Raw genomic sequence first — 132,166 nt, 5'->3', positions numbered from 1 at the left:
GCTCTTTTTCATAAAAATTTATTTATTTTTGGAAAAGTTCTAAGCTAGGGAACTTATTGATATATTTTTTCGTTAAAAAACTAACGAAATTTAAATAATTTTTTCTATTTTAACTACCTTATGCTTCAAAAAATTCTATATTATTTTTCCCGTAATCCTAAGCAAAAATGATGACTAGCTGCCGTTTAAAATTTCCTAAATATTTACTGCACAATTTAACCCTTTTCTCCCCACTCCACCGCGAGCAAGGCCTGACAATCCGAAATTGTGTGGCACTTGTATTTATTTTCATAGTCCTTCACTAACCGAATTCTGGAAAATGGTTAGCTGTGGAATTTTATCGCATGCAGATTACACGTAAACAAGCTTTGATGGTATTTGGTGTTTTGTAGTTTGAGACTGTCAAAACTTTTACCTCTTTATTTATTTGTTTTTATCTGTACTTAATACGAGGTTATTTGGGAATGGCTCCATAAAAAGCAGCTTTATCATAATTCATAAGCCAATCAAATGATTTCCTTTCTATTTTGTTTTATTTGCCGCATAATAGTCTGCACGCGCACGTATCCAATTGGTCTCGCTCTTCGTCACAGCGCTAAAATAGGAATATGCAATAGGTGATACAAGCCTTGTAGGGAAAATGTGAAAAAAAACTACAAAAAAAAACATTTCTTAATATAAAATAAATAAGTTTCATAAGTATAGTATTTTTGTTATTTTGATAACTTAATAACCGCTGAAGTTGAAAGGGTTGCCACATGTCTAAAAAATGTATTTCAATTAAGTTAATAGATTATACTTTGGCATAGAACGAAAGCTATTCAACATCATTTTAGCATTTTAGGAAATTTTTTCTGAAATATAGAAAATATTTTTGGAACAGGCGTACCACCTGTTTAATGTTTCTACTCAATTAAATCCTTAAAATAAATTAAATATTTCATTATAGATAATAAGCTAAAAAGTATGGCAAACATTTCTGTCGTAAATATTTTTGCATAGGTTTGCTACCGGTTAGAAAATTACAATGGCAATAACTTGAGCAACTAATATATTTAGACAAAAACGGACGCCAAAACAAAATAAAATCGACGATAAATAGCCAAAATCAACCAGACAGCGAAATTCGTAACTAATTGCCTGAATGTTCGAGTGGCGAAGTTTTGTTAGCGATATACTATATTAGGGCTGCCAGATTGCGCAGCAGGTACAGTTAGGGTGCTCTCGTGTAAAGAGTAAATGAGATCCAAGAAAGAAGTTGTAAACTCTGATAATGAGTAAATAAGTGTTAAGTTGTTGGAATTAGAAATAAAGATAAGGGTATAGCTATTATATTGGGTCTTTTATTTAACAATTCAGTCATGAAACTCAAGATTGAGTTTCAGGGTTAAGAACAATATTAAGAACTTTTTGACTGGCATGCAAATATAGCACCGAACAAAACCAAACACATCGTGCCCAGAATATAATTAGAAATATTGAATAAGACATATTTTAAAACATATATTTTGAAATATTCCTTATACTTATAGGTCTCATTATTCAATTTAATTTTCGCGATGCTCTGAGGAATGTTTTGCTACAACTCTTTTATAACATTCCATTTTAGTAATTTTACGAAATACTTTTTTTTACCTCTTAGATATCGAAGCTTTGAAACTGATATGAGCATGATTTACTTACAAGCATTTTTTATACTCTGAACAGCTCTTTCACGCAGTTTATAACATGCTGAAGGAAAGGTCGGAAACCCTATAAGGAGCAGCATAGCATATAGCTGTGTAAATATTCCTACAGGGTACTTTAATATAAAGTCATATTGTGTGTGTAATTTATAAGTATGTAAACGTGAACTTTAAGGGCTTGGCAGGTTATTGTTGTAATGATGCATGTAAGTGCTTCTGCTGCTTATAGCTCCCAAACGATTTTCTCTTCCGCTTTCTTCTAGCAAAAGCTCAATTTTCAATGGCACCCATTGTAGCAGCGGCATGTGACAACACTGAGGTCAATTATATGCATATATATGGAAATCCTCTACTGCTTACACAACAAGTATATAGAGGCATGTGTCGTCTGTACAGCTATATATAACGGCTTATAAATATAATAGTAAGCATCTACTTAAGCTACTCACAATGGTCGCTAGGTATGATTATCGCACTTTAAGCGTTGTCGCTTAAGATGAAATATGATCCGGATCGACAATGACTGCAGGTGTTTAAAAAAAATAGAGAAAAAAAGTTTAATTTTGTTAACAGCTTGAGTTAAAAATGCTCTGGTTAATGAAGAAAAGGCACTGCAAAGGGATTTCCGGTTAGTGACGGGTATCTCAATCACTTTCCAAGTATTCGTGAGAGTTAATGTGTATTTAAACGTATTTATACGAATATATGTATATATTTGTAGGATATTTAATTTTAACTTTCAACAACAATAATAATATTCCTTAATACGGTAATAAAAGTTTCAAAAGCTGTTACTTAACAACGAATGTGGCACCAAAAGCAACGACTAGGTGACTTATGTTGAGCAAACGCTTTATTCTGCTTTCACTTCACCCACGGCCGCACTTGATCTATAGCACATGCTCTAACTTAAATACCACACTCTACAAATGTACGAGATATTTGTATTTATATATATATGTGTGTGTAGCACATTTGAAGAGTGGAAATGCATAAGTTGTGTGAAGAATTAAGGATTTCCGTATTTACTTTGCTTCCTTTCAGCTTTGCTTTGCTGGGGCGAGACAACAAAAGTTCCGTTGAGCGGCACAATAAACAATAAACAACTTGGTCCCAGTTGATGTCTTTGTTGACACATATTTGTTTAAGCCGGTATAATCTGCCATAATGCCTTTGCCAAGTGTTCCTTCCTTTCACTCATTTTGAGAAGTTTACTTTGTCAACAAATCGTATTTGATTACGATTAAAATAAAGTTGTTATTTGACAGTTAAGATAGGCGCAAACAAAAAACATATAAACTAGAACTTTGGTTATTATGCAGACTTGTAGGACATTTGAGTATAACTGCAGAATAAATAGGAAACTTGAGATATGTGGGTTGCACACTAATATATAAATATGAATTGTTTTATAAATTTTATTATATCCCTTGGACACAAGGTCAAAACTTCGGTTTCAACAACCGGATTCGCATTCGGACAAATCGTAAACAATTCTACAATTCTAACTAACATTTTTTGTAATGCCTTCAGCTCAAAAAGTTCGGCGAAATCGCAACAGCTAACGAATTGATATCATATGATCCTATATGGTTAAAACTTTAAACTCTGGGTGTAATGTATTGATTGACTTAAATGAAACGACAGTTAAGTATTTTAGACATTAAAAAAAGATTACTTAAACCTGGCATGATATGCTTGATTTTAAGGTCACATAAGTGTGTGTGTATTCGTAAACTGATAATGCTAATTTTCAGTGTACATACGCAAACCATTCTGAAAATATCATCTGATAAAATTTGACCCGTACTGAACCACTTGCAACTAAGCTCCTGAGCAAATAAAAGGATACCAACAAATAATTTTATATAATACACTTGCTTCGGGTCGGATGACCTTCAATGCCTTCAGCGAATTTTAGTTTTTTCGGTTTCGTCACAGTTTCGACGTCATATTCATAAACCACGTCACCAGTAATGATACGTTTAATGGATATTGGGCCCTCAACTACATTGTCAACCGTCTCCTTTGCGACCTCTACTCGACGTCGTTTTTGCAAAAGATTTAGTTATTTCGGCACGAATCTAGCACGATTCATATCCAAAATATTAACCAAAAAGATAGAGTCAATCTATAAGAGATGATGAGATCATCTGTTATCTCTCTGATGCCAATTTGATTATTTTCTTTAACTGTTTCAATGTTATCTTCATAAACAGAGGTGGATGAATGACTCGTATACGGCAAGTTTCCGGAGGCTTCGCGACCTTCAATGAATGCTTTGTGCTTGTGATAAAACAGACTCCATTAAAACCTTTTACAAAATTTTTAACGACTCTTTAGGCGGGATTCCATTGGACACACAAAACAAATTTTCAAGCAAACTATTTGTTAAACTTTTTATCCATGGTAAATAACCCCAGAGAAAATATACGCGTCGTAAACAAACAACTGCCAAACACACACTAATTGACATCAAAATTCACACGAATATAAAAAAAAACAAGTTTTGTTATTATTGGAGAAAAAATTGTATCGATACGGCTTAAGCGCGCAGTTTAAATGGACCAGTCCGGCCAAATTTGATGAGATGATACTTTGTTTTTAATAGCAATATTGTAATATTCATTTATTTGCTTGAATTCAACTTTTCAATCCGATATCAAATATTCTTTGAAATATCTCTAAAAAAAATGTTATTTAGCATTTTCATTTTGCTGCCCGTAATATTTAATTTGTTTCATACATTTGATTAAATTAAGTATCTGTATAAATGGCAACCCTTCTCCAAAATATTATCAACCGTGAGTATTTTGAATATCTTTAATTTGCCTATATATGTTTCTATTACCAATTATAATATATTAAATCTTTAAACAAGGGATATATTAAATCTTTAAACAGGTGGCAACCCTCATTAAAAATATTTTTGTAATGTAAATTTTTAATAACCACTTGATCTTATGGTCTTTTCTTGTACAAGCATGTTTTTACATTAAAATTTCAAATATATGGCAACCACATATCTCGGTATTTAATTTGAGTCAGCCATATAATACACCGATCAATGAAAAAAAATATATTGAAATGTTTCCTAGAAATTTAGTTGATGAAATTAAATTCTTCATGAGCTTCTTTACAACGAGTCCTGTCAGATTTCATTTAGATTGGCTAAATCGCGTAGCGTTATATTTTATAATCCAGTGAGGCAGGACAATATTTCTTATACATGAACTTAACCCTACATCAGTGCCTTTCAAACTTCTCATGTAACTTATGGTGCACAAGTTTTCGATTTCTTCAACCCCATACTACCTCTGATCGCCATTGAACTTTTATTTCAAAGTTTAATCTGACAACAGTTATTATACATGACAATAAATTCAACCATACATATTGGTGTGGCATACCTGTCATAACTTTGCAAATATTTGATAAGAGAGCGAAAGCTTACTCAGCGAAAATTAGTTGAGAGAAGCATGTACAATGGACAGCAAAAATATAAAACACATATTTTTTTATTGCATTAAACTATAAATAGCGATTTGTAAACATTAGGGTAGTTGTTACTTACAAGGAGTGAATTTGACATCGTACATTTTTTTATACTTTATGAGAATTAAACTTTTTTTTAAACAATTTTTTCATTTAATAACCAAAACCAATACTATGGCATATGTAGACCCCGTAGTTAATACAAACTGTGTCACCTGAGTGACTACCTGAACCCATTTTTAATTGCGCATACTTACATATGTATATACATAGGTATGTATGTACCATATTCTATATAGTGTGCCACTTTGTAACGATATTTACACAACAAGTTTCAACTTTTGCTATGTATGAGGCAGCTTTCGTAAAAGTTTCATCTAAACCAAACTTCATTCGTTGTGTTATTGACAGGCAAGTACTGTAAGTAAGCATACACGCACGCTAACATAACACAACAAACCATACACATGTTTGCATCGCTGCTTTGTAGTGGCTGCTATAGAATTGGTGCATATTCGATCCTTACAGCATTCGTATAGCTGATTTTTTTAGCTTGTTGTTATTGTATTGGCATTCGCTTTCCTCACGCCTGCTGTAAAAATTTCCAATTTCACTTAGAAAACTTACAAATGTAAATGCTAAGTCTATTTTTATTGATGGCGGAAGTTAGCCATAAAATAGTGTTTTCATATATAGGCACAACTAGACACAAACAAACACATATTTACACAAGTCAATTTTAGACGTCTGCCAAATGCGTGTGTTTAATAAAAAGCAAATCAGACACTTAGACTGCCTCAAATAGGCAGTGAACTTTCGACAGGCAGACAGAAATTTCGACTTTGACATAGATTGCCATTGGGATTGGAAGTGAATGGGTTGTAAATTCTTGTTGCTTACTAATAATTCCTTATTGAAATGTATATGTATTTAGAAAATTTGTTTTCGCTTTCTACTTTACACTCAGCTTTCTATATTACTTTTAGGTTACCCACGCACAGCTGGTAACTGAAGGTATATTCTTATATATGTATGTATGTGTGTTCAGCTTGCCAGGCAAATGTTCAAACGCATTTTTATATATATTTTATTCTTCATTAAGCAGCAACTAACAAAATCAAATTTAACTACCATATAACTGTTTCTTTGTGAGCAAATTGAGCATTTCCCTGCAGGCAAGCTGCCGGGGCGTATACGCAATGCGCTATATTGACATTGAAAATAATATATATTTATGTACGTAGATGTATGTTTGTCTGTATTAATAAAAAACTAACAAAGAAAAACGAAAATAAATTCAGTTTGACGATCGGAAATCTCTATATTATGTATATTGGAACTAAGGGAAGATCTGGATCGCTTTCATTTACTTTGACTTTAGACTAAAGTAGATAAGATAAATACTTCATTAAGAAACTCACAAATTAACCGCTATTTATGATATAAAGTCAATATCAAAATCAATATATCTGGTATATGTGGGCTCAGTAATTCATAGCCTCACTTCTCTAATTTTTAAGATTTTAAAATGCTGTTATATGGGTTGTAGGCATGGTTGTATTTCAAACAGTAAAATTAAAATTTATATATTATGTTTGAACTTGAACCACTAGTTATTGAGATATGTGGTTTCGAATAAATAAGGGCAGGCAACGCCTATTATCCAATATGTCGTACAAAAGTTACTGTAAAATTAAATGCTTAAGACAACTACCACAGTTTTTACTATGTACTTGTAGATAGAGGTTGTCTGGCGATAGCTGGAGGTTAAAAAAATATTATTTGCATTTAAATTAATAGCAGCCTTTATATTAAAGTTTTATATTTTATATTTTATAAGCTGATTTCTTTTTATAATCTCGTCTTTAAAGTTCCCTTTTAATCCATAATCTTATACAACTACATTTTAAGCAACAAAGTTGTTGATTGACAGACATGCAAAGTTGTCAGCTGACGCAGTAAATAACTTTACATCGGAATTTTGATATACACGGTCCAATTTTAAATCATTACTTATTTATTTACACATGTGTATAATATTTTATTACTTGAGTTAAAGTATACTGCCGCAACTCATGGCTCTTCATTTAATCACGACACGTGTTTGTTTTTTGGGAAAAGAAAAATCATTCTGCACATGCATGTTAATAATATATGCCGTTATATATTTACTTAATATGCGTATTTCATATTCTTTACCAAAAATACAAAAATCATTTATATTAAACGCATGTGAGGTCTAACTTCGTCTCAAACTTCACGCTGTCCCCAACCTTTTGTTTAACTGTATGAAAATTGGAAACCGCAACCATCATATCCCCGAATTTATGTTACCAAGTTGAAGATAATTTAACTTTCACTGCTTGTTGCTTGTTATGTAACAAATTTTCCATTCGCAGATTTTCGCCTTCAGCATTTGCTGCCCTAATACTTCTTGTGAAATGGCCAACAAATTTCAATGTCAAATGAAAAAAGTTTCGAATATTAAAGACGAAAACAAAATTATGCAGAAGTCTATAAATAAGAAACCAAAATTCATTTGGACACCGTAGTGAGTTCACCTAACAATTGGCAACCCTGTTCTGCAATCTTAACAAACGATTTGCATTTAGGCATTATTTGGAAATATTTTGCAAATATCGCAATTTGATTGAAAATAGCAGTGTTTATTTTTGATATACAAGTAAAATTTGAAATTCTAATAAATTGTAATACTGCTCGCGGGCAGTTTGTGAATTTTTGGAAGTTCAACAAAGGCAAAACAAATTGCCGAAATATTGTTTTATTGAACGTCGACAAACGGTAGCGTTATGCAAATCACTAGACAACAAGATTGACAGATCATTTGTTAGCATTCAGATCATTGACACCATTTTATCGGGCAGATTGCAAGTGTGTAATGAATAGCAGATATTTTGCAAGTTAAGAACTTGAAGAGGTGTATTAGGCTATACAATATTATTTTTATTGAATATGTAGATAGCAACAACAATAAACTTTCAATGAAAATTTTGCTTGCAAATTTTTTTAAGCCAAACACAATTGCTGAACATTTATTACAGAGAAGCAAATCAAGTTTTCTGGATACCTACTGCTAAGTGTTGAATTTGTATACCCGCTATAAAATCCCACCCGCTTTCGACAGTACTCATTTCATCTTATTCTCAAATTAAGTTAACATATAATTTTTCTAATAAGGCTAAGCAAAGCTATTAATAAAATGTTGCCTACATTTAGCAGAACTATGAGTTACTAAAATTTATATATTAGCCAAGACTCAAACCAAACTAACTCATCTACTAAAAAATTCTTCCAACAGCAACTAATTTCAACGGGATTCCTCTTTAGGGTTCCAAACGCTGAAGTACTATAAAACGGTACGTTCCAAAGTATTGTAAATATATCAATATAACTACAAAAAAGCATTAAGTAATTTCGTTATTTGTATATGTATTAAGCTCCGGAGTAAAGGTGAGTTTTTCTCAGTCCAGCACTTTAAGTCTATCCAAAAACTAAAACAGTCTGCTTTGAAAAGAATCGTACCTTGAAGCGTTTACACAACTTCAGAACTTTCAAACTCTCACATTTTTTGCTTGGAATCTATTTAAATTTCAGAATCTAATTATATATATGTTTTATTATACACATAATTTTCATTTTCTTCGTTGTTTTCCTGAAAACAAAATTCAAATTAGAACACTTTGCGACCCTCTGGATTATGTTAAACACTTTCAACATTTAATAGTTTTTTTTATATGTAATCCTTATACATATTGTATATGTATGTATGCAAATTATGGCAACTGTATTATTGAAGATATCCGGCATTACTTACGGCAAAAAGAGCTGAACTCTTAAAAACTAACCATACGGTTTTCTGTGAAGGAAAAAATTTCAACTACAAAAAAACTTCCAACAATAACACTATTGATGCTCTCGAACCCAAAACTTACCATATTTATCAGGAGTAAGTGTCTGAAGCGTACCAATCAAATATTTATATGTAATATCTATATATATAAGTGTCTTTTAAGATAACTGCTTACATATACGTAAGTATGTGTATTAAGGTGAGTCAAAAACTGACTTATCGAATTTAAAGCATACAATTAAACAATTAAAAAATTAGTTTATTTAAAAGCTTCTAAAAATAAAAAAAAATTAACCAACAAACAAAAAGACAACAAAGTTGAAGAAAACACAACGTGACACAATTTGTTCAAAAAATATCAGATATTGAATAAAGGTTATTTTTGTTAAAAAAAACACTAAAATGTAATATTTGAATTACTTCACTCTTCAAAGCTTTTAAATATACGAATTAAAAAAATATCCCTGAAGTTTTTTTTGGAAATTTTAGTCTACAGGAGTCTGCGATGTAAAAAAAAGGTTTTATAAGCCGTTAAAAACTGACGATATTTTTAATAGAGAAAAATATTTTTTACATGTTATTTAAATACGAAGCTCTGAATGCTCACCGACACCTTCTAAATTTAAGCTAAAATTCCTGTTTAGCAATGATATTTTTGCACAGAAATGGGTTCATAAATTCGATAGTTTATTTTTATTGTCTCACCCTAATGTCTTTGTATGGAAATTCCATTTGCATGTCAAAAGTTTGCTACCAATTCAATATATATACAAGCACACAATGTATTGTATTGTCATCAATCATATTTGAATTGTTACGAAGTCCCTGCACCCAGAGGATGTACTTGGTGACGTGTGAAATATTAATATTAATAATAATATACTGAACCCATGTGGGGTGTATATGTATGTATGTAAAAGACATTTCCATCCTCAGAGATGCTACAACTTCTTTGTGCTCAAAATGTGTATGTATGTATCGTTCTTTATATTGCACTCCAAGTAAAGATACAATATATTTTACATATGTATATATAGATATTTATTTACAGATACTTGAGTTGAGAAATAATGTTGGGTGCAGACGAATTCGAAAGTCAAGACGCCATATCAAGCTGCGGCGTTGACACTGTAATTTGCAAAACATTACCAAAATTGGTGCGCACAACAGTCAACGGTTGGTTGTTTGAAACTATGTCTGTGCTGGTATGTAATATATATAATATATATAGGGGAAGAAATAAATTAACTACATCGTTGATTTGAAGTGTCTGTTGCAAGAAATGTCTATTATCTCCCTGCACTTGGTGTCGAGCTGTCATAAATATTAAAGCGTAGTAGAAATATTATATTTTACTAGCAGAGTTGGACGTTTGCTTAAATATCTTAACACTACCAGCACTTGAGAGAGAGAGGCTATGGAAATCATTACAAATTAGTGTTTATTTTTTACATATAGCAGAGTTATTTGACCACAGAAGAAACATGACCGATATTTCCTGTGGATATGCATATGAAATTAATTTCTTTCTACTTATCGATCTCCCTTACTTTAAGATTTTACCTTCTTTCTACTCATATAAGATTTTACCTGCAAAAAGTCTCCTAAAAGATAAATGCTTCAGGAATCCAGCATCTGTTATATAATATTAACTAATCAATCAGACGTTGCTTCAGTTCTCTTTCTCGCTGTTTTTTTATTTTTAATCTCAATTTTACAACCGCCGGTATAATCTTTTTAGTCAGTTTTTTAGTCAATACTTACTGTTCTCTAACCTAAATTATTAAATAATTCCAAATTTTAATTACGTTTAAAGCTTTTAGAAAAAGACCACAAACTTGCGAATTAAGGACTGTAAACACGAAAATAGAGAAATAGGTACTACAAGAATAACAAAGAACAATGGACTGTAATTACCCAAAGCTCTATTTTTCGTTTTTGATCTCTTTGGATCAATGCGACCCTTCCTCATTAAACAATTTAGAATACCCCCAAATAATGTTGTACTGTGACCTCTTTTCTCATGAGTCAAGTGCTGACAATCTTCAGAGCAGGTCAAGTTGAAAACCGAGATAGAACTAAACTATAATATTTTCTAATTGAAATCATAACGGAGAGCCAAGAGCTATTTATAAATTCAGCTTAGTTTAAGGTAAACGCGACATCAAATCTAACGAGAGGCGCAAAAACATCAGAGAAACTCAAAAATAAAACAAGCGATAATGTACATCAAATGCTCACTATGAAGTCGAGTCTAGATGGCATATATTCTACTAAAGTCTCCAGAACGTCATTTCATAGTTTCTCGAGGTAAACAAACTCTTTGTCTTCAAAATTTTATACTTATGGTTGATTGCAACACTGGCCTTAAAATCACAGAACCCAATCGGTTTATATTAATGCATTAATTCTCATGAGAACTATTAGAACTTTTGGTCCAACTTATCTACTAAGAACATACTGGTATATTCAATTTTTAAGCTCTTTATCTTATAACAGTGCCCTGTCTTGTAATGTCTGTGTCCTGTAATAAACACCTAGCCTACATCGAGTACATAAATTACTTGGAAATGTCACACAAAATATTTAGATACTGATGAGAGCTCTTAGTATTCACTGTTGCCTGATACTAAAAAAAAAAACACATCACAGATTGGTTGGGAGGCTCGATCAAACAACTGCCGAAACATATGCGTCACATTTGCGGCTGACTTCAACTCCACCCTTGGGGAAATCAAAAGCGTAATCACACTCTTAACTCAATCTCAAACCCTCCGCTTATTTTCATCTCATATTTGCCGTTAATTTTTAAATCGTGATCACTCATATCCCCAACACCGAAGTTTCGCTCAAATACCCGCACACATTCACTGCGAAGTTTTCATTACAAATTGGCTACAAATTAATTCCAAATATTTTTTTATTCAATATTCATTTATTCGTGGAAAACCAGCAAATCCTTGTGGTATTGACAGCCCAATGGACCTTTGTGGCATCATTTTCAACCGCTGCCTTGAGTTTTATGCGAGCTCAATTGACGTTACTACAAGTATAGTGTATGTGACTGTGTTTCTATAAGCAAAGTCAACGAGCGATGACACTAAACATGAACTGAATTAGTTATCACGACCACATTGATACAGTCACCCATACCATTCAAATGGCAAATGTTAATTTCGCTCTTTCAGTTATTTTGTTTGTTATTTTACGAAAGTTTTCCTAATTAAAATTCGTATAAAAATACTATTTAAACATAAAGTAGCCAATAAAGTCTGAAAAGGTATGCGCTCTCAACAATATTATATGGAAAAAGTTGCCGGTGTCCTTTGGCTATACGCTTAACGAGAGTGAAAGTGCAAATGAAAGTGAAAGGCAACGGAATCACGGACACCAGCGAGCGTGAACTTTCTGAACTCGCCCGGCGTCTTGCCACACCGCAGACTGCAACAAGCGTCCAAGGGTTGGCGACTGAAAGCGCACAATTCTCATGTCACTCCCTTCTCTCAAACTTTCCTTTCTGTGGTTGTTCGTTAAATTACTTTGGGAATTTTCATCTACTTTTGTGTGCACATTTGGCTGCGGATGTCGCGAAATTGCAGAAGAAGTTCAAAGTGCGTTCGGTTAACTAGTGCAAATTAATGGCTTTTTGCGGCATTGAATTCGCCAGCCGAGACTGAGTAGCAGATTGCCAATAAGTTAATATATATTGGTAAATATAGTTATGCACATAAGTATGCTACAAATTATATATCTGTCAAACTTTTATTTTTATACCCTGAACAAGATATATTAAGTTTGCCTCGAAGTTTGTAACACCAAGAAAAAACGTCGGAAACCATATAAAATATACATACATGTAACTGATCAGCGTGACGCGTTCAGTCATTTTAGCCATGCCCGGCGGTCGGTCCGTCTGTATATATGCAGCTAGTCCGTCAGTTTTTGAGATATCGATCTGAACTTTTGTACACGCCCAATCAGCCGCTCATTTGTCGGAGCTTTGTCCCCATTATCGGACCACTATAACAAATAGCTGCCATTTAAACAGACCGATCAACAACAAAATAATGATAAAGGGTACACAAACTTTTATGCTTATAGCTTCGGTGCAGCCAAAGTTAACGTTTTTTCTTGTTTAGCTATCAGATTCGCTAAAGCAAAACCCCATAAGGTTGACATCATGTTTTGAGGTATCACGTAGTCGCCTAAATATATTTTTGGTATTTATGGTACAGGATTCTACTAGTTCAAAAGTTCTTCAAGTGGCTTATGTGTTTAATATGATACTTTTTTCATTTTAATAATACGGTTCTAGGTTTGAAATCTCTCCCAATTATTGACAGCACATCTCATAGCAAATGATTCCCTGCCTTCGAGCCTCTTTTTATATCAAGCCTTATTTAAATGGTTCCAAACGATTTTATGTGACATGTGTAGCTTCTGGATAACCGATACATCTGGTACATCTTTGGCATCAAAATTACCGGAACAAGATCGACGAAACCAAAATTGCGCTTAATTGATTGGCTGTTACAATAACAGGACAACAAACACTATTCAATTTTTCAGCCGCCTGGCATTCGTTTTCGCTTTGTCGTTGAAAAACTGTAAAACATACCGCATTTTCTCTTTATTGTTATACATCTATCAAATATTGAGTCAAGCAATCATAAAACTCTCTAAAAAATTGTTTTAGTACAAAATCTTATTTTTCTAACGCCATTTACTTAACCTGATCGCACTTATACAACGCGAGATACAGATAACTAAAGCCACCTATTCGAAAACTAATTGGTTTATTTTTACTAGCCCTTCCGCTCGGCTTTGCCAATGTAACAACGAGTAGCACAAGAATATATTAATAGTTTTGAGTAAATAACCATATCATGCTCATAATTACCATATATACATATATAAGAGTATTTATCGAAACAACCTCGAGTGTACTATCTTGATATTAGAAGGGGTCTCAGTAGATGTAATAATTAAAAATAGTGCAAAGAGCGACGCGACAAACCACAACGTATCAGCGACTGTTAGTATACATCGTATAGTCTTAATAATAAAAAACAATTTGACAGCTGTCAGTTTAGGCTTACCAAACATGGAGCGTTACACGATAGAACAACGTCTCTTTATTATTAAACAATATTTCAAAAATAATGAAAGCTTGGTATCACATGTCATACAGCCAGTGAAACACTTCAATTACGGCATAAGACATTTCCAGGCCGTGTACTATCTCGTTTTGGTGATCAGAATTGGCCCCCTAGATCATGTGATTTAATTACTTTTTATGGTGTTATTTAAAATCACAGGTATATCGCAAAAAGTCCACAACCACGCGTGCTATAAAGGAGGAGATTCAACGTTGCATCAATGAAATTCAGCCACCCTTATGCAGAATAGTCATGGAAAATTTCTACAAACGAGTGCGTATGTGTATGGAAAGCGGTGAAAGCCATTTGCCCGATGTGTTATTCCATAAATAACCCTATTTATATCATGTACTTTATAATTCAATAAAAAAGTTACAATCGAAAGACTAAAAACTGTGTGAATTTAATTTAATTTAATTTAGTTTAATTCCAACATTAGGTTAATTTTGGTTCACTCTTTATTTAAATGTGTAATGATGGAAAACCCTTCAGAAGGCAAGAGGAAACACTAAATTATACCTCCAAGCTTATCTTATAACATTGAATTACACCAATATTTGAATAAGATTGAAAAAGGCAGAAGAATTCATAAAAAAAAAAAAATGTGACTCGCTTAAGAATAACACCAGAAGTGGAAGATTAGGTAGTGAAGATGCTATATTAGTCTTAGCTGTGTATTTGATCAAAAATTTGATTTGAAGTGTGTCAGCACCCACTTTAGCATAAAAATTATAGTTATCACAAGCTATATGTTCGATTTGGTCTAAAAGTCGGATAGAAGCCGCACCAACTTTCATATAACGTAATTCCAACTTTTTTAACTTTAGTATACTTAGCTCACTCAACAGTAGCGAAATCGGTAAAATGTTTATATTATCCCTAACATGTGATACTTTTCCTCCATAAATAGATGGAATGGAGTATAAGCTTGTATGTATATTTTCAGCTCCCACAAGTCGGACAAATTTTTTTTCCAAATAGATTTGCCATTTAAAAGTCATTATTTATTTTAGCAGTAGTGTAAAATGTTGTCAACTTCACGTAGTAAGAGCCAAGGTTAGTAGCACACTTTAAATTTATTCTTTTACATAATTTTGTATTTGCCTCATTTTTAGTCTGTCATAGTTATAATTGCTTAAGAATTCCATAACATATTTCGTCTTAACTCTGTTCTTTCATAAGCGCATTCGTCTTTTTCAGACTCTAAATCTTTAATTCAAACCGACCTTACTACTAACATGACGCTGAGCGAAGAGACTTCAAAGATTTTCCACTTGACGAATCATACGAATGCTTTGAAATACTTTATCCGTTGGCATCACACACATTCCATGAGACGATTAAAGGTTAATTTCACGCAAATTATTTATTTTATTTGACTGCATGACAGACATGTTTGCAAATGCATAAACGAAGGAAAAAATAATGTTAAATGTTCAACCGGTGCGCTTTGTGATCAGATGTTTACGAAGCCATTCGCAGCCAAGCGGAATTTACGCCTTTCTTCGAATTTTATAACTTATATACAGTTATTCAACGTCAAGATTTTTAAATTCCCTCAAATAATCTCTCAGCTTCACTCAAGAGTAAAATGTAAACACACACACAAATAGAGATCGACGGCTGTTTAGCGCACAATTTAACCGCACGCCGGCGTAGCGCGAAGAAAATAAAAATTATAAACCGACACTTTATTGTTGTGGTAATATTTATCGGCCGCAATTTCTTCACCTGTTGGCCTTTAACCTCACACACATTGGCGTGACACAAAATGGGAGCAGCACAAGGACTTCAAATATTTATGGAAATGAATGCTTAAATTCTCGCATACATATGTATAGACTTATATATTTTATATATATTTCAATATAAATATTTTGTGTGTATTTGTTTACTTGCAGCACTGTACGTGGTCTTTTAGGTTTCGCATTTCAATTCTCCTTTAACTGCAAGTTCAACTTCGTGACCGTGCAAATTGCCGGCACGAGTCTAAATTACTCAATGAAGAAATGCATATGTACCTTAAATATGTATGTATGTATGGTAGACACACGGTTCGTTGAATTGAGAAGGTGAATGCATGAAGTAAAATATGGCATTGCCCCACAGGTTTGATAAATAGCAGCAGAATAAGAGTATATGTATAATAAAATAACATTTCTTTAGAAACTTGCAATCTAATACACAAAAAGTAAAAAAATATTTTTTTCTGAATAAAATTGTGTTTCATTTTTGAATTCAATACCTTTTCTCCATTATCTATACCTTTATGTATGTATGGTAATTGATTCGAGCCGAATTCACCGACTTTGAAAACCCTAGAGGGTCCTATTCACGAAAACTATTTTCTTGCGGTTGTGCACGCAAAGGTTACCGCTACATGGGTTTCCTCGAGCAAAAAACGGCGGACGTTTTTACAAGAAAATGCAACTTTTGGTGAAAATAAATAGTTCAAGACCTTGTAAATTATATATCGAATGAGAATTTTGGACAATATTCCACAGATGTTATAGAATTAAACAAGAATAAAAAAATCAAAATTTTTGAGGGGTGAAACACATGTAACCCCTTAACGGATAAATTTTTATAAGGTGGCATCAAAACCAACCGATCTGTGAATGGAAAAATGCATTGTCGTAAAAAATAATCACTGAATAGTTTACGAGGGCGTTCCGATAAGTATAAAAATTTACCTTTCGATGGCGCCGCTATCGCAAACGAAATTTAGTATCGCTGAGTATATTCTCGTAGACGAAACTGTCAAAATTCAATTGAATCGAACTTGTAGTTTTTTTTTTACCCATGTGAGAAACCAGGCGTGTACAAGAATTTAATAAAAATGGGGGCAATACCAATCGATAATTCGATTATTCTTTATAGAACGGGACAATCGACAAGAACAAGGGAAAATCGAAACAGAAGACTTCACCCGTCTAACCTGCTCCGAAGATGGCGAAGACTATCATATCGGCCGCAAAGCTGATAACGACAGTTTTCTGGGATTAAAAACATATGATCTACAACGAATAAAATGCAAAATGGGAACAAAGCACATGCATGTTGAATTTTCATGCGATTTCACGTCGAATTGCAGATTTACTGATAAAAAGAAAAATAAATAATTTTAACATGACAATACTAGCCGTTGGCGGTACCCCTTTAAACAGCCAGTCACTGCAGAAATTTACGCATTTTTACCGCACGGAAACCTACTCAGACGTGTTAAAAAAAAAAAGTGAACCTTGCAATTTTTTTAATTTTTCCAAAATTTTCCTTTATCGTTTGTAAGCTAAGAACTTGTTTCACCGATTCCACAAATCTACCGCTACGCATAAGAAGCATATCAGAAACAATCATTCTTAACAAATATCAATTTTTATACGCTTATTAAATTACCAAACTCTCTCGAGTTGAATCTTACTAGACTTATGTTTTACCGCAGGGTACTTGAACTCACCTATACGTGCAACGGATTATGCTTATTTTGCAAGTCATTGATTTCTTGCATGTCAACGACTTGTTGCATACTCCGACTAACCACCATTGAGCTTTTTATGCTTTTCACGTTTTAGCAGTAAAGATTTTTCGTGAGTGGCAACAAATATTTCATTTTCTTTTTGTTTCACCGACTTTGACGTGTCACGTGACTGAAAAGATCTGACATTTCAATTATTTTTTGGTGCAACTTATTTTTCATTTTTTTCACGCTATGAATACGCAGCATCAATAAATTTCTTTTATTTCACTACTCGACTTTAGTTTACGAGCTTTCAACTTAAGTACTTGCTTCGTTATAGCGGAAGTCATGTGTAAGTGTATACATATGTATGAGTGCAAAAGGTTGTACACCTCAAATTGAACTGAAATCAGGATTACATTTGGAAATTCTGACCAAGCCGTGTAAACCTACCACAACGAAAGTACCAGAAAGTGCAACAAAAAGTTTATAATCACTCTGAGTTCACCTGCCTATGTATTGAACCAATTAGCATTCGACTGAGTAACGACCTTAATATGCAGTTAGTCAACGGCAATGCCGAACACATGCATAGTGTGTAGCATATCTCAAGGGGTTTTCGCCGGCTTGCTACATTATGGCCCAAGTGTCAATGCTTGTTAGCATATTATGCGCAAGCCCACACACAAACAAACGAAGACATACACATGTAGTTCATGCTTTCAATTAAATTTGCGACTATTGACACCTCAGGCTGCCCGACTTCATTTAGTCCGCCCATTAGCAGCGAGTTGTAAGCAATGTTGTTTGATGTTCACCCACTCTTATACACACATCTGTGCTTGAATGTTTGTGCATATATGTATTTCTCTGTTCTGATTCGCATGTTGATTTACTTTATGCTCAAGGGCAGCAACTCTCTGCTGTTTAATGCTAGTCCTCGGAGACTTCGCATCGGACCCATATGTGTAGCTTTGTGTATAACTGACTTTCGCGTTAATGAAAGACATAACAGCAAATTAATCACATCAAATTGATTGTTAATTACATGTCAATGAGTTAGTGTAGGTATTCATGTATGAAAGCGCCAAACGCGAAAATTAACTACGCATCCTGTCCAACGGTATTAATTCAATTCATTAGGGTATCGAACACTTGTTGCTTGAAGCTCTCAATATGGTTAGATATTCAAAATTAATGATATGTTGATGTAGTGGAAGTTATGCTTGTGCATGAAATTTAAATCTAATTTTATGGAGGTCCTAGTTTTAATTATATATATATAATAATTTATAAACACAGATTCTTTTGTAGAAATAAAGAATCCTTATTTAAATGTGTTTGAAAATTCCTAAATTTTTCTCAAATTTTATTCTATATCTGGAGCATAAGAAGCATCGTATGTTGTTGGTCCAACTTTGTTCAATTTTTACCCAACGTACCCTGCCTTATCTCGTCCATCTTATCCAAATGATCTATGTATGTATATATATAGTCCTATTTTTATATGCTGAACAGGATGTATTACGTTTGCCACGAATTTTGTAACTCCAAGAAGAAATCGCGGGAGACCCTATAACGTACATATACCTATATATAAATTATCAGCGTGGTAAGCTGAGTGGAATTGCAATGTCCATCTGTCTCTCTGTTCATCTATATACACACGTACCAGTCCACAGATTTTAAGATATCGATCTGAAATTTTGTCAAGAACCAGCTAATCTGTCGTAACTGCCGATAACAGACTACTATATCAGATAACTGCCATACAAACTGAACGATCGAAATCAAGTGCTTGTATTGAAAACTTTTTTATTTTACAGATATCTTCACGGAATTTGTCATAGGTTATTGTCCAAGGCACCGTTGCCTATGTATTTATATATACATATATTATATAAATAATCTGGATGGCGAGACGAGTAAAATCCGGGGGACTATCTGTCTATCCGTCCGTCCATCCGTGCAAGCTGTGACTTCAGTAAAAATTAAGATATCTTGATGAAACTTGGTACACTTACTCCTTGGCACCATAAGAAGTTTGGTATTGCAGATGTTCGTAATCGGACTACTGCCACGTTCACAAAATGTCATTAATCGAACACATTTAAAATGGCATAACTAAGCACTAAACTATAAACCTGTAATTTGACACAGTTTATTGCAACTAAGTAAGATCGGGTATAATCTTGCTCTTGCTTCCATGTAACTAATCACAGAACTTTCAAACTTCCGGTTGATTTTACTACATACTTGTATATGTTGGTAATGGTGTATGAGATACCTTAATGAAACTCAGGGAGCATTTTCTTCTGTTCATAGTATGTTGTATTGCCAAAAATAAATAAAATCGGATCTATACTACCCCTATCTCTCATATATCTAATATACGATTTTCAAACTTCCGGTTGGCCTTATGTCATATATATCAGTCAATATACCAAAACAATGGCAAAATTAACTCAATCGCCCATCTTTTTCTCGATCCCCCAATATAGCCTGTATAATAATTTCCGAATTTCCACCTGACAAAATGTGTGATACTTTAATAAAATTAAATGAACAAATTTTCTTAAAAATTGTGTGAGAATATGAATGAAATTGATCTAGACTTTGGCAAAAACCTTATATCCCTAAAATAATTAATTGCGATTTTCAGGTTGACGTTTCCACATCAAGTGATTATTTTTAATTGAGATTCCTCAGTTGAGTTTATATCCCGTATATCTCTTTTGAGAATGACTTTAATACAACTTTGGCTGAAGCGAAGTAAATGATAGTAATAAGTGAGCCTATGACCTATAATACCTATAACTTAATAAAATACCAAATTTGATTGTAATCCCTTTACAATTTCTTCGAATAATGAATGTTGAAATGTTTCGCAACATTTTATTAATATAAAGTTTTCTTAACACCTGAAGGTATTTGGTTCCTTCCTTACATTTACTATGAATCCATAGAATTCATAAGCTCAAACCACCAAATAGCAGTTTTCAAAACTCGTCTTTCGTATGACTTAAAAATGTAACATATAATGCAAATATATAACTAAAAGCGCTGCAGTGAGCAACATTTCGTTAAATTCACACTATCTTAGAATACATATGTATGAATGTCTTCCAAATGTCAAGTGCTAATTAATATGACAGCGTTGTATGAAACCTCAGCTATGCTTCAGATAGCACTTTAATTATAATACAAGTACATAATTTCGTGAGAGGATAACAGACACATATTTGCATAGATTTTAATTATAATGCTTAAGAAAATATGAAGAGAGATGAAAAAATGAAAGAAAACTGTGTCAACACGTCTAGTGCAGACAATCGGTTGCTTAATTAAGAATTTGCGCTGTGGCATTCGTGCGAGGTTGCATTTGAATGGCTAAAATTCCGGTAAAGTGTTAAATGTGAAATATAGTTAGCAGCAAAATACATGTATACGGATATAAAGGGCGTTTTTTTTTGCTGGGAGTGAGTGCGGCTGGAAAGGTAGCTGTCGGACCAGTTGTCAAAAGAAACAGCTCTTTATGACATTTATGTGCAATATATTTTGACAAATTATCGTGGCTATTGAAAGGAACAAAATTAAAAAAAAAAAGTTAAGGAAGGGATAAGTTCGGGTGTAACCGAACATTTTAAACTCCTGCAATTTGCAAAGCAGGGAAAATACCTTTAGGTGTTAGGAAAACTTTATATTACAAAATGTTGCGAAACATTTCAAGATTAATTTTTCGATGAAATTGTAAATGGATTACAATCAAATTTGGTATTTTATTAAGTTATATTTTAAGTCATAGGCTCACTTATATATTATATTTTACTTTCCGTCAGCAAAATCCTATAAATATATTGCTATTGTCACTTTGCAGGTTACGCCCTATCTCCTTCACTTCAAATGATAAAATTTTATTAAGAGCCGTCAAGCGACTTTGATACTCTTTTCAACTTAATTATTTAAGATACTAACTTGTAATTTTATAATATAATGTCACTAACAAATCAAAACTTATTCACATTCAACTTCGTCTACGCTCATTTATAAGCTTTAATCACACTGAGCCTACATAGTACCTCCGAGCAACCTTATGCGACACATTCATTTTGTCTCCACCTACCTTTGTTTTTATTATTCACAATTTTATATTTAATCATTTACTTCAAAGTGTTAAACCAATTGTTACACCATCATGTCTAAAACTTTGTTTTGAGCCAGCAATATCCAAATAAAACAAACAGAAGACGTGGCATGCAACGCAATTTTCCTAATTTAATGCCGTGAAAATCAAGTGTCACTTTAAGGAACAATACTCTACACTTTCAGCTTGGTTCATCCGCCTAAACTTGCATGACTGCCTTGCCGATGTTTATCTAAGTACACGTTCGTATACATCCTCGTCTCGTCTTGCGTCGCCTCGCATCGCACGCTTCTCGCTTATTTCCGTTAGCCTTATTCGGTTGTTTGTGACAATAAGTCACGTCGCCTACACTAAAGACAAACGCTGTTGACTGCGGAAGGAGCGCGTATCATTTCGTGGATGTGCCCCATGGCGTGAGCTAAGCAAATAAATCATTTGGTGGCGTACAGGTAGCTGGGCATCTGTAGCAGCCATCAGCTGTTGTTGAGCACGTAACTGGTCCACGCAATTGCACACTTCCGTTGTGGTGCTTCCTTATTTGAGTAGTTTGGCATATAGCGACAGTAGTATCACCGCCGTTGGGGAAATAGGTGTTGTGAACGATAAACAAACGGCTGTAATTGCTTTGTTCGGTGTCGCGATGACAAAGGGTGTTTCATTGAGAGAAAAAACAACCATAAATTAAAAAAGAAATCTTGATATTTACACAAGCAACTAGAACGTTAGTGATGGATGATAGTAATATTTGGGTGAATAAGTTCAGATAGTGAGAATATATTGATCTAAGATACATTTTGAAAGTAGTTTTTTTGCTTATTTCATGAAGTCTTCAGTTCTCAGCTTTAATATTTGCTGTTTTAAGTCTACATATGTAGTCGCAAATTGACCAGAGCGATTTTGTTTCAACAAATTTAGATAGTTGGCATTCCTTTCAAATTTTCTGTTAAATTTTTTTTAACCAAATTGTTTATATCAAACACCCTGTATGTCTATTTACATTCCTAAGCACGCTTAAAGCCCTTTAAATTATTGCTACTGAGATTGCCCTTAGTGTATGTCCATATCTAGGGCAATAATGTAATTACGCAATTAAGTTTATTCATTATGGATAATTAAAATTACATATGTGATTATATTTAGTATTTGTAACATCATAACATATTATTAAAGCCACGCATTAAGAAACTATTATGTCTGTAATTGGTCCATATTACTTAAGTTTACAATTTTGCGACTATGAAGACAATAAATATCAAAATATAGATGTATCACAATTTGTGGAATAAAAATAAAAGTGTATCATTATTGAAAAATATATACAAATAAGCAGCTTTATGATATGAAAGCACATTCATATTATTCAGTTGGCTTTTCTGCACTGTTTGCATTGAAAATTTGTTACATTTTAATTTTTGGAAAATATTTTTGGAAACTATTAAACTGGCAAATATGTAGTTGTTGAAAGCAGTGCTTATGAAAAGTTACTCATACGCTCTGTAGCACTAAAAAGTTTACATGCAAGTTCAGAAAAAATTAAGTTTTTTTAGAAAATGTAATCAAATAACTTTGTAAGGTAAAACTATTTGCTCGCATACGAGTATAATATTGCATGTATATATGTTTGTATACCACATATTTTAAACATGAAACTATGCTTGTAAAAATATATAGGTGATTTGTTCGCATTAACGTTATAAGAATGCTATATATTAAAATTCCAAATTGAGCTATTTTAAACAAAGGCATAAAACACAACTATCTTCATTAGATATAATCAAAGATTAAACTACATTTACTTCATTGTAGATTAGTGCACTTTGAGGTTATGTGTACAAAAGTTATGATCTTTACATTACCTAAAACATTGCCATATAACTTTTTTCTATAGGACTTATAGTTTAGTTGGAAATCGAGATAAACCATTCTTAACATTTAAAAATTCTCTTCCCTTTATTTTTCCGAACTCGGATCGCCCTTAAATTATAGGGTACATAGGATGACCTTCAATGGCTTCAAGAAATGACTCTTAATGGCTTCAATAGACTGAGCGTTTTCCCCGAAGCGGATTTTAAAAATCAGAAAAAAAGCCACAAATAGTCAAATCTGGTAAATACGGTGGCTGTCGTTGTTGGCCGTCGTTTACAACGAATTACTTTACATAGACAGCTCAAGATGGAAGAATGAATTCCTTATGACCGTTTGATTCTATGCAACGAATGGTGAAAAACACCATAGTAACCGAAAAAACCGATGTGCACTTGATTTTTGACCGACTTTAACGTAGCTTTATGGTTTCGGCTCATTTTTGATGTGCCATTCGCTAGATTGTTGGACAGTTTCGACGTCATATTTATAAACCCACGTTTCGTCAGTAATAATGATGCGTTTGATGCATGTATGAGCCTCAACTACGTTGTCTGTCATGACTTGACGTCGTTTTAACAGAGGATTTAGGTTTTTTAGTAAATGTCCAGCAGGACACATGACTCAAAATTTCAAGCAAACTCGTTGTTCAATTTCATAAAATTTCATAAAATTAAAAACAAAAATTAACTACGTTTATCTGAAATGAAGAGAGAAAATTCATTATTCATTTTCATGAAAATTGCATGCACATATCTATTTACATTAGATAAATTATATAATATATACTTTTTGCACTAATGAAGCATATTCTGATCATGTAGTGCTCATATCATCAACCAAGCAGTATCTTTCATCGCCATTTAGCTTTATTGCATTTGCCTTGAATATATTTTGCGTATACTTAGCAAATTTGTTGTCAGCAATGATGCACAGATAACGAAATATATATGTGCATGTTATTTAGCATTTTTCTGGCAAACTAGACAATGCGGCATCATTTCATTTTGCATGTGTTTATATATTATATAAATTTTACGTCAAAAATAAAACAACAAGTTCGGCCAACCGAAATTTATTTTTACGAGTTTGCTGCGTACATAAAGTAATAATCATAATGTGACGTAAGTGGGCTTAATAGATTTATAGGTCAATGTTTTACTTAATTGTACTGTTTTTGTTTTTGTGCCGGAATTAAATTTATATATACTTGTATGTAACGTATTTAGTACAGTCTGGCATAAAAGGAAAATCATCAAATGTAGTGTGTATATTTTTCTGCATTTTATAACAAAATTCAGAGGCAATAATTAAGGTTATGAGTGAACAATAAAGCTTTAGATGTTCCGGGAAAATATTCCTCAACAATTTTCAGAATGAGTCCCTGAAAATAAGAAATGGAAGCCAAAACGAAAAAAAAATACCGAATTCACAGCGTTCCCGAGAGCCAAACAAAGAAGTAGATTTTTCAGACTTTACTAACTAACTTTATGTTTACTCCAAAACGTCTAAGGCATCAATGGAAATAGATGGCAATTTTTACAACCTTTAATCGAGACAATTAGCAAATTGTCTGCATTCAAAAAAATTGCGAAAATTGCTAATGGACTAAAAAAAAAGCGATAGCCTTATACTAAGTTCAAACTGATCAATTAATTTACTCAATTAAGATGTTAGTCGACTCAATTCAGCTCAGCTAATTATTGTTTAAATGCTAATGCTTAGAATTGTAGATCAATATTTTGTCAATTAAATGCTATTATATATATATTTATTATAAATTAAATTTTAATTGGGCAATTAGATATTTCATTAACGTTTTTTATTTTTACATGGTATGCCATTTTCTTTCCTCTTTAAACCGGCTTTTCTGCTGATATGAACACATTTAAAAGATTTACATGGAGAATTTAATTAAATTTATTTGCAATTAATTAGTAATTTGCTCAATTAATGAAAACGAAGATATGTAGGTATTAAAATGCTAAAACTCTCCTTATTGAGATTTAATTAAGATCATTTAACGATAAAACTGTTTTCTTCTTTTAATTATTCATTTATGGCGCTTATGGAAATAAACATCTCTTAATTTAATATTAGTTAATATAACATTGGCAAGACGGTTATTGACATTGACATCAAAGCTGATTCGAATCTTACAATTTAAGTAAATGTACAATACCAATATATTCCATGTAAACGGCCTGTCATTATTTATTTGTCTGAGACAGTTGCTATTTTTTGGGAATTATTTTCAGTTTAAAAAACGCAACTCAGGAAAAAATATGTCAACGGATTGCGTATTAAATTCGGCTTCAGCTTTATTTATATCATTTGTCATGCAAGCAATTTAATTACGAAAGTAACAATATATAACAGGATAGCAAGAATTACGTCAATGATTCAACGAATTACACCACTAACGCATGGACTGTCTTTTTGAATTTAATTAATTAATGTATGCAAATTTGCACATGCACATTACGTAGAATTATGGTTATGACTGCAACATCTGCACAACAAAATGTCATACAAATTAAAAATAAGAAGAATATAAATAAAATACCTACACATGTATAATTATATTAAAATATGCTAAAATTGGCAAAGCCAAATTAACTGAGCAAGATTTTAATCAATTATGGAAAATATATAATAAAATTTTATTTCAAAACTAGTGACGTAGAAAATTCTTTTATTCTGCTGTTTTTTTTTTTTTTGTTGACAAATTTCGTGCAACCGACGCATCTAAAATGAAGCAAACAACTTCACTCCACAATTATATGTTGAAAATATCTAGAAAATCAAGCCAAAAGTGGCGTCATTTGCGCAAAAAAATTGTGCAAACTTTTCCCACTCGTATTCATTTCGGTAAAAAAAATCGCTTAGCAAAGTAAAATTTCCAATAAAAAGAGTATTTTGCAGACGCTGCCACGAAGGTCAGGCAAAAGCAAATGAAAAGTTTTTTGCGAAAAAAGCAACACGAAGAAATTCGCTTTTTTTCAGGACCAATTACGAATCCTTAGCCACTAAACACTGCGCTATACACTTTTATAAGCAGAATTGCTTTTGTTTCCAATGCGATTGCATCTTTGATGTTTAAATAGTTCTTGTTATTCTAATTTTATGTAAATAATTCGGTTGATTGTGCTCATTTGGTTTACTTAAATCCTTGCTCTAATTTACTTAGGATTATCACTAGCTTTAATTTTATTGAGTTATAAGGAAGTTAAATGACTGTAGATTGTATACTATAATATCCGTTAAAACAAGTTCATTAAAGTCAACGCGAATAACGACAGGCGTATGCAAAAAATGCATAGTTATTAAAAAGATTTCGGAAAAGTAAAAATTTTAAGGTCGGTATAATAACAAAACAAAACAAGTAAGAAAGAGCTAAGTTCGGGTGTAACCGAACATTTTAAACTCTTGCAACTTGCAAAGATCAAAGGAAAATACATTCAGATATAGCAGAATTTTATATTAAACTAGAAAAATGTTAATTTCAGCTGCACCGAAGCTCTAATACCCTTCACGGGGTATCCTTTTCTTTACATTTAACCAATTCTCTAATATTTGTTTACATTTGGGATTCTTTTGTTTACATTTTATGGGATCGATTCCCCTTTGTTTACATTTTATGAAGTCAATGACCTTATTGTTTACGTTTTCCAAGGTCAATGACCTCTTTGTTTACATTTTATGCGGTCAATGAACCTTTTGTTTACATTTAGCCAAGTACACAACCTATTTTCGATTTAGCGAAGTCAACAACCTTTGTTAACAATTGGGGCCAATTACCCTTTTGTTTACATTTTATGAAGTCAATGACACCTTTGTAAATTGGTCAAATCGGACTCTGTAGCATATAGTTGTTAGTTTGTATGGCAGCTATATGCTATAGTGGTCCGATCTGAATAATTTCTTCAGATATTGCAGCAAAATCAAAATCGAGAATGGATTGCAGCTGTGACGATTATTGGCGTTGTGCGGGCATGGCAGTGGTGGGGTTACGCCCTTTTACAAAAATGAATTTGGTTTGCCAAAAAACAATCGGATTTCAACACGTCTCATCATCCTGATCCTTTATATACCTATATATATAACTCTACATCTAACTCGATTAGTATTAGCTGATAAAAACAACCGCTAGATAAACAGAAATGTTGCAAGAGTATAAAAAGACGTTATATTAGGCTACATTAAAGTTCTAATACTCTTCATAAAGACATTTCATAAAAGGGTATAAAAAAATCTAATCTTGATTTTGACCTTTCATTTTGTATGGCAGCTATATACTATTGTAGTTCGATACCGGCGGTTACGACGAATAAACAGCTTCTTGGGGAGAAAAGCACGTATGCAAAATTTCAGAAGGATATCTAAAAAACTGAGTGACTATTACACGTATATACAGACAGCCATGGCTTCGTCATGCAGCTCATTTATATATTATATATACTTTGTTGGGTCTTCGACATTTACTTCCGTCTGTTAAAAAATTCGTGGCAAGCTTAAGCGATTATAAACAGTTGCAAATTAGAAAAAACAAGCTTTTTGTGGTTTTTTTTCAGAGACATTTTATTTTATATATAAATAAAAATATTATACACAATTGTACTTTAGTTTATTTTATTATACAGAATTTTACTTTAGTATCGGCGATTCATTTTACGAAATTTTGGAATCTTTGAAAAATATGTCTGACGGTAAAGACGCTTTTTTTACTTAAAATTATCTCAAATTTAAAACCCAAAAAAAAATTATTATTAACTTAGATGAACACAGGTAATAATCGAAGATAGTTAAAATTTTCATTTTTGACAAAATGGCGATTTTCCCAAAAAAATATCTCTATTTTAATGGATTTTTATATACACTAAATATCAGACTCATTTAATACTGCCATCTACTCAGCTGCCATAGTTTTCACGCTTAATAAAAATTTTATGAAAATGCAAGCTTCGATCCTAAATAACTTAATATACGCAGACTATGCATCCGAGTTTAATATCCCTCATAGAATGGCATTGCTGGAGTAGTGAGCGTAAACTTTCACCTTCCACTTAACTTGTTCCGTTATCGTTTTGCTATATTTCTTTGCTTTTGACGACTTTCCCAAAGTAGTGACAGGCTAGACTCTCAGTCTATTTGATGTCTGTGCCGTCATAAAATGAAATGCATACACTTCCGTTTTGCATTCAAAGTCTGTTGCCGAGTTAAGTTGTGTAGAAATTTTGCACACTTTACTATACATCCGCCTCTACCAACTGGTTACCCAATTGAAAATATGTGCGAACAATGCAGAAAACAAGCTGCGAACAATGTATTGCAATTGTATAAATTCTGATTACAAATACAAAATTCGAGCATAGCAGAAGCATATTGCTATAGCTGAGGCAATGGCCGCGCTTACAAAACTGTTAAAGAAGTTTTGATTTAACCTTCAGCGTTATTAAAAACTTCCTTTTTGCAGGAAGTCGAGAAAGCTTGAAATTTCGAAACCACTACACCCATATACACCCTCAAAAACTTAGTTTGAAAGTATGACCATGAAAATATTACCCAAACCGATACATGCATTTAGGTTATAATCTCTAGGTCTAAACATATGTGACACAGAATGGTATTGCGCTCTTAGCTGTGTCAAATATTTGCCAATGTGTATATATTTACACTCAATCCAAGACATTTTCTCTTTGTTGCTTGTTAAAAGCAAATATCGAATATTAGATGCACTCTATTGGTTACCATATTAGATGCCGAATTTTAAATAAAGCTCAAAATACAAACTAAATATTAAGAGAAAACTTAATTTCTATCATTAGACAAGAATAGAGCTTTGATGAGATAACTAAACTATTTAATTCCGAAAGTTTTTAAGATCAAGTGAAAGCTGCAAAGTTTTTGCAAATAGCTGAAGAAATGAGATGAAAGCTACAAAGCAACCTCAAGTCACGCAAAAGTTCGAACCGACAATTTCCTAACATATTGTAGGCAAACACTCCAGCCAGTCGATTTGATTCTTCTAGCATTACTATTATCTACACTTCGATTTTGGAAACTTAATCCTTAAGTCCTTTAAAGTTTTGAAACTTTAAAGTTCTGAAGCGTGATGCCATCAATACATACAACTTTAATTGATTTAAATTAAAACAAATGAAATTAAACTCGAAATGAATTGCAGAGAATAATCGCAATAAATCAATCAATGCTTCAGTGGTTTGGCTTCTCACAAAATTAACGCATGTGGCCATGACAGTGTATGTTCTCTCATGCAACGCTGACCTTTTTAATAAACTTAACCAGACGTAAATATTCTGAAAACCTCATGTAAGCCATATTATACTTTTATTCGGTGAGAGATATGAACCCAGCAATAAAAATACGCGCGACGCTCAATAAATGACGCTTGTACTATGTGAAATCATTGAACGAGCTTATCTAATAGCACTAATAGGCACTTGCAACTACAGCGATCACTATTAACCACTACGGAGTTGACTATTCTTGACCGGATAAAAATCTCCATCCGCTCTGGTTCAGTAACCCCGCCTTTTGGGAGGCAGAAATGTCATAAGGATTGCTTTATAGTGACCCACCACTGTTGCTACAAACTCGAAACACAGTAAGTTCTATACAGTGAAGAAATTAAATTTGGTTTTCATTCTTTTTTCTTTCGAGAGAGTAGCGAACTTTAAACGTACTTAGTTACTAACTAAGCAATCTGTATTGGATATCCAGTCTCGACCCATAGCTAAGAGAGTCATGTAGAGCAAAGTTATATCCGTTTCGCTCAAGTTTTAGCTGCAGTCCCATGAAATATAGACTATTCGGGGTCGAAATTTTTGTTAGAAACTTTGTCGCAATCATATCAAAATTTTCCGATGCTTTTTTAAATGCAAATTATTAGCGCGGTTACTTATTTAATAAAATAGCTTTTATAAAAATCTTATTCTTGAAGTATGCTACAAAAATTCTGTTCCTGATGTTATTCCTGAAACTTTCTTAAGCTCATAGGGGACTCTACATGGGTGGATCAGATCTGTTTTTTCTTTTTTTAGGAAACCTTAGAGGTTTTAGTTGTCTATATCTCTTCCTTGCGCTTTAAATTATAAAAAATATTTTATGACTTTCTTGTGAAGCGTGGCGAATAGTTATTAAGGACCATTCTTAATTCGCTCGACCAATGTTTTTATGAGAAGTTTTCTGCTGGGCAAGTCCATACATACTAAGTGCTCAGAAATGAGATGCATGGTATGAGTTGTGTAAATATTTAATTACATGAAGCAGTACAAAAACTGCCGCTGTATTAATGAGTGTTAAGAGAGGAGAATGCAAGGAATATGTCGATAGGAGTTAAGAGGCAGAGTAAGTAAGAAGGAGAATAATTTAATTACTTGTTTGTTCACTTTTATAATCCATTTATTTTTGGCAAGCTTTGTTTATTTTGCGTTAAGTGAACGGCAATTAGCAAGTCGCAAAAACAGTTCTCGAATGCGGGCAAACCAAAGTGTGTAATTGTAATAATATAATATATAAACAATTTTTATCTTAATAGTGGTAAGGGCACGTCACTGGCATAAGATAACTACACAGAAGTTTGCCGGAATAAAAAAATTATGCTTGCAACGGTCCGAAAAATGTAAAGGCATCATAAACCATATCATAATAACAAGATTTTTAAATATACCTGTGAAGTGGACAACATATAAGAATTTATCTGCGAACTTAGACTCTTTTAAATTAAAAGAAGAAGCTTTAACATTATATGTAAGTGTAAAGTAAGGTGCTAAAGAGTTCTTTGTTATAGATACTCGTCTGTTCAATTCCGATGGTTCACTCTGAGTCAGCTGTTTATCACGAGTTATAGGCGCGAAGTATTAAGCCTACAAAAGAAAAACGAAAACCTTGGAAAAACTACAATGTACTCTACATAGTCTCCTTTTAATTAGAAAGCTGTGGACGCGATGGATACCGCTCACTACGCACAACAAGCGTAACCGTAAGAGTTCACAGTTGTGTTTGACACTACTCAAACCGGAGGAGATTCTGAGTCATTCTGTGACCGTCGATGAAAGTTATGCACAGCAGAGACCATGTCTTCATTGACTACTTGCAGAAAGGGCTGTACTATGCAATCGCCGTCGAATTGTAGAATAAATGGCTCAATTTGTCGAAAAAAATTCTATTCAAAAACTACAACACACCGATTTACACCACCGGCGTCGCCACGGTCGAATTGGTCAAAATAGGTAATGAACTGCGCTGTCTACTTTCTTAATTGGCTCTTTTTGTTTCTAAACTTGAATAATTCAAACAGAAATTCGAAAAAACGTGTAGGATCAGTGTTTGGTAACCGTTCCCAAACAACATAAAAATAATCTAATAACGATCAATTTAATAAATAATTAATAACCAACTATATTATGATACTAAAAATCAGACAAACATCCAGCTAAATATGAATATCGAAAAGTTTAGATAAAGTCTATAAAAATTATAATTTAATTTTTTTTAAAAGGCAATATATAGTTGCGATCAATGGATTTGAATAGTAATTTGAAAATTATTAAGTCTGCCCGAAACGTCAAATCAAATGACTGATCCATTTTCATCTAGTACAAATCTATTTTGAATTCTTTTCTTCACTTTAACTCTGCCAACTTAGAAAAAGCAATATTAATTTATTTAGTTTGGCAACACAACCCAAGTTCTCATGAATTTAGTGCAAGTATGCATTCATAAACAAAACGAACTGTCAAACTTTCATAGTAACTGCAAAAAGATCCTCCATCCCCTTTCGTTCATGACGTCGTGAACTAACGTATTTTCCTGTCAAACGCACTAAAAAACAGTAATGAGTTGGAATGGTTTTACTTTCTATTCCACCCATTCTAGTGATACCAAAATCTTTTTTTCAATCAAAAATAGATCTGTCGGAGAGAATCATCTAGTGATAAATAGTGAGTTTCTCAACAGTATCGGCACAAGACTTTTTTAAAGACATTTACTTGAGCTCTCGACGACAATGCTGATCATCACTTTAACTGAGTTCAGTTTGTAAAGCTTAAATACTCTTAAACTACATTTTTTTTTTAATTCTCACTTTAATTGTTCTAATTCATTTCAAATTATGTACTTACAAACATAAATAAAGGGTCTACCACAAGAACGCCGTGATGTTAAAACACTCAAATTTGCTCAAAATGGATTATGTTTTTTTTTGTGTTATGCAGATAATTTTATGCCTTTTATGATTTTAAAAAAATCTCGGCCAAATGGCCACCACGGCTTTTTTTTGCATAGCTCCACCCGTTTACGGCCATTTTCGATGACCCAGCGTTTCGGCTGAAATTTCGACTATAGTGCGCTGAATGTTGTCTTCGAGCTCCTCGAACGTTTCTGGTTGATTGGCGTAAGCCCTTGATTTAATATACCCCCAGATACTGGGTCATTTGACCAGGCCATTTTTCGAATTAATTGAGTCGCCAAACTTTGTACGCAATTTGTCCATGTTTAGCAGTGAAACATGAGGCGGCGCATCGTCTTGTTGGTAATAGAGATCGTCTGCGTAGATTTCATCAACTTCCGGGAAATATTATGACGGCCGTGTTGTACGCGAAGAACTCTTACAGTAGCCACCGGAGAACGTGAATTTGCGTAATACCCACTCTTGGACAATTTTCAAGCGCTGTACGAAAGTGTAACGTGGCATAATGAAATGGCCAACCTTAATGAATACACTGACAAATTTTGACACAAATCCGTAAATAAATATGGCCGCCACGAGCTGCCGAAATTAGGTCATCCCTACTGGTAGGCGCTGTAGGTTTGGGTACTATATGAACTTATATATTGGTATCTACATCATCACTTCCGCACCAGCTTCAAATTATTGTGGTTAACGTTAGGAATTTTTATGACAGTAATTAAGTTTACAATACATATTTCCTACCAACGCGCAGATGGGTATCCTATTATAGAAGCAAAAATAAATGTCCGACGCCTGGAAGCACATTATGTACGGAGTTCGTAATCATTTTATGACGAAGTAAATGCCATTGGAAGTTATGCGCTTATAAATGATTATAAACTTTTCTAACGGCAACTCAAAGCCTGTACTAATTTCGCGCACAAATTATCAAATGATATTTTAAATGCGCTTTTTATACTCGTGCAACATGTTGATGCAGAGTATAATACTTTTCTTCACCTAACGGTTGTTTGTATCACCTAAAACTAGTCGAGATATATATATAAATGATCAAAAAGCACGAAATTAAGATATAAAAATGTTATTTGAAATAGGGGATCGCAATAGCAAGGCGCATCTTTGGGCTAAAACTTTTGAAAAAATGGGCCGCCCTCAAAATGGTTAATGTACATATTTCCCAACCCATTCAAGATAAAATAGACAGATTCGCTATATAATATATATATAGATGAAATAGCCAAATCCCTTAAGCACCCCTACCGACACTGTAAAAGTGAATAAAATCTGATGGGGCTATCATCCCGCTCCCCATATAACGGTACGGTCAAAACCTACTGAAAGCGTGATAAATCAATGATTAATACGCCCGAGACATTAGATTTTACCAGGTGAAATCACATATCTCAGGACCTGCTTGACCGATTTAAACCTATAACATTCTTCTGATATTCCTATCTTACAGTGTGGAAATGGCCTACTTCCCTTATAAGACAATTTTAAATTCCATCTGATTCTTTCACTTTCCAATATGCAAATCAAGCAGTAATCAATATATCCAGATAAAAGTTTGCACGAATAATGCCTTTAAAATATGCCACCTTGTAACCAAAAATTATCCAAATCGAACCGAAACTGTTCCAGCCCTTAGGTGCCGAATAATAGTTTACTTTTTACGAAAATATCGGTCAATGATCACACACATGTAATCGAAATTCAGACCGGATCATGTCAAAATAGGTTGAATTGGGTCAATACTTCCTTTAGTCCCCATATACCTAATATAAAAAATTTTAAACTTCCGGGTGACTTTACACCGCATATATCGGCCAATATGTGAGTTATCTCAATGAAAATATGGGAGCGTGTGATATTTTAATGAAATTAATTCTTTACTTGTTTAATATAAAGTTTTCCTAACACATGAAGGTATTTTCCCTGCTTTGTCCCTTGCAAGCTGCAAGAGTATAAAATGTTCGGTTACACCCGAACTTAGCCTTTCCCTACTTGTTATAAATAATTTAGTTGTATTTGCTCATATTTGGTCTCTGTATTTATCGCCGCTTTCTTTGCTTGTTTTTAAATCTTTTACAACTAATTTAAACTTGAGACAAAGTCAATGACCGCACATTTTAATTGGATTAGTGCAGAAACTTTCAGACAAAAACTCTCAACCAAACTTCCGCTCAGAACTTCAGGAGCCCACTAAATTCATATCAAGGACTTCTTTATATTATCTAAGAAATAGATGAGCCTAAAAACATGGGCATTCTTGTTGCTAATAATTTCCGTAAATCCAAATTTGGATTTGGTCGGGATAGCATTCCAAACTTAATCTCCTCAGCTTGTCGGTTATCTACACTACAGCTTCGGCTACAGTTATACCATATTCAACAAAAAATCCGCTCTCCATCACTCCCACCAGGAAGGCAGGAAGGGAAGAACCCAACTTAAGGTACCACTTATTTGTTGAAGATAAATTCAAAATTAGTTAGTCTACGAGCTCGTGGACTTTTGTGACCTTTTCCTCAATGGTAACTATTTTTGAGAGTACCTCATCGAAGACTGACGTTAATAATGATTTCCATTCCAACACTAATAATCGAATCACCGACCAGTATTGCTCTTGTCCATTTTTCTAAAATCTGCCTACCCGTCCGTTTCTACAAGTAGTCAAAATAAAACTACGAGTCTGATTCGGCTGAAATTGCTGCAGGCGTCTACGAGAGTGTACGACGCGATGGTAACATGGGCCCACTCTCACTAATAAAGCAGCCCAACGGTAAAAATAATATCTAAACTTGATAAATCAAAGCACTTAAACTAATTATATTGAAATGCCATTTCGGAACTCATCTCCTCATGAAATAAGTTGCATTCGCAAAAACAAGGAAATAAGAAAACCAATTGCATCTTCATTAGGAATTTTCCACATGTTAACTCTTGTTAGTGCCAGGAAATGAGAAATACTTACTCTTCGTTGGCTAAACTTGACCCCACCGTGTGCGTCGCATCGACTATGAGACGATTGGCAAGCCAATAGAACTCGGTCAAGAACGCGTTTCAAGTGCCAATCGAAGAAAAAGAGCAAAAACTAGCATCTATTTATAGATTCGTATGCCACTTTAAGGAAATTGCGTGCTAATTTAATATTTGGAAATTTTGAACCATCATAAAAGCAATATTGGGTTAACCGAAAATGGTCGACAGTTGATTGGTGCTGCAATTGCAAAAGCTGGCAACAAACTGTTAATCAAAATCATTGGCATTCTTTATAACTGGAAATGTCCTTTCTAATGGCATTTTTATTTTTTGCAGTTGGTTTCTCTATACGTTTCTTCTTCCTTTACTTTTACGAAATGACTTCGTCAATGGCTTAAAAGTTTTTCTTCTATTACCTAACTTCTGGTATGTATTTCGCTACCGTTTTATTTTTGTATTTTTGTTGTTATGTTTACACATGCATACTTTGGTGATACACACTTAGACATATAATTTCTGAAATACTTGAAATACTTGCTTTTGATCAAAAAAATAGGCGAAAGTTTATGCACGTGCCTTGAAAATGTAAAAAAAAAACAAAAAAAAACAAAAAAAAATTACAACACTCTATCTATTTGACCTTTCACCGAATTCCACGAAAATGTTATTCTTCTAACTCAAATGTAAATTAGCCTTAATAAAAGCAGAAAAGGAAATACAAAACCAATACGGAAGATATATAATTATCATTAATGAAATAATGAGGAATTTTTAAAATAAAATATTTTTATAAGCTCTTTAAATCTTTAAACAGCTCAAGAAACTTAATATGTCATTTCTTAATTACACCACTTTATACAACTATAATATTCTTATATAGAATGTGTTTAGAAAAAAAAAACCGTCATATTTAAGTTCAGTTCTCTGGAACCAGAAAACGTTCCTGTCTGGTGTGATCTGTTTGACATGCCATTATTGCTCCATACTTTAATCATCATTATTTGTCATCATCATCCTCTTAGAAGACGAGCTGTAAAATGATTCGAGAAATGTCAATTGGTCATTTGAATTGACTTCGTAAGATCATTTTCTATAGACGCAAATTGAGTAAAACCTTACCAACAGTAAAAACCTATGATTGAATCTTTATCCCTCACTTATACGATTTGAAAAAGAGCTTACTAGATATATCTTTGATATTCAGATTTACAAATTACAGAATTCCGATTTAATCACGATGAGTCCCGCAGACGTTCAATATTCCGAAACTACTGTAAACAAATCCCGAAACGACAAATCAATAAAAAATGTCCGGCATTTAATTTATAATCAAAAATCAATTCTTTTGACTATGTATTTCCGTGTAGTTATATAAAAATGGCGCCAAAGTTAAAATCGGGTTAAAATTATTATTTTGTTCTCTGGTTTCCAGTGATTTGTCATGACTGTGTCAATTGGTGTAAGTAATTTTTCTTCGCCAAGTCTGCCATATGGTATTTACTAGCTAATACATACGAATCGGTGCTTCAGTCTCATTCGTCAAGAAATTAGCCGCTGCTCTATGAACCGTTATCGTATTCAACAAAACCTGATGAAAGCGTTTTCATCTAACCGAGTATTATACTAAAATTGGAAAAAATTGTACACTTAAATATAGATCGATAAAAAAACAAGGGTGGCTTACTCTTTAAATTTTTTTTAGCCCACAAACTACTTGACTAGTTTGCAACAAATTTGGTCAAAAAGCACTATTTTGACATAGTTTAAAATTCAGAACACAACCAAATCGAATTTTCCTGGAACTTCTGCATAAACTCTACAGATACTTTTATCTCACAATACTCGTACAGAATACTACAAGGTTATATCATAGTAACGCCCGAACTTTGGCCTCCTATTTTAAATAGTTAACGGTTAGGTGGAGTACCTGCCCACTCGCAAATGGCTTAATACATAATCTGCGTATCAGGTATGTAGTAGATAAGGCAAAACTGTGCAATACTAATAAAACAAGCAACCTATTTGTCAAGGTGTTTATTCGTCCGTTTTTGCTCTCTTCTACAATCGTTTTTAAAGATAAAACCATGAGATTGTGGCTTATGTCAACTTCATACTTTATTCTCAACGGTACGGTGGGCAGACACCAGATGGTGTTGCCACGGCAGCACAAAAGGCAGCAATTAAGCGTTCACTATGGTGGAACCACACCTACATTTATCAGAGTGTGTGTGTAGCACATATGTATGCAAATTGCAGTGCATTTCTTAGCCCCTACACAAACCACACTTTACATGCGGCGGTCAAATCATTTCTCAGAAAGCGAAATATGAAAATGAAATAAAATTTTCATTGTTTTTTTTTTATTTTGCTTGTTACATCTATCGTAAATAACTACGATTTTATTGAAGAACATGTCGCTTACTAACGTAGTTAGCGTCACACTAGTTTCGTATGCGCCTATGAGGTCAATTTTAATTCATCCACTTCCGTTTGTTAATTAAATAAATCATTCGGTTTAGCATTCCATTTCGTTTTATTCAGTTTATTATTTGATTTTTATTCAGAACGTACGCATGCGTTTAAAGTTAGGAAAGCAAAAGATTGCTGACGTTTATTTAACTACATTTGTAATACATATAGAGCTTAGTATTTGAGGCTGTCTTTCATTTATTTCAATAAATATATATTTACTTCTTTTTTTATTATTATTAAGACTTAACATTGAATAAATAAATAAATACATACACATATATATTTTCAATAAATAAATAACATACATTTGTGTAAGTTGAATATTAAATAAAAAAATATAAGTCCAAATTGAATCTATTGTAATAATTGTATCCATGACCACATACAAAGTTTCACACATACATAATTACAAATAGATTTACAAGCAATAGATAAAATTTCTAGTAAAATTATTAATAAGGGTCGCACAAATGCGAACGCCTCATTACTTAACTATGTATAGTTCGAAAATAACAATGAAATGTTTAAAAAAAAGTAATATGTAACAAAATGATAAAAAATAAAAATAATAATTAGAAAGTAAAAAAAAAATTTTTAATGAATTTAAAGAATATTAAAAAAAATCAAATATAAAATAATAATGATAAAAAAAATAACAAATATTATATAAAAGTATTGAAATAAAAAATTAATTAAAAAATAACAGCATTAAAATGCTGACAATAAATAAAACAAGTTAGGAAGAGCTAAGTTCGGGTGTAAACGAAACAAACAATCGTTAGGTGAACAAAATTATTATAGTCTGTAGCAACATGTTGCAAGAGTATAATTATAAAAACAAATATTTAAACACAAATTACTGTTATATTTTCAATCAAAAAATAATAATTGTAATAATACATTCGACAAATAATAAAAGAAAACAATAATTATTAAAATTTATAAATAACAAGAAATGTTAGAAGTCGGTCAGTTTGAACAACGGTTATACTACAGTGGTCCTATCTGAACAATTTGTTCGAAGATTGTAGCGTTGCCTCGATACCCTTGGCACATGTCAAATTGTGCGAAGATACCTTGTGAAATAAAGAAGAATAAAAATAGGGCCTTGTTTTTAATCGGTCAGTTTGTATGACAACTATATGCCTTGACCCTATAAAATGTAAACAAAGGGGTTATTGACTCATAAAATAAATTTAAAAAAGTTATTGACACCAAATGTAAACAATGGTTGTGGACTTGGCTATGTGTGAACAATGGTTGTGGACTAGACTAAATGTTGACCTCATAAAATGTAAACAAAGGGGTCACTGATCTCGGCAAAACGTAAACAAAAATGTCATTGACAACAAAAAAATTAAAACAAAAGGGTCATTGCTTATTTATAGGTTTTCGAATATTGGCGTTTTGTGGGTGTGGCAGTGGTCCGATTACGCCAATCTACGAACTTCGCCTTTCGATTTGACCAAGGAACACATGCACAAACTCTCATGACGATATTTCAAATTACAGCTTGCACGAACAGACGGACAGGCAGACATCCGGATTTTAACTCGGCTACCCTGATCATTTATATGTATATAAACCTATATCCATCTCAATTCGTTTTAAGTGATACAAACAACCATTAGGTGAACAAAACTATAATACTCTGTAGCAAAATGTTACAAGAGTATAAAAATAAAAACAAAAGCATTAAAAAAAAATTAAAATCAAAAAATAATAGAAATACAAAATATTAAATTTTACAGAAATAGTCGAATAATTAGAATAAAAAAAATTAATTTAAATGATATATATTTTTTTTTTTTGCTCTAGTATGCTATGTAGTATGGATCTAGTATGCTATAATAACTGAAACATATTTTAAACTATTGGAAACCATATTTTGAATTTTAGAATATGTTCTTTAATGCCATTCCAAATGGCAATTCACTACCCGAAATTGAAAATAAACTCTTTTTTTTTTATCTAAATGACATTTTGGCCGCCAAAGAGTTGGAAAATAATTTTTTTTTTTTTGTTAATTATGTATCGTGTAGCATGGATACAATTGTACTTAACGGTTTTAAAATAATAAATAATTTTTTTAACATTAAAGATATCTAAGTACTACAACATTTTAAGTTACACATATAAGTATGTATATAAATATTCTGGAATAGTCTTCGTATGGTGTTCTTTTGCGCCGCCGATCGGCTGCCATTTAGCTACATACATTCAAACAAAGGGCAGTGCATGTATATTTTGTGATGTGCCATAGAATTTTTGATTTCGGAATCGAGCTATATTATTGTATTCGGAAATATTTTTAGAAAATATGTTTGCAGCGTGCAATTCCACTCAAGCTTTGCTGATTTTTCTCTGCTTTGTATAAAGGAATCTTCATTATCAGGTAACATGGAATTGTTAAGTGCATATTTTTCTGCTTGCTTTGTAGTCATAAAGACTTTTATTTCGCATAAGTTTTATACTTTTGTTTATTTGATTTATAAACCAGCGAAAATTCCCAAAAAACTATGTGCTTTAAATTAAATTTAAAATTTTGATTTTTTCAAATTTAAAATTTTGTTTTGTTCAAAATTTTATAATAAATACAAATACAAGTACGCAATAAACTTTAAGCACACTTAACTCGCATAAAATAAATTTTTTTACCCGTTATAAACATTTATGCTTTATGCATACTATTGACTTCGCATATAACGGTTTTTTACAATAAATTTAAATGTTAAATACATTTTTGTCATTATTTATCAAAATTTTCATAGCGTTTACTATTTCAAATAACTACAGCTACGATATTTAATTAAACATATTTAAAACGCAATTCTACGTTTGTCAAAAACATGCGCATTTTCGGCATTTATGTTTTCGAACATTCGAATAGCTATATATTTATACTCGTCATGTCTGTGGTGCATAATTTCAGTCAAATTATTCCATTGTAGTTATTTGCACGATTTGTAATCGTTATATTTCTTTTAATATCACTTCAAAATAAACACAGTGTCTCTTAATTATTTTCGCCACATGAATTTGAAAGCAATCTATAATGCCTTTTTCTTTTTGCCACTATTTTACGTATTGCGCTACTATAAACGTAGCTATTGAACATTTTATTAATAATTTAGTATTTATTAATCAATTTATTATTATTATATTGATTATATTGGTTTTGGTTGCATTTCCAATAAAGTCATAACTCGACTTTGCATCGACTAAAGCTTTATATAGAAATGGACGGGTTAACATATGTTACATACATATAATATTAGAATAGCTACATTAACGGTTTATTAATAATTTCATATAATTAATAATAATCTATATTCTACGTTAGGCTTAAAACTAATGTCACACAGTGAGAGAGCAAATGTTGTTTTTAATAGTTAAAAGAGGTAGAGTTTTCAAATTAAATAGTTATATATATCTAAGTGTTAAAATTATATGAAGTACAGAATATTTTGTTGTAATAATACAAACATAACAATAAATTAGTATTTTTCACATATTCGTTGATCTTTCTAAGGCCCTGAAAAATAAACCAACGCATTTTCTAATTTTCATTTCATGAACAGAAAATTGCTATCTTTAATTATTTATATATTGTATTTGGAATGAGGAATGCAACCTACAATCCATCAATTGTAGCAAATTTAAGTATAACTGTTAAAATTAGTTTGTATATTTTTCTCATTTAAGCAGATCAAGCACGCATTTTGGCAATCATTTCAAACAAGTCAATTAAATTTCGCTGTAACGTAAGAAATAAATTAAGTAACTTTGTTAGTTTCTAATATTCAACGGCGTTTCGATTATATAGAGGAAATTCTATAAATATTGAATCTGATCTTTAACCTCACCATTATATCAATGCGCTAAAATGCAGGCTATTTTTTCTTATTTAGTACTCATTTATGTAAAACGAGTGATCTAAATCATAAGAAAGGCCTGCGAGTGAAAATACTTAAAATCCTCCCATGGCAACCGGTTCTACCACCCAATATGTCTATTCTCCAATTCTCCAAACTCTACATAGAAAGAAGCTAATTTCTAGTGTTTACCGCCAAATGGTATGCTTATAAAATATTTTTCTACAATTTTTGTAACGAAATTCGATCAAATATAAGTATCCAGGCATAGTCATCACTTTGGAGTACTAAAGAAATATCAACTTCTGCAAAAATTACACTCCTTCCTTATATTATATACGTTACCGTCGTTGTAACGTTTCAAAAGTGAATTTTTGGGAAATGGACTGCTTTATATAACTCCTAACCTAATGAAATATTTTCCTTTAAAAAACGGCTGTACTTTCCAAAATATTACGTCTGTATTTAAAGATATATGTCCTCAAAAGAGTTTGCACCTACCAAAACATATTTAATATTCCACAATTTAGTTACGTTTCTGAATAGCCTATGCCATAATTAATCACATAATTCATTAACTTGTATTTATTATTTCACGTGATTTGTTAATATCGCCGGGTAATTAAAAAGTTTTATTAGGCGCACCACTTCGACGATAAAAAAATTGTTCACACAATAATTGAAATGAGATATTAAAATGATTGCCATTTAAACACTTGATTGCACAATAAAATATATACCGTAAATACACACTGACAATAAAAATAAGCGATTTGTATGCGGTTGTTCATATAGAAAAAGAAAACCTATTCACGATAAATATTACAAATATATCTTGTGTAAATATGTAAATGCGAAAATACGGAAATAAATAAATAATCCTAATAAAATATCACTTTTCTTTCGTTTATACTAACGATTTTAATAAATTAACTTAATTCATTAAGTTGAACTTGCGACTGACTCTAAACTACTAATCGCTGAGCTAGGCAATCAACAACGCATGCGCAAACGCCTTGCATACCTATTCTATGCCGAATGTGTTCGTTTCTTCTACGGCTAACAGTAGTTTCTCATATAGCAACTCGGGCGTCGGATAAGGCGGTAAATCTAAGCGATTGAAGCAGGTGTGCGCACGTGGTAAGGCATTCGGCTTGCCCCACTTCTCGATGCAAAATCGTCGTGGACCAGTTGAGCCGCGCAGGGCTGAGAAGCCTTCGTATGGTATGCTAGAGGTGCCGGTCACGAATTGTAGCAGTCGTAAACGTTGTTCATTTGTAAATTTCTCGATAACTTGCCAAAACCAAATGATCACCTGATGGTTGTCATGATAACCCGAACGGTATTCGGTGTTTAAACGCCAATCATTAATATCAATCTCGGCCGTACCCGCAATAACCAATTCCAATTCACGTGCATCGAATACGGAAACCAGACGCGCATCGACTACCTCGTAAAAGCCACGCACCAACGATTCCGTCTGCTCTTGTACGCCACGCTCCAAACGCCACTTAATCATGCGTTCCAAATATTCTTTCTTGTTTTTCTCATTTACAATTATATTCTTACCACCCGGCTTCAATTCACGCTCGACCACATGTCCCAATAGCTCTTCGGTAACGCAAAATGTTAGACCAAGATCAATGCCGGTGCCGATGTCATTGTCGCGTATCCATTGTAGCGATTGATGAAACTCATTATCCAGCGATTCCAGATCACTCAGCGCGACGGGCAAACGCAACAACGCCTTGTAAAATGGGCGTGTAAAGAAGGCATCCAATAGGTATTGATGTACGAGCGCCAAGCCCAGCACACGACCGCCGAACCGGAACCAATCGTGGCAATTGTCCACAAATGCTGACAGTGGTGAGACTTGCACAGTGTATGTGTCGTTGGCTGAGTACTCAAACAGTCCATAGTAGGGGTTGAAGAGCTCGCGTGAAAGCAGAAAGAAGAATTCTCTGTAAAAACAAAAAAAAAAAAAATTGAAGTTGAAATTTAAATCAGACCACATTTTTTTAATTATGAGGTGTGTCAATTACCTTGATGGACCGCCATAGTCCAAGCCTTCTTCAGTATCCCAGAGCACAGCGAGACGACCACGCTGCAGATCTTTCTTGTTGGCCGACATTATGCGCCGGAAGGCATCTTCTAGCAGATGTGTGCGTCGAATGTGTAATCTGCGGAAAATTATCGAAATATATTAAAATAAAATAATAATGTTTTTCAAGTTGGGGCTCGTACTTTAGTTTGTGCGGACCCTGTCCGTAGCCTTTCGACTCCAATTTGCGGTAGAAGCCACGCAATTTTGCTTCGAAATCCCGTCGGAATGGTGGCGGTGCGCGCTGTGGCATGCGAGAGTTGAGCACTGGCGAACCCTGTGGACTGCGTTCTTCAATAGGAACATAGCTCATAATCTCCTGTTCGAACAGGCTGCAAAGAAAGCAAATGAAAGATTGTGAGAGACTGGAATTTTTTCTAAATCAGGGTTTATTACAATTTTCTTACGAATAAGTGTACATTTTAGATTTTAAAGAACTCTGGTTACACGCTCGATGAGCCGATTTATACAAAAAAGAATTGAAAACGTTGCCAATTGTTTGGAAACTTTGAATTGTGAAAATATATCATTTTAAAAAACACTGTTGCCACTTCCCTGGGAGAATTACAGTTAGTTAATGCCACATTATTTTGCGCTGATGAACTGCTGCGTATACACAAGCAACACGTTAATGAAGCAATATTCAATGCGCAATCACATATGTCATTATTAAAGCGCCGTTCTTCAATTATTCAAAACTACAAATTATGCTGCATTGTAAATGTTCATAGTTCATAAGTCTCCAGTGGGTAGTCGGTCATTTGTTTATATCATTGCCTCGTGCATTATTTAATAAGATTAAATTTTAAGTCGGCAGCATATCAATTATTCACAAGTTTCATACCGAAATTAATGGGGAATCAGTGCTTGATGCTATCATACGCAGCCACTTAAAAACAAAAGCTATTTTTAATAACCTCAATTACATAGACTAATAATGCACATAACAAGGAGAAACGTTAACTTCGGCTGCACCGAAGCTACAATACTCTTCACATTTGCATTTTTTTATAGCATTAAAGAGTATAAACGATCTTTATCTTGAGTTTGATCTGAACAATTTGTCCGGAGATTGTAGCGCTGCCTCTGGCAGTAATCTGTGAATAATGTCGTGAAGATACCCTATTAAATAAAAAAGTTGTCCATTTAAGGACCTGAGTTTGATCGATCAGTTTGTATGACAACTATATCCTATAGTGGTCCGATAGCGGCGGATCCGACAAATGAGTAACTTCCAGAGAAGAAAATTACGTGTACCAAATTTCAGTTTGATATCTCAAAAACAGGGCGACTAGTTCGCGTATATGGTATACAGACAGACGAACATTAATCGACTTAGTTCGTCAGGCAGATCATTTAATGATTTGACGCACCCACACAAAAAGTAGATTAACGAAGGAAATTACATCAACTTTTCTGAAAATCATGCAATCACGAATAGGTCATCGTAATAAAGATATGCTTGTTAAGGATATATGTTTGGCTTTTTGTACGATCCGACTTGAACCATTTAACACTTTGATATAAGCGTTTGATGAGAGCATGGATCTTCAATGCATTCGAGAACCTACAAACTACACCAGACAGTAACCTTTTTGAATACAATTCTGGAATCTGAGAACAACCAGAAAAGTTGAACCTTACGAAAAAACTTCTGTAGACGGATTGAATTGAAGCGTATCGATCTTAATAGGTTTTTTGTAGCACCAAGTTTCAAATAAGTACATCAAGTAAAGTGACCTTAACCCGATCGGAGACTAAAGATCAAATCGATCACGTCGTGATGAAGATTTCAATTTTTTAGGCGTCGCGAAATATAACGTTACCTTTCGTACAAACCAGGTTCCGATTATGCCGACAGTCGATATTATGTATTAGTCGAACGAGAAAGATTAAGATATTACCTGCTATGCAAAATAGTATCTAGTTATTTATAGGCACGACGACTGATCAAGGAGAAGTATTTGCAGGCTACTATTTGATAAAAATTTACCCGAATTAGTCCATAATAACCCGTTTTTATGTTTGTGTAAAATTGGGTCTCACCGTCCGAGTCAAATTTGATTAGATGGTGTAGAAGTCGTCATTTAACGGGATTTCGTAGTATTTAAGCCGATTTCGGAAATAATGAAATCCATAGTCGGAATTCCAGAAATGGATTTTGTTAGACTAAAATAGTTTCTGATGGATCGATTAGTATAAACTTCCAAGTTCACCGCATAGTTCGTATAAAAAATAAATCCCACAATAATTCTGTTACGATGTTTTGGTACTATTTCTCCTACCATTTTTGGCAGCTAGTGGCGACATATGCATGTAATTCACATCCCTGCTAAACACCGCACTTGTTTGTCCAAGTTAACCAAATTAAATTGTATAGATGTATGTATGTACATGTGTATGTATAATATAATAATTAAATTGCCGCACCAACAATATTTTCATTTAGCGCAGCTATAATGGCAGGTGAACGAAAAAATTAATTTGCATTAATTGCCCTTGAACTACAGTAATTGCAACAAATGGATAGGCAAAATTCGACAGTCTACCAAATTAGCAACAACAAACCCAAAAACAAAACAGAGTAAATAAAAAGCTATATTAATTTACGCGAGCTTCAAATTTACACGAAATTATTTAGATTACACACACATGTCTACACACGTACAAACATGTGCGGGTGAAAAAGGTAAACAAATGAGACATTGAAATTTCTAACTCGAGCACAAATATACCGTTCGAATTACACCATCGCATGTAAGGCTGGAAAAAAAGCACACCATCTGCCGGCAGTCCGTCACTCAGCGGTCACGACAAATGCTCAGCCATCAGACACAACTGTGCATGAGCCATCGGTGCGCACACATATCAAATGGCAAGCATACATACAAACATGAATATTCACAAACCATTCGAGTTAGGAGTGGTGCAAATGTCATCATCGCCAGCCCCAAGAGCTGGTGGCACACTCATCCACGCACGCAGCGCACTACTGAAATAACTTCTATTAAACTATTCAACCATACCATACATATCTTTGTCATATTTACAAAAACAAAAATTTCGGAAAAGTTTCATATTGAAAATGTCATGCACATGACTCTTCACCAACGAGTTAATTGCGATCGAAATAAGTCTTAATGAAATAATTGCATTTTAAACTCCGCTCACCGCCACCGCGTCGCTAGCGTCTGAAGAGCGCGAGTATGTGTGTTTTTGGAGAAGTCAATTTTCGTGGTTTTTTTCACTTTCATTTATTTATGTTTTCGTTTTGTTTTCGATTTGCGGTTTTGTTTTGCTATGCTACGAGTCATTTTCGCGTTTGTTTTGAGTCAGTTAATTGAACGCATCAATTATTCTTTCTTAATAAATTGCCGGCGATAAGTGGCGATCAAATGGTCTAGTGATCCAATAGGTTTCAAAATACAAGCGAATTCTTGTTTTAGAAAATTGGTGTTGTAAAAAAATAATAAATATACATATTAACAAGAAAGGAAGGCGTTAGTTCCAATACTAGGCATGATTCATTATAAAAACAAACAAGTAAGGAAGGGCTAAGTTCGGATGTAACCGAACATTTTATACTCTCGCAAAGTCAAATGGTATACTCGTTTGAGATTTCTTTGTGGATTGACTGATATTTTCGGTAGAAGGTCAACTATAGGCACTGGGGTCCACATATTTAGTACTTAGGGGCTTGAACAGTTTTGGTTCGATTTAGAAAATTTTTGGTCACAAGGTGGCATACTTTAAACGTATTATTCACGCAAAGTTTTACGCCGATATAATCATTGTTGCTTGATTTGCATAGTGGAAAGTGAAAGAATCAAGTGGTATTTAAAATGGTGTCATATGGAAAATAGGCGTGGTTGTAATCCGATTTCGCCCATTTTCGCACTATGACATAGAAACATGAAAAGAACGTTATGCACCGAATTTGGTTGAAATCGGTTAAGCAGATCTCAAGATATGGGTTTTCACCTAAAAGTGGGCTGTGCCACGCCCACTGTCTAATTTTGAACGCGGTTCCTATAAAGTCATCTTATACCATCTCAGAGATAAAATTTAATGTCTCTGGCGTGTTTAGTGCTTGATTTATCGCGCTTTTAGTAGTTTTTAACAGTACCGTTATATGGGGAGTGGGCGGAGTTGCCACCCGATTTCAACTATTTTCACACCGTCAATAGAAGTGCTAAAAACATTTGCTTCCAGTGAATTTTGTTATTATAGCATTAGCGGTTTAGGAGATATGCACATTAAACCTATTAGAGGCGGGACCACGCCCACTTTTAAAAAAAAAAATTTTAACTGCAGATGCCCCTCCCTAATGTGATCCTGTGTACCAAATAACAGTCTTGTATCTTATTGCGGAGCTTAGTTATGGCAAGTTATTTGTTTTTGATTAATGGCGTTTTGTGGGCGTGGCAGTGGTCCGATTACGCCCATCTGCAATACCAACCGTCTCACGGTACCATGAAACATGTCTACCAAGTTTCATAAAGATATCTCAATTTTTACTCAAGTTAGAGCTTGCACGGACGGACGGACAGACGGACAGACGGACGGACAGACGGACAGACGGACGGACAGACGGACGGACGGACAGACAGTCACCCGGATTTCAACTCGTCTCTTCATCCTGATCATTTATATATATATAACCCTATATCTAACTCGATTAATTTTAGGTGATACAAACAACCGTTAGGTGAACAAAACTATTATACTCTGTAGCAACAGGTTGCGAGAGTATAAAAATGCATATTGGTAATGAGCCAAATCTGCGCTGATTTTGATTCCAAAAAAAGTAATTAATAAAAGTAATATGTGTGATTAGTTTTATTCAAATTATTATATTCTTCATATCCAAAATATTTACATTACAGTCAAGCACGCTAACCCATATGAGGGATATGGGGCATAAGAAAAAATACTGACCATATTATTATCACCTAATATTATTGTGATATATCAAATACCGGCACATAAATATATACGATACAATGTCCGTTCCCCCTAACAATCGAAGCTTAGCAACCGTAATGGACCCGAACTTTCTCATTAATCTGGTTAAGAATATCAACTCAGCAAAATTCCCCAAAATTATTAAAGAATACAAGAAGCTACAACAATGACAATAAAATCATATAAAGACGGCAATATGTTAGTTCTATGGAGCCTGGGGAAATATATGGAAAGATTTTCCATTTTTGGTTCAAAATCATACTGTACTAAAAGACAAATTCTCATCTACATTTAATTGGAAAAGCTCACAATTGCTCAAATATACCTTTAAAAATTAACCAAATGAGGGTAGAATCTCCCACTTTTAGAAAAAATAGCTCAACATATCAGTGGTACTGCAAGTGATAAGTTTTGACGCAATATGTGGTTCTCTTCAAAAAAAAAAAAAACAACAACGCTCACGACATCCAAATGAAGTTGTACGAATATTATATATAAAGTAGGTATAGCCTCCCATAATTTCTAAATGATTTAGTAAATAGGCTTGGTTTGAGAGATTAACTTATTGTAAAAGTGAGCGTGGCTAGCACATGATATAATGTTTGAGAAAATACGAGTTTATGTAATATTATTTTCCTTGCTCCTAAAAGGTGGCTTTTTAAACATATTTTAGATATTTACCGCTATTCAGTGATGCTGAAATATGCCATTAAGTAGGCGTGTGCCGTTAAGTGGACCTGTTAAATTTGTACTTTTCTTATGATAACATAGATAGGGTATACTAAGTTTGCCACAAAGTTTGTAAAACCCAGAAGGAAATGTCGGAGACCCTATAAAATATATGTATATATAAATGATCAGTGTGGCGAGCTGAGTCGACTTAGCCATATCTATTTGTAAGACCTGCTGATCATTTTTTGGAACCGGGATTATCGGACTAGTACAGCATATAGCTGCCATATAAGATGAGCGATCAAAATAAAATCCCTGTATGGAAAATGTTTTTATTTAACAGGATATTTTCACAAAATTTGGTATAGAATAACCTCAAGGCAACGCTACAATCTTCGCATAAAGCTGCCATACAAATTGAACGATCAAAATTAAGTTGTTGTATAGAAACTTTTTTATTTATTTTTATTAATTTTAAGATGTTTTGTATGATACTGAACCTTAAGCGTACTAAAAATCGAGTATATTTTAAATTTTGTGATTTATAACGGCAAACGCCAAATTCGGGATCGTACTGACATCATCCTTTGTTTGAATACTAAAGAAGGTTTTGACAAATTAACGCTAACAAAAATACAAAATATACTGAATCGTTATTGTTTTCAAAGGAAAAGTTTTACGGAAAAGTTACAATAATCAACACGAATTCAAATAAATAAATTACAATTAAATTTTTCAAATTATTTTTAGTTCTAAATTAGTATTGTCACAGTTATAGTTAATATTTAAACACCTGCACAAGATCATGTAGAGATATAAACCATACCGAAGTACTCATACATACAAACAAACATACAAACCGCAACGGTAGCGGAATTTCAGTGAGCACGAGCCTCACGAGCGTTTGTATGTCTGTTTGTATGCGGGTAACTGATGCCGCTGCTGACTAAGTGACCAGTTATAGTTATAGCTCACTTAATTGGTTTATGAAAATTTTTTGGCCAGCACAAAAACAATAACAAATTAGCGCGCTTTAAGTTTTTCGCCCCTTTGGTGTCTAATTTGATTTGAATTGAAAGTATTTATTATAATTATTTCCGTTTTTTAACTACAAATCTATAATATTGATATTTTTGTTTGTACGTTTGTATATTTCTTTGCCAGGTAGTTTTTATGGCAGTGCTAAACGCAAAAGGCGCAAATTGCATCACATCAAACATAATTTAGAATACTACCTACCAGAATGTTCTGAAGCTGAAGGTCAAGTAAAAGTGTGATCGTTTATAATTTCATATAATTTACTTTATTTTCGATTTTTTTTTTTTTTTGAACGCAGGTGATTTAAGAATTTGCAAACATAGCATATGCATACATACGTACTTGTGTATACATATAAGTCATTTATTACATTTATTTTAATCAAATGCAATTAATTTTAATTTGGGGCTATTCGCAGTTGCTGAAAATTCTATTTAAATTTTTATATTAATAAAAACGTAGGCAATTCTTTAACATTTCTTAAAAATTGTTTAGTTTCTGTAAATGGTAGTAATGTTATAAAATCAATGGAAACGTATTTCGAATTTTTTGAAGATCATCGGATAGAAAAATCGAAGCTCTGTCAACATTAAAAGATATTTGCTCAATGGAAAATAGGCACACAGAGATTAACTAATGACTGATGAATTATTTGAAAAATTAACCATATTATTTCATCAATATAATAAATCATCAAAATAATAAATTTCAAATATAATATTATAATTCAATAAATATTGTAATAGTACTTTAAATAGTACTAACTTGTGCTATTATGTGCCCCTTAATCTAGTGTAATAGCTTAAATAAGGGGATTTTTGAGTATTAACAAAAATCTGTAGCAAATGTTTTAAAGTTTTAAAAATATATTAATACATTTTATATTTTATATTTTTAATATATTTTTCGAGTTGCCGATGCTTTGATTTTTTTCAAAACCACCTATTAGAGTGAAATAAACCAGAACTATTTAATAGGATAAGACAAATAAAGCCAAGAATCGACCAGGCAAAACAGTGGAAATTTAAAAATGTTATTTAAGGCAGTCACATAATTTCAGTTACTAATAAATTGTGCTCCTAAAGAAAATTTCGTGACCATGACGTTTTATAAAATGACCATGACGTTTTATAAAGCTTTAAGAAATCTGGTCAAAGAACGCTGTACGATAATTTAAGACAGCTTAGTATACCCTCCACCAGATCTTAAACATTTGATAAATACGAAAACAGCCGTGATCGTTTCGAATTGGATAATCCTGCAGAACTTATTGTCTCGAAAAATCTGGCACTAGCTGGCATTACTCATATAGCAAAAAAACTGATGTGGAAAGTCTCGGAAGGTCTTAAATTTAAACATATTTTGTATTCGAGCTGCCAACTATAGAAAAGAGATAATTCAAATTTAACATTAAAATTGAAATAATTCGAAGATAAAAATATTATACGAATAACTATATTATATTTATTTAAGCATCAGGTTTTGGATCTGCTACTTTTATAAAAAAGCTTTTAAAATAAATATATACATACATATTTGGTAAGTCAATCTGTCTGTATATATTATATAATAAATACATTAATTATTTTTTTTAATAACACTTACACAGCCCACACAATGTACGCCGCCTTCGAAAGGAATCCCATTTTCAATGTTTTATGCGATGTGAGGAGGGAAAGTACTAAAAAAGTTGATACAGCAGAAATTCCCGGTTCTATTCATATACCGTAGAATATATAGCAGACGGCAACGCACAGCTTCAGCGTTCCAACGAATCCGAGGCAAAAGCAGCAGCAATGCACTTCTTGAACCAGCTTAAGCTTTGATGGACGCTATAGCGACAGGCAGCAATTTACGCGCGATATCACAGTACAACAACAAACAACGAAATAAAAGCGCTTATCGGCGGACAGCCTTCGCTGTTGTTATCACAATGCGCGGTGCTTTTTGGCAGATATTATTAACTTTATGTAAGCAATATTCTTTGCTATTTTTATTAAAGTTATTATTGTTGTTTTTTGTGGTATGAGGCAACTTGCACTTGTACCCTTTTTTTCCACTCTACTAGTTTTTATCACTTTACCACCACTTACAAAACATGTATGTATGTAAATAAATTGTTCGATTTACACTCGTTTCCTAGCGTTAATAAATAAATGGTGCGTAACTATAATTGTTATTAATACTAGGAAAAAATATATGTTTATGCATAAGTAAAACGGGCGACGATAATACATATTCATAACACTATTTCCATATTTATTTTAGATTACGAGGCGAGTAATTACACAGGGTGTTTTTACATCTAAATAGTTTTAATTAGCAGTGTTTTTTTGACTACACACTAAGATAGGGAAGTACATGTGAGTTAAATAAGTTGGTAGGTGCGTTTTGAAAAGCCCGGATAATTTTTATAAATATTTGTTTTTATGCCAAAAAATACGTATTCATACCAAGTTATGAAATAGGAAATATTTTTTTTTGTTTGGGAATGACTACACAATTTTCTAATAATTATATTTCTATGTATATACGTGTATGTATATAATTAATTTCTTAATTTTAAATTTTCGTTTCATTTAATGGTATTAATTACAATAATATTATATTTTAATTTATTTGTTTTTGTTTTTTATTACATTTCATTCGATTTTTTTTAAATTTTATTGAAAAATATGTATTTTTTTTGTAAATGTCAACACAATTTTTTGAGTACTTTTATATATTTATAAAATAATTTTATCAATTATAAATGTTTGTTTTATTTAAAAAGTTTTATATTTTAATTTATTTAGATTTTATTTGATTTAATTGTAGTTTACTTTTCTTTATATATTTTTTTATTTTATTTTATTTTCTTTATATTTAATTTCATTTTGTTTATTTTATTTTTACTGTGTTTTATTATTATATATTTTTTTTATTTTATCTTAGTTTATAATTTTTTTTTTAATTATATTATTTTCTAATTTAATTATTTAGTTGTTTCTTTGTAAATGATAACACAATTTTTTTAAAAGCTTTATAAATTAAAAAAATATATATTTTTTAGTCATAATTGTTTGTTTCATTTAAGAATGTTTTATACTTTAATTAACAATTTTTTTTTTCATTTCACTGTAATTTATTTTATTTTTATTTTTATTTATTAACATTTTATTTTATATTGCACATAACATCACATTTTTAGTAGCTTATATTATATATAAAATTAATTTTATTAAATATAAAATTTTTCATATTTAATTTTTTTTTTTCTTAATATTTTATTTTATTATTTATTATTATTTTATTTCTTTTGCATAATTTTGCTAAAATCCCTCAAAGCGTATTACTGAACTTGTTAAGTCGCACGTCACTTCGCCACTGGCGTTTTACATATCAATAAGAGTCTAAACAAATGTCAACTATGGTCACAAAAACATATGTACTCGTACACATACTTAGTTACAGCTACATTGTAGCTTACTGGCTTATTACACGCTTTGGTCGGCTCTTATCAGAAGTTCAATTAACTTTTCAGCCTTCAGCTTTACAAAACACTCATATAGCCAATCAGAAAATGTAAAAAAATTAAGAAATATCAAATGAAAATAAATACATATGTGTATGTACATACGTTATATGTATATCTCACAATAGCTGATAAGATTTCCATAAAACAAAAAACTCCTTCCTGTGGATATCGCATTTTGCTGTTTTAAAACCAACAATCAATAATAATATTTATTCAAACAATTCAATTATCGGCGAACTTGATATGCGTTTGCACGCACTTTTGTACATATATAAATATATATGGACTTATTTATTGATTTTATATCTATAAAGGTAACTAGTGGTAGAGTTTTTCACTTTTTTTTTTCTTCCTCTTCCATAAAAAAACATTTGTTTATGGAAAACTAAGACCACTTCCTCTGTGACCAGTTTGTTTAACACCTTTCAATAATAATATTAAATATAGAAATAACTATAATACACTCCTGAACATAAAATTAGCATTAGGGAGGGTATGCGTTCCACCTTTGGGTATTAATTGACTTCTACTCCCTGCCTTTTTTTTACGATTTACGTACGCTTGGAACCCTTTGCCAAATTTTTGACACTGGAGGGAAAGTAATCTAACGCTGACAGACTCAACTTGGAATTGAACGAAAACGAAAAACTATTGAGTACACACGACACTCGAGTCCACGTAATCAGAAGGAAATACGGACTTATATTCAGAAGACCTAGCACCAAAAGGTGACAAGGTTATTAATTGTTGGAAATGTAACAATTAAATTAATTCATGAAGATCACTAGGCAACTATACCCTAATTAACTGATTTTTCGTTTGGATTTTAAATAAATTAGATAAACGAATGTATTATAGAAGCATCTTTTTTATCAATAATTTTAAGATCAAATACATACATATTATACAATATATGACACATCAATTTTGGAGCTCATTAAGGCAATTTTCACATAAACAATTAGAGTTGTGTAATTTGTTTTTCAAAACTAATATAATTACAAATTTTAAATTTATACTCGTATAATGGTCCATGGTCAAGTGTTTTCTATTTAAGTGAGGTTAATGTTGATATGCTATTTTTTTTTTTTCAAATGTACTATGATTGAGTTCAAATTTCATCACTTCAAAAAATGTTTTAAAAAATTATTAATTACTATATTTGAATACAAACATCACAATTTAGAAACTCAGATTACATCAGTTTTATTATCGTAATTTGACACACATAGACTCCACAGACTCTACGCTTGTTTGTCACACATAAAACGGAGCACTTGAGGCACTCAATTAAAAGCGAAATATGCGTGATCACTACATTGAAACACTTAAACATTGTATAAAGTAAATATTTATAAATTTACACTTTTTATTTAGTAATGCTTTGATATTTTGAGACATTTGTTTATAATGAAATGGAGTTGCCAAAGGGTGAAAATTTATTTGTAAGTTTTGAAAAATATTGACAAACACTTCTATTTATGTACCTATTTAGAAATATTTTAAATATATTTTTCGAAACTTTTGGAGTTGATTTTGAATTCACTATGATTTCCTCAGTGCGAATAATGCACATATATATGATTTTATATATAGACAGAAATAAAGAATTCGGAAAATTTCGTTGTACCGAGTTTTAAGAATCTTCAAGGTAAAGAAAAAAACGTTTCTAAGCGGTTCACGCGGACTTGCTCTGTTGACATTAAAAAAAGACAATAGGTATCTCAAAATATGAGAATACATACATATTTGGATAACGAATTTAGGCTAAAAATATGCAAAACTATATTTATTAAATTTAAATATTATATACCTAAATATTCGTTCATAAAAATGTCATTTTACAAAAATAAAATTAAATTAAATTTGTATATATTTTATCGTAAAACAGTCTTTTAACATCAAAAAAATAAAAAAGGGTGAAATCTAAATTTTCATTTTCATTTCTAAGAATTTTGTAATTATCTATTTTTTATATTTTTAGCCTTGAACTGGACCAGAAAAAGCGGCCTGAACTTAGCGCAAGTGAACAAACGCACTTCGCAAGCAATCGAATGTCCTTAAATTCGAACTGTTGGCTAACGTTTGATGCCCGAGGCCCTTTCATCCCGACACAAAACAAGTATAAGAAAGGATATTATAACTACGATTGCTAGTTTCTTTTAGTATTACTGTCTATTTATATTAAGGAGTTTCCAATAAACATATGTACATTTATCGAATGTACATTGTACATACATACAAGTATATTATGTATATATGAGAATATTCTCCGAAAATATAAAGTTGATTCTGAATTTTTTTTCGATAAAATTAATTATTAATTATTATAGTATAATCGGCTCACAAAATTTCAAACTCGTTTTTCTCGAAACATTGTTTTCGAAATTGGTAAGAAAAGTTCCACGAAACAGCTGAACCGATTGACTTGAAATTTTCACACCAACTACTTAGATTTGCCATGGTAATAATCGAAAGAATAACATTTTTGGTAATAATTTGATTTTTTAAGCTTTTGGAATGTAAATTTTTTCACAAAAAATTACTTTTTTTAAGAAGCCACCATTTTGACAAAAATCAAAATTTCGATTAATTCCTCGATCATTACCTGAATGCATTTATGAAATACTTCTTTTATTTGGTTTTTGGATTTGCAATAATTTTAGGCAGAAAAAAATCTACCTCACGGCGACATTTCAACACAACAAATATATAATAAAAAAAATATTTACTCGCCACATATTCTTTCAAAAATATTTGCCAATTTATTTTAGTTCTTATTGACAAAAATTTACACTTGTACACACAACGAAACAAACGTTAAACAGTTTTTTTAATTGTAATCAAAAAAAATTATTAATTATTTGTTTTCAACATTGCTGTTTGGAGTATCCATATGATTTTCACTTTTTTCACAATGCGACGCAACAGTAACAAAACAATACCGCCGTCGAGGTCTCAAGAATTCTAAACGTACTAGAACAGTGCGCAGCGAACGTTATCTGGCGAACTGTTAGTTGGGAGTGTGCGCGCGCGAATCCAATTCAAATTTAAAATCAGCAGGCGGTAGAACTCAGCCGGCGATCGATATATAAGCCAAGCGTGTGCTTGTAAATACATATGTGTATATATATGTGCGCTTGCACTCTGCTATAGCGTGTGGCATTTGCTGCTGCACACTCGCCCATGCCCATGCCCATGCCCATACCCATGCCCATGCACAAGCCACTATGAAATGCCGCTTGTCGGCAAGCGTGGTGGAGCATATGCGCCTCCCAAACTCAAGCACCCATACAAGCACGACTATTTTACGAATGCCAAACTATACAAATAACGCTCGTAAATAAGCAAATAAATAAATGTGAAAAATAAAAGTGGTGAATGAGTGCTACTGTACGCGCGTCGTTGGTGATAATCGCCAGTTAGAAAGGCTTATTATTTAATTGCTTTAGTGCGGCAAGTAGCCACAGCTATTTTCATAGCCGAAATGAGCTAATAAGCCAAACAAAATCAAGCGAAAACATACGCTTGACATCTTGGCATAGTCATATTGAGCACACACACACACACACATAAACATGTATATATTGTGTCAAAGTGTTCCTCAGCCCATCTGCAAATTAATAACAATACACGGCTTGTGTTCAGGCTCAAGGCACAAGTGCATGCATACTCACGGATATACATATGTACATACACACATACAAACAAAAACACTTACATATACATACATACATATGTATAGACAGTATGAGCAATTCTAAAAACGCTCGATACACCAAAAATTCTGAGTCATTTCTTCAACACTTAGTTTCCATATGGAAGTATTATATGTGCACACCAAAAGTGTGTACATATGTATGTACGTGTGTTCGTAAATTATAAGTATTGTAGCAATAATGGTATAGCAATAATGGTACATGCATCAATTGTGATTAGAGTTTTTTGCAGCAGTCATTGATGCAGCAAACAGTCATACAAGTATAATATTATAATTATTCAGCAATTAATTTTATTAAAAACATAAGTAAACAAATAAAAAACATAAATCTATATGTAATTACAGAAGAATATACTGACATATGATTACAGCGATTTGCAAATACTTTTTTGGTAGCATCAATATGCTACGCAAGCCAAAATGAAATTACAGTTAGTATATAGATTCTAAAAAAAACGTAAACATCGCCTGCATCGAAGCTGTAATACGCTTAATCGGTATATTTCTTGTAGAAACTATAACTAGTCAACGGTTTGCGTCCAACGGAAGACAATTTGTTAGTTCAAGAAAGCCAAGTTGTTTGATATAAACAACCTTTAAGTCGAATTAAGGGCTCTCGAACAAAAAACGGTCTATTTTCAATATTTTTTTTTAATATAAAAAATGAAATATTTTATTTAAGCTTTTTATTATTCCAAAGATACAAACATACATATGTTATTTAAAAAAAAATTTTGTGAAATTTTCAAAAGAAAATATTGAAAAGTCAGCCATTATCATAAATGACCTTATTTCCAGCAGGTCCTCAGAAAAAAGGTGCCTCCGCGTTGACAGCAGAACTTCTTACAAGATCATTTGAAGTAAAAAGAAGTATATGTTTTAATTAAGACCAAAAACTAGGTATTGGACGAAGGAAAAAAACAAAAATTGAAAATTGTATTTTTGCCAGAGGTTATTACAAAAAAATTTAAACTTTGGTGAACATTTTTAGATGTTTATTTTTTTAATAGTTGCAATGTAAAAAATCCTTCGACCTTTAGATTATAGCTTGAAGACCTGTATTAAATTTCACTATGATCGGTTGAATAGTTCGCGAGAAATCTTGACAAGCGACTTTGAAAACACCGTTTTGAGAAAAATGCGTTTAAAGTTTTAAACTACTACATATATAGCTGATCTCAAGCGCGCAACTTTTTAAGGCTGTATCTCCAAAACTATTACTCAGATCAACTTCAGCATTTAGGACAATATTCGAGAGATGTTATAAAATTTAATAAAACAATAAAAGGCGATTTTTTGAAGCCGAGAAGCCAAGTAACTCCTTAGAATTACCTAAGGAGAAAAAAAGATATTTTAAACAGATCTTTATCTTGATTTTGATCAACTTGCATATGAAGATATCTTGTCAAGTAAAAAAGTTTTCCATTTAAGGACTTGATTGTGATCGTTTAGATTATATGGCAGCTATATCCTATAGTGGTCCGATATAGGCGGTGCCGAAAAATGCATATCTATCTTGTAGATAGAAAGATGTGTGCAAAATTGATCAGCGATATTTCAAAAAGACGGACGTAGAGATCGACTGGCTGACAGACAGACGAACATGGCTACATCGACTCCGCTTGGCACGCTCATCACTTATATATTATATTATACAAGTATATAAGTACTTTATTGGGCCTGCGATGTTTCCGTATGTACATCTATATTTCGGTTCCTTACCTTGAAATGATAATTTGAGTAAAAATTTAGTTACGTACTTATATCTTTATGATACGGGATACACGTATTTTTGACATTTCGAGAAGTTCACCCAACCCTCGACTTTATTTGGAATACTCACGGCATATGTGTGGCATTATCTAATGAACGAGCTCTGAAGTAATGTAATATCTATATATGTACATATATCTATTCTAAAAACATTTCCTTTAATTTAAAGTATTTCTAGAAGTATATATTTGTTTTTGCTTTAAAATTTATGTATGAATATCAATATATTTTATGAACAAAGCTTAACATAGCCACAGTGACCTACTACAAATACATGTGTACCTAAATATTTACTTATATCCAACTGTACATTTGTTAGCGGATATACAGTGACGGTCATGAAAATATGAATGGAAAAGAACGGGCAAAGAAAAGTTTAAAATCTAGCAAAAATTTTAACAGTATTTTTTTAAACGGAAAAAATCTTCAAAACTTTTTTGTTAACAAAAGAAATTTGTGCATCATCGGCAATCCGTAACTACTGTCTTGATTACTTTTTGACAGTAAAACAAATAACTACGAAATTTAATCTTAGACTAAATGTTTCAAGTTATACGTTCATATACAGGTTTAAAAGGAGTCACTAACAGTAATAATGAAATATGTACCTTTAAACTTAATACAAAAACTATGCGAACCATCTTCAGTTTTATGCCCAACACTGTACTTCTCTTAAGCACATACCTACACACAATGTATAATCTGTATCAAATTTTTACGACGAATATTTGACACAACAGTTATTTACATAAGCCGCATCTCATATCACACACACACCCTTTAAAAGTTGGCAAATAAAAAACAATTAACTATTCATAACAGTAGATCCACCTATAATTTGCAGTGAACAATATGAATGTATTTACTTACTGTATATACGAGGTTTGTTCAAAAAGTCTCGCAAATTTTTTATTTCTCAAGAAAGTGTTTATTTATTCATGAATATTTTTTTTTTGTTCCCAAAACTTAAGAAGCCCATGAAAGGACGACGCTACGCTACGATTGAGAAGATAAAAACTGCATCGATGGAGGAACTGAACAAGATCACAAAAAATTACGTTTTTAAGTGCTTTAAGGATTGGAAAAAACGCTATATTACAAGTAAGTGCAGCGTACATATTTTGATTAGTGACATATTTCTTAGAGAGACACGCGCAAGTGAACATAAATAGGTGCTTAGGATGGAGGTATATTCATTAACTTTGGGTATACTTATATTTAAATAAAAAACTGCATAAGTTTCTAGTGTCGAGTTGATGTATTAGAAAATGCTTGTAGTGAGTCATACTTTCCTTTCCTAGCAGACAGAGTATATGTTAGGTCTGTCTTATGCCGAGCATAATAATTGTTGAATATGAATAATAATAATTAAATTGGTTTTAAGTGATATGCGCATCACTTTTATTTTTCATGCTAGATGATAGTATATATTATATATACATAAATACATACAAACGATTATATAATCCGTAAAAAATAAAAACGTTAACGCAGTTGCATTTGCTTCACACCTGTTGACAGACAATTAATTTCGTATTCAAAACACTTCCTACCTCTTTTATATTTATATTGCGAATTTCATTTATCCGTTAAATATGGCGAAAAGTCAAGTGTTTTTTATAGATATATTATATTTAGATAAAGCTTCGATTTTTATGAATTACTTAGCAGGTGCCCACTGAGATAGTCGTAGCAGGCATCCCCCTACCACATCGCCTGCGAGAGCCATTATAACTATCTTGCAACTTTCATTTTTTCATATCATTTTTGAAGTTTTTCCATTTGACTTTTGCTGGAAAATAGACCTCAATCTCCTCGGCGTTTACCTCTTTAAGGCCCTGGGTTCAGATCGATAGAAATCGGTGGATATAAAAGCAATCCGAAGTTAAATTTTCTCTAACACATGTGTTCTTCAACTCAAGAACCTGCTCATTTGTTGAAACCGCCAACATCGGACCACTATGGCATAAACTTGTCATACAAAGCAAACGTTTAAAATCATGTTCTTGTATGGAAAAGTTCTTTATTTGACAAGTTATCTTTCCGAATTTCATCATAGATTATTGTACAAAGCAAGGCTATAAACTCCGAACAAATTGTTCGAACGGACCACTATGCCATACAAACTGAACGATCAAGCTGAGGTCCTTGTATCGCAACCTTTTTATTTGTGTATGATATTATAGCTTCGGTCCAAGCGAAGTTAATGTTTTTTCTTGTTTTTTAAATATGTATTATTGCCGAACAGCTGTGAATATTTTTCAAGGTTAAGTCATACTACAAAACATATCGTTTCAATTCTAGTGGCACACTCTCTTTTGCACCAGCTTATTATATGTTATATCGACTTCTAACCCTAAACCACAATTTACACTCCAATATATGTATGTACATAAGTACACGGCTATAGATAAAATAAAAAATATATTGACGGCATGACAATTTCTTTTAAACTCATTTTTGATTACGCCAACTTCATCGATCAATTTAGATGCTTACAGGCTGCAGCTAGATGCGCCAGTACACAGGTAGTAGATGTGTAATCAAATTAGTAGTTATCATTTGAGAGATGAATAATCGCAAATATGCATTCATTATTTCATAATTTTAAGCAACAATATTATATCGAACGAGCAAAGGACTGATAATTGACGGTTGTTGTGTTTATTAGCTCACCGAGGATGGCGAGAATTAAAGCGAAATTAAGCATGTACATATTTACATATTTATACCTACATGTAAATAAGTACGTGTATTTCAAACAAAATGCTGTTTTGCATATGTACATAGTTGTTTTGATAACGGCATTCATGAATGATAATTATCCAGTAACCGCTAACACGCCCCCATACGCTTGTACAGGTATGTTGGTAAGGAACATACAAGTATATGTATATATGTTTATAACTGCAAGTCAAGAAATTAAATCAAATTATATTTTATACATGCGCACACACGTACATGAATATTTGTATTGGTATGTTCACATGTACGTTTTGTAGTTGCAGTTCAATAACCGACAGCAATTACAACAATTAAGAACGAATTAGTGAAATTGCAAAAACACCATAAAATAACCTAAAAAATTAAGCTGCAGCACTACAAGTAGTAGACATGTGATACATAGACGTCACTTTATATCTTCGCAATATAAAATACCTTTTCAATATATATCTTCACAATATATTTCTATTTTTAATGTCGATATGCTAATTGTTTTATAACGGCTAAGAGCGTGTATTAAGAAATCAATCAGTTAATGCGACGTTGTCAACCTATAACACAATCACAAATTTCTTCAAACTGATATTATTACAAATATATATTGCCGTTGACTGACAGCATCTGAATACTGGCTGTAACTGTAGGTAAAATGATGCAGAGCTTCTTAATTGGTATCAAGCAATCAGCTCATAGGTGCCACCCAGAACCACCGCCCCTGAAATATTCATTTTGAAATTATTGTTTAAACAAGCGATTTGTGACTTAATTATAACGACAGCCCTTTTACAACTATTTACGAAGGTGAATCAGGGTCCAGGTAAATTTCATGCAAATTTATTCACTGATTCACTTTTTTCTAAACTCAATCGCAATTTACATAGCAAATTCAAATGAAACTGCGCTTGAAGAGGAGGTAGGTAGGTAGGTAGAGTGGCTTTCTAACGACGCACCTAGGCCTATAGGTGGCCCATTGTGATACCACCGGGACTAATGTTCCCTCACTCTATCGTCTCCTCTCTGAACCAACCTGTGCTCCTGATGAAGTTCATCAGTACAAGTAATTTTATATTAGCAACTTCTGATACGTCGTCAAGGAATCCACGACCGATAGTTGCGATTCTTTTCCTGTATAGAGCTTTACATTCGCATAGAAGATGCTTTACAGTCAGCTCTTCTTCTACTTCTTGACAGCTTCTACAATCGTTGTATGGTACACCTAGCCTACTGGCATGTCTACCAATTAGACAGTGACCCATTAGTACTCCTATCAGAGTTCTTATATCATTCCTTTTAAATTTTAATAGTCGGTTTGTGCGACTCACGCTCCATTCTTGCCACGTTAGACTGCTGGTTAAGCAGGTTATTGATTGTATGCACCGAGACTCTGCTATATTTATAGCATCTTCGCTGATTAAGTGTTTGCAAGTTGCCAGAGTTATAAAAATACCCTCTTTTTCAGGGGTTAGTTGAAGAGGATAGATCAGATAAACTTACTTACTTAACTTACATACAATATACTAATTCAAACTGAGTCAGAGTCATCCAGCGCATTCTCTATATTCCCAAAATTACACATTGGTTGAAAAGTTTCGGCGCTTGAAAGGAAAAAGTACAGTTTTTGGTACGAAATATATTTTTTTATTCAAGAGAATCTCCCTTAACTTCAATACACTCATTCCAATGATCGTCCAATAATTTTATGCCACCCCTATAATGACATTCCGGCACCGCTGCAAAATATCCGCCTACAGCTTTAATAGCTCATTCATTCGACGAAAAACGCTTTCCACAAACGGAATTTTTTCAGGTTTCTGAAGAGGTCGTAGTCGTTGGGAGCCAAATCTGGTGAACACGATGCATGTTCAAGTAGTTCTTACTTTAATTCCTTGAATTTTGTTAGTTTTAAAACACCTTTGTGAGCAGGTGCATTGTTTTGATGAAAAATAATTTTTTTGTGCTGCAAACCAGGTCTTTTCTCACGAATTTTTTCATCCAACTGATTTAAAAGGCTGCAATAATATTCAGTGCTGATTTCAGAGTCTTTCTGCAGATAATCAATGAACAAAATTCCTTTTGTATCCCAAAAAACTGATGCCACAACCTTCTTTGCTGATCGTTGTGACTTCACCTGCTTTGGAGCTGAGCAACCAGCTTCAGTCCACTGTAAACATTCTTTTTTCAATTTTGGATCGTGTTGGTAGAGCCATAGTTAAAAAACGACGCAAGAAATCGGTTTTATTCTACTTAAAACGCTCAAAATTATGCTGAGAAATTTGTTTTCGATCCAGTTTTTGTTGAATTGTTAACGTGTGCGGTACTAACTTTCCAAACAGCTTTTTTCATATGTAATTCTCCATGTAAAATATGAGGTACTCGTTCGTCTGAGATGCCTATAACATTAGCAATTTCACGCTTAGTCAAACTTGGATCTTCACTAACAAGATTATGAACTTGCTCAATGATTTCTGGTGTGGTGTGAAGAAAGATTCTTATAAAATTCATTAGCCAATCGGTGGTAGCTTAAAACTTGTAAGACCATCCATTTGCAGATCAAATCTAGGCACATAGCATAAATAGACGGGGGCAACTTAATAATTAAGATATAAGACACTTTTCACGACCGAAATCTCAGATATCCTTCGCTCGCATCGCAACGTTATTGCTTCTTGGTTTGGTTTCCAGAGAAGTTATATTTAATAATTAAATATTAATAATTTAACGGCTCTGTTAATAAACAAATTGTCCTCAAATCTGAGGATTGAAAATCCATACGTAATCATCATCAGGGAAATAAAGAACCCACAAAGAATAAATAAAAAAAATTTGAAAATCTGCATAGATTTTTCTTTGAAATTGCTGCTTAAAACGCGCACAATGTCACGTGCTACGGAGACTCGGTGGAAATATGATATGGATTTGGACGATCTTTATTATAAGCATATGGTTTGTCATATCGTAATTTATATTTTATATAACAAACTCTAGGCGCTATTTGACACCGTCATTGTTTTGATGGTAAATAGAGAAAACAATATATTTAAAGTAAATATCCAGATCGGTAAGTTCTTCAAAAATTACTGAATCGGACTAGGAAGCCAGCAGGGACGGATTGATAAACCGATAATATACCAAATATTGATTTTATATTAAAATTTGTTTATTAAAATACCACACTGTATCAGTAATACTCTACACATTTCCAAATCTTATGTGGTAAATAGTCTGAGTACAAGACCGTTAACAAACTGACAATTAGTAAAGAGTGCTTTTGAGTGCAATAGTCGTACTCGTTAAGTACTTTTAGGGTTTTGAATAGAACATTAGCTCTACTATTTATCATATATTGGCTTGACTTATATAGACGACCGAGTACTTTTTAAATCAACAGCGTTTATTAACAATTTAAAACCGAATAATTTCAGTTTAGGATTTTATTTGATAAGACTTTATTGGTCTCAACAAGGAATCAGCCAAATTGTTGTGCTTTAACGGTAGAATCGACGGGCCCCTGACAGTGAGGTTTCCTCAAACGGAAAACACCCGGATCCAGTGAAACAATAACAACAACGAAACGCTTATGATATTTGCAAAATTTTCCCATCACCGTAGTAACTAAATCTCGCCGCTGTTGCATTCATTACCGCTGTTGCATGCCTAATTGATCAATAAAATGCGTTATAAAAATGTAATACAGAGTTACATACTTTTTGCGCCTTAAAATAAAGCTATTATTGAAAGTGCATTGACCTAGCTGAGAACAATTTATATTGCAGCTCCTATAAACACAAGTACATATACAAATGTATATGTGTAATTGGCTAATGAGTGCAATAATAATCGAAAGTATTGCAATTGCAAATATTAGTTGCAATAACTAACAATATTTGGCATTTAGTGGAAATTTTTACTCAACCTTGTTAGGCGAAGAGACAACCTTGCCACTTAAGTTTAGCCATAACACACTTAAAGCGAAATCATTCATGCAGGAACAATACTTAATTAATGGCGGCTCTTTGTGTTGCACTCACGTCCACGTCACGCCAAAGCTGCGCTGCAGAGTAGTACGCACGGCATGAGTACAAGCGCGCTTTGATCTTGAACGTTTGCAAAAATCGGAAAGCTATGTTAATTATGACGAACAGGAAGTTCAAGCAGTTAAAGCTTGTAGCCCTGTTTTGTGGTAAGAATTTGTTGTTCTATTAAAGCAGTTAAACAAATTAATTGAGCGCGAAAAATGAAATGCTTGTACTTGGAGGCATTCGAGTAAAAAGCTGACAGCATCTTGTAATTGATTTAGATAAAAACTATTGCGGTGACATTTCAAATACAAAGCATGGGAAACAATAAATTTAGATTGGTTATTAAGTGAGTCCCATAAAATATGCAAATGGGAAGTAGCATCAGACGACCTTCTTATAGAGTAATAGGGGTGGAAGTCACGGATTTCGAAGTTATAAAATTAAATTCAACTTCATATGTATTAAAATATTTATAGGGTAACATTTTAGAGTTATAGAATTCCCTAGAGAGATAGCTGTCAAACTTAACACATGTGTTTGACGTTTATGACCAGTAGACTTTGATAAATTACTACGTCAAGTCTTACAACGTTTATAAAACATGGATTTTATTTAAAGTAAAAAAACTCGTGTTCCGTGCGGCAAATTTGCGATGAGGTACATATTTACTTAAGTGAGACGTAGAATAACAATACTGTAATATTTGAAGAAGCAATGAACAGTTTTCAGGCGCCCTTAGGTTAGGTTACGTTAGGTTGTCGATGCTAAGAAGATTCTCACTTGGACAGCTTAGAACGCCGGTCCGTTGCGGTACCTAAAAACTTCTAAAAAGCTGGATAAAAATACCCTAACATAACGACAAAGCACTTTGAGCCTATAACAAATTTGTTGTGACGGCTAATATCTGTTTCGGCTAAGTCTTCTGGTCCGCCGAATATATGATTACCGAGATGTTTCAGTCTCAGCCTTGCAAAAGACGGAAAGTGGTGGAGAAAGTGCCTAGATGTTTCCTCCTCACCCTCCTGACAACTAGCATCCGGTAGGATTTTAAGCCGTACCGCTTGAGTACCAATTGGACAGTGTGCAGTGAGAACTCATACAATAGCGGCGAGATGAACTTTGTTCAAGGCGAAAAGTTCCCCAGACCTCCTGCGCTCCACTCTTGGCCATAAGGATATCGCAGTCGCACAAGCGTTGGTCGTCGACCAGCGTCTGCTGAGTGCACGCGAGGTCCATGGGTCCAGAGCTAGAACGCCAGACGTCAATGGAGATCCAACTCGATCATATTCCGTTGTGAGCAGGACAAGGGTGCCCCCTGGCTATCTCATTGAGTATTAGCATCAAGGGGTCACTCAGATCTTGGCACCATTTTTCCCAACTCATCGTCTGTTAGAGAGAGTTTTTTATAGCTATGTTATGAATTATCTACAAATATTTGTATTTTCGTTTACGAGTGGAGACTTAAATTGGGATATTGCGAGTAAAATTTATATGTATATATATATACTACACAGTTTATTTTTTTTTTTTTTTTTGTTTTTTGCTGGAAATTATTAAAATGGTGTGGAATAGCTTGAATAAACCTCAAAAATGTTGACGTTGCTTTACGCATAAAAGAGATAAATAGTCCTTTATAATATAACCTGCAATCTCTTCTTTGGTAGTTTTGTATGTTTTTATCTAAAGATAGTGGCATCAAGTCGTATTCAAGATTTCATATTAGTTCCCCTTAGTATGCGCTATTTTACAAAGGACATTTCTTTTGTTATGTTTTACAACAATTTAATAAAAAAAAATTTTAAAGCTAAGCAAAAAAAATTCACTTTAGCTTAAAATACAAAAAGTTTACAATTAACTCACCTTAATAAAATAGTCAGCTGCAAGTCATGAGCTAACCTCCCCAAAGCCGGTACACCTTCTACACGTAAAATATTAATTTTCTCACGCAAGGAACGTGAAACTGTATTCTGACCATGTCGTTCACGTAAGATTTCCAAAATATTCGGTTGGCGCAAAAACGCGATCACCTAAAAAACATTAAACACATCAAATGAAATGTCAAAAATTTCGAAACTCTTTTCCGCTATTTTCTAGAAATCTACCTTTTCATTGTAAGCTACAGGCACCTCGTTGTATTGCTCATAATTGCTAGCGCCACCAGTGGCGCCACGCAAAGCGCCATTCGGGCCGGTGCGTACAGTGCTTGGCGGCCTAGGTGGTGGCAGTGGCGGTACTCCCGACACAGAAATACAATTTCCGTCGAGCGCATCGTATTGGAAATTGTGGTGATGCTGTGGCTGCTGGTGTGGATGATGTGCGTGTGGAAAATGTGCGGAGAGTTGTGGCGATTGATGCGAAAGCAACTGATGCCTTTGACGTACGACACGTGCGCTTTCAACGGGCAAGCGTGGATCCATGAACGAGGTTTTACGATTATTGTGATCGATGAAAAATTGTTTACCCGATTGATCGAGTTTGGTCTCCCAGCAGGAGGGTAAGTCTCGATTAAGCTGTGCAAATGTATTTACCAGCGCCACCAAATCCTTATTATATTGATAACGTTGAAAGCATTGCGGATCGCGACGTATACGTATAATCATGTGTTTTAGTGCAGGATTGCGATTATATATCGATAATGCATCCTCATTTGTGTGCAACATGGAATAAAAATCGGGACGACAAAGCATCACAACAGCTGGATGCACAGAAAGACTGAGATTTTGTAGATTACCTAAGTTATTGCTATTTCCGGCGTTTGGACTACTGTGCATGAAATTTGGAAATTGATTGGCAGTGTTATTACATGCAGAATTTTCGTTCACACTGTAAGCGGAGGCATTCGAGAGATGATTATCGCTAGTAATTGTGCGTCGTATGGACTGATAGCGTCTGTCCAATTGTTGTCGATGATGGTGCTCACGTCCTGTAAATCGAATATGCAAGTGTAATTGAATAATAAAAACCAAATTAACTGTCTACAAATTAGTCTTACCGGCACCATTTAGAGTTGCGCCTCCATTCGTACCAGGCCGCTGCCACGAGGTTGTACGCGTCGTATGATCAATGTAGAAAATACGTCCATGGCTATCCATACGCGCTTCCCAAGCGGGTGGTAATGGTTCGGTGGCAGACTCACCTTCACCGAAAACCGCAGTACCTCGAAGAAAACCAGCAGCAGTTCCACGCTCCGGAATCGATGGTAGACGTGTGCTGCATGCTTCATTTGCGGCACCATTTGTATCGACATCTTCTGCTATGCTACCGTCAATGGCATGGTGTTCTGTGATACCACCAACTCCAGCACCAATTGCAATCGGTGGAGACTTTGGCATTGCCAAGTTGTAATCCATTTGATTTCCTATTGTACCGTTTAGCGAATTGTCCACTGATGCCGCCAATGCGGATGTGTTGGATTGTAGACGTTGATGGCGACGAGCATGATGTGTGGGAGTCGGCGGACACACGAGGTTTGCGCCTATTATGTTAAAAATTAAACCCACCACACAGTAATTTAATTAAAAGTCAAAGAAACTTACCGACACCACCGCCAACTCGTTTTAATAACCTTTGTTGTGGGCGTATATGAATAGCAGGCGATGATGGTCCACTTCCCAAACTGGAACTGAATTTAAATTGAGTTTGAGGAGTTGGTGGAGAACTGGTTTCAGGACTTAAATTCAAGTCTAATGGCGAGGCACTCCTTGAGGAACAACCCGAAGGTGGACTACGTTGACGTTTTGGGGAGAGCAATAGGCGTGGCGAATGTGTGCCACCAACTGCCAAATCATCGTAATTAAGTGCATTACAAGGTACAGGACCCTTCCCATTCGACAAGACGCGAGTTAGTGGCCTATGCTGACGTATATGTGGAAATTGGTTGGCAGTCGTTGCGTTAGTTACGTTCGCGTTTGAGTTATCTTTTACAGGAAATGTTGGAAATTCATAAGTTTCCGAAGCAGGCACCTTTTTTGTTGTAATTGTATTTATATAACTATCTGGACCAATCTTTTTCTTAATTAATGGCTTGAATTTCACGGGAGTTTGATTGATTGTGCCTGAGGGCAAATCATATTGCGGGCTGGTGGATGTAGGCGGGCCATTGTTAAGGAGTAATAAAGGTGAATTATTTGTACTACTTGTAGCGCTACTATAGCCTTCAGCCGAGCTACACCCAATAGCACCTAAGCTATCCATCTTCTCATCGATATCGAGAATGTCAAATTTGAAAACATCGCATTGCATATTTAAATCTTTGCCCACAGCTCTCGGTGGCCACGAACGCTCCAATGGTCTATGTTGTGGCTGACGTAGATGTTTTTGTCTGCGTTGCACTGTTTTATTAATGGAGTTCGGCTGAAAAGCAGCGGCAGCACCAAGCAAACTTTCGACGGCTGCCTCTTCATCATCCACAACAAGGATGTCATCTTCTACTTCATAAACCGTCTCGGCCGGTACCGTTTCGTAACATTCACGGGCAACCCATAAATTGAGATTTTCTGTACCAACTACTCCTGCTGACAACGGTGCCGTTGGTGATTTTTGGCATGTGGATTTTATTTTCTTCTTGGCTCCACTTTGTGGTGTAGAATCATTACTTTGTGGTGAAAGAGTCCATGACTTACGCCTAGCACCACCACCAACACTACCACTATCGCTGTGTGAGTTTGTTGGCGAAAGCGTAGCAGTCGCCGGAGTTTCACACGATTTGGTTGTGAGCAAAGTCTGCTGACGTTGTTTCTGCTGTTGATCATCAGGCATAATTGTATGATTTATTTTGTTGAAGTCTTTGAGATCTGAAATCGTATACAAAATATATATTTAACTTTAATTTGATATTTTTATTATATAATGAAACCTACTTTTAGTCCGTGGCGGACGTAATGCTGTATTTTCATCAATAAAAGTGTGATCTTTGTCTTTCATGTTTTGCCTCTGCTGATCTCCGCGCAAACTGCACTTGGTGTCAACCAGAACATCATCGTGAATCACATTCGTTGCATGAGCTCCCGACAGCGCAGCGGAATCAATGTCAATAACATCTGTCGCCTGCGGTAAACAATGTGCACCCTCGATCTCTTCGGCATCTTCCTCAATATCGCAGACACTTTGCATTGTTTTGTTTACAGATGTGACGTCATTCGTTATTTTAAGAGTGTCTAAGCAAAGATCCGGTTCACTGACTGCCTCATAAAACGTGTTACTCTCTTCTTCATCGCCCCCATCGTCGTCATCTCCCATCCCACGAGCGTTAGTACGACCTTTACCGCTATTACCACCCTCCCCGTTCGCTTTGTAACCCATATCTACAGCTAACATGCACAATTCTTCAATAGTTGCTATTTTATTATTTGCCTATGACGCCGGTATTGCATTCAACTACAAGTATGTAGCTCGTGAATATCGGCTCTGCACGCTCTAAAGGCACGTTTTTTAGCCATTTGTTTTGCTCGCGTTATTCTTCTCACAATTCTCACACATGTTTATTTGTTCTCTTAAAACTCGTTCTGTTCCGCACATATTCACCCGCTATCCTCTTCACTTCTTTGTATCCATCGATCACAGGCCAGAATGTAAATTTATAGATTTTTCTAGTTGGACTAATTTAATTAAACTTCCATGTCTAATTATAAAAGTCATATTTATTTTCTACCAATATGTTATTTATTATATAGGTAGTCCTAATCATATGTTTCTTTAGTGAGTGCAGCAGTTTTCACTTTTTATGTCAAACTTTCTACAACTACTTCCGCATAAAAATTTTCTCAACCATTTGCAATGGATTTTCTTCATTTCCTTATTTATACGGCATTATTTTACAAATAATAACGCCTCAGCACTTGCATGGAATGTTTATTAACAGTTATATAATAAATTTTTGAAAAAATCACACTTTTTCACGTAATATTTTTGATTTTTCACTGAAGCGTTGCCGAAACTTTCTTTAATAACATAAAAATAGTAAGGTTGTTGCCCAACATCATTTAAGCATAAACTAAAACACAGCATGAACCATATTATTGGCTTTTGAAAAGTATATTAGTAACTTCAAAACTATCATTGAAAATCCTCATAAGTTTTAGATATTTTATGCTGTATTAAATTTTTAAAAAGCAACGATTCTTCATGAAACTTTTTAGCTAATCAAATTACAAACATAATTGAAAAAAAAGGATTTTTGTACAAAAATTAACAAACTCATACAGAAATACGGCCGCTTTTTCCCATTGCTGAGTATCAGTAAAGAAACAACATTGTTTCGCCACGATTATTGACATTTGTTGGCTCACGCCGATTTGTATATTTCCAATAAAGGTTTTCTTTTTTTTGTACGGGTTTTACTAACGAAGTTATCCTAATCTTTAGGTAAAATGTCTGAGGCAACTGGTGAGCTATCAAAAAAGTAAGTGAATCTGGATATAATTGCTAAAAGGATTAATGCAATCGCTGAATCGATGTCATCAAATTTGATCACCGAATGTGTGGTTATGTTGAAACACATGCAGAATTCCAGCAATTTCATGTGTGAATGCTAAAAAATCTTACCAAGTGTATATTTTCAAATAATTATCAGTGTTGAACTAGATTAATGTGTTTCGGAAAATAAAGTGATAACAGAGGAAAGAATATGTATAAATTTCTAAGGCCGTATGCGACACCAAATAGTTTTCTAAAATTGCGTCAGTTTCATGCTGTATTTCGACAGGTTGAGGTGAAGTGCCATCAGAAACATGTAAAGATTTGGTGCCAGAATGCAACAACGCGACATCTTCATTCCACAATATGCCTAGAAATACCAAGCAAGCGTACAAAACTGTAAGGGAATAGTCCTTACTTATTATTAATACATATTTATAAGCATTTGATTATACGTATGTATATCTTTTATTTAACTACTCAATTTTATATCAACGTGAAACATATATAGTGAGGTACACATTTTTCGAGATAAAATATTATTTTTCTTAAACATTTTCTTGCAGCTGGCATTACATTTTAATCGATTCAATGAAATTATTTTTTTTAGTGAGCTAAAAAGGCGTCTAAAAGCTGAACAAAAAGCCAAGGAAAAGGCAGAGAAGGAGGCGCAAAAAGCTGCAGCAGCAAGTGCTAATGCTGACAGCAATGCTACAAAAAAGAAGTCGGCGGCGGCGTCAGAAGAGGAAATTTCACCAAATGAATATTTTAAACTGCGTTCAGCTGCTATTGTTGATTTAAAAAAATCATCAGATACACATCCTTATCCTCACAAATTCAACGTTAGTATTTCTTTGGAAAATTTCATTAAAAAATATGAGAATCTTAAAGAGGGTGAAATGCTTGAAGACGTCGCTCTGAGGTGAGTAATATTTTTCTAATAACAATATGTCATAAAAAAATTAATAATTTTTTTTCTACACAGCGTTGCTGGTCGCGTGCATGCAATACGGGAATCTGGTGTGAAATTAATATTTTACGATTTGCGCGGTGAGGGTGTCAAAGTGCAGGTGATGGCTAATGCTAAGTTGTATCATAACGAAAATGCCTTTGAGCCTGATACTGCAAAAATACGACGTGGTGACATTATAGGTATCAGCGGTTATCCCGGTAAAACAAAGAAGGGTGAACTCTCAGTGGTGCCAAAGGAGGTATAAAAAAATCTATATAACTGTACTGCCTCTTTCCTATTAACAGTATTTTATTTTTTCCGAAACAGATAAAGCTGTTATCACCATGCTTGCATATGCTGCCTCATTTGCATTACGGTCTCAAGGATAAGGAAACACGTTACCGACAAAGGTATTTGGATTTGATCTTGAATCCCAAAGTGCGAGAAACCTTTCAAATTCGTGCAAATGTAAGTTCATTTTGAATTGCAAATAATTCGTTTGAATTATAATTTTTTTCTATTCTGCAGATTGTCTCATTTGTTCGCCAATTTCTCGATCGCATGGGTTTCTTGGAAGTCGAAACACCCATGATGAACATGATTGCGGGCGGTGCAACTGCCAAACCCTTTATAACACATCACAATGACTTAAATATGGATTTGTATATGCGTGTCGCACCAGAATTGTACCATAAAATGCTCGTTGTTGGTGGCTTAGATCGAGTGTATGAAATTGGGCGTCAATTCAGAAATGAAGGTATCGATTTAACGCATAATCCAGAATTTACCACTTGCGAATTCTATATGGCATATGCTGATTTTAACGATCTTATCGAAATAACTGAGATAATGATCTCAGAAATGGTGAAAGCCATACATGGTACTTATAAAATTAAATATCATCCTGAAGGAACTGAAGGTCCTGAGGAGGAAATTGATTTTACGCCACCATTTAGAAGGGTTTCGATGATAAAAACTCTAGAAGAAAAGTTAAACGTCAAATTTCCACCAGCTACAACATTTAATAGCAAAGAGACAACGGAATTCCTTTCACAACTTTGCGCCAAACATCAAATCGAATGTCCGCCACCGCGTACAACGGCGCGTCTGCTGGATAAATTAGTTGGTGATTTCATTGAAGAAACTTGTATAAATCCAACATTCATCTGTGAGCATCCGCAAATAATGTCACCACTGGCCAAATATCATCGCAGTGAACCGGGTTTAACAGAACGTTTCGAATTGTTCGTCATGAAGAAGGAAGTGTGTAATGCCTACACAGAGTTGAATGATCCGATGGTGCAACGTGAACGATTTGCGCAACAGGCCAACGATAAAGCGGCTGGTGATGATGAGGCGCAACTGATTGATGAAAACTTCTGTACAGCATTAGAATATGGCTTACCACCAACGGGTGGCTGGGGTCTGGGCATCGATCGTCTAACCATGTTCCTCACCGACACCAATAACATTAAGGTGAACATTTCACATATTTTTATTGTAAATATCTAAAAAAAAAAAAATATTTATTTGTGTTTTTAGGAGGTGCTTTTCTTCCCCGCTATGAAACCAGAGGAAGCTAATCGAACACAACCAGCAGCCAGTGAAGGCGATCAAATCGTTGAGCAGAATAATGTGAAAAATTAGACCCCCTCGGTATTTGAACCTATTTTTTTTTAGTTATTGGAAATGTTGTTTGATAAAGTGTATAACGGATTTGCAAATATAATTCTCAAAATAATAATAATAAAATTATTTATTTGCTATTATAATTGTATCTTATTTTGCGAATACGTTTAGTCTTATAAGGTAAGTAATTATAGTAAGGTGATGTCGCTTGCTGACCAAAACCCAAAATTATGGAATAAAGTTAGGCTAGATTAAGAAGTCAATGGTAAGAGCGCACGCACGCCGGTCCGTTGTGGTAAAAGTTACTACGGACATCTTGTTTATTTCACTTTTATTGAATCTACAGTTGCACTTGCGTATTTGTGCAGCAACTTTTACATAATTGCATATACGTTGAGTTTAGCTCGTAAAATGTAATTACAGCATAGAAACAATATATTCGTGTCTCTAAAAATACACCACAATTCACACGTTGTAAAAAGTGAATACATACATATTGGTTTAAAACTAAAAAAAAAAAAAAAAAAAATACTAAGCATTACAATAATAATAAAAATTTATTTAAATATTTCGAAGTCTACCAATGGAACGGTAAATATGATTAACAGCGTCGTGTTCCGTTTAATTTTCAACAATTTATGTACAAATAAAGATTATGCAATGCAAATATTGACAAAATCAAATTTGCATCTAAACAATAGTAACGACTCATTTGCTGACGCTATGCAGTTAAAACAGAATGTACGTCGCAAAATGATTCATAATACAAAAAAAAAAAAGTGAAGTCTGAAGTCAGCGAAAATCCATCACTGTTTGTTGAATTCAGAAATTGGCTTACCAGCAGTTTTTTTTTCCTATTATATAGTCATCAGTTAAAGAAGAATTATAAATATGTTTAAATAGTAAATGGAATCTCCTTAAATTCCGGATCATTGGCGGGTTTCACATACATGCCGCCATACTTCGCCATGTACTTTTTAATGAATTCGCGGGATTTATTCTTAACAGATTCGGTGACAACTAGAGTCTGACCAACAGACTCGCAGTATTTCAGCTCCTTAACCATAACAAAGTGCGTGAGCTGCAAATGCATTGAATGACGGTTAAAAAAATTGATTTTTATAAAATAAAATCTCAAACGAACCTTTCGCGCGAGATGATTGAAATCTTCATCACTCTGTATACGACCGAGCGTGCAAGATTCCTTGCGATATGGCTTTAAGTGTTGCACAATAATACCAGCTATTTCACAACGGAACTTTTCCTTATTGCGACGATACTTGGAATCCGAGTCCTTGCTCTTTTTGCTAATGAAATAAAAAAAGTATAATGACAAAAATGTTATTAATGTCGTTAATGTTAAGTATAAACAACAACAAACCTTTTCTCTTTCTTCTCCGATTTACGTCGCTTATGCTCACTGCCGCCGCCGCTGTTACTGTTACTACTGCTATTACTCTGGCCTGCCTGTGCGCTCGGCTCTCGATGAGGCGGTAATGCGCGCTTGAGCGCACGTTTTGTTGTGAGCGCATCCAATTCGTCGACAATCTTATCACCTTGCACGATTTTGTCCAAGAGTGGGCTATTGTTACATTCCTCCTTCATAATCTCCTCCTCATCGGATGAGAGCAAATAGTCTTGTATGGGTATTGCACCATCCGGTTCATCGTCGGCCTCGCCATTTTTGGATTTCGCAGCGTCGCTATTTAAGCCGTCTGCACCAATGTTGGCATTTACGCCACCCATAGCAGATGCTTTGAGGGCTTCAGCGCGCTTGCGTCGTATTTCTTCCTTACGTTTGCGTATTTTTTCTTTATTCTCTTTGTATTTGCGCATCTCTATTTGATTGTAGATGCGATCTTCCTCCTTGCGTGGCTATAAATATAAGCATATAAATTAATTTGACATCATTAGCAAAGTTATACTCATATATACTTACACTAATTGGACGCTCATCCACCAAACGACTATAACGCTTATGCCTACGATTTTCTACCTTCTTATCGATAAAAGCCTTGAGTTGAGCCTCATCCATTCCTTAAAAATCATGGAATGTATTATAAGTAAAATTTTTAGAATTCAATTTTTTAATTGCTACCTAGGAGTACTTCATCATCCTCGCTGCTCTCATTTGCCAATTTAGCTTCCTCACAGGACTCGCTGTCCGAACTGTCGCCTTCCTCGGCTGCAGCATGCAATTGTTCAAGCGTTGGCGGGTGCCATTGAGATATTTTTTGCTTCTTATGGTAGTAATATATTTGGCCTAAGTTTGTAATGGCGTATTTCCATTGACGCGGCAAGTTGGCAACAACTGCAGGTATCTTGTAATCTTCAGGATCGGTAGATTTTGGTTTTGGCTGCACCTGCACGTGTGCGTAGCAAGGTGGGGTGGGGATAGGTTGGCGGGCAATGGAATACCATTGACCTGTTGAAGGGTCTACACAGAAAGGAACATCCTGCGTGCGTGTTTTTTTGGGGTCCAAACCAAAGAAACGACATTTTGTTTCGAATTCTCTGCGCTCTTCAGCCAAACGCTTTTCGGCTTCGTCGCGTGCCACCTAAAAAATAAAAAAAAATAAAAAAATATATATATATATATTAAAATCGGTTAACAGATTATGTGGTTGTCTCACCTTAGCAGCAAACAACTCTCGTCTCTGTTCCTTCGACAAATGCTTCATACTTTCGTTGCTATCATGCGCCGAACGTCGGCGTGGATCGCCGCTGGGCATTGAGCCTACAACGGTTATATTATTGTTACGATTATCTTTGCTGAAACTGGGTTTGGAATAACGCGAAGTGGTAGGGCCGCGTCCGAAACGATCGCGCTGATAACGATCACTTACAACAGAACGATTAGTGTCGACGGAAGCTTCAGCAAACTGTCGATCTGCCTCCCGTTCGTGCTCTTTCATTTGTTCGATGCGTTCACGTTTTGGTATGCGGAAAATTTCTGGCAAACTATTCCATGCAGTGGTTAATTTCACAGCTAATTTTTGCAGATCCGAAGGTACCTCCTGACCACTAGCTATCTCCGTATGTGAATTACTACTTGTGCTTTCCTTCGACGACTCATCGCTTGGCGAAGATGCATTGCCAGCTGGAACGCTGCTGGCGGACAACGCATTACCACACCAATTACGTACACTCTGATAGACTTTACTGTCAGTGAGTACAGTCTTGTTTGCTATCGGCAAACTCTCAAGCGCCTCTAGGAGTGACAAGCGAATCGCCATATCACCACCGTCTTCGCTCATCCAGCCATGCAACAAACGCAGTCCATGATAGTCCAAGAACAGTCGGCGACATGGCAAATCGGCATTGCGCAGAATTTTCAGCAGATTGAGACGAGTTTGCGGTAATTTAGCGCGTACGACCAAACGTGAAAACCGCAACGTATCCGATTGGTTCCTTAGCCCGCCACGGCTAAGGAATTTAACTTCGTCTTCGATATCCGGATCTTCCAAATAACGTGACGTTTTCGATTGCTCACCAGTAGCAGATTTGCCTAGTCTCTTATTTTTCTTTTCTTTATTGGGTTTCTTTTTTCGCGCTGCTTTATCAGCAGATTTGCCTATTAGCTTTTTCAGCTTAGCCTCAGGATCTCTATGCTCATCGTCACCCACTTTTTTCTTCTTGTCCTTACCCGCGCTATCCGATTTGTCATCCAACTTTATTTTACCATCCTCTAAGCTAATTAGTGATTTGCTGGATGCGTCTAATTTTTTATGTACATCATCGCCATCAGCCGTGCTATCATCACTATCCTCATCATCGCTGCCATCTGCCGAGTTATCCGCATCAATGTCGTCATCGATTTGTTCACCCTCATCCGAATTGGGTTCTTCACCTATCCAACCACGACAGTTAGCCGACTCGCAATAACAACGTTGTGCCTCTCTGCCGTAACGTTGGTACTGGTAGTCGAACGTAATTTCTTCACCTGGCATAATGGACTTACGACTGAAGAACCCAATTCGTAGTTCACCATTTACAGTCCACTTTTGGGTTTCCGCATTCGGATCGCAGGAATGATTAATGAAGCGTGAAATGTTACCCTTGATTGTGGCATCGATTATGGCATCGCTTCGTAATGCCATAAAGTAATAGTGACGATTTTTGTCCAACGAATATGCAGTACGTCGCTGCTCAAACTCATCGCCATCGATTACCTCACCGACATATTCCATAATGAATTCACCAGGCAATATCTCAATGTCAGCCATTATACCGAAGCCCTTCTTTTCCGTACGAAAGACACGGCATGGTGAACATAGCAATTTCTGAAAGCGTTTATTTGTACAGCGATCTTTCACATTACAATCGGGTCCACACTCGATCATCAATAAACGATTTAAGCAATCTTCACCACAGCCCAATTCACCACGCTCTTCCTCCTCGGCTGTCAAAAAACAATCACACAACATTTTGCGTGCTTCTCTACTTACGACACGCTCACATTTGTACTCATTCTCTTTAATGACATGGAAGTTACTCAGACGCTCTTCCATTTCTTTTAGGAACTTAGCATTCTTCGCCTCCACATGCGCCAAATCCGTCAGATGATCATCCAAACTGTAGTGAGATTTCATTTCGACATCGTCTTTAATTGAGAAACGCTCTTTTTCACGCACCAACCCACGACCCACAAGCGCCTTCGGTGTCTTTGTTATCTGTTTAATGCGATGAGAACGCCGAACTCCAGTTATTTCGTCAATTGCCGGATCATGAATAGGACTTTTTGGTGGCGGCGTCGTTGTCGGCGTAGCTACTGGTGTGTCAGCCGGTGTTTCGTAATAAATATTCTGAGTGAGCGTGTTAGCAACTTCTTCGAATGTTTTGTCAACTGGTGTTATATCGCCTGATATGCTTTCATTAGGTGTTGTCATGCCTTCCACAACCACAGTAGACGGATTTTCTTCATTTTCTGGCACATCCGATTTATATTCTTCTTTTTGTAGATGTGTTTTCGGACAAATAACTTCATCTACACTGTCGTCATCAATCTTATAGCCACGTTTGAGCAAGTTGACGCCATCTTCGATGAATTTCTCAATGTCCTTCAAGGGATCTGGTTCTTCCTCAAGCTCATTCTTTTCCGTAGTTTCAGTAGCCTTAATGATTGAATCTTCCTCCACAGTATTCTGCTTGTCTTCAAAAACGGTGGCACAAACGGTTGTAGCGGCAATTACCTCTGGTATTTTTCCTTCTTCCAGCACTGCAACAATGTTTTCTGTAGGGTTTGCGCTTTCTTTATTGGGTTCAGCTGGAACTGTTGTTTTGGTGAGCGCATCCTTTAGTGCTGCCTCGAAATCTTCTTTCAATTTCTTCTGCCGTTTTTTCTTCGCACTTCTTTCTTCCATTTTCTTAGCTAATTCATTGCTTGTAGTGTCTTCGGTGGCCAAAAATTGTTTCTTTTCCGATTTCTTTGATACAGATCCTTTCCTTTCCCTATCCTTAATTTCACTTTTCTCACTGCTACTAATAGTTTGCTCCATCTTGGACTTCCTTTTACCGCTTGTTTTATCCTCTAAAGCCATTTGCTTTTTGAAACGTTTAGCCACAGGTGTAGATGTCGCTGAACGACTTTCCTCGTCAAGGGAAGATTCGATTTGACTTTCGAGACTTTCTCGTTTTTTCATTTGATCAGACGATTGCGCATCTTTCTTCGATTTTTTCTGTGTAGATTCTTTGGTTTTACTGGAATTGCTTGCTGACTTCTTGGCTGAATTCGTTTTTTGTTCAGCGCTAGCCTGACTTGTGCTTGGCATTTCTGCATTATAGGCACAACTCTTTTCTTCCAACTCCATTTGCATTTTGAGCAGACGTTTCTTAGGCGGCGCTTTGGCCAATTCTTTTTCCATTAATTCAGCTGTGTTTGGCACTGTAACCGTCGTATCACTATGAGGATCATTGGTCGCATCATTTGCTGACTTTCCCTTTCGTGGCTTTCGTGTTTTTCCATCGTTATCTTCTGCATCGCCACTTTTTTCTTTAGTTCCAAGAATTTCCTGATCTTCTGATTTATCTTGATCTTTAGTCTCCAACTCGTTAGACCTCTCATCGGACTGTTTATTACTTCTACGTTTTCGAATTTTTTTAGGCTTATCGACTGGTGTACCTGACTGTTCACGCTGTTCTGCGAGCTGACAGTCTACATTCTGTGCCAATATGCCGCTACTTGTAACCGATTCAATGACAGAGTTCGCCTTTAACGGTGGTGGCGACCCACTTTGATCTAACTTTTCCAATTTATTTTGTAGCAACTCTTTAGACGGTTCTACAAGCTTTTCTTCTCGTTGTTCAATCCGCTCTTCGGGTGCAGTGACGTTGCTTTGACCACACTCTCTTTGCGTCTCAACACTCTCTACTTTAAGTTCAACGCGCTCGGCTTGTTGAATAGCCAAAGTCGTAGCTTGTTTGTGTTTTCGCGTTTTTGTTGTAAATGGTTCATTTTTGTCATTATTTTCTTCTACACTGTGGTCACTAAAATCAGGTGCTATGTTCTCGGAAATATTTGTTGATATTTCGACGCCTGTGGTATTCATGACTTGGCCAACCTCAGATGAAAGTTCCACCGTAGTCATTGAATAATCACATTTTTCTGGTTCCAAAAATGTTTCTATGTTTGACTCTTTGGCATTCCTTTCCTCCAATGTGTCACTGATAATCTGGTCACCATTATTGGTAACATTTTCGTCCATTTCAATTATGGATGTGTACAAACTTTGTTGTGTTGTTTCTAAATTAACCTCGGCGGTCGTATTTGTAATGGCAGTAATAGGCTCATCGACCGGATACATTTCGGCGGCTTTCGGTTTATTTCCACTCAAAGACTCTGCTGTAATAGAAGAAGTGCTCGTTGATGGCTTATTATTTTCTTTTTTGTTCCTCGTCTTGCGCCCGCGTCGTGAAGGCGACGAATGATTTGAATTACTATCCACATCTTCTGGTAATATTACTACTTTTGGCACGGCGCGATTGTCTTCAGACGACATAACCTTCGTACATATTTCTGTTGTTGTTTCCTCTGTCGTCACTTCAATAGTATTTTGTACATTCGGCACTTCATCTTCGTCGAAATTTTTTGGCTCAGTTAAATTAATAGGCGTATGACTTAGCTCAACGCTAGCAGTAGAAACTTCTTTTGCATCAGCTGTATTTTCAATTGAATCAACAAATTTAGAAATCTCCTCTTCATTATATACTTTTGCTGTATCTACAATATCTACGTCAACTTCCTGCGCCTTCAATTTCAAAACTGCCTTTGAACTTGCAGCCGCTATTTCTGCGAATGTCTCTTCTAAAGTTTTATGGCCAGACTTATCTCCACGTTTTGAACGTCTCTCATTACGGCGTGTTGGTTTCTTTGACGGCTTTCTATTGGAATTTTCCGAAAGTGTCGGCGATGGTGTCTTCGTAGCACTGCTCCCATTCGTTTCGTCACGTGAAGATTGTGAGTCCGTTGTCGAATTTATATCCTCCGAACTACTTTCATCCAACAGATTATCTGCTGTGTGCTTAGTGATAATATTCCATTTTTCCGATTTCGCTGACTTATCCAAAACATTGGAAATGTTCATTGAACTCTCATTAACAACATTGGCAGTTATTTCTTCTTCTGCTAAGGTCTTTGCCGTGCTACTGGCTTCATTAGTCGAAGTTTGATTCCCTTCAGCAAGTTGTTCAGCGTAAGTAGTTTGAATTACGATCTCTTCTTCTGGCAGTGGTGCAAAGTCGCAAACCGTGACTGTTTCTGAAATGTCCATGCATGGGTTGGACTCATCGTGCGTATTGTTTCGCCAAGTGAGCTTATCTATAGATTCTACTTCATCCACACATTTAACTATTTGAACACATTTCGATGGCTGCTTGTTAGTCTCTTTAGAAATATCTTGGTCGGTTGCTTGTGATTCTTCCAAAACAATTGTCGTGACACTATTATTTGACATGCCAGCTTCAAGTTCTCTCTCGGCTGCAGTAATTGCTATGTTTTCCTCCTCTACTTTAGGCGCTATCACAGGGCATGTATCATCTTCAACTGTCGGCAAATGCTGTAATGCTTTTGTTCCCATTGTTAAATCATTCTGTTTAACGGTATTTAATATATCCAACAATGTACTAGTCGCGACATTTGCCGCCACATTGTGAACTGCCGCTTCGTACATTTTAAACTTGCTCACCTGTTTTTTAAGTGGCAAAGTGATTGGGTCTTTTTTTGTGCCACACGATAAAGAAGGCGACTCTTCACTGACCTTTTTATCATGCTCTCTACGCTCATTATCAATTATATGTTCGGTAGAGAGCTCCTCCACAGCAATTGTATCGGGTGGTGTTTCCACTTGCTGCGGCGTAACCAAATCAACACTAACGTTTTCAATCGTTGTAACTGCAACGTCTTTCATTTCTTCAATCGATTCTTCGAAGTCATTATCCGTTTTAACGTCCATTGAAGTAACTCTCTCAATTGGCAGTTTACTAGTTTTCTCCTCGACATCTGTTGTCATCTTTAGTAGAACTTCAGTATCTAAATTCTCATTCAATGATACTTCTGTTTTACAATTGCGTTCTTCCACTATAACTTTGCTGTCAAAACTCTTTTTAGGGAAACGATGAGATCGTCTTGTCGGTAAGTTTTTACTGGCTGTTGCGGTACTTAGCCCTGTAGTGTTAGCGGTACCGCTACTTATGCCACTACTGTTATTTGTATTGCTGTTGTTGTCGCTACCAGCAATGACGTCACTACAGCAGCTAGATGCCGATGATAACGAAATAGTCGATGTAATTGTACTCGGTGGCAATGTTAAGCGTTTCAAAGATACACGCAACTTATCGCCTTTTTTATAACTTTTATTACTACGATCTGAGCTGCCCTCTGATTCGGAACCGCTCGATTTGCGGCTTGCGCCGGACATGCCAAATGTAATTTCCGAAAGAGAATCCGACTCTGCTTCAATATCTTTATTCGAATCCAAATCAATTGCAATACTTTGATCACATTCCGTTAACATATCAACCGTTTTTTGTGAACATGTTTCACTTTCAGCTTCCAAGGAAATAGATTTATCAGCTGGTGAACTTTCCGATGTTATCTCTTCAACTGCGGCCACAATGAATTCTGGTGCGGATGTAGTTTCACAAATACTTTGACTATCTTGCCAAATGCATACGGAGGCGAAGTTTCTTTGTTGTGACTCATGTATATCCTTTGGAGGATGTACTGTTTTAGCCTGATATTCGTGATCAGATATGGAAGAAGTAGATGATATTTCTAAAATGACATCTTCATGCTGTATCGAGCTCCTTTCGTTTGATATAGGATTTTGTTCAACGGGGTTGTCAAAGTTTTCAACACATTTTAAATTTGCTTTGTACTCCGTCCAATTTGTAGCACTTGAAGAAGTTTCTTTACTAGCGATATTTTGCTTTTCTTTATTTTCGACAGAATATTGCTGATGTTCGTCTGCTTCTTTATCTTCAGCCGTAATATGAAACTCCGACTTTAGATTTGATTTTGGTAAAGGGTTTTGAGCTACAGGATTTTTATTTTTCGGTGGACGACCTCGGCGCTTTTGTGTGCCAGATTCTGTAAGCGAAGGCTTTGGATCAGCTACCGTAGTAGGCGAAATAAATGAATTTGAAACACTTTTACGTTTGTTGTATACATCTGTTGAATAGAAATCATTACAGGTTATATAAAAAAATATTTATAAAAAAAAATATATATATTCAAATTATCTCGATATACTGTAAAATAAAGAATTAAGGGGTTTCGAGTTTTATTTGTTTTTCCAATATATTTAGACAACTGATATTTTTTTAATTTCGAAACGTTTTTTAAAAAAAGAAAACCTAGTTTTATTTAAATACATACCTATGTATATACTCTTTTAATACTAATTTTTCCAAAATTATTGGAGGAATTTTTCCTACCTCTGAGACAACAATAAAAATATTTTTTAAGATAATTTCAGTTTTGTAATAGACCCTTACGAAAAATATCTCCAATTTTGAGTATTAGCTAAATTTATAATTGATAAGCATCATTTACTTCAACATGTATACTTATCTCTATTTTATGTATGAATATAACCTTGCATACACTTTACATAACAAGTAGTAGATAGAAGAGTTGAATATATGTAAATATGGATAAAAAAACGGTAACTATTAGTATTTTATGCGCATATTTAAACTTCAAGTTTCTTAATCTGAATATTTTCGAGGATTTTGTGCCATCACAGAGGTAAACATTCGAATATGTATATTACACCTACTATATATATCTATACATATACTCACATATGTACCTACATATACATATATGTAACCACATACATAAGTATATTGATTTTTTACATTTATCGATTTTTTTAAATATAGTTTATTTGTATTTTACTCACTTGTTGACTTTTTCTGCTGTTGTGATGACAGAACTGCTGGAGGCATGAACCCACTGCTGGTACTAGATGTATTACTTTCAATTTGTGCTATTATTAAGCTGGAATTCTGCTTTGATTTTATCAGGCTGGCGTTAAATATTTCCTGAGTTCGACTTAACCGTCTGGCTTGTGCTATTTTCGCTGGGTCTATTGTAGGCATAGCATCCACATTACTCTTCAAATTGATTGTGTTCTTACCTAAAACACCGATTTTGGGTATGGACGATAAGGGTGGTGGAAGTATTGGCGCATTTATTTTATTATGTTGTTCTGATATTGATATACGACGAAATATTGCGGATTTCTCCATAAATGCTTTTTGTTTACTGTTTAAGTCAGAGCTTGAAGCTGGCGCTAAGCTGCTTGTATTGCTACCGGTGTTAAATGATGGCGATGCTGTAGGTTTTTGTGATTGCGGAGCGTTTGAATCTATGCGAGCTTCTATTTGGATTTTATGTGGTTTTCGATGTTTGTTTAATAAATCTCTTACGTCAAATTTTATGATCTTTTTACGTGAACTTCGCCTGCACTCGTTGCTATTTGATGGTGTTGCAGTCATACGAGGATTAACCTTATCTGCTGGTGCATTGGCCGGTGGTGGAGATATAGCCACGATACCGCCCTCAACTTCCATAATACTATCATTTATACTACGATTCGCAAACTTTTCTGTATCGTTGGACTGGTTAGGCGTTTGTGTACTCTCTTCTTGTGATGGTAGCGATGCGTCAGCCGATTGCTTCAGCTGCGTTGCTTTAGGAGGCCTACCAACACGCTTTCGTTGTGGCGTCATTTCTGACGTTGATGGCGCTGAATTCATTTTTAATGATCTAAATGAATACTAACCTTTTAAAAAGATACATATTTAGTAATGTCGTAGGAAGCGATTCCCGCACACATACATACATAAATGTAATTATAATATATTCATACTTTGCCTGTGCTGTTCTAAATATTGAGATGCTTACCGTAATAGAATAATTTGGTCCTTTCAGCGATGTCCAGTAAACATATTCTTAATGCTACTCCCTGAAGTTTTGATTTTTTAATTTATTCATCATACCGCACCAATAACTGTTCCTTAATAGTTCATTAAAACCATGTACGATTTATATAAACAATCACTAATCCACCCTCCCACTGATACCCCGTTGACCGACACTATTCAACTGCGAAGATCTAGCAAAGAATTTTATAACGAATTCGCAATAAAATAAAAGTCGCGTATATATAAATTCAATAATTACCACTCCTTTCCGTAAAATCTCTTATTTATAACATGCAAATGCTGAGCTATAATAAATATACATGCGGCCACAGCAAAAATCTTCTGAAATTGTTAAGAAATAGAAAAAACAAAATGTAGTGGAGTTGCCATATTTTGAATTTCCTTTTCTCATTACGAATGAAGTGACAAAACAGAAATGAAACGTTTATTTTTGTATTTTTGAGACTACTAACTAAACCGGTTAACGAATACATTAAACAATTATTAAAAGTAACTCTATTGTTAAATTTGTTAAATTTGTGAATATCTAGACCACGATACCATATAGCTGACGTACAAACTGAACGATCAAATACATGTCCTTGTATGGAAAATTTTTTATTTGAAAAGATGTTTACACGAAATTTGGCATAGATTATAGTCCCAGCATCGGTGCAATTTCCTTGAAGAATATTATAGCTTCCGGTGCAACCGAAGTTAACTTTCCTTCTCGTTTTATCTAGTGTCTGAATTAATCAAGAACATAGCATAGAATTCTATTCTATTCTAATCAAGGATATTAATGGTGTTATATTTTATTAAAAATTAATTCTAATTTCCTTTGGGAGTAAAAAATACAAGCAATTTGTTTATCTTCATTTTATTTTAAATTTTGTGAAAATTTCATTTTATTTTTGTTCATTTGAGTGACTTTAATAAACCAATATTAAGATTTGAGCATGGTACAATCCATAAATTGTCTACGTGGAGACAATTGATTTTCAATCAGATGATTTTTGTAAAAAATAAAAACTGTAACCAATGCTTTTTACGAGTTAGCACATCCTCTCTCCAATTGTTTATTTTAAATTCAAACAAATAATACAAAAAATAATAAAAAAAATATATACTTTTTTCTCTTGATGAAAATACATAGGTTTTATGGTTGAATAACTACAATTACATATAATCATATACATATGTATTAGCCTCAACCTATGTTTATAAAGATTTAAATATAAATATAAATATGAAAAATCGATCAAAGAGACGAAGTTTAGTCGGTACAAGTTTATGTGTTTTTACCGTGGCAAGTTAACTTTCTCGCATAAAAAATTAAGAAATTAATAATCAACAATATCGAGATTTTCGCCATTTCACAAAAGAAAAAATTGCAAAAAACTTTTAATTTACATACAATTTAAAATATGATAGAATACGCCTTCGCTTAAATAAATAAATCATTCCATAGCTGTTAGACTATCCTTGATAGATGATCGCTTCATTATTCTGTTCTATATATACTTCAAACTTACTACAAACTTACAAGCTACTCTTTACTTTTTTTGACATTGAGTTAATTCTAAATGATAACTGAGTCAGTTTGTTCTTATTTCTTTAATTTTCAGACATTGTTGATGTTTATTTTTGTTTTATTAAATGAAAACATAATATCAAGAGAAAAATAATAATCTTTGAAGAGAAATCATTCAAACCTTTTCTCATTATGCTGTGTGTTATATGTAAGCACTTATTGTACTTGTACATGGCCGTCGGTATTGTTCTTACATCTTTTTGATACTTCATTTATCTTAATTGAATAACATATTCAGTAATTAAAATAGATTCGGTTGCGCTGTCTTTAAATGCTACAAATTATACATTTTATATAATTTTTCAATGCTCATCTATAATACACAAAGCAAACAATTCATTTCAATACGTTTTTCCATATATCATCTATGAAATAACACTTGGTTAGTACTTAAACTATTTCATTTGTTTTTTGTTACCAATAAATAATATTTTTTTTAGTCAAAACACATGTTTATTACAGTACACATAAAATTAAATAATCCTCTAGCAAATTATATATGTATTTTTTTTATTAAATATATATCCATCGAATTTATCAAATGGTAAACAGTTTTCCTGATTTCGCTTAAAATGCGAATATGGAAAGTCAGGCTGGGGTGGAAGATATCAAGGAGAGGAAAAGATTGAGAATATGTTTTAGATCTTTATGTATGTTTGTGTATGTGTGTCAAAACTAGTGTGAGTGAATTGAATTGGATTCTTTTCTCATTAATAATGCTTAATATATAAAACAAACTAAAAACTCGTTTAAGCGTCACAGCACCAAATTTTTAATCTGTAAAACTGAAAATAAACAAATTAATTAGTAGTTGATTTTATACTTAGTTAAATTCTTTAGATTTACTGTTATATTTGTCAAATTGCGAAATTAAACTTATGTTATGCACACACCTGCTACCATAAACGATGCAAATGTAAATTTCTTGACAAAACTGAACGCACGTCTTTTGTAAACCGCAAGGCGTCCAGCATTGGAAGAAGTGATAGCAGCGCAACATCCATTGGATCTGAGAACCAACTTCTTATGGGTATCGCGTTATTAGGAAAGCAACGATATGCGCCAGGTGAATTGTCAATTATGAATATCTATTTGAGATTTAATTTATTTATATGTGAAAAGTATTAAATTTCGTTTAATTACTCTATTCAAGTCACTGCAGATAGCAGATAAATCTTTGGTGTAAGAACTGAAATCAGGTGTGCAATGCTGACGATAATAACGCCGACGCAAAATATTACGTCCGTTGTCCAGTTTATCAGCAACTGCAGCGCCATAAATCTCCATACTGGCTGTAAATATAACTAGGTCATACCATTGTGAAACCTAAAATCGTAATAAAATGTATCAAATGTAAAAAATGTGCAAGTTTTAAATCAATTCCTTCTTACCACATCCAAAAAATAGTCTACATGAGGTCGTTTATGAACAAAAAATCGAACTGGATGATGGTCAATAATTACTTTTACAGTGAAGTCATGAGGTGTGCCAGGTTTCACGGTATTTCGTGACATTGCGCTGTGGTGTGAATGTATGAGCGTTTCATCCAGATCTAACACAAGTGTTTTCCGTTGCACTATACTAAGGCGATGTCTTGACACCGGTGATAATGGGAAGAGTTCATATTTGACTGGTTGATATTGAACAATCTGAAAGAATTTTTAAATTTAAAAAAATTAATTTGGCATTTAAAAATACAACTACAAGGGAAGTTTCAACTATTGAAAAATAATTAACATAATTCGAATTAGTATCACCTAAAAATATGAAGGTTTTTAGCACTTACCGAGCGAACTTGTCTGTTGAACATAAAACAGATGCATGTCCACACTCTTGACAGTAGTACTGATAAAGCGCTGAAGTTCATTTGTACGAAAGAAAACATTGGTAAGCGACGTCGATTGCGTCTTACCAATTTTTACACAATTTCAGGAAGTTAAGAAGCAACTGCAAATATCAGAGCGGAACTAAGTTGTCAACATTCTTTTCATTAAATTTATTTAAAATTATTGTTTTTATGAGTAATTTAAGAGCTTGTATTTTCAATATAAAATTGGGGAAAAGCGCGGCAACGAGACGGGCAACAACAAAATCAATAAACGAATACACAGATAGTAATTATATTATCATCCAGTAGTTTAAGTTTTGTGAAAATAAAACAATTTCCAACTTCGATTCGTGAGATAAGTAGTCTAATACTTCAAATTAAATCACAAAATATTATTTTATTTACACATCAGCGATGTTTATACGATTTCTACAAATTTTCGCTTTGTTTTTTCCAATTCTCTTTTGCACATTTCCATAAATGTAGGTATATAAACGCGAAAATCTTCCGAACCATGGACAACCAACATCTATGGTACAAACACAAATTAATTTTTAAACCCAATGTGAAATTATAAAAATTTACATTTATAAAAATATGATTATGAAAACTGCTAGTATATTGAATATCCGCCAGAAGTAAATAAATTTTGCTAATTCTTAATATCTTTAACGAACGTCATAATTATGTAAATGACAGTAAAAAAAAAGTATTGAAAGAAAATGCGCCCTTGGCCTTTGGCCAAAAAATTACTGTTCATCATCAACGGAAACATACCAGCCAATTTATGGCTGGTCTTCATTTAATGTATGTTTTTGCTATTGGACTTGTATGTACCCTAATACAATTTACCTAATAAGTTGTTTCCAAACAGTTTATTTTATAAATTTTCTACAACTTCACTTGAATTCTTAAAAGTTTTTAAATATTTGGCAACTCTAAGTTATTCGCACATTTTCCGTCTATTTGCTCACAATTAACAACAATTCGGCACATATTTTCGCTCTTACATATTATCTATTTCCTCTCCGTCTTGTGCTAGTTTCTATTTTTTTATTATACTTTGTTATCCACTCCGTTTTTTCGTTTTTATCGCAGTGTTTTTACCTATATATAATTACAACACCAACTTTCCGCCTGTTCACTTAGATTTTGTTAAGTGTTTGCTAACATTTAGAAAAATTAATCCTTTGCACATAAATTTTAACCAAACCCGATTCAATTTCTCATCTACCGCTTCAACTTGAATATCTTCTTCACAAATACTCTTGAATAAATATCTGCGAATTTTTCATTCGCAATTGTTGCCATATCAATTTAATGCAAAATTAATTTTTCTTGCATTGCGAACTTATATTACGTGTTACTAATATTTCTCAGAAAATTTTTTCATAAAATAAAAGACTTGGAAGAAATCAAGAAATTCACTTCAATTGAATGAACATATCATAAATAAAAGAAGTAAGGAAAATCTGCAATATTTACATCCAGCAACCATTATTAGCAAAATTTTGCGGCGAAAAAAGCATAATTGTGAAGTTGGCCTCGCTTCTTGAATTGTTGCTTTTTGGCGTATCTTTAAAGAAATCAAATATTGTTTTTATTTGATTTCATTGTCTTTGCTTTTGATTTTTAAATTAAGACATCAAATATATTCACACGCAAACTATAATGTACAACAAAATTTATTTATTTTAATTTATATAAAGCCAAGACATTATAATTTTGTCATAAAAAATTTATGTGTTCAAAATTTTATAAAAAGGACCATAAAATACATCTCTAAGCATATCGGCGAATTAACAGCGCAGTCAACGTCAACCGAGTTTGTAGTTATCCCTAGCGTCATTTGTTCGCGAAAAATGTGGAATTTAATTTTTTAATTGTAAATTAAGTTTTGCTAAAGTTATGTAAATTTTTTTTATATTTTCTCCGCTACATGATATATTGAGCCCTTGGCATATATGAACTAATATAAAAAGTGTTAAGTGATAAAATACAAAGCCCGACATTTAGACAGAGAAAAAAAATTGTATAAGTTTTAAGGCCACTTTGTAAGGCAGCCCATTTAATTTTTTCTTCCCCCCGTTAAATAATAACCGCTAAAATTGTGGAAAAACAGGAGAAAACTCCAAAGCGGAAGAAGAAGGCTGCAGCCAGTAAAATGTCTGCAGTTTATTCGCCGCAACAACCGCAGCAGTCTGCGCCGCCAGGTGCTGTACTGCAACCGCCTCAGCCACCAACGCCGACGTCGATGCAACAACAACAGCAGCAGCAACCACCGGGTGTTGGCGCCGGCGTGGGTGGAGTGGGGATGGGTGTTCCCACAGGAGTGCCAATGGGCTCCGGCGGTCCAATCCAACGAGGTCCTTCCATGGTTGGTAGTGGCGGCGGACCGGTCGGTCCTCCATCTTCAGTTGGAAGTGGAGGTATGATGGGCAGTGTTGCACCTCCGCCATCGTCTCAACGCGGTGGTGTGCCACCATCACCGAGTCCAGCACAAATACAAAAAATACTTGACGATAATTGTGGTCTTATTCAAACAATTCAAGACTTTCAAACCATGGGCAAAGCCCAGGAGTGCATGACATATCATATGGCACTACACAGAAATCTCGTTTATTTAGCACAACTAGCTGATCCAACAATGAACATTGCTCAGATATTGCCGGTGAGTTTTAATAGTCAATAAGCAATAAGGTTTGTGGTCAGCTTTTAAATATCTACGTATATGCATTTCTGTGCCTATCAATTCGTTTAGCATCCACATGTTCTTCAACAACAGGCAGCCCAACAACAAGGTCCACATGGTATGATGGGGGCTCCACAGCCTCCACAACAGGGAGGACCACCGACTGGTGCAAACCAACCACAAATAGCTGGTATGCCACCAATGTCACATGCAGATGGAAATGTGCAACCTCCATCGGGGGCTCAAATGTCGTATGGAGGTCAACCACCACAGTCGCATCCAGGAATGACACCAAACTCTCAACCTCAACAAGGTCCTCCCCAACAAGCTATTAATTCCCAACAAAGTGGCCAACAGCAACCCCAACAGCAAGGCGGTGCTTATCGTGTTGGCACTACACCTCAATCAGCCAATCAACAACCACCAACTGTGTCAAATGCTGGATCGAGTAAGTGTAAAGTCTCTGATATAAGAAAACATTCTTTGAAAGCTATTTATTAATTTTTCTAATTAGATCAACAGCGCCCAAGTGTTCAATCAGGACAACAGCCGGGCCAAGGGCCACAACAACAGGCGCCCAATTCCCAACAAGGTCCGCCTCCTCAACCCCAATATCGTGGCAATTATCAACAACAACACAGTCATTACCCTGGCTATCCACCACAAAGCCAACCATCGTACCAACCTCAAGCCGGTTATCCATATGGTCCGCCCACTCAAGGCTATGGACCACCTCCTCCAAATACACAGGGAGGCTATCACCATGCAGGTATGCCTCCGACATCATCAACTGGTGGCGGCCCACCAGGGCAGCATGGCTATGCTAATGCCAGTGGTCAGCAAGGACCTCCGGGCGCTTATCCCCCACCTCCTCCAAATCAGCAAGTTCCACCGGGTCAGCAACCGCCTCCTACACAAATGTATGGTCCGCCCACAGCTGGACAAGGACCGCCACCACCGCCAAATCAATATGGACCACCGCAAGGTGGTAACAACGCCCCACCACCGATGGCATACGGCGGTTACGGTGGCCCACCACCAAGTGGTTATGGTCAAGCGTCGAATGCATTGCCTGGCGGTTACGGTCCGCCTCCTCAAAATCCAACACAATCGCCCTACCCTCCACAATCACCATACCAGCAAAGTGGAGCGCCTGGTGGCTATCCGGGTCAGACGCCGCAACAGCAACAAACATCACAGGGTACTAGCGGTGGCTATAGTTCCTCGCCAAGTCCAGGCCAAACACCGCCACCACCATCAAATCAACAAACCCCAAACTCGGCTAACCCGAATGGACCAAATGCTCCGCCAGCAAGTGTGCAATCCACTTCTCCATCTACTTCTTCTGGCAATATTGGTGTTAATAGCGGTCCACCGAATCAGCAGACGCAATCACCTCAGCAGCAACAACAGCAGCAGCAACAGCAACAACAACAACAATATGGGAGCCAACAACCGCCAGCTTCCAGTGGACCGCCACAGCCACATGGATCTACTCCACAACAACAGCCTGTATATTCATCAGCAGGTGCGCCCGCTGGTGGTCCCTCACCTTACGGAGCGCCAACACAACAGCAGCAACAACAACAGCCGCCAGGACCGAATGGACCGCCGCAGGTGCCACCAAACACAACGGCACCACCAAATGGTACGCCCCAGATGCCCAATCAACAGTACCAACCACCACCGGCAGGCCAACCGTATGGTGCGCCACCACCACAGTCCTATGGTCCACCACCACCCAGTGGTGGTTATCCAGGACATGGCTATCATCAACCGCAGGGCGGCTACGGTGGCATCCCCCAAGGGCAATATCCACCTTCACAAGGATATCAAGGTTATAGACCTACTGGTGGTCAAATGCCGCCACCAGGCGCCCCACAAGGACCGCCAACAAATGCATATTCATATTATGGTAATCAACCTCCACAATAAGTGTTTACACTACAAAAAGCTTGTACCAGACACGCGGCAACTGGTTAATACTATTTGCGAAATTGAATTGATATATATACATGTGTTATATATATCATAAATCCCTAGATAAATAAGAAAAAATATTGGTATTAATTCCGTTCCGTAATGAATGGGCAAATTTACAAAAAATCAACCGGCAAAACTTAACGTAATCTTCGTAGACATTAACACGAATTCCAAATGAACCAAATCATTAGAATTCTAAACAAATTGTTTCAATAGGTAAATTGGCTCTGATGAACAAATATTAACACTAATTCGTTAAAAGTATTGCGACGCACCAAACTCGATTGTATGAGATGAATCAACTTATTTCTTGTCTAAGAAAATATGTAGATTCATTGACTTAGACACTGGGAACTTTTATGTCTGGACTAAAAATTTTTCAAGTAAATGAAAATGACGTGCCGACGAAGATGTAATTGATTTTTATTATTTAAAAAAATTTTTTAAACATACAAAGATGCTAGCTTTTGTTTAATGTCTTCGTTATGGAAAAAATTTCACGGAAACTATACAAAATTTACTTAAAATTGTTGAAATAAAAAATAAGTATAAAGATGTTACAAAAAGCGTAGGCAAAATAAACAATATACACATGTAATATTTAATACTATGGTATCCTAATCAATACAATGTAAGCATTCCGCTTTTATATAATATTGATTACGAAAAATATATTGAACGGAATGCAAATTGCGGCAACATAAAATTATTGCGTTGAATTCAAATATGTAACTTTAGACTTAATCAATAATATAATACAGTAGTTTACGTTTGATTGACAAGCCGACAGGCGAAATAATTTTTTATCCACATATGATATCGCTACTATCCTAATAAATATGTCTATGTGTATTCGTCACATTTATACAAAACAGTATAAGTAAAGTATTTTCATTTCTTGAGGGCGAGGAAAGATGAATATTAAAATGAATTATGAAAAATTTGCTAAACTAACAAAAAGTCTAAACAGGTAAAAGCGTTTATTTGTATAAGTTATCATTTTATTATTAAAAAATGTATAAATCAAAGTATTGTTTAAATTTTCTAAAATTCTTTTTGTTTGATGTCAGCAAGAGAATGTCCAAATACCGCTTCAGTGTGAGCTTCTGCTTTGTTAGTGTTGATATCGGTTTTATTTTGTTTCCTTCGAAACAATTTCTGCATTACTTTACCTTTTAGTGATTGCGGTTGTGCATCTTTTTGTTCGACAACTATCCGTTTGGTAGCTACGCTGTGTATGGGTCCAAAAGCCAAAGCTACGACTGTACAAGCGAGACAAATGACATTATACGGCATGCTAAAGTCAGGAGTTGGCAATGACAATATAAGTGATTCTGTACGAATTTCTAGAAAATATGAAGAACGTGACGCATTGAATGAATCAGCGAAAAGATGTTTATCCACTGGAATGGCCGTGTAATTGCGTCCCATTGGCAACTGTGTTGTGATGATCGCAGATCCCAAGTAATGGCCATGATTTGCATCAGGTGGGTATTCGAGCCATTTTAAGAAAATATAATCAAAATCGAATGATATTTGCACTGTACTCAATGCGGGTATTTCGAAGAGTAATTCTAAATGATAGGGTCGCAATCTTTGTACGCCTGGTATGTAGTGCATGAATCGTGGTTTTATAGTGTATTCCGCTCCATTTTCCGGTTGTACAATTAACTTAAGTGTATGCATGTAGGATGGTACGAACCATGGTATATTTTCTTGTAACACAATAGGTAAGGCAGCATAATGTTTATTTGTAATTTGTGTAAGAATTTGACCTCGCTCCTGACCATGTCCCAATATGTAACGATGTGCGTATAACGGTGGTGTTGGTGTCATTTGTACATTTGCTTTCGTTTTCTTATTTATCCAAGCGATATTGAAGAATTTGTCTTCATCTAATCGTTGGATATCATATACACCTAACGTGGTTGTGCTGCCACCACGCATCGAAGTAACATTATACATGGGTGTTGGTGTTAAATCATATGGTTGATCATCCAAATTAACGTAAATTTTACTACTTTTCGCCAATGTACAATGGCCATTTAGTCCCTGGCCAAAGAGACGACGCAGCGAAAAATCTCCATTTGTACCCAACATCTTTGGGTCATATACCATATTTGCAGTTTCGGTGAATTCCAAAATACAGTTTTTGTTGTAAGATTCACATATCGTACGCATTTTCATGCCCAGAGAGTGATAATTAGTATTATGCACGTAGCCGGAGTTGAGTAAGGAAGCGAATCCTTGTTTACTATTGCAGGGCAATAACTTTTTCCATGGTGTTAAATTCTCCGTGCAGACGATTTCTCGTGGCAAGCTCGCATACCGTACATATTGTGGAATTTTCGCCTTGGTACCAGTGACAAACTGTGGCCGAAAACTATATTTCGGTTCGACACTATTTGTTTTGTCAATAAAATTCAAGGAGGCACACAGAATTCCGGAAAATGTACCAGCTAACTTTACCCACTGATCATCAACCTCAGCAGAAGTTAAATTTTCTCCGGCAAACCATGCCCTCACTTCGGCGCCTGGCGCACTGTCCATTACTGGATAGCCGTAAGTTTCATATCGCCAAAGTCCCTGAGTTAATCCGATATGTAATTCTTTAACGTCGTACAGCAGTAATGTTTCGGCAATGGGACGAGGTATAAGCTGTGTGTTGTGTACTGAAAATATTGAAAAAATAATATACATTTTGTGCACTTAATAAATTGTATTTATATATACAATTATCTCTATCGCCATAATGCCAACGAGTGGTGAACTGAAAAAATGTATTGACTAGCCCATTTGCTATAGGGCGTACGTATAGCTCCTCGTGAAATTCACTAGACTCTTTTACCGCCGCGATTGGTGACGCATATAATAAAATAACGAAGATAATACTGATTCCGAGCTCCATTTTCACAAATTGTTAATATATCAATTCACAAAAGTTTATGACAACAATAAACAATGCAAAAAACTCGACAGTTTATAACAATACCGCTGCCGGCTGATCAATAACCTAAAGTTAAATCAGGGTTCGAAAACTTGCTAACAGAGTTTACGAGTTATTTCAAAATTAAATATATTTCTCCTAAAAAATTATTGTAAATTAATTTATTTATTCAAAGAAGAAAAATAACTAGTAAAAGTAGATTTAATGATAAAATAAAGTTTATACAGTTATCTGAAACTTTTATTTTGAAAATAGTGATAGGCTTCGGTATCGGTTTAAATGGTAATGTTATGAATTAAAATATGCAATCATGGTTTGAAAAAATTAGTAAATATTTAATACTTAAATAAACACATGCAATTATAAAACAATTAGATATAATTACATAAAAGACATGTTATTATAATTTATCAAACCTTCTCCGTAGAAAATAAAATGCAACCCTGTATTGGTAAACAAGAACGGAGCAGAAGTTATGGTCTTCTTCTTCGACGAGATACAAATGCATATGTCATTAAGGTATCTTTTTCAATATCCTTTTTTAGACAGCACACGCGTGAGTCAGCTTGTTATTTCAAAATTCAAAAATTCAGTATTGTTTGGCATTTCATTTACAAATCGTTCAACTTTATTACGAAAATTCCAGTTCTGTATAGAATGTTTCGCGCGCTTCGCTCAACTTATGGTCATCATAATCAGCCTACTGAGTTGTTCTATTTGTAACACCATCACCCATCTTGAGACCCAGTATTCATTATTGGATAATATTCAATCAAATAGATCACGTCAAGCACGCGGTGTAGAAAATGTAGCGGCTGTAGCTAAGAGTATACGAAGACCGTGCAGAGTCGATTCGACGCCGTTCACAGCAACTCGGACTGACGTATGGAATGACATGGAGCTAAACATCACGCGTCATTCGTCAGTTACCAGTCGAAAGGCTCGAACGAGTGATCGAAAATTGGACTCAAAGGAAGGACCATCTGGGACGTAGCCACGCCCAATATTTGAAAGAGATAATCTTCAAAAAATAAATGCCAAAGAATGATTGATCCGAAATCGTGCAACTTCCCTTTGATTTAGAATTTACAAAGGACTCTTAGAACCTTTCAACAAGATTGTAAAATAAAAACCAATTTTGTATGTTTTTTTTTTAATCAATTTTTGTTTTATATTTATTTTTACTATCAATTTTTATAATAATTTTTTTTCTATCAATTTTTATAATAATTTTTTTTTCTATCAATTTTTATAATAATTTTTTTTTCTATAAATTTTTATAATAATTTTTTTTCCTATAAATTTTTATAATAATTTTTTTTTCTATCAATTTTTATATGATTCTATTAGTTTTTTTTCTATCAATTTTTATATGATTCTATTACTTTTTTTCTATAAATTTTTATAAGATTCTATTAGTTTTTTTTTCTATAAATTTTTATATGATTCTATTAGTTTTTTTTTTCTATAAATTTTTAATTATTTTTTCTATCCAGTATTTTATTAATAACTTTTTATACATTAGAATATTTATACTCTGCGTACCAAGAATACTTATATAAATGTAAGCATACATTTTATCGCACTATATTTATGTATACGTTACCTTTTTGACTTTAAAGGCGGTTTCAGAATAGGGACTTGTACGTCAACAACGGAAATATCCAAATGAAGTGGCGTACTTAACGTAGAGGTAAGCCACGGTAGACAAAAGATGCATTTGCACTGCCTCGATTAATTTATAATCCATTTTTTTGCCATATTTGCCGTATGCAAAAAGTTGAGTGTTGATCTAGCGGATTCTTCTCCGGTAGAGAACGCATTGCCAAAATGTCGCGCTTCATATAAATGTAAACATCAAACTCAGCTGTCAGTTGCATACTTTTCAGCTACGAATTAACGTCCATTCTGACGTCACCTTAATCCAACCAATTCCGATTAATGCTATAAAAAACATCAAACGTAGAGAGGCATGGGCTTTGTTTAAAATTGAAAGTTCATTGTCCTTCTTGTTATACTACATATAATTGCCGATAGTCCTTTTAGAACCTTTTGTTGTAGGATTTGTTCCAACATTGTTTAGAGATGAGTTCAGGTGACTTCATCAGCGATTGGGTTAGGAAACGTGCTGTTTTTGGAAATAGCATTTTGGAGGCGGTTGAGGGGCATTCAGAGAATTGTTTAGTGTCATGCGGAGATTAGTAAAATGTTGAATTAATGTTTGTTTTGGGTACACCGGCGCTTAGTTTGGTAGAATAGGAACTTGACGTGCTGAAATATGCAAAGCGCAATTTTTTTAGCTCATCATTCGAAGCAGGAAGGTGCCGAGTAACGCTCTGTGTACAATAAAGCAGTAATTAGTAGGTAAACAGAGTCTGCTGTTTGTTGTGTGTAAGGAATGTTATCAAGCACAACTCGTTTTAAATGTGATTTCAGAACGCATCCTGTCAAAAACTTTTTCTTTCTTTTAAATGCTGGTGGGGTTAAGCTTTGTACTTTGGCCATAAACGCAGTCGCATGTGGAGTTCTTTTCGATAAGAGAGACGTGTCCTTTTCACTTGTTCTTTTCAATATTCAGCTCTTGTAATATACAGAAATAAATTAAATTAAACTAGTTTCTTATCGGTATGGATATATAAACAGTTGCTATGATCCTCCATCGTAATTTGTAGGAGTAAATTAATAAATTGTTACTAGTTGGATTGATGGAATTGAATGGCGAGATAAGGTCTTTATCCCTTAACATAACTATGACATTTTTGTATACAAACATGAATATGTTTTCAAAAGCGGTTATTTCATCAGAATGTGTGCGAACCCAAAATCAACACATAAGCTTAGTCTTGAGTCACAGTGCAAAGATAAGAACAATGTAGCATGAGCACCCATATTTTTTAATATTTACATGTGTATGTATATGTAAATTAAAAATATTGTACATATGTATATTTAGTGATCCATTCCTGAAGAATTCCCAAACATTACTAAATTCATATTGTTTTTGATTAAGATTATCGTAAATACTACATCCATGTAAATACAGTTCAATTGAATTTATGTTTGCTTATACTGAAAAGAATAAAAAACATTACTACATATTAGGCATATGTATTTGGTTTTTAACGAAAATAGTTTTTGACATAAAGTATTTTATTAAATGACTGATATGTAAGTATATACATTTATGTATGAGTAGGTGTATTGTATTTATGTATGTACATAGAGAATTATGCTTGCTTCTAACTGTTTCGTTTGCATTAAACGGCATTCGTTGTAAATTAATTTTGTAGTATTCTAATTATTTCTGTTGTTCATGCTTTAAAAAGATTACTTTGTTCTATATAGAAATTGGCAATGGTCTATTAAATGGCAGGTCAACATATCAAACACACGTGATGATGATATTGCAATCACATTTTCAAATGCATCTTTGTTTCATTTTCTGACGCCTGTTCCTTTCAGCTGTTTCTGGCAGTATCCGTTTGTTTGGCTGTCAAAACAAAACTTCCACTCCCTTTGCTGGTCGCACAAAATACCGAGAAACAGAGTTGTATTTTTTTTCTCAAACAAGCAAAAAGCTTAGCGTTGATTGAAATTTGTACTATCCTGGATAACCATTTTATTATTTACAATCAACGATAACTTTATGGACGATTTAAAATATATATTGCTATTTACTATTATTTTCTTTTTCCACACATTTTTAAGTTTAAACCAATAACCGTCTGTGACTTGTGAGCTCATTTATATATGTATATATTTTTTTTGTTGCAGTGTTGCCGATTAGGTTAACTGTCAAGTATGACAGCTAATACCAAAGGTTCGCTCCATTTTCCTGCTACGCTACGCGACAGAAATGAAACGAACGACAGACCGAATGTGAATCGCCAGCCTGGTTAGCTGAGTTGTAGCATAGTACAAAATGGCCACAACACTCCGGCGATGGCTGTGTCGTTCGTCGTTCGTTGCTCGTTGTGTGTCGTACGTGCGCTCGCTCGCTCTTCACTTTAATTAATATTTAACAATATATTTTAATTAATTGAACAAGAGACTCCAATTCAAATAAAACAAAACAAAAATTAAGAAAGTGTTAAAAACACGTTCATTTTAAAACGTTAACCGTTATTAAAACAACAAGAACAACACAGCAAATGCATAATCGGAGTTACAAAAATACTTTTATGTAAATACATTTCGCTTTCTTTTTTTTAAATTTTATGCGATTCCAACGGGAATACGATTTTCAGATTTTCACCAAAGCAAAGACACTGCACCAAATCACGGAGAAAAAGGACGGTTGAACCGTTTTTCCTAATTACGTATAAAATATATGAATACATATATGTATACTTATATGACTAATCAAAGTGAGATTTAGTTCCACATTTTTTATATATTAATAATTACAACACAAATATATAACATTTCGCTATATTGCACTAAACTTTGGTATTGTGAGCCTTTAAAATTTATATAAATCGTAATTAGGAACTTGTAAAACAAAATATAAGGCACAGTACAAGTCACAAAAAATTGATGAAAATTCACGGAAGACGGCGACGACAAGAAATTTTCTACTCGTAAGACGGAAGGTCTACGCAGTGAAACGACGACGGTTTCTCGTGCTCGTCGCTGAGCCAAAAATCAACTGTTCCTCAAGTCGCGTTCGAATTGTTCGCTCCGCGAGACGCGGCGCGGCGACGAACTGCGCTCAGTGTCAAGCGGTAACCGCATCAACGGCGTGCAAAAGTCACGGCAACAAATCAAAATCGAAAGATTCAATAGCGCGACACTGCAAACGAGACTAGATCTACGAGTTGCAGAGAGTCAAAATTTCCTCTCCGAAACGAAATTGAAATAGTGCGCCGTGAGAGAAAATGATATGTGCGCGTGTATGAGTTTATGTGCGGAAAGTTAATATTTTGTAAAAGAAGAAGCACCACGTTCGTTGTTGACGCTGACACAGCGACGTCGGGTTAACCAATATTTTATTATCACTACATATTAATCGCTATTGTTTAAAAAAAAAATACGGTTATTTGTTATCTTTTAGAACGGTGTTGTTTGAAAATATTTATTATGACTTTTCCATGGAACTGGGAAATGTAACAATACAAAAAGAAAAATAGCAAAAAGGTGTGTATCGTTGGAGTCTGGCATATAATTCATCGAAAAGTCCCACACCCAACGTTTCATTGTGGCAGCGCAACAACCACAGGGAAAGCTGAAAGCGATGACCAAGCGAATACATGCAACCTTACCAATAATTTGTTAAATAAAAGATTTAAAAAGAGGTGAAGTGAATCTCATTTTTACAAATAACTACTTATTTTTGAATTTAAGTAAATTACCTATCGTAAATTGTTTTTTACATACATACACATGTAAATTAATATCGTATGCGTAGCTTTGAGTTGATTTATTGTCTTTGTATAACCTAGTGAATAAGTTGATTGCTCGATGATTCATTGCAGAAAAAATCGGAAAAGTTGCTGAATAAAATTCTTTGTTGCGTTTTGCTACTGAAGGCAAAAAATTGCAGAAAAAAAATAAATGTAAATTGCATTCTTTTATTTAACAGTTTACAGTAGGCAACATACATACATGCATATAAACAAATACATTAAAAGCAAAAAAAGAGACGGAAATGGGACAACTGTTTTATCAATTTGACATTTAGAGAATTTACCATATAAATACGCAAAATTAACGAATTGGGAGATGCACTAAAAAGGAGGAAATTTGTTTTGCTTCTCGTCGTTTCGTACGATTCTCACCAGATCTCACTCACAGACTGAATGAAAATGAAATTGTAGTAAATTGTGTCGCTTTTGCCCATTACAGTCGGAATATGAATGGCCAAAGAGTAATTTTCGTATATTCTATTAACGATTTTGATACCTTTTTACATATGTGTGTGTATATTTTCCAACTATACCTTTGTACTTGTGACTCCAGGTGCTCTCCCTGCGCAAGTAGTTTGTCGCCTATCGGATAATTTGTTGCTTTGTCGCTTTCACTAACTGTTTATTGGCATGCATACTTTTGAGAAAATGAGTTTAAGCACACAAGAGAGCAAATGTACACACATATACATAAGCACATAAATGAAGTCAAAATATAACGATGGATTTTTCACGAAAAAATGTGAGAGTATTTTATAGTTGAGGTTATTTGCGACTGACGATTTCGTCATATACCATTGCATTTATAAATTCATATGCAAATACATTTGTATACGAAAAATGATATTGAATTAATTAAAATTACGTCGGTGCCAAAATAAGTACAACAATTTTCATACCCATGACTTCTTTGTTGCTTTCTTTGTTTTCGAGGAAGAGCAGGCATTACATTCCACAAGTTAATTACTATTTAAGCAACTAAATCACGAATACTATAAACTTCTTGGGTACACTTGTACTATCTACGATGTTCAAATGAACTTGTGCATACAGCTTAAACAAAAGCATTGTCTTATCATCTTTAGTACCTATTCCGATATTTCGGAAATATGTATACAACTGTAACATTTTGGGGCTTAAAACTTACATACTTATGTACTTCTGTGTGTACATTTATTGACACTGATTGGTGTTATCGCAATATTGTATATTTTTCTAAAATTAACTGCAGACAAACATACCTACACACACGTGTAGGTACATACATAAGTCAAGTCCCTGCGCATATTTCTGATGTCTTATTTCGTGCTCTTGTCGTACAATCAGTATGTTGTAAATATACAAAGGCCGAAATAAAGATGAATAACAAAAACAACAACAAATATGTATGTATCTTACGAATAGCAGAAGGAACATTAGTGTATTCGCACACTTCCACCATAAATACAACGGAATAATTTAAGCGACGCGACGCGACTGCAGAGTTGTAGCTAACGTTGTGGAGGGAGAGGTAGAATTTTTACGTCAACCACACCGTTTTGGTGTTACCAATAAGCGCAGTACATCCCCTCCAACGATTTTGGCGCTCTGTTCGCTGCGTGTACACACTCCGCAGACGACTAAATGTAACGTTCAAATAGAAACTCAGCCATGAGTATGAATCGGAACTAGTAAATGTTGTTCGGATTGGCAACGAAGTCGACAACAATAGCATTTCATTTCAGGTTAATCATTTCGATTAGAAAGCTTGCGTCGCGACGAGAGCGAAATCGACTTTTGAAGAGCACAAAATGCTGTCGTGCAAAAAGCACAATAGTGAGCACATTAGATATGTATACCAAATTGTGTATGCATGTATGTATGTATGTATATGCATTTACCTAGGTTGGTTTCCGTAGGGCCATCTCACATATTCGTGGTATAGCAATACTAATTTTATTTATTTTTCTGCAATATATTATTTTCTTACTTAAGCGTACCCTAAAGTTGGTGCCAATTAAAATTATAGTTAAGTAGTTATAATTGCAAGTATATTTGCATTACTTTGCAATTTTCTGCTCTCTCTTTTTTATATGAGTGCGCTCGCGTAAGAGCGTACGAGAGATATGCATTTTCAATTCAACTTAGTGATGTAATTATCTACAAAAGGAAGTCGTTCGCATACCGATTTTATTGTATATGAGGGCGTGCGCATTTTATAAATCAAATACAAGATAAGAAATATAATATATAATTATTGTTTTCATTAGATTTTGTAACAAATTGTTCGTCAGGGTTCAAACAATTTAGAAACATTGTCGATAATGAAGATGTGTAAATATTCTAATCTAAATTTGGATAATCGAATTTTATAGATATTTGTGTATGTAAGTATGTATGTACAAATGTACATATATATATATAATATTTATAAATTTATCCATTGTACATTCATATAAACCGTTGTGTTTTTTTATAGAGGTATTGCCAGTATCACGTGGTTTATAAACGCACGTGTTTGCCAAGCTTAAAAAAATGTAGAGCTTTTGGTGTAGTATCAATATAATTTATACAAAAATCTTTGCAATTGTTGTTATTTTAAAATGCGTGTTAAAATGTTCCATTTTCCATTCGGTTTTCCGCCACTCTGTTCCTTAGTTTCTTAATCAATCAGCTGATCAATTCCACTACGTATACGTATTTATATATATGTATATATTTTCATATACTGAAATATGTACATACATACATACATATGCATGATTTTAATTTAAATTCATAAATATTTACATAACGTCAAGAAATCAAAATATTTTAGAGTGGAAATGCTTTAATATATTTTTGTTGTATTTTACTACCGATTTATATAAACAAGCGGAGTGAAATAACAAATAATTCTTTCGTTTATTTATGTAAGTGCATTTATGTATATATATATATGTGCATATTTTTGTAAATTGAAACCGACTTCAAATACATAGAGCCGAAGCACATCCACATTGTAATTTTAGGAAATATACATACATACATACTTATGTTACTTTCGTCATCCTTAAGGCTTATAATGTTAAAACCCATAGATTTATGCATCAAATATTCTTAAGATTACATATTAAGCATGAAATTTGATCGATACATTTTACGATAATTCCATTATCGCTCGCTTTGTGAGGGCACACATGCCACTATCTTAACATTGCCAAATAATTTATTTACGTTTGAATTAATGGAAGTGCTTAAAAACTGAAAATTATCTAACACGTTTAAGTCAATATTATGCTCGAATTTATCAAAATGCATTAATTGAACAATACTGTGCAAATATCGTGTCAAAAGTGAGCACGATCCGAGGCAACTTGTTATATTTTCCGTATTAAAACTTTAAGCGCAAACATTAAACTTACGGCCACAATTATAATATGTGGACCTGCACAGATATGTACATATATATTATATGTACATATGTATATATGTATAAACATAACGCTGTTTGCGATAATATACCACCACCCAACAACGTCACAAACAATTGTTCATGCATTGTGGCGATCTTGTGAGTTGAATTTAAACACGATTCTGTACGACAGAAGCCGAAACGAAATTCATAACGCCGTAGCAACACGGGCATCTACGTTGTACATACATATGTATATGTATGTATGTTTCAATGTATAATTTTTTCGCTACGCTTAACGTGCTCACCTTTTCGTCAGCAGCAGCGTCAGAAAGGTACAAAACAGCTGTTCGGGGCAGGTGTTTATTCACACTATAACAAACAAGCACTACGTTTTTGCTACCCTCTTCTTGTCTTTACCACATCTGGTTTCTTTTCTTAGATGTTTCTATGCGAGTGAAATTGTGCACTGGGTATGTGAACTGGCTTGCAGGATTTACGGATGTAAATAAATGTCCACAAGTGAGGAAAAAGGATTTGTGTAGGCACTATCCCATATATACATACTTTTGTATATGTATGTACGTACTAAAATATACTTATGTACCTATATACATACCTTCATACCTTCATAACTACATATGTACATATATGTATGTAAGTATTGTATATTTCGAACAATTAAAATATTTTGTATAAAGAAATATTTACTATGTACACACTTAGTATATAGTATATGCAAAAGTGTTTCAACTGCAGATTCTGATTTTGCACATCCCCATTTGCATTTGCCCTAAACCAACCCTGTGCAGAAAGATCTTTTCATTTGTGCGCTTAACTGAAGTATTATACAATTCGTGCACGAACATCGCTACTCAAAATAAATAAATATCCATTGTAACCTTCATTAAAGTTATTCTATCACTCAAGCCTAGATGGTAAAAAACTTGCTAATTATCACGAATGTACATACATATATATGTTTGTATATAATATATTAACCATTGTCGATCAAATGATTGCATTACAATTGGACTAAACGAGCACACTTGAATTATCGCAAATATTTTCCAAACTTTGAAGTGTCTTCAGTAACAAATTATCTACATCATAATGTATGTATGTACATATGTGTAACCTTCCACATTTCTAGGTGGCAGTTATAAACAAAACCGTTATTGACTAGAGCACTTAACGGATAGCCACATTTGGGTATACACCAATATACATATGATTGTACATACAAACATAAAGACACACATACAAACATAATCCCCAATTAAGGAGCCAAAAAATCAGCAACAAAGAATAAGCGGTAGAGCGAAGAGTGTACAAGTAAATACTTATTTATGTACATACATACATATGTATGTATGAAGTAAAAGAAGTAAAGAAGCTTCAAGAGAGCTCTGACAAGCCAACGCATTAATGTCCAATTGTATGCATATTTGTAGTTTATAAAAATTAGGCAGACGTTGAAAAGAAAATAGAAAACTTAACCTCCATAAAGCAGTTAGCTTTATTTTATGCGGTGAAAGAAGTCCGCCGCATAGTAAAAGAAATAGAAGACAATAACAAGAAAGACTTGAAAGTAAAAGTATACGCTTTATTACACAACGCGAATGTATGTATGTATGTAGGTATTCATACATAAAGACATAACTACATATCTACACACTTACATAAATAGATACATACATATACAATATATGTACGCACAAAGTAAATATGTTAATTGACAAACGCGATTTCGTTTTGTATGCCTTTCAATGAATGAGTATCTTCGGTACATGTGATCTCAATACGAAAAAATCGGTTAAAATGAAATATGACAACTCTAATTATCGCTTCTTTTTAGAGTATTATTTGGGTATTCTATATAGAAGTAGTAATTTTTTGAATAAACCACTTTTAAAAACAAATAAAGTTAAGAAATAAAATGCAAACCTAGGAAAACAGGGTCATTGCTTGTTTTCTCGAAAAGTTTCATTACTCAAAAAATTAAATTTTCTTTTTAAATTAAAATTCTGAGCATCAAAATTCAATTATGTATGTCTGTATATATATACAGGTTGTGTTACTTCCATAATTCAATTATATAAGGTTGTGTCGATACGAAGCGTGCTTCCTCTTACGGAAAAGTGAGAAAAATCTCATAATATTATTGTTTAGACTTTGATAATTTTGTTGGATTTACAATCTATTAGTATTCAGTTATCACTCAAAACACGAAATTTCATTGGTTGAAGTCTTTGAAAAATAAATTTGTGAATCATAAAAACAAAACAATACAAAGCAAAACGGCTGATATTGAGATGTTGAGTTCAAACAATGATTTATGCTCAAGCGGATTATTAATTCTCTTACTGATCGCTAGATATGAGTATTGTCTTTACAAAGATTTACTCTGTGTTACATAATTCAAAAATCGTATCCAAAAAGTAATCAACAGTTACCGTACAAATGTTAATTAGTTCAAATTATGAATGTTCACATATTCACATACATACATACATACTTATGTAATTATGTATGTATGTATGTATCAACATCTATACTGTATAAGTATGTGTGTATGTTTGTTTGTAAAACTGATGTTCTACATTTTAAAAATCGCTCAGAATTTACACTTTGTAATTGGCGATAAGTGTTGAAACTATAAGCAGTATGATATTTTAACGATAACATATGTATGTATGTGTGTGTACATACATACAATTAACACATATGGATTTATTTCATTAACTTGAACAAATGCTGGTCAAGCTGAAACTTAATTTGCGTTCTACATATTACAAGTATACACAGACCCATGAGGTACATAGCTTTATTATTAGACTTTATGCAAATCCATATGTACCATACATATGTATATATGTATGCTTATATCTATGTTTGTATATAATGGAATATTTCTGAAAATCATGTGTCATACCAACATTTGCCATTGCCCCTTGAAATTTGTGTGTACATTTACACTGCTCAAGGTCGTTCGCTGTGAAACTCTCTCATCTTCAAGATATTCGTACAAACAAATATGTACCATATATTATATTAGATAGCCGTGTAGCAGTTTCGAAGCTTCTTCCATTTATTTTTTCATTTAAAATAGGTTGGAGAATATCTAATAATATTCTTTGTGCACTTGGGTATGAACTTTTTATATAAACACGCTTCGAGATCTTTTATATTCCGTTGTAGACTCGTTCAACCTTAATATATATACATATATGCTTCTACATATGTACATACATCCTGCGCAGACAGGCTCCAGTTCGTATAAATTTATATGTACAGTAGTCCTCGGATAATTGAACTGGAATAAATTATGATTCCAGCTTTAGGAGAGGAAAAAGTTACTATTATTATTATTACACTATGCAACTATTTTTCTGGGTATTGGACCAAACCAATATTTTCGGGAGATTGGGTATAAGTAAAAAAGCAATTTTTCAGTTTTTCGAAGTTAGCCTCGAAAATCGAAATTGAGCTTATTTCAGACATCGTTATTATTGCACATAAAATAACTTTTTCCCAAAGTTAGGTCTTCGAAAAAATAAGAATATTTCAACAAACGGGGAAATTACTTTTTTACTTATGACTCATTCTGTCGAAAAAATCGGTTTAGTGCTATATATTTTTTAATCTAAACTAAATTGCATTAGTTATAAAAAATGTATAAAAAATGAATCTAGTTATATGTAAGTATTCAAGTCCCTCAGTCAAAGCTGTTATTATTTCAGCAAATGGCACTCACATATTTATGTTATAGTTTTCCGATAATGTTGTTACTGTAATCTTTCTTGCATTTAATCGATGAAAAATAAATCGCATTTTTTGTTTATTGAATTTTTTGTCTGAGCTGCTGAAGCAACAAACGGGAGACTACCGTACAATCAAAAAAAATTGTGATTCTTCGTTACAGCAATGACTGCTAGGACAACAAAGGTGGCGTTGACATCTGTTTAAGTTTCTTGCCGCTGTGGTTATGCATGTGCATGAACAATAAATAAATATATAAATATGTATGTATGCGTGTATATATCCATATAATTAAATATATAAGTGCAAACATAAACACATACATACAAATATATTTAGGTATGTGTGTGTATGCGTGAAAAACGAGTTCAACGACTTTTGACTTTTTAAGATACTCATTTTTCGTTTTACGCCATTTTTCGTTTTATAGGCCATGCACCTCTTGATAGTCATTGGCAATTACTGTGTCCTACGTAAAAATTTAGATATGTACGTAAATGTTCTTGCTGCGATAAGTGCAAGAAAGTACGCAGGATTTCGTTGTGAAAGTTGTCTTTAGGTTCGGTGGTGGTAATGAGACACGAGTCAGCTGTTGCATATGCATTTCAAGCACTGATTTCTCATATTGACTTGCAGCGTCTTGGTGTGAGGTTCAGTTGTATTTAAAACTGGATACGTATGTATTTCATTATTGTTGTAAATACCTCCCTGAATAGTTAAGGTAGCGCTGCAGTAGTGATAGCGCTTATCTGAATACATCTAAATCCAGTTTCCTTTCGATTTCATAGAAACTGTCTTCATACCCTGAACAGGGTGTACTAAGTTTCCCACGAAGAATGTAAAACCCAAGAGTAAACGTTGCAGACCCTATAAAGTATACATACATATATATGACTAAATGATCAGTGTTGCAAGCTGAGTCCATTTAAACAGTCCGTCTGTCGGTATGTACGCGAATTATTCGCTCAATTTTCGAGATATCGAAATGAAATTTTGCACACATCCATTTCTCCCCAAGTAGCTGCTAATTTTATAGACTCACCGATATCGGTTCACTATAAAATATAGCTGCCATACAAACTGAACGATTCAAATCAAGTCCTTTTATAAAAAACTTTTTTATTTAACAAATTATCCTCACGAAATCTAGCATAGATTATTTTCCAAGGCAAATTTATAATCTCCAAACAAATTATTTAGATCGGACCACTATAGCATATGTATATATACGTAACATATGTATGTTGCTGTCAAGATAAAGATCTTTTTATACTCTTTTATATTATAAGAAATGAGCTGTGAAGGGTATTATAGCTTCTGTGCAGCCGAAGATAACATTTCTTCTTGTTTTTATTATTCTTCAGCTTCAGAAAATACGTACACAAGTACATACATACATATGTATGTATGTATATAATATATTTTCTACCAAATTAATACAATCGCATTAATGAATACTACAGTTTTACTTATTACAGATGTCACTAAAAGTATTGCAAATCTGAACACATTCCAACCACTGGGAATATTGGCTTATGAAAATAAGTCCATACGATAATATGCCCCGTTAAGTAGCTGTTGTTTATTCTGAAATGAATTAACTAATCAACATAAAACAGCGAGAGAACAAGTACAATGTTATTGAACTCTTTTGAAAAATTGAGAAAATATCAATTCGGTCTCTCGCAAAATTCTCATATCTTACGTTCTGCACTCACATAAACAAACACATGTCATTGCTAGATTTATTTTTGTAGATACATATGTATGTATGTACATCATTTTCGGCAAATTTATGTATTTATTTATTGCGTCAACTTTAACGAGCCATTGACTTTGCATATTATAATATTTTACCAAAAAAAAGTCGTAATAAACATTTTATGCACATACTTATGTATGTACATACATATGTAGGCCTCAAATCTAGACTTTAAACAGCTGTCCATATTTATTTACAAAAGCTTTCAATGAAAGCATGACTCCCAATAATTTTGGAAGCTTTTAACCTTGAACCTGATGTAGATCGCTTAGATTGCGATTAACTCGCCAGCAGATGTAAGTATTTGTGCATACTCGTTCATAGACAAACGATGTTGCAGTTGCCTGTAGATGAGCGTTTACGTGCACAATTGTATGACGATTATAAAAAACAAGTCAATATCTCAGTGCCTTGCAATAATAAAAATAAGAAATCAAGTAGTTATGTGTATTTGTACACAGTTTCGCATTAACTAAATGATTTCAACACGTGCCTCAGTATTTCTCTTAAAATAGCATGAGATTTTATGAGCATTTTGTCGTGGCAATTTTGTTCATACATATGTATGTAAATACTTATGTAACTCACTGTGGACTTGAACACACATCATCATTAATTCGTTGATTGACGCGCAAGAAAGATAATTCATAAACAAGACTACTCGTTCTATGTACAAATTTACACAGCCGTAAATTATTTCAAAAATTTCGATCAAACCACATTTTATTTTCGTTTCATTGTTGTCCGCAACGAAATGTCATTGAGATGGTTGAGAATTTTAAAAATAGCACCAACAGAGAGCAACGAAACTGAAAATACACAACACAAAACAGCTGAAATGGTAACAATGACGAAAGCGCTCTATAAATGCATTAGAAACGAAATTTTTCTATTCAAAGACATGCTGAAATAAATATAGCAAAATATATAATAAATATAGCATGTAAATTATTCCCTCATTTCCACAACATATAAGTAATGAAGTAATTTAAATAAATTTAAACGCCGACGCAAAATTTTCAATTTCGAATTTTGCTATTGTCAAATAACATTCATGCGTAAATATTTCTGTTTGTATGTATGTATTAATATGTAACTGCTGATAATTGTCAAAATCCCATTTCGTAGCTTTGAATGTTTTTTTTTTGGCTGACTGCGCGATGTGTGCTCTCACTTCTGTGTGCTTTGCGAGCATACTCTCTTATTCGAATACTTGTTTTTTTAGTTTTTTTTTTGTTCTATCAATTGCCTTGCCCTTATTGCGACGATTCCTAAGCTTGCCAATTACCGTTTTAATTACTATGTGCCTTTTTTTACGTGCTTGTGTACTGACTTATTTACATGTTTGTATGTACAGATGTATGTATTTAAACCATGAAATTCTTTTCGAACAAACTAAGTATGATTATTTACTTTTTGTAAATTTGACGCAAAATAAAAAAATTAACAAGAATCACCTATGGCTCATTAGCTGCATCATTTAATTCTTCTAAAAAATTTACTAAATAACAGTATAAACTGATTTATTAAGAAATAATGCCTTGCCAAGTGGTTATTAGAAAAAGTTATTTCGTCACTGCATGTAATAAGCATTATATATATTGTAAGTATGTACATATATATGTATGAATGTATAGTCAAATAAATGCTTTTTCTGGTTACATATACATATATATGTATGTATATACTTATGTACATTTGTATTTTGAATGCTGTTGTCGGGTGAGGAAGCTACAAGTGAGATTGCCTTAAAATAGAACTATACATCTCTACTTAAAATCTAAAAATATATACTCGAGTATGTGCTGAATGCAAGTTGTGTGATCCATTTATCAGCAATTTGATCACTACAGAGCTTATACGCATATATGAATGTATGTATATAATACTTACATATGTAAATACAAAAATACAATGAAGGAATGAGGGAGGAGATCGGAGACGATCTCTCTCGGGCCTAGAACTCTGGAGCAATTTTTTCCAGAACTTTTTGTTCTACGACCATGTATAAATGTGTGTGCACTTAGTATACTTATGTACAAAATATACAAATATTTATACATACTTAGAAACATATGTATATGTACATATGTATAGAATGCATTAGGCAGTGCTGCACACAAATATTTTTGCTAACTTTTCCTCAAAAAAATTCTACGTGGAAATAGATCTTTATGCTTAGATAAGTATGTACATAACTAAATTTATTTGCATGTTTCTACATACAATACGCGTGCAATTTTGGGTCAAGGGCAAAATTGCTAACATAAAGTGGAACAGTGTTGGCGTCGCAGTTGTCGTCTGTGTCAGTATGTTTACGTATGTACATATGTACATACATCTTTACACATATGTACACGTATATCGGTGGCGCATCTGACTAGCACTAAACTGCAATGACACTTTTCATGCGACCGGTTGCAGCCGCTGACGCAATATGTGCATCATAGCAGTTATATGTGTGTATATATGGAGTCAATTAATAGACACGGCAGTTGCAAGTATTTTGCGCAGTCCGCAAATTTGCCGCAGTTGCTTTAATTTATTTCATATGAAAAATATAAAAAGTAAATGATTTAACGAAGCATAAGATGACATACGATGTACATACATACATACGTATGTACGTATGTATATCAAATATGCATACATTTTATTTCATACAAAAAAAAATAATTGTTATTTGCTAATTGGTTGTAGGACAAATCAGGCCACATGCTGCTAATATTTAATGTAAATATTACTTACATATGTATGTATGTACATATATAATTAAATATAGAAAAACATACATTTGTATAAATGTACACATATTTACACACTTACTTATTATATACACGTGTGCTTAGAACTATTGTTACGTATTTATCATTATTCTTTCCACTCAATTTTAGTTCCATGTGTTTTGCACACTTTATCGTTGGTGTAATTCATATTAACCTCTGTAGATGTGCTAAAAATGTATTTACATAAACATATAATAGTTCTACATTTATAATTCTAGCGTATGCATATAAAAATGTGACTTTGTTGACGCATTTGTTGAATATTACTTATTTTACCAAGTCGAACGCTGACAGATCGTTAAACAGCGGCGTTATGACGCGTATTTTTCCAGAGAACAATGAAATGAGGCCAACGCTTTGGTGGTGAGGCAATTGCACAAAAACACGTGCATGCGAAGTTTTGCTTTTCGCAGCTGTTTAAGTCTCTCTTGTTTTATCTCTTAGTTTTGTTATATATCGTTCTCACTCTCAGCAGCACGCTCTTTATTTTAACGTACGACAGTTCACTTCCGATCTCCCTTGCTTTGTTTTACTACATTTCCACATTTTGTAATGGGTTTTGTAACACACAAGCTTGTACATATATATGCATACGTATAAAACTATGTACTTTTAATGAAAAGCAGTTTTGTTGCTGTTGCTTCCCATAAAACTTTATATTGCTTTTTTTCGGACAGAATACCAAATTTCACTGCTGCTTCGTTCAACATTTAGCCCTATAAGTTTAAGATAGCGGTATTTTGTAGATTTGTACTTACAGAGTTTCGAACGAAAGCTTACGGAACAAACATATTCATACATACATTGAATTTATAGAGAAAAGTACATATATATGTATGTATGCACATAATAACCTAACAAACTTATTTTGTAGTTTATTGAGTAGCATAATGTATTTATTGGGAAACTGATATATCAAAGGGCTTAAGATGACTGAAAAATACGCTAAAATGTGTGATTACATGTTATTATTATTTAATTGGAGTTGATTATCAGCTGTTTTATCTCGATAAGCTGTTTACGCGCAAAATTTGATTTTTGTCCATAGCAAAAATATGTAGTAAGGTATTTGATGAAATGTTTAATCAACATCGAAATAAAAAAACGATAAATCGTTTGCATTTTTTTTGTATATTTATTTATATATAAATTATTACAGGATGCTATTTATTTTAAAAAATGTTGTACCTGCGCAAATATTAAATTCGGAAAGTTTTTTCAAATCTTTAATCAATTTTGTTATGATGATTATATCCTTGGAACTATATTTTGTCAACATTATTTCGTCTTACAACTGTTTTCTTACCACAAAACTTTGCTTCTTCCGTTTTCAGTAATAGATTTTTTTTTTTAATTTCTAAGCCTTAACGAATTTAAGTGAGCATTAAGCATAATGTGGCAGCTCTTGAATAAGGATCGAGGTAACGATAACATTTGTTTAGAAATCGAATTTTCTTAGATCCTTTATACCTGTCCATTATTTATTTGTTTGAGCGCAAGGATCAGCTGCAGTTGTGCTTATATTATGGGCTACCTTGTGTGTTATTTTTAGGTTTATACACGGCTAAAGAGCCAAAATTGTAAATCATCTGTGAATTTAAATTTAAATACAAATTAATTTCTAACCTATAAATGCTTTTTTTTATATTTTAGACTGCAAAAAGGAACAACAAATATAGAAAATACTAACATTTGAGACATCAACAACAAAAGGAGAAAGAAAGGAAGACTTAATTTTTCTAGTATTTGGAACAAATTGCACTGAACTGTAAGATTTACTTCGAAAACAAAACAAAAAATCACAGGAAACGCCACAACTTTTTCGTTGCACACTCTTGAGCAAGTGGCAAGTAAACAAAGCAAACATAAAATACTTCATAGCAACTTTTTTGTTTTCGCATAGAATAACGACATAATAAAGTTTCGAAAACTGTTACAGACATATTAAAATAACACTGACATATGTACATAAATAAATTGATAAGACCAGCAAGCTGAAATTCAGCCTTCAAGCATATCAATCCAACAAGCGCTGTATACTGTACATAATTTGATTTGAGCAAAAGGAATCATTAAAGTGACCTAGTCTAGCCTCTACGCGTTGAAACAATAAGCATAGATAAACAAAAAATACTCTTACTCAAAAAAAGAAAGAAAACAAACGAAGAATCTATTCACTAGTTTGACTGGGCAAATGTATATCACTAACAGCAGCAACATTGGTATGGCCACGTTGCTGCAACAGAACAAGGCTACTTGTATGAAGACCCTTATCAATGGTGGCGGCAACGGCAGTAGCAATGGCAATAACGGAAACAGCGTCAGCAACTCTGGAATAGTTGTTGGTAGTATTGTAAGTGGCGTAGGTGCGGGAACATCACAAGTGGGAAGCGGAACGGTTGCAACCGTTGTTGGAGCCGGTGGTGCTACAAATATTGCCGGTCTGGGCAGTGGTGGTGTGGGTGGTAATTTAGTCTTGTCCAGTGGGCAGGCTATTGTTCTAACAAATGGAGCAACCGGTGCTAGTAGTATAATCAACTATCAACAATATCAACAGTTGTTGCAACAACAACAACAACAGCAGCAACAACATATAAACTCCAACGTTGCTACCACAACTGCAGCATCCGGTACACGAGTATTAATGCCTCACGAAATGGTGACACTTCCTATTAGTAGTATTGTAACAACTAGTGGTGGCGGCTTAGCCCTGATAACCAGTGCAAATACGGGTGGAGGAAACGCCACGGCCACACAAGGGCACTTCTTGGTTGCGGCAACAGCAAGTCCTACGGTGCAACCCATTCACACAACTACGATGGGCTCCACTAACGCTAATATTAGCAGTTTTCAGCAGCAATTTCAACAACAAATCGCCGCACAGCATTCAACTGCAAGTAATGTGGTATCCTCTGCTACGACTAACCGTACAACTACTGTTTACACTCAGCAACCAGCAACTACAGGCGTAGTACAAACAGTGCCTACGACACGTTACTTTTCGCAATTTAGTAATCAACAACAACCTACATCTAGTATTACGACTGGAGCTGCCACGCCAACAATTGTAGCCGCGAAAGCTACGGGCAATCGTACCATCATTATTAATCGCTCCAATAATACTATAATTGCTGGTAATACAACACAACGTTTGCAACATGCCAAAATCTTAAATAAACCACCGACCAATATTGCAGCGACGCCATCATCTGTTATAACGAATGCTGTGCTCGGCAATAAGTCACAAATTAATTCTCATTCTCCTGCCATTCAAGCTGTGAAGTTGCAACAACAACCGCAACGACAAAATCTTACGGCCTTACAACAAATTAAACAACAACAATTGCTGCAACAGCAAAAAATACAACTAGTGAAGCCAATCGTACACAGTAGCAGTTCGGTGACAACAATTGCTACAAAAACAACAACAGTAGTAACCAATACGGCTGCATCCTCGCGCAACACACCGAGTGGGACAATGGTGAATGGTGGCATAAATTCAGTTCCTAACAACAATAGTATAGCTAGCAACAACAGTAATACGAGTGGAAATGTTGCAAGTGCCACAACGCCAGCATTGGCTGCCAAAGCCTTACCCACGGCGGCTGTATTTCCACAACAACAGCAACAACAACAACAGTTGCAGTTACAAAATCATCAACAACAACAGCAGCAACTTAAACAACAACAAAACCAAAACCAAAGTCAACAACTTCAATCTCAGCAACTTGGACAAGCGCAAGAGCATAAACAAATAGTTGCACACTCACGCACCATACCCGCCACATCTCACAATTCAACACCTGTTGCAATTAACAAAACTACAAATTCAGTTGCTGCAGCCACTCCAGAAGGCTCTGCTGGTGCAGAAGCCTCCAATACTGAACCCGAGGTCGAGCCAGAGATCGACATCGTTATTAATAATGTTGTCTGTTCGTTCAGTGTACGTTGCCATTTAAATTTGCGCGATATCGCACTCAAGGGCTTCAATGTGGAGTATCGTCGGGAAAACGGTATGGTGACTATGAAACTGCGCCGGCCTTATACGACTGCGTCAATCTGGTCATCGGGCCGAATTACATGTACGGGAGCTACATCTGAGGAACAGGTGGGTGTGCCTAGCATTTTAGTGACTAAACTATCTAGATTATGGCTTATCTTTATTAGTTGAAAACAATTTGTGATAGAAATATAGTATATTCTTCACTGAGCTGACTCGATTTAGCCAAGTTCGTCTGTATATATGTGAACTACTCCCACAGTTTATGAGATACCGATCGGAAATTTTGTACACGTTCTTTTTTCCCCAAGAAGCTACTCATTTGGCTCTGATATCTGTCCACTACAGCATATAACTACCATATAAACTGATCGATACCAATACAGCTCTTTGTACGAAAAACTTTTTTATCTGAAAAGATATATTCACGAAATTTTGCATAGATTATTGTCCAAAGCAGAGGTACTTTCTCCGAAGAAATTGTTCAGAACGGACCACTACGTCATATAGCTGCCATACAAAGTGAGCGATCAAAATCAAATTCTTGTATGGATTTTTTATGTGATGGCATTATAACCGAAGCATTATAGCAACCGAAGTCAACATTGTTTTTTTTTTTGTTTTTGTTTTTAACTAACTCTAATTGATTTATTTTGGTAATACATTTTTTAATAATTCTATTCTCTTCGGCTTGGACGGAGCGACTTTCTTTATTTTTTTTTCTTATAAACTCGTAGTAAAAGTTTCTTTCCATTGTAATAAGCTCTTATAAGAAAATTTGTAGCACTATAGTCATTGAAATATAGTGGAGTTGTTCAGTAATAAAATATGTAATTTTGCAGGCAAAAATTGCGGCACGTCGTTATTCACGCTGTCTTGAAAAACTCGGATTTCGTGTGCGTTTTCAAAATTTCCGAGTTGTTAATGTGCTCGGCACATGCAGCATGCCATGGGCTATTAAGATTTTAAATTTCTCAGAAAGATACAAGAAAGAAGCCTGTTACGAGCCAGAGTTACATCCCGGTGTCACATATAAGCTGCGTTATCCAAAGGCCACTTTGAAAATATTCTCCACCGGCAGTATAACTGTGACTGGTGAGAAGTCTAAACGAATTAGTTTGTTTTACTCTATATCATTTATTAATGGATCCACTTTCTTTTTTCATAAACAATTTAGCTGCCAGTGTTGCTAATGTACAGGCTGCCATAGAACATATATTCCCGTTAGTTTATGAGTTTCGTAAGAAACGTTCACCCGAGGAACTTGAACAATTACGCATTAAGCAACAACGGGCCGCTTCAGTAGATGTAACGGAACTCGATGAGGTGCTAAACCATGATGTTGTCGTTGAAACGGACACAACCACTGTGCCAACATTACAGCGCCGACGTATTAGCAATAGCGCACTCAATAATTTTAAACAAAAGCGCCGAAGAATCGGCAGTGATATTGACTTTGATGGCGGCGATGGTTCGCTGGTAGCAGCTGAAGAAATCGACGATCCCGCAGCAAAGGAAACCGACGATAATATTGTGATGTACGATCCGGATGATTTAATTGAAGGACCAGACGAGGAAGATGATCTTTAAATGTCAAATGTGATTTGGGCATTTTGGTAGAGGAGATTTGTGTACAGCACATTCATGAATGTTTGATTACGTATTATGGTTTCACAACAAATTTCTATACAAATACAGATATAACAAAACAAAGAGAACAAAAAGAAGTTTATTACAAATTGCCAATATGTAATGCAAAGCGAATTTTAAGCATTAAAACAAACAGCAATGTTATATAGAACATATACAGTATATATGTATATAAAAAGGGATGACAGGAAAGCAATTTCATTGATTTATTGATGACAACACACTCAAACTACATATTACAAAAAATAAATATTTCAACACATCATAAACCAAAACAAATCAACTTAGTTCTAATCAAACAAATAAAGTTTGGCGTTAAACAAAAAATTAATGCATAATTTCTTAATTTTTTGTGCACGCGCAACTATATATATATACATGTGTGTGTGTGCGCATATTTTAAGAAGCGTGTATAATCAATGCCAACACCATCATGTATACATGGATATTTGTAAATTTGTACACTCCAAATGTCGGTGCTGAGGTTTCGAGTTCAAAACGATAATGAGCACACAAGCAATGCAAATGTTGAGAGGAGTGTGCGAACTGCGATCTACTATGGGAATTGTGAGCCAAATAACTACAACTATTTATAAGGTAAGCCCTGGCAATGAGCTATTATGCATGTATGTATATATGTCTATTAGGCAGCACAGCTAATAAGCAGTATTGTTATACGCATTTGCAGACAAATGCGGTACTGCGTCTGCTAAAGGTTGGCAGCGTTGCGAATTTTTTAATTTAAAAACAATTTTTTGTTATTAAAAATTAGATTTTTAAATTTTAACTCCTATTTAAATTGTAAATCGTAATTTTTAGTTCAAAATGTTGTTTTTAATCCAAGTTGTTGGGATTAGAAATTAAAAAATTAAATTTTGATTCCAAAATCAGAATTAATTTTTGCATAAAAGATTGAAAATTTAATTTTTGAACTTAAAAATAAAAATTGAAAATTTAATTTTTGAATTTAAGAATAAAAATTGAAAATTTAATTTTTGAATTTAATAAAAATTAAATAAGTTATTTTTGAGTATAAAAATTAAAATTGAAAATTTTATTTTTGAATTTATAAATAAAAATTGAAAATTTTATTTTTGAATATAACACTAAAAATTTAAAATTTTTTTTTTCGAATTTAATAACAATTTAATATGTTATTTTTGAATTTATAATAAATATTGAAAATTTTATTTTTGAATTTAATAAAAAAATTCAAAATTTTATTTTTGAATTTAATAATAAAAATTTTAAATTCCAAAATCGGAATTAGTTTGAGCTTAAATTTTGAAAATTTAATTTTTAAATTTAATAATAAAAATTTTAAATTTAAAATTGAAATATTAATCCCAAATATCTTGTATTAAAAATTGAGAAAATATATTTAAATTTAAAAAATGGTGTAACAATAAAAATATTATTCATATCAAAAGCTAGAATGAAAAGGGCTATAAAAGAAAACACTTACATATTTCTAAGTGAAACACTATAATTAAATGCATAAAATATAAAGAAGACAAAAATTTATTTAAAATAAGCTTTGCTTATCAAAAGATAGTCAAAATGGTAGAACACAAAGTATGCAAACGCGAAAAATGAAAATTAAAATTTGTTTATTTCTTTTAATTAAAAAAAAAATAAGTTTTTTTTAATTTTGAATTAAAATTTTTTTTTTTTTTAAACCGGTATTTGTGGCATCAAAAATTTAATTTTTAATTGTTTAGTCCAATTCATTATTTGCAACACTAACTACTAGTATCTAATATTTTGTTAAAAAAATTCTTTGTTTCTACGCTAATATATATATATTTTTATACTTCCCACAGGTATTTTTAACTTCCAGTGTGCTTTGTTTAGCTACGTCGTCGTTGTTTGCAGCATTGCTAACTTGCAACAGTTCAAGGCAAAAAACGGAGCAACATTTAAATTAAATGACTGGCTCGAGTGAATGCGGCGAAAACAACTAAACCACACGAACAAATCAATATTTGTTAGTTTACAAACATATTTGTAGCGTTTTACTAAGCATACTAATTTCATTCGTACTCGTATGCCAACTTACATTTGGCTGAAAATTTAGTTTTAAGATTACGCTGATTAGCTAAGATTAGTTTAAAAAATAAAATACATTGTAAGTACTATTAGCACTATTACATACATACATATGTGGATGTATGTATGCATATTGCGTTTATAAGTGAAAGCAAACCACCGCAAAAGCATAAACAATTAAACAATTTATTTAAACACACTCTGAAGAATGTTAAATTCTAGCATAATTTATTAAAACACTTTATTAACTAATGGTTTAGCATGAATTCATTCATTCATTCATTGCGTTTTTACATGTTAAATTATGCATTGAGCATAATGAAATTTAGTGATTTATTTAATGAATGAACAATGTAAAATAACCAGCATTTTATTTATTAGAAACAATTTGAGTTGCTCTTAATTATATTAATTAATTCAATTATTTTGAAGCATCAATTAAAATGAAAGAATGCTTGGAGGTGAAGATTTTATTTATATATTTATATATGTATATATATATATATAATTATATATAACAGTATATGTATTTAATTTAATCATATCATTTATATACCAACCATTATTACTTTCATGAGTGGCAATCAAAGACAGTAAATACTGTTATGCTAACAGCCAATAGCCGCCAGGCATAACTAACAATAACAAAAAAACAAAAAACAAACAACTATTTAAATAAGACATGTGTAATTTATATAAACAAACGATAAAATCAAAATGCAATCATATTGTTTGCGTAAGAACGTAATTAATTCATTAAGTGTTCTTCTAGACGGTACACTAATTTATATATATATACAAGTATATATATATTTAAAAAAAACGAGTATATCTTCACTTATCTGGTCACACTCAAACCAATTACCTACAAACAAACAAACAAACAAAATATAATAGACAAACTCAAAGCATATATTGTATTTGTTATATTTATACTAAGCACACACACATAATCACTAAACAAATTAAACTTAAGTTAAGTAAGTAAATTAATTTTGAACATTATGCAACTTTGAAAAATCTGCAAATGAAACGCAAACGGCTAGTACTAAATGCTTGTACGCTGCTGACATTTCTGCTTGTCAAACAAGCAACTTTAATTAATGCAAAAAAGTCAGTTAAAAATCGGTTAAACGTTGACTTAGCTGTGCTCACTTTGAAGTCGATGTCATTTCGACTAAGCTTAAAGCTGTTCAAGCCTACGAGTTTCATTTATCAAATAAATAAAGCCAAAACTCAAAATTCAAGCGTTTATTTGCATATAAAATGCACTTTTGCTGCCAGTAAATTGTTGACAGTTTGTTGCATATTTTGCACATACATACATACATACATACATGTCTACAGCTATATATTCCGCGTAATTATTGTGTCAAGTATATAAATATGCTGGTGCGCTTGTGTTACACGCGTGTGAGCGTCGTCTCATGGCACATGCTAGCTATTTATGCCTTGTCACTAATCAAATACCAATGGCGCATTATAAATTAAACAAATTGTGAGCAAAATACATTTGTTTTTGTTCCTCTTCATTTAAATTATTTAAGTGTTTATGACATGCGCACATTTGCATAATCCAATAAAAGTAATTAGTTAATTGAGAAATGTATTAGCAGGAAATAAAAGCAATCCTTTTTTTTGTTTTGTTTTTGTTTTTGAACGTTAGTAATATATATTATTGTATATGTATGTATTAAATTTTGTTTATTAAATGCAAAACTATCAAAACAATATAACACATAAACTTATGTACTTTGAATTATCACTATTATTTAGACATACTATGAGCAATGAAATATTTTCGCGTAAATTCAAAAAAGTTTAGGCATTTTGAATCTTCGTTAAATTACAAAAAAGAAATCAAAACAAAAAACTATAATAATTGCAATATGTGTGTATATATGTAAATGTATGCATATAAAATGTAAAACTAAAAAACCAAAAAAAACTATCACAATCATATACAAACACACACATATACACTCTTACACATACATACTAACAACCTATACATATGAGAACGACACATACTATATATAAATACATAAGTACATATACATACATACATATACTAAAAATACATATGAATATTTAAAATATTTAGTTGTAAACACAAAAGTTGAACATAAAAAACTACAAATTATGCAAACCAAATTCCTTAGAGCAAATAAAATACATACATACATATAAACAAAATGTCGTAACGAAAAAGAAGCAAACATTACTCGAATTATTAAAAAATCTAATGACTAGTTTGTATATGCAATGATTTGAATGATTTGAATGGCAACAAAAACAAAAACATGAAACAAATACAAAAAAAGAAAAGACTTGTTAAATTGTAAACGGTTTGTGTAAGGCCTAAGTTGAAAGGAGCAAACGAAAGCATAAGTCAATCATAATTTGTAAAACACACAAAACAAGAAGAAGAGTCAAAAACAAAATACGAAGTCTGCCAGCAATTATACGAAACCCAATGTGGGTGGAGTGATACTGCAAATAGTTGAACGCATATTAAAAATTTGTTAAAAATATTATACAATGCAACAAAAACAAAAAAGAAAAACGCTAGCAATAAATTACAACTGCTAGTATGCAGAATTTCTGCAGGCAATTATGCGCACAGGCTTAAAAATACAGTTATTTATGGAAATTGCAACTGCAGTACAGTGTGAGATACTCTTTGAAGCAAGCAAACAGAAAAAGCATTAAAAAAATTAATAAAAATCAATTTTATAATTTTCTGCGCATTATTTATTGTACGCAAGCGTAAAGCAGAAACAAAAAATTATCATAATTGTAACAACAACAAGTTATTGAGAACGCTGTCTGAAAAATTCAATCAGTTGTAGACTTAACACTTACGTGGAACGGCATTTTAGACACCTTACCACCTTACAAAGCCGAATCAACTTTAGCAGCAAGCCAAAAAACTAAAATTTAATTAAATAATTAATACATATAAGGTGATATAAATTGACAAAAAGCTATTTTGTAATATGTAAAGTAAAAGTTACGCAAAAAAATAAAATAAAAACAAAAACAAATAGGAGTAATTCAACTAATAGCAAACGCTTCACCCATTACTATGTTTTTATACTCTTCTTTAATAAATTAAAAAAAAACATTGACTAAAAATTAGATTTATGCCACCAATTAACTGCTGTGGTTGAAAACCTTTACGACTTTCACACGCTTGGTTTCAACACTTACACATTTGAGTGAAACTCGGTATTTTCCAAGTGTTTTGTACATTATTTAACACAACAGCCGGTTGCCACTGGTCGTTTACGTTGGCGTAAAACGAAAAAAAATTAAAAAAAAAACTTGAATTACTGTATGCATAATCAAATTAACGATTATTAAGGAATGAAATAACTGCCTTAAAATGTAAAAAAATAAAATATTATAGAAATACAAATGAACAAACAAAAAATAATCTATTAAATACGTAGCTATTACGTAGTGTAACGAAGAAGTTAGCAGAAGAAAGTTGAAAAATATTAATTATTTCGCAATTTATATTTACACAAATGTTAAAATGTAAAACAAAAAATTTGATTTTGGCACTCTTGGTAGAAATGTTCAATTAAATTCGCAAAGAATTACAATTTTTGTTTGTTTGAAGTGTAATTAATTATTTTCGTTTTTCTTTTCACTAAAAAATCGAGCTTTATTTATTTTAATGCGTTTGTAAAGTTAATTGTTTATTTTTACAACAACAATACTATAGTAGTAGTTTAATATAATAGAAATATTGTAATTGAAAAGGGAATACAACAAATAGTTTTGCTTTTCTTTTTTGCCGTAAAGACTGCGTTATACCAACCAAGAATGAATGAAACAAATAATTATTTTTAATAAATAAGAAAAAATAAACCATAAATATACAAATAAAAACCAAAACAAAATAAAAAATGCAAAAAAATACTATTTACTATAACTGTAAAGTAAATGTGTATTATGTGAATTCACAAAGAATTCACGCAAATGTAATTTAATGAAAATAAGAGAAGAAAAGTGAACGAAAACAAAAACAAAAGTGAAAGTGAAAGTCAAAGTGAGGAAACTAGTTGATAAGCCAAATTACAAAACAAATTCATGAAGTTCTAGCAATAAAGGAAAAGCCTTAACGTTTGAGTATATTTAAATTTAAAAAAAAAAACAAGTTAAAAATAAATGAATACAAAAACATTACAAAACAAAAACAAAAATGCTTGAAAATGAAAGTTTACATACACACGTTCAACAATTTTTGGGGTATATACAAGTTTGGGGATAAGGCAAGTGGGAAATCAAATAAAAGTGGGAAATTGAACAAAAAGTGGGAAATCAAAACAAAGTGGGAAATTTAATAAAAAATGGCTTCAAAGCAGTTAAATGAACAACCAACGCGTTAATAACAAAGGGGTTCAATAAGATTTATTACATATGTTTTGAGTTGGCAAAGAATTTTGACGCATGCGCTTTAAAAAATTTACAAAAAAATAATTTAGAGCTTGTGTACACGAGTTTATCTGCGCATGCAAAATAAAATTTCAATAAAAATTCAAATTCGTACTAATGAATCTTTTTATTTTTTTTAAAAGTCACCGCCTTCCAAATAATAATTATTTATTTATTTATTAGACTATTAATTGGCATTCTCGCACTATTATCTATACACAAACAAAAGTTTTATGTAAAAATACCGAAAACTACTAACATATTAGCAATAATTAAAAAATATATATACATACATATAAAAAAAAAAGAAATAGTACACTTGCATATACATAATTACATAACATATAAACATACTTACATTCAAGTAGAATATAATGTATAAATAAAAAGTGAACTTTCAGTGGGCAATAAATAGATTGTCGAAAATTACAATAAATTATTTGTTGTTTTACTTTATGGTCTTGATTTCGTTACTTTCTGCAGATACATAGTTACATATGTATGTGTACTCTTTTAATTATATTTATATACGCTCTTTTTCTCTTTTTTGTATTTGAAAGCAATTTTATTAGAAATTTCACACTCGCAGCGAAGGCAGCATTATTTCGGTTGTAGTGGATATCCTCACTATCCGCTTCTAAATTATACTTTCTTTATTTAATGATACATATACAAATATACTTATTTACTCTCTTGTTAGTTTTTAATTATTTCGAACTTTACTACATTTATTCAATGTTGTCAATTAGCTGTGACAATTAAGCCGTTAAAGGAAAGTTGCGGTTGTAGCAGAACGTAGGTTTTTGCTTATAGGTTTGAATACTTTTAGTCTTTCTCCGAGTATAAATTCTGTGCCGTACCTCTTAATTTAGACATAACGGTTGTTGGAAGTTAATTGAATCATCGCTCAATTTAGCCTACAGAATTAGTATTCGACAATTGACAACTTTTATGTGAACAAAATTAACAAACTTTTTCCAATTAATATTAATATTGAACTTTTTGAGCAAGTCACAAACAGGGTTGCAAATAATGCTTAAACAAATAATTGCATAATTATAAAATTAAATTTGTATTCTATTTTGTAATCTCCAAAATCTTAATTTAAATTAATTTTCAAATTTATAATGCCAAAATTAAATTTTCAATTTGTTATTTCAGTTTTGGAAAAACTTTCCAAAATGTTTGAAACTTGTTCTTTCATACTTGTAAAATTTTTTTTTTTAATTAAAATTTTTTGTAATTGCATATCATAATTTTTACATCAGCAAAACAAGGCTACATGCGTTTTGAATATTTCTTCGTTTTTCATTGCTCAAGGCCTTTTTTCTTCTTTACAGAGTTGTATTAGGGTTCTCACGTCGTTTGAATTGTAATTAATTATTAACTTAATGAGGTTTTATATACTAAATTGTATTTTAATGAACTGTTAAATTAGAGAGTATTAAAATCGAGTTATAGAAATAGTTCAAAGCATTTGAAGTTTCGAAAAGCATTGAAAAATTATTCTAAGGGAGCGGAAAAAATATATGTAACTGAGCATATAAAATCTTGTTTATATTTTTTAAATAACGAACCGCGAACGAAATGCGTCGAAAACCTTTCATTGGAGAATTTCTTATTTCAAAGAAACATAAATGAGAAAAGTTATTTAAGACAAGGCCATACATATAGGTTGAGTTCTGTTAAATTTTATTTCAAATGAGAAAAGTCATAGATGGAAGAACCATACTTATTAGGGTGGACCGAAAAAAATTTTTTTTTTGCTTAGCAGGGGGTAAAATCTGTAGATTATAAAAAAAGAAAATTTTTAACATCTAGTGGCGGCGCACTCAGTTTTAAAGTAAATATTCGAGTTAAAATTTTTATTTCGTAAAAAAATTTTGATAAGTGTTCTAGAAGCTGTGGAGAGTCCTCTTTCTGGCCAATTAAAAGTTATCAACTTAATATAATTTTTTGTGGTCATTAAAAGTTTTAAAAAAAAGTCTTAAACGACAACATGCTTTTCTTAAGCGTTAAAAAAAATTTTGAGTCAAATACCGTCACATTCGGTCATTTTTATATCTTGTAAATGTAAAGAGTTTAAACCAAAAATAATTTTTTCTTGTCCAAAAAAAATTTTTACTCGAAATTAACTTTAAAACTGAGTTCGCCGCCTCTAGAAAAAAATTTTCCTTTTTTATAATCTACAGATTTTACCCCCAGGCTAAGCAAAAAAATAAAAAAAAAATTTCGTTCCACTCTAACATACTTATACGGTATGTTGTAAAAGTGTGTACTAATTAAATTTTTTTTTAATTTAAGGGGGTATTCTGGTTTAGAAGCCCGAATTTTAGGCTCTTTTTCGGACCCGGTACAAACGAAACAACCAATTCTTTTACTATACATTTTTTTATATGTTTTTTATTGATACTTAAAGAGTACATACCTATTTTAAGAGTACACAAAATTCCAGGCCGGCAAAGTGGGGACTGATGAAAAAATGGCGTGTCCTGGTGTGTAGGATATCAGAACTCACACTAACTTGAAATATAAATTGTTGAGTGATCCTGAAAGATAATGGATGTAGTTATAGCACTACGAGAGGATTTTGGGAATTTTTTTCACAAAATGGCGGCTGTTTGAAAAATATATTTCGTTATTTCCGTTTTTTTGCTGTTCGGAATTTTTAAAAATATTAAAAAAAGCCTATAGTTGTTGAAGATCTGAAATTGTGAAACATTTGACAAACGGTTTTTTATGTTTATAAATTTTTTTTAGTTCAAAAGTAACGGCTTTTAGTTATTTTAAAATAAATTTAAAATGAATTGAATTGTTTATTCTCCGATTAAGTTATTTCATTATCACTTAAACTTTATTCAGTTTGATAGACATAAAGCAATGGTTAGTAATGGGACTATGCCTTAAATTATAAATTCAACTGGACACAATCTCATATTTACAAATAAATCAACATACATTCATTGCTATTATATAAACTAATCATACATATATATGTACAAGAAAACATACGTGGAAGAATACATACATACATACACTTTAAAAAATTATATATAGCAAATATATGAGAGATCGAAAAGTTTAGAGAACGAAATATGAGAAATTCGAACTGTTTGAAATTAATTGAAACGGAACTGAAAAGCTATAAACAAGAAAGTATATGTGTAGATAAAGTGAAAAATAAATAATAATAAATTATAATAATAATAAAGAGAAAGACTTAAGACAAGTGATTATCTTGATAAGCAAACCTACTTAATTAAGTAAGTAAAATTTAAAATAAATATAGGGCTTTAAAAATAAATTTAAAAAAATATGAAAGAAAATGAGACACGAAGCGCAATAAAGCAAGAAAAAGTTTTTGGTAATTAGTATAGAGCGAAAGTTATTATAAAGAAAACATATAGAAATGGCGTCAAGAAAGGTAGAGAAAGTTGGGGATTTCTTACGGTATTCGAGTTTAGGGACATCAAATGAGGGAATATCTTTGTAAGTACTCAAATATTCGCTTCGGAAAGCGCATACGTGTGCTTAAGTATATAAAGTATATACATATATACAAATATTCGATTCGATAAATTTATAAAACAAAAAGTGGGCTTGTTGAGCACCTGAATATGACATATAACGGTTGTGTGTGATCCATTTCAAAATAGTTCGATAATTTTTTCGAAAAAGGTGGAATTTGCTAAGAAAAATATGGCAAACTCACAAACGCTTTTGGTAATAATTTTAAGTGCTTTCAAGAAGAAAAATTCAGTATAAGAAATAACGGTATATATAAATGATTTAGTACGAAAGGATGACGTCAAATTGAACCGAAAGTATATATAAGAAAATTGCAATAGGTAATTGATGAGAATAAAATCATTTTGTGAAAAAAACACTCATTGTTGTTTTACTTTAAAATTTTGACGTTTTGATGATACAGCTGTCGATATCTTGGTAAGAGGGTGACACAGAAAAGCTTAACTCGGGTACAAATTTTCTGAAAGTTTTTAGCAGCAGTGGTAGAATGACGGATGCCAAAGTTCTCCATTTTAGTCCATTTCGTTTTTCGTCAGTGAAAGCAGAAAAAGTGAATTATTATATTTTGAAACGATTGTTTGAAAATTATATAATATTAAACTTTTTAAGCGGTTAGACCACTCTAGATCACTTAAAATTGCCTAATTTTCACAATTTATTCTAGGAATATGGAAAATAATTCCAATCTTCGGATTAATTTTTTAAGAGGGTCTCAACGAGCGATGGCGTTACTAGGAACACGTTCTAAAAAAATCGCCCATAGTCTACCAAATAAGATTACTGTGAAGTTGCAGTTAATATTTTGTAGTCCGATTTGAAAAATGCTGTTTCGAGAAACCACCAAAACTTTATATGCTGAAGCTAAAGAATCCGAACTTTTCGAAACTAGAGTGGCTTGGATTTTTTCCCTATTCGACTAATTAAATAAGGTTTTTGGTACCTTAAAGTGTACTTTAGCCAAAGAAAAAAAATTCAAAAGTTTGAAATTACTAGACTGGCCCAATCAATTTTATATTATTGCTTTTGAAGTAATTTTTCCAATCACACTAAACTCAATAGAAAAAAACGAGATTGATTTGTTACTTTAAGTCTTATTTACTTATTTTATTAGTTTTCTGTTGTCGATTTATGCTGAAAACTGGTATGAGGCTCCATTTACTTTGCTCTGCTTCTCAACTGTTGAAGCCAT

At 33.5% G+C, this 132,166-nt stretch overlaps 7 protein-coding genes and 1 long non-coding RNA gene across 20 annotated transcripts; 3 read left to right on the top strand and 5 right to left on the bottom strand.

Moving 5' to 3' along the window:
- Positions 1 to 41,459: 41,459 nt before the first annotated feature.
- On the bottom strand, positions 41,460 to 72,784 carry Hecw (Hecw ubiquitin protein ligase). 2 transcript variants are annotated; one of them, XM_036366586.2, is made up of 8 exons: positions 71,607 to 72,784; positions 70,284 to 71,540; positions 69,740 to 70,222; positions 68,850 to 69,670; positions 68,608 to 68,774; positions 44,462 to 44,650; positions 44,260 to 44,397; positions 41,460 to 44,178 (listed from the first exon to the last, which is right to left on the bottom strand). In XM_036366586.2, exons 1-8 carry the CDS (start codon positions 72,061 to 72,063, stop codon positions 43,242 to 43,244), a joined length of 4,449 nt encoding a protein of 1,482 aa, XP_036222479.2. In that variant the 5' UTR covers positions 72,064 to 72,784; the 3' UTR covers positions 41,460 to 43,241. The 2 variants fall into 2 exon arrangements, with proteins under 2 accessions (XP_036222479.2, XP_036222480.1); XM_036366587.2 differs by lacking the exons at positions 68,608 to 68,774; positions 68,850 to 69,670; positions 69,740 to 70,222; positions 70,284 to 71,540; positions 71,607 to 72,784 and adding an exon at positions 52,599 to 53,372.
- Positions 72,785 to 72,987: 203 nt separating this feature from the next.
- On the top strand, positions 72,988 to 75,885 carry LysRS (Lysyl-tRNA synthetase). 2 transcript variants are annotated; one of them, XM_014245152.3, is made up of 6 exons: positions 72,988 to 73,147; positions 73,772 to 74,083; positions 74,147 to 74,372; positions 74,441 to 74,581; positions 74,642 to 75,589; positions 75,656 to 75,885. In XM_014245152.3, exons 1-6 carry the CDS (start codon positions 73,116 to 73,118, stop codon positions 75,758 to 75,760), a joined length of 1,764 nt encoding a protein of 587 aa, XP_014100627.2. In that variant the 5' UTR covers positions 72,988 to 73,115; the 3' UTR covers positions 75,761 to 75,885. The 2 variants fall into 2 exon arrangements, with proteins under 2 accessions (XP_014100627.2, XP_014100626.2); XM_014245151.3 differs by lacking the exon at positions 72,988 to 73,147 and adding an exon at positions 73,208 to 73,560.
- Positions 75,886 to 76,056: 171 nt separating this feature from the next.
- Positions 76,057 to 87,539, bottom strand: Set2 (SET domain containing 2). Of its 3 annotated transcripts, none has more exons than XM_036366583.2 (9): positions 87,432 to 87,539; positions 87,153 to 87,363; positions 86,146 to 87,030; positions 78,376 to 85,409; positions 77,841 to 78,300; positions 77,682 to 77,779; positions 77,124 to 77,617; positions 76,887 to 77,049; positions 76,057 to 76,823 (listed from the first exon to the last, which is right to left on the bottom strand). In XM_036366583.2, exons 3-9 carry the CDS (start codon positions 87,002 to 87,004, stop codon positions 76,638 to 76,640), a joined length of 9,294 nt encoding a protein of 3,097 aa, XP_036222476.2. In that variant the 5' UTR covers positions 87,005 to 87,030; positions 87,153 to 87,363; positions 87,432 to 87,539; the 3' UTR covers positions 76,057 to 76,637. The 3 variants fall into 3 exon arrangements, with proteins under 3 accessions (XP_036222476.2, XP_036222477.2, XP_036222478.2); XM_036366584.2 differs by having other exon boundaries at positions 86,146 to 87,025; XM_036366585.2 differs by having other exon boundaries at positions 86,146 to 87,014.
- A 675-nt stretch (positions 87,540 to 88,214) lies between these two features.
- Dd (CTD nuclear envelope phosphatase 1-like protein dullard) lies at positions 88,215 to 91,914 on the bottom strand. 5 transcript variants are annotated; one of them, XM_036366592.2, is made up of 7 exons: positions 91,180 to 91,279; positions 91,000 to 91,123; positions 90,553 to 90,713; positions 90,158 to 90,415; positions 89,910 to 90,092; positions 89,660 to 89,854; positions 88,215 to 89,551 (listed from the first exon to the last, which is right to left on the bottom strand). In XM_036366592.2, the coding sequence occupies exons 3-6, from the start codon at positions 90,649 to 90,651 to the stop codon at positions 89,663 to 89,665; spliced, it is 732 nt and encodes a 243-aa protein (XP_036222485.1). In that variant the 5' UTR covers positions 90,652 to 90,713; positions 91,000 to 91,123; positions 91,180 to 91,279; the 3' UTR covers positions 88,215 to 89,551; positions 89,660 to 89,662. The 5 variants fall into 5 exon arrangements, with proteins under 5 accessions (XP_036222485.1, XP_014100289.1, XP_014100290.1 ...); XM_014244814.3 differs by lacking the exons at positions 91,000 to 91,123; positions 91,180 to 91,279 and adding an exon at positions 91,605 to 91,914; XM_014244815.3 differs by lacking the exons at positions 91,000 to 91,123; positions 91,180 to 91,279 and adding an exon at positions 91,702 to 91,914.
- A 396-nt stretch (positions 91,915 to 92,310) lies between these two features.
- LOC106626020 (basic salivary proline-rich protein 2) lies at positions 92,311 to 96,154 on the top strand. Of its 2 annotated transcripts, none has more exons than XM_036366589.2 (3): positions 92,311 to 93,265; positions 93,380 to 93,734; positions 93,801 to 96,154. In XM_036366589.2, exons 1-3 carry the CDS (start codon positions 92,759 to 92,761, stop codon positions 95,219 to 95,221), a joined length of 2,283 nt encoding a protein of 760 aa, XP_036222482.1. In that variant the 5' UTR covers positions 92,311 to 92,758; the 3' UTR covers positions 95,222 to 96,154. The 2 variants fall into 2 exon arrangements, with proteins under 2 accessions (XP_036222482.1, XP_036222481.1); XM_036366588.2 differs by having other exon boundaries at positions 92,314 to 93,265; positions 93,356 to 93,734.
- Positions 96,155 to 96,248: 94 nt separating this feature from the next.
- PIG-T (phosphatidylinositol glycan anchor biosynthesis class T) lies at positions 96,249 to 98,295 on the bottom strand. Its single transcript, XM_014244813.3, has 2 exons — positions 98,003 to 98,295; positions 96,249 to 97,941 (listed from the first exon to the last, which is right to left on the bottom strand). Exons 1-2 carry the CDS (start codon positions 98,175 to 98,177, stop codon positions 96,314 to 96,316), a joined length of 1,803 nt encoding a protein of 600 aa, XP_014100288.1. The 5' UTR covers positions 98,178 to 98,295; the 3' UTR covers positions 96,249 to 96,313.
- Positions 98,296 to 100,473: 2,178 nt separating this feature from the next.
- LOC118681565 (uncharacterized) lies at positions 100,474 to 105,752 on the bottom strand. The gene is made up of 2 exons (XR_004977282.2): positions 103,906 to 105,752; positions 100,474 to 101,285 (listed from the first exon to the last, which is right to left on the bottom strand). It is a non-coding gene; the product is annotated as an uncharacterized lncRNA (long non-coding RNA).
- On the top strand, positions 101,343 to 127,885 carry Trf2 (TATA box binding protein-related factor 2). 4 transcript variants are annotated; one of them, XM_036366595.2, is made up of 6 exons: positions 101,343 to 102,399; positions 103,270 to 103,510; positions 116,958 to 119,412; positions 120,147 to 120,399; positions 120,482 to 121,551; positions 122,778 to 127,885. In XM_036366595.2, the coding sequence occupies exons 3-5, from the start codon at positions 117,499 to 117,501 to the stop codon at positions 120,892 to 120,894; spliced, it is 2,580 nt and encodes an 859-aa protein (XP_036222488.1). In that variant the 5' UTR covers positions 101,343 to 102,399; positions 103,270 to 103,510; positions 116,958 to 117,498; the 3' UTR covers positions 120,895 to 121,551; positions 122,778 to 127,885. The 4 variants fall into 4 exon arrangements, with proteins under 4 accessions (XP_036222488.1, XP_069966477.1, XP_036222490.1 ...); XM_070110376.1 differs by having other exon boundaries at positions 101,343 to 103,510; XM_036366597.2 differs by lacking the exons at positions 101,343 to 102,399; positions 103,270 to 103,510 and adding an exon at positions 116,756 to 116,841.
- Positions 127,886 to 132,166: the final 4,281 nt, after the last annotated feature.

The sequence above is a fragment of the Bactrocera oleae genome, chromosome 5, assembly GCF_042242935.1.
Source record: "Bactrocera oleae isolate idBacOlea1 chromosome 5, idBacOlea1, whole genome shotgun sequence".
NCBI classification, from domain to species: Eukaryota; Metazoa; Arthropoda; class Insecta; order Diptera; family Tephritidae; genus Bactrocera; species Bactrocera oleae.
Note: the sequence above shows the minus strand (reverse complement) of the source record. Positions and strands in the feature narration are given on the sequence as shown.

Excerpts from the sequence above, each read along its gene's own strand:
- Set2 (XM_036366583.2), bottom strand. The coding sequence starts at position 87,004 with ATGAATTCAGCGCCATCAACGTCAGAAATGACGCCACAACGAAAGCGT. Across the intron at positions 77,618-77,681 it reads TGGATGAGCGTCCAATTAGT|CCACGCAAGGAGGAAGATCG; the intron begins GTAAGTATATAT and ends TTATATTTATAG. Across the intron at positions 77,050-77,123 it reads TCGGAGAAGAAAGAGAAAAG|CAAAAAGAGCAAGGACTCGG; the intron begins GTTTGTTGTTGT and ends TTATTTCATTAG.
- LOC106626020 (XM_036366588.2), top strand. The coding sequence starts at position 92,759 with ATGTCTGCAGTTTATTCGCCGCAACAACCGCAGCAGTCTGCGCCGCCA. Across the intron at positions 93,266-93,355 it reads ACATTGCTCAGATATTGCCG|CATCCACATGTTCTTCAACA; the intron begins GTGAGTTTTAAT and ends CAATTCGTTTAG. Across the intron at positions 93,735-93,800 it reads TGTGTCAAATGCTGGATCGA|ATCAACAGCGCCCAAGTGTT; the intron begins GTAAGTGTAAAG and ends TTTTCTAATTAG.
- Trf2 (XM_036366595.2), top strand. The coding sequence starts at position 117,499 with ATGTATATCACTAACAGCAGCAACATTGGTATGGCCACGTTGCTGCAA. Across the intron at positions 119,413-120,146 it reads GAGCTACATCTGAGGAACAG|GCAAAAATTGCGGCACGTCG; the intron begins GTGGGTGTGCCT and ends GTAATTTTGCAG. Across the intron at positions 120,400-120,481 it reads CGGCAGTATAACTGTGACTG|CTGCCAGTGTTGCTAATGTA; the intron begins GTGAGAAGTCTA and ends TAAACAATTTAG.
- LysRS (XM_014245151.3), top strand. The coding sequence starts at position 73,373 with ATGTATAAATTTCTAAGGCCGTATGCGACACCAAATAGTTTTCTAAAA. Across the intron at positions 74,084-74,146 it reads CTTGAAGACGTCGCTCTGAG|CGTTGCTGGTCGCGTGCATG; the intron begins GTGAGTAATATT and ends TTTTCTACACAG. Across the intron at positions 74,582-74,641 it reads CCTTTCAAATTCGTGCAAAT|ATTGTCTCATTTGTTCGCCA; the intron begins GTAAGTTCATTT and ends TCTATTCTGCAG.
- Dd (XM_014244814.3), bottom strand. The coding sequence starts at position 90,651 with ATGTTTTCTTTCGTACAAATGAACTTCAGCGCTTTATCAGTACTACTG. Across the intron at positions 90,416-90,552 it reads TCAACAGACAAGTTCGCTCG|ATTGTTCAATATCAACCAGT; the intron begins GTAAGTGCTAAA and ends AAATTCTTTCAG. Across the intron at positions 89,855-89,909 it reads TCTGCAGTGACTTGAATAGA|ATATTCATAATTGACAATTC; the intron begins GTAATTAAACGA and ends AATCTCAAATAG.
- Hecw (XM_036366586.2), bottom strand. The coding sequence starts at position 72,063 with ATGTTAGCTGTAGATATGGGTTACAAAGCGAACGGGGAGGGTGGTAAT. Across the intron at positions 70,223-70,283 it reads ACGAGTTGGCGGTGGTGTCG|GCGCAAACCTCGTGTGTCCG; the intron begins GTAAGTTTCTTT and ends TTAACATAATAG. Across the intron at positions 44,179-44,259 it reads GACTATGGCGGTCCATCAAG|AGAATTCTTCTTTCTGCTTT; the intron begins GTAATTGACACA and ends TTGTTTTTACAG.
- PIG-T (XM_014244813.3), bottom strand. The coding sequence starts at position 98,177 with ATGGAGCTCGGAATCAGTATTATCTTCGTTATTTTATTATATGCGTCA. Across the intron at positions 97,942-98,002 it reads TTATGGCGATAGAGATAATT|TACACAACACACAGCTTATA; the intron begins GTATATATAAAT and ends CAATATTTTCAG.